Source organism: Dasypus novemcinctus, chromosome 6 (genome assembly GCF_030445035.2).
Source record: "Dasypus novemcinctus isolate mDasNov1 chromosome 6, mDasNov1.1.hap2, whole genome shotgun sequence".
Lineage (NCBI taxonomy): Eukaryota > Metazoa > Chordata > Mammalia > Cingulata > Dasypodidae > Dasypus > Dasypus novemcinctus.
Window position 1 is genome coordinate 28,334,014 of NC_080678.1, and position 144,179 is coordinate 28,478,192.

Below are 144,179 nucleotides of genomic sequence, written 5' to 3' on the forward strand. Positions count from 1 at the left end.
TTTAGCTGGAGCAGAATGAGCAAGGGGAAATGAGGATACACATCCTGTAGAGCGGTAACCCTGAGTGAAATGAGGGACCACGGAAGAAATGCTGAGCAGAGAAATGACAAGACATAAGACTTCAAAGGATCTCTCTGGCTGCTGTGTTTAGGCTAGACTCTGCAGGGACCGGGTGGCAGCTGGGAGGCCAGTCAGGACCTCCCGCGGGCACACGGGCGAGGCAGTAAGTGACGCAGAGTCGAGGATCTGACAGTGGGAAGTGCCGAGGAGTGGTCGTGTAACGGATCTATTCTGAACACAGGGCCAACAAGGTTTTCTGGCCGACTGCACGCGGGGTATGAAAGAAGAGTCAGATTTTTTGGCATGCTCTGTAAGAATGAAGTTGCCACTGACTGAGATGAAGACTTCGGTGGAACAGGTTCTTGTTTAGTTTTGCTGCGTTGGGCCAGGGGTTTCGTCTGGCATGTTAAACGTGAGGGGCCTATTAGCTATCCAAGTGGAGTGGGCAGCTGGATTTGAGGCTGTCTGGAGAAACAAGTTTTGGGCCATCTCTAAAGCCCCGGAGACCTTGTCGAATTCCTTCCAGAACTGACCACGTCGCCCTTCTCTCCGGTCTCTTAGAAGCCGGGACAGGGCTGGGTCAATAGCTCGGTCGGCCGTAGCCTCTTCTCCCGGCAAAGCCCTTCTCTGTGCTCTTTGGGGAACCGCGAGATAAAAACAACAGAAGCGAGGACGCGCCGCGCACGGCGACCGCCCGCTCACGGCCCCGCCCGCGGCGCGCGCACGCCACAGAGGGGGGCGTGGCCGGCGGGGGGCGTGGCCGGCGGGGGGCGGGCTCTGCGCGGCGGGCTCTGCGCCGCGGGCTCCCTCCCGCCCGCCCGCCGCTGATCAGCTGGTCTGCGCTCGCCTGACGTGGGCCGGGCACGTCACCGCCGAATGGCAGCCTCCAGAAAGCCGCCGCGAGGAAGGTGAGGGCAAACCTGCCGGGAGCCGGTGTCCGGGCAGCGTGCGGCCCGCCGGGCCCGGACGCACGGGTTGCATCCGGGAGGGTAGGGACTGGCCGGTGAGGAGCGGCGGGCTGGCCGGAGTCGGGCGACGGCCCAGGCGCGCGGGCGCCCCCCGGAGCGGGAGCTGGGGGAGGGAGCCATGCAGCCCGGCAACTTTCGGGACATTTCCGGCGGGGCTGCGGGCACCTCCGGCAGCCAGAGTCCGGTCCTTGGCCGAGTCTGTCCGCCGAGCGGCCGCGCGCGGCCGGAGAGAGCTGTGGTTGTCGCCCGGCCCCGCTGGAAGGCCCCGCTGTGCAGGAAGTTGGCCCCTCCGGGCACCTCCTCCGGTCGGGAGAGGTTGGCGAGCCTCGCTGTTTGCCTCATTTCCCCAAGAATCTTATCCTCAAGTTAAAACTCTGACAATCTTGACACCTGCTATTCGCCTTACTTGTCACCCCCCCAATCCTCCCCCGCCCCCCGCCGCTGACATAGGCAGCCCCGAGACCCTCCTCACCCACATAGTTTCAGAGGCTGTGTAAAGGAATACTTTGCATAATCTCTAGGGAAATCCCACCAGTAACCTGCCTGCCCTGGGCTCCCCTTGGACAATCTGGGCACAGGGTGGTGAGAAGGAAATTTGGCATTTAACTCCCCAGCCCGACTAACATATTTCAGCCTATTTTTGCCCCCAGCAGGGTGTTCATCTCAGAGCTGCTAACAAAGCAGGAGACCAAGAAATAAGTTTAGAATTCACAAAGGCCAAAGCCAAACTCTCAGGCAATCCACATGGGGTCACCCAACCAGTTGAGAGCTGAATGAACACACTTGGCAGAAGGCCAGGCTCACTTGCACACCATGGCTTGTGCTTGTGCTTTTGATTGGCCAGATCCAAGTAGACCCTGAGCTGTACTTGGTCTTGCCACAGTATGTTAGAGGTGAGCAGAGAACTAGACCCACATTTTGGAAGGGTATGGTGAGGTGTGACAGACCTCAGTGTGACAAACATAGAAGGTGCGGCCTCTATGTTAACTGCTGGAAATAAGTTCAGGCAAATGGATAATGATGCATTAGGCTGTAGGTGGAGAAGACCTTTGAGGACCAAGGCGGTCTTTGCTAGATTTATAGAATCACAACATTTTATGGGCCTAACTGTCTTTCAAATCAGATGGTAAAGTCTCCTTACCTTACACAATTTGCCCCAAGAACTTCTAGTGGAAGACTTTGACTGCCATGCAGAGTAAAAGTGAGGACATTCAGTTTAGGCAATGGAAATGCAACTCATGGATTTTGTTTGGAAAAATAAAACATTAAAAAAAATTGACTTAGGCAAAAAGATATTGAATTGGCTTCTAGTCCAGGAGCACAACAGTGGCATCAGACTTGGTCTCTCTTTTTGCATCTCTTGGCTCTGATTTCTTCAGTATTAGTTTTCTTCTCAGGCAGACTGTCTCCTTATGGCATGTACTGACAGTTCTAGGCTGACAGCACCAGCAGAAATAGAGCCTCCTATGCTGATGGTTGGAACAGAAGTCCCAACTCTGATCCTCACTGGGCTAACTTGAGTCTTATGTTCATCCCTGAATCAATCATTGTAGCCAGAGGGATGGATTGACCAGGCCTGGGGCCCAGACTTTGGTGGGTGAGCAGCTGAGATTCAACCCCCTGGACTGAAAATGGAGGAGGGGCATTTCCAAAAGAAAAAACCAAGGTGATGTTTCTTATCAAAAGAAGGAGGGATGTCTTGTATAGGTAGGCAAAGACAACATTGTCCCCTGCCCCAGCCTACAGTTTGTTCTGTTTTACCCTTATCTTACCTCACTAGGCATGATTAGTCCTTTTTTGCCCCATGCTAGGCATGTATAAGTCTCATCATGGACTGGGAGGTGGGTAGGGCTCACGTGGTGGGTCATCCAGAGCCCTTTAGGAAAAAGGGGAGAAAATTGGGTAGTTTCTGGTAGTTTTGCCATAATCTTCTTGTACAAAGATTGAAAGGAAGTCCTCTGTATGCTTCTTTCCTCTTATGTACCTCATTGCTCATCATGACTTTGAGATGTTCTAAGCCAAGAAAGTTCTGGGAAAGGGAAGAGCGCTGTGCTGGAAGTTGGGAGGCCTGGGCTCTGGATCTAACTCAGTCTCCAAATAGCTGTGAGGCCTTGAGTCACCTGATCTCTCTGTATCTTAGTTTCTTTGTCTAGAGGAGGTAGTTAAGTTGGATGGTCCCTGAGGTCCATTTTTCTATTAATAGCTCTAATATTCAGTGATAGCCTATTTTGACTTAGTGTCTGATGATGTATCTGTCATGGTAAAAGAAAGATGAATGGATCTCAGACTGTACAGAGACCAGGATATGACACCAGTAGGGTAAGTGTGTTCAGCAGGTTGATGGCTCCTTTGATCCCACAGGAAGGGAAAAGTAGAGGTGATGCTCATGTGGAGAGCTTGAGTCCACTTGTCAAGAGACCTGGTTTCTGATCCTGGCTTTAGAGCTAGATGTGTTTGGCCTGCGGCAAGTTATCTTTATTTCCTTTCCTGTAAAATGAATGAATAAGTTTTTTATTGTAACATTTTTTGTGATCTATGTATCTTTTTTTAAAAAAGACAACTAAATAAAAAAAAAATGATTAGGATTATCTCTGTATAACCTCCCTCCAGCTCTGAACCACTCTTTGGGACTAGCTAACTTTGAATATATAGAGAAACTGACTTTCTTGGCTCACGATATTATAAATTTACATATGAAATCAAGGGGAAATTGAGAGAAAATATGACTTGTATGCCTGTCCAAGAAAAACTTGTCCTACTTGTTAAAAATTTATAATAGTTTTATTGAGCTGTAATTCATATACCGTGCAATTCATCTATTAGTATATTCACAAAGTTGTGCAAACATCACCACAACCAATTTGAGAACATTTTCATCATCCCAAAAAGAAACCCCATACCTTTTTACTATCACTCCTCAGTTCCCCCCCAACTCTACTCCAGCCCTAGGCAACCACTAACCTACTTTTTGGCTGTATAGATTTGCCTGTTCTAGGCATTTCATATAAGTGGAATCATAAAAGTGGGCTTTTTTGTGACTGGCTTCTTTCACTTAGCATAACGTTTTCAAGGTTCTTCTGTATTGTAGCATGTATCAATACTCAGGTCCTTTTTATTGCCAAATAATATTCCATTGCATGGATAGACCACATTTATCCAATCATTTGTTGAGGGACATTTGGGTTGTTAACATTTTTTGGATATTAAGAATAATGCTGGGAGGCAGACTTGGCCCAGTGGTTAAGGCGTCTGTCTACCACATGGGAGGTCCACGGTTCAAACCCCGGGCCTCCTTGACCCGTGTGGAGCTGGCCCATGTGCAGTGCTGATGCGTGCAAGTAAGTGCCCTGCCACGCAGGGGTGTCCCCCATGTAGGAGAGCCCCACACGCAAGAAGCGCACCCCGTAAGGAGAGCCGCCCAGTGCGAAAGAAAGTTCAGCCTGCCCAGGAATGGTGCCGCACGCACGGAAAGCTGACACAATAAGATGACACAACAATAAGAAACACAGATTCCTGTGCCGCTGACAACAACAGAAAGCGGACAAAGAAGAACACACAGCAAATAGACACAGAGAACAGACAACTGGGGTGGGGGCAGGGGAAGGGGAGAGGAATAAAATGAATAAATAAATCTTAAAAAAAAAAAAGAATAATGCTGCCATGAACATACATGTACAAGTTTTTGAGTGGACATATGTTTTGAATATTCTTGGGAATTGTTGGGTCATATGGTAACTCTATGTGTAATCTTTTGAGGAGCTACCAGACTTTTTTCCAAAGTGGCTCTACCATTTTACATTGCCACCAGCAGTACATGAGAATTTATACTTTCTCTGCTTCCTTTCCAATACTTATTTGTCTTTTTGATCAAATTTATCCTAGTGTGTGTGAAGTGGTATCTCCTTATAGTTTTGCATTTTCATGATTGCTAATGGAGTTGACCACCTTTTCCTGTGCTTCTTGGCCATTTGTATATTTGAAGAAATGTCTACTTAGATAATTTTCTCATTAAAAGAATTTTTTAAAATAGTTGAATCGTGAGAATTTTTTTCATATATTCTGGACCCTAGACCCTTATCAGTTACATGATTTGCAAATATTCCCTCTCATTCTGTGAGTTGTCTTTTTACTTTTTTGTTGGTGTCCTTTGAAGCACAAAATTAGAAGTTTTGGTGAAATCCAGTGATTCTATTTTTTCTTTTGTTGCCTGTGCTTTTGGAGCCACATCTAAGAAATCATTGTCCAATCTAAGGTCATCGTGATTTATGCTTTTTTAAGAGTTTTATACTCACCTCTTATTTATGTCAGTGATCCATTTTGAGTTAATTTTTTGTGTATAGAGTGAGGTGGGTCTTCAAATTCATTCTTTTGCACATGGATATCCAGTTGTTCCGGCACCATTTGTTGAAGAGACATTGCTTTCTTGAATGGCCTTAGTATCCTTAATAGAAACTCTATTGGCTATAAATGTGAAGGTTTATTTCTGGACTCTCAGTTCTATTCCATTGATGGATAAGTCTGTCCTCATGTCAGTACTATACTGTCTTAATTACTGTAGCTTTGAGGTTAAGTTTTGAAATCAGAAAGTATGAGCCTTCCAACTTTGTTTTTCAGGATTCTTTTGGCTATTCTGGATCTCTTGAATTTCCTTTGAATTTTATGATCAGCTTGTTAATTTCTGCATATAAGCCAGCTGGACTTTTGATAGAGATTGCATTAAATCTGTAGATCAATTTGGGGATTATTGCCCATTTAACAATAGTAAATCTTCGGATTCATGTACATTTTTGAATGTCTTTCCTTTTACTTAGGTCTTTTTTGACTTCTTTAAACAATATTTTGTAATTTTCGGGGACGTTTTGTACTTTTATTAAATTTATTGCTAATTATTTTATTATTTTTGATGCTATTATAAGTGGAATTTTCCAAATTTCATTTTTGGATTGTTCATTGCAACTGCATAGAGATACAATTGATATTTTTAAAAATTTTATTTTGATTTTGTATCCTGCTGAACTTGTTTATTAGTTCTAATATTTTGTGTGTGGATGCCTTAGAATTTTCCTCATTCAAGGTGATGTCATTTGTAAATATAGTTTTACTTCTTTTCTTATCTGGATGCCTTTTATTTCATTTTCTTGCCTAATTGCCCTACCTAGAACCTCTAGTACATTGTTGACTAGAAGAGGTGGGAATGGACATCCATGTCTTGTTTCTGATATTAGGGGGAAAATAGTCTTTGAGCACTAAGGTTGAAATTAGTTATGCATTTCATCAGATGCTCTTTTTTTATATAGAAGGAAGGACTCTTCCTCTAGTTTGTGCAGTACTTTTATCATGAAGGGCTGTTGGATTTTATTAAATGTTTTTTCTGTGTCTATTGGCATCATCATGTATTTTTTTCCTTTACTCTATTGATAGGTTGTATTACATTAATTGTATTGCTGGGATAAACCTCACTTAGTATGTGTCTGATCCTTTTTATATGTTCCTGGATTTGGTTTGCTAGTATTTTGGTGAGGATATTTGTGTCTATTTTCATAAGAGATACTTTGGTGTCTTACTTATTTATAAAAGAGTATATGATTTCCCTTGTAAAGAACACTTCATTCTGTCCAGCAAAACTAAAGCAGCAGCTACCTGAGAGCAGACCTGGATTGACTGACCGAAATGTCTAGTCTGCTGGTTCTGGCCATGTGGTAGAGTGAGATAACTGGACCCCTCTTCCTCTAACACAAAGGAATGTGATTACATTTTAACAAAATTATCTTTAAGTTCATGGCCAAGTAAAACCCAAAGCCCTTACTGGTACCCTGGTACATATCCAGCCTCATCTCCTAACCACTTGCCACTTCATCCCCTGAAACCCACAAACACACCCCACTGGCCTGCATGCTTTTCCTCAACTATGCCAGGCATACTCCTGCCTCATGGCCTTTGCACTTGCTCTTCTCTCTGTCTGAAATGTTCTTTCCCTAGGCATCCACATGGCTTGCTCCTTATTTTTGTTTGGGTCTCTGCTCAAATATCCTCTGTTAGAGAGAGGCCTTCCCTGTCTACCCCATATAAAATAACCTCTCCGTTCACTTCCCTGACACTCTATCTGCCTTGTCCTGCTTTCCTACTTTACTTTTTTTATGGAACATACTATATACTCTTGTTTCTTGTCAGTTGCCTCCCTTCCCTTATCTACCTCCGCACCCCCCCCCCCAATGTAAACTTGAGATTGGGGATGTTGTCTGCTTTGTTCACTGCTATGTCTAGAATAGGACCTGACTTACAGAAGATTCTCTAAATATTTATTAACTAAATGAACTTGAAAGAAGGAGAAATTCTCAAGTGCCCAAAATTTGGAGATAACTTGAAACCTGAATGGTTCTGCTGGTCACCTGAGCCTGGGGAGGTTCTCAGACACAGATAGAGGTCTTCATGTTTGGGGCCCAGGGCATCAGACTGTCCCATATGGGGACAGGAGACTTGTACAATTCTCTTAGTGAGGAAATTAATGTAAAAGTCTTAGAAGCAAACAGCTGTGACAATAATGCTTGTACAATTCAGGCCATGTGGCATTATCATAAATAAAATAGTTATTACCTAGGTAAGCTCTTAATAAAAGAATCTAAAGCACACAAGAAATGATCCACCAAGAAAGAGAGGTTAACAGACACAGCAAGTCTGAGGATTACCATCCCTAGACTTTCTCATGGAACAGTCTGAATTAAATGACATTTATGAAATAACTGTTGAAAATGATTGAAGTGCTAAAAGAAGGAATAGAAACCATAGTAAAAGAATAAAATATTGTGAAGAAAGAAGAGACAGATTTGAAAAAGAACCAAGTAGAACTTGTAGAAGTGAAAAATAGTCATTAAAAATAAAATCTTTGTAACCTAGTTAAACAGGAGATTACACATAGCTGAAGAGAATTCATGAACTAGAAGTTAGAACTGAGAGAGATTGCTTATCATGGTCATATTCTACCTGCAAATGCTTATCTGAAACTTTTATATTCCCATCACTGATATGGGGGAAAGAATTCTTCCCATTCAGGAAAGAAAACTGCTAAGTCAAGTTAATTTCTTCTCTAAGTAAGCTTTGCCTCGTTTACTGCGGTCAAAGTCTGCAACATCCTGTTCTTTCTCTTCTTAAGGGCAAGTCACCAGGATTTTCAGCTGAGAAATTTAAGAATAATTGAATCTAACGAGGTGACAGACTCAGGAGACCCTGGGTTGAAAACAGGTAATAATTTTGCCTATTAGTTAGATGGGACATCTCAAAAGGATTTCAGGTCCCTGTCCCCTTTCCCAAGCTGGGCGAGAAGAGGTGGGAAAGGAATTAGTAATTGATCATGGCTGTGGGTGAGGGAGGTATGTCTGAAAATTAAAAACCATTTTGTACTTTGGCTTTCTGGGTGTTTAGTTACTGTTTGTATGTATTTGCCACCTATTTTTTTTGGTAATTAGTTAGAGACTTTTTTTTTTTTTCCCATTTCCTATTCTGGCAGTGGTGTGGTGGGTGGTGGGATAAATTATTACTGAAAAAATACTATTTTAGTTTTTTAATCTCTAATATAGTCCTTTATTGACTGCCTTTGAAATATGCTATCACTTTTTCATTTTAAGATTATGATATGAGAAAAATTTATAATGTATTTTTATATTTTTAAAATTGAGTGAACATTTGGGAACTCTTTTTAGGGAAACATTTCTGGGACCATCCTTTTACTCCAAACTAGTTGCTGTGTAGCCAGAAACCTGAATTCTGAGTCGTGCATCACTATGTTTCTGTCCAGTATTAGCCAGGGCTTTCCTATGGATTACCCAGGAGAACCATAGCAGTTCTTTTTAGCTAAGTGAAAAATTTATCCCTTGACGCTCATTAAGAAATCATGACTATTTCTGTCTTCAGAAGATCAGGGCTGTAACTGCATACAATTCTTAGGTTCTTTTTCTTTAAAAATGTAGACGTATTCAATACCTTTTGGGCCATATTAGGGAGTAGGAGAAGGCTGCAGAAGAAATGGGCAAAACAGGAAGGAAGGAAAGGAAAAAGTGATAGTGTCATTAAATTTAGAGTTGGAAGAGAACTTCTTTCTCTTTCTAGTTCTCTCACTTATTATGTATGAGGAATAGAAGTTCAGGGAGCTTCAGTTGTTTAAGGTTGTAGAGCCCAGCTGGAAACTAGAACTCACTGGTTTTGATTTGGTTGGTCTTAGAATGCTTTAAACATCTCTTATATGTCCCTGTGTTAAAGAGCTGTAATAGAAGCATGGATTTGGGAATTGAATAGACCTTGAGTTCTTATTCCTGATGATCCAGCTACTTGGGCAAATATTTAACTCTTGTTAACTCTTGTTACTTTATCTGTTAAATGGGAATAGTGATACCTCCCTTGGAAGGACATTGTGACAATCACGAATGTATTTAAAGCCCCTGTCCCTCACTTAGTTGTGGGACAGAGAGACAAACTGCCACCTCTAAAGCTGTTGACACTGGAAGAGCAGTTTGGCACCTATGCATGTGTTAAGATGCTGAAATTGGAGTAAGCCAAACCCTTCTATTCTTATAATAAGAAGACATGTTGGAATCCCAGCTGGTGCTCCAGATCCAGAATCAAATAATATTTCTTGAATGCTTAGAGTGTATCAGACCTTGTGCTTGGTGCTTTAATATACATAATCTTGTTTAATCCTCCTGGCCACCCAGTGAAGTAAGTGTGGTGTGCTTACAAGCACTGAAAAGTCTTATTTATCATTAAAGGCTGAAGGTTTGAGAACTTATTTCTATAAGTAGTCTCCACATACGCAAGAGACTTTGAAATGAGTTCTCTTTAAGGCATGATTTAAAAATATTTAACAGTATATGGGCTAATGTTACATCATGCACTAGCCTGTTACTCTTGGTTTCCCACTTCTCCACATTCTGCTTAGTTCTTAGCTACTTCTAACATTTCTAAGAGTAATGGGATATGAGATCCTGACTTTTTTCTTTCATTGAAGATTCTTTGCGGTTCATTATGTTGAGTCTGGAAAGATCACAAAGTGGTGACATGTATTCAGCTGTCTTTGATTGAGTGTGTGTTCTGCATTTGGTGCTAGGCTTGGTACATGGATGCTAAGATGGAGATTACATGCCCCTGCCTTAAGAAGCAATATACACCCAACTTTTGCACCATTTATCAGATTGCACTTATGGTTAGTTAATTGTGTAATAATGTAATAATAATTACAAATACTCACACAGCATTTACTATGTTCCAGGCACTGTTTTTAAGTGCTTTATATATAGTAATTAATTTAATGCTCATAGAAGTTACCCTTTGAGGGTCACCAACTGTATTAGTCAGCCAAAGGGGTGCTGATGCAAAATACCAGGTCTTTCGGCTTTTATAAAGGGTATTTATTTGGGGTAGGAGCTTACAGATACCAGGCCATAAAACATAGGTTACTTCCCTCTCCAAAGTCTATTCCCACGTGTTGGAGCAAGATGGCTGCTGATGTCTGTCAGGGCTCAGGCTTCCTGGGTTCTTCTCTTTCCAGGTCTTGCTTTTCTCTGGGTTCCTCTCTTCCCAGGGCTTTCTTCTTTTTCCTCTGTGTGCTTACTTCCCTGGCTCCAGCTTAGGACTTCAGCATCAAACTCCAACATCAAAACTCCAACATTATAAACCTCCAACTCTGTCTTTGCTATGCCTTGTATCTGTGAGTCCACGCCCACTAAGGGGCAGGGACTCAACACCCAACTGACAGGGCACAATCAAAGCCCTTATCATAATTTAATCATGCCCAGGGAGAGATCAGTTTACAAACATAATCCATTATCTATTTTTTGGAATTCATAACTATATCAAACTGCTGCACTAACCATGGCTTTTCCTCCTCCACTTTGGCTGCCTTTTCAAGTGCTGCTTGCTCAGTGGCCGGGTCTTGTAAGCTTTGTGCTTCACTCCTCAGCTCTCTAAGACTTCATGTCGTTGTGGCTATAGCTGCCTCAGCCACTGTCTCCCCGTATTTATTTCAGTAGCAGCTGCCACCACTGTCACAGCCCATTGCCTTGGCCATTGCCTATTTCTGTCTCTTTCTCCTTGCTGACTGTTGCTGGCACTGTTCCTCACCACATCCTAACTTTTGGTTGTGAGTATTGAGAGTTCCTTCAACATAGGTGACAAATAGGTGGCTGCATTTGACCGAGGAGACCAGCAAGATGTGATGGACATGAAGGATGAGGAGGAAGGAGGCGAGGAAGTGTTGAGATGGGAGTAGGTGGCACTGTGGGGGGAAGTATGCAAATGCTGCAGTAGTAGTAGAGTGAAGCTCCTGCTGCTTCTGATTCTGAGGAGGCTGAATATGCGGAGGAGGAATGGGCTGAGGATTTCACACCTGCCATTGATGATGTTGACTTTATTAAGTTAATGTCAGATAATGTTGATACATACTGTGGTCAGTGCTTACCTTACTTAGATAAACACCCAGTTAATGCCATCATAATCCTTCAGGGAAATGGATGTGGCTCAAGCAGTTGAGCACCTGCCTCCTACATGGGAGGTCCCAGTTCCTCCTGGGAAAAACAAAAACAAACAAAACAAACAAACAGAAAACTACTCAGGGAAGAGCATGTGGCTTAGCAGTTAAGTGCCAGCTTTTCACATACAAGGTCTCAGGTTAAATCCCGGGCCCCCAGTACCTAAAAACAAACAAACAAACAAACCAAAAAAACTTCCTTCAGGCAACATGTGTCCAAACAGAAGTCACATTCTATAAAGAAAATAATTACCTTGAAAGAAAGTACAATTGATTCTTTTTGTTCTTGGTAAGTATTACTTAACCTCATTTTATAGGTTAAAAAAAATGAGGCACAGGGAAGATAGGGAACTTGCCCGTGGTCACTTTGACCCTTGCGTTAGGCTAGGTTTTATAGGCTCTAAAGTCTGTTCTGTGAACCATTTTGCTGTGTCATAATTCTGGATACATGGTGAAGAAATTATTAATTTTGCCAGGAAAGGTAGGGGAATGTTTGGGGGGTTGTTAATAGAGCCATTCTGGCTGCAGTTTCTCCTAGAGAAGAGAAATTGCAGTTGACTCAAGAGGATCATTTTCTGCTTCCCCTGTGCCAGGGTGAAGAGAAAGGTGAGCTTCTTTCAGCTTTATTCAAGAAGACCTACAGGGAACAACCCAATAGCTAAAACAGATAAATGGGCTACTTCTCCTGGACAGTCCGAGTTTAATATTGAGGTGACTCCTGGTCTAATTTTATTGGAGATGTGGAGCTCTTCAGGATCCATGGGCACCTTGGGGCTCAGTTTGAAAACCCTGGGTCTAAATCCCCACTCAATGTATTTTAGAGAAGAGGAAATCTAGGCTCCAATACCTTTTTCTCTGAGGTCACACAGTTAGTTAGTTGATAATAGGTAGTCACTAAAGCATAAGACCGTGACTCCTTGTGAACTGACCTTTCTACTCTAAGTCTGGGTTGGCTATTTAAAACATGTTTATAAAACACATACTTCTTATAAAACAGGAAAATACAAAGAAGGAAATAATAATTAACTCCCATTACCCAAAGATTACCACTATTGCTATTTGGGTAACAGTTCTGGAGACTTGTATAATTTTAAGTAGGTTAGAACAATCTATATTGTTCTTTTGTAATCTGTTTATAATCTCCCACTAGTGTTGTTTGGGCATTTTTCCAAGTCAACTATATGTCTACACAATTGTTGTTATTGAACAAAAATGGGATTACTCCTTTCAGCAAGAGAGTTCAGCATGGAACTCAGTAAAAGCATGGTAGAAAGGCCTTATTATAGGATTTTCTCTTGTGTTAGTTGACTTGGGAGTAGATTAAAGTTATTGTGGGTTTGCTCAGGATTGTTTGCTGTTAGAAAATGGGAGTAATTCTATGATTGGTATCCTAATAAATCTTATCTCTACGGAGGTCAGACCAGAGTAAGACTAAAGCTGTATTTAGTAAAGAAGCAGTAGTTGTTTATATAGGCTGGGAGAGGCAGAGAGTAGATATTTTATAGAGTTGGGAGGACATGTTGGAAAATATTTACGTTTTCTCAGTATTTAGACAGGATTAAGGAGTGGACTTGTTAGTATCTTGGTCCATCATAGGCAGTCAGAGGACTTGTCTGAGGTTAATGTTCTGTGAAATTATGCTCATCAGGAGAACACCATGACTCAGTCAAGGTACCAGGCAAATTCCTGGATGGCAAGGGCTACTTTGTTCCTTTTCATATATTTTAATGAGTCGTAGGGGCAGGAGGTGAGCTGAAGAATTACAGCCTGTCTGCTGAGGCCAAGTGGTATCTGCTCTGCAGTATGGATCTTTTTATTTTCATTTTAGATGTTTTAGCATTGTTCAGTTCTATAAAGATCTTGCTGGTTTTTCTTTTGAATTGCAGACCTGGTCACATTTGACCTTCCATTGGATCCTGCTGTTCTAAAACCTGAGGCCTCTTGCTGGCTTGGTGCTCTGGCCTTTCATCCATCATGATACATACTACATTGTCCATTACTGAGAAATGATCTGCCATGGCTTGCTTTTCATATACTGATTGATTTTGAGGCTAGAGAAGTCCAAAATTGAGTCATTAGCATGACAATACTTTTCCCCCAAAGACTGGCATTCTGGGATCGTTGGTTTTTCTATCACATGACAATGTATGTGGTGGTGTCTTCCTTCTATTCTAGATTCTTTTGACTTCCACCTTCTGGCTCTCCCTGGGACTTCCTTCAATTTTTATGGTTGCGTAATATACTGTTGTATGTATTATGATTTATTTAACCAATTTCTTATTGTTGGATATGTATTTTGCTCTCTCTCTCTCTCTTTTTTTTTTCTGCTAATGTAGACAAAGATATAAACCTATATCTTTTTTTTATTTTTTATTTTTATTTTTATTTTTTCAGTTTTTTTAAATTTACTTTGTAATAATATTACATTAAAAATATATATATATGAGGTCCCATTGAACCCTACCTCCCCCACCCCACCTCTCCCCCACCTCAGCCACACTCCCTCCCATCATCATAAACCTATATCTTGTGCAGTTGTTTAATTTTCTCCTTAGGATAAAGTCCTAGACGTGAAAGAGGTAGATGAGCAATTTGGATATGAGTTAATATATTTTCCCCACATAATAGCCATTTGGAAGTGGTATTTAAGACTGTAAACACCAGTGTTTTTGGTACCTTTGGACTTGTCTGATGATGGGGTGATCAGCTGGATGTAGAACAGAAAGTGGAAAGCTTTTCTCTTCAGTGTTCCCTTTGAACAGTCCTTGAGTTACATGGGCCAGGCTGGTTTTGGAACAAACTTTCCTGTTGTTACAGACTGCAGAATGACTCCAAAGGTAACTTCAGAGCTGCTTCAGCAGCTGAGACAAGCCATGAGGAACTCCGAGTACGTGACAGAGCCGATCCAGGCTTACATCATCCCGTCGGGAGACGCCCACCAGGTACTGAGCAGAGATAGGCCTGGTGGTGGAACCCCTCAACCTCTCCTTTTCACTCCTCCCCACCCTCCACTCCCATTGTGTTTGCAAGACTTCTTATTGTTAGCCTACAACCAGATGTCTCCTTCAGGGTCAGTGAGGTCTCACTGAAAGCTTGTTGATTTGGCCCAGGCTTCCTTGTTTCCAGTGATTATAGCCAGTTTTCGGCAAGAACTAGTTAGTGGTCGAACTAAGCAGACAAATCCTGGGCCTTTTGTTTGCTGGCACCCTTCATCTCCTTCCACCCTACCTCCTATCCCTAGGAGAATTGATGGTCTATCCTGCCTCCCTTCTGCTTATCCAGACTGCCCCTTCCCTCAGTGTCTGGGTAAGGCCAGGAGAGCAACCAGAACTGAGACATCATCATCCAGAAAGGTCACTGAGGATCTCTCACCCTAGGCTGACTTGATTCTGGATCTCATCCCCTTCCTCCCTCAAACCCTATCATCTTCTATGGAAACAACTCAATAAGTGCCATTCCTCTCAGAACACTAGTGATCTAAAGAGGGAGGAGTTGGTTTTGGGGGTTGGATAGCTCACTTGATGGAGCTGAAGGGCAGGAGGTTGAAAAGATTCCAGAATTCACTCTTATAGGTTGTTGAGTCAGCAAGTATTTGAGTGCATATTACATGGGCATGGTACTATAAGAATTACAAAGATGACTTTGAGATTGAATTTCTGCTCTCTCTGTGCTTATGGTTTATGAGAAGAGATGAAACAAAATACAATGTGCTATTCTTCCATAGAGCCATCTCTACATATATTTTTTTCTCCCAGCCTTTGCTATATGCAAGGCATTTTCTTAGGCATTGTACAGAATACCCGGATAAGAATTGTCCCTGGTCTCAGGAAGCATACAGTTTGGTAATGGGGTTACAACATATATACAAATACCTGTATTGCAAAGTAGAACACTTTAAGTGCAATCAAGAAAATTTGGAAAGAGGGTTGTAAAAGTTTGAAGATGAATGGGGATGATGAGGAAGGGCTTCATCGGGAGCCATTTGAGCTGGACCTTAAAGATGGGTAGAGTTTGGACAAATACAGCAGGATAGAGGGGTGAGTGGGTAGAAGGAAGGAAGGGATTCCAGGTCAGAGGTAGGGTAGGAGCAAAGGCAGAGAAGCAGGGAATCTTGGTAAGCTTTTCAGAAACAGCTTGGCAAGTTTCCTTGGCAAGAGCCTAGGGAAGTGAAAAGCAATAGGGGGAAATAAGGCTGGTATTTTAGGGTTCTTCAGTTGCAGATAATAGAAACAGCCTTGAGGTAATTCTAGGTTGTAAGTGGTGCCCTCTGCAGTTGTGCAGTGTTTGAGCCCCAGATGAGGTGGCTCAGGATGGGAGGGTTTTCAGCTCTTGCTGCAGATCAGTTTCTCCCTTTCTCAGCCAACAGGATAGATAGTTGGTGGCTCCCTGACAACTCTCATATTTTTATTTCTTTATTTCTTACTTTCAGGATGATAGATTCAACTAGAACCTTAACTCCAAGTCCAGAATCCTGGATGAGAACTCGATTGGGCAGTATTTTGATGTTTACTTTGATCTGGGTTACTGTGTGTGTGTTAGGGGACATTATATGGTATAGACATGACTGATGGGATCTCATCTTGTTAGAGGGAGTGGCACATAAGGGCATTATTGTAAACTGAGCAAAGTTCTCAAAAGGTATACACATTGTCATGACAGGAATGTCAAGCTGGTGTTAACTTGGGGACAGTCTCAAGCTTGAACCCCTGCCTGGAAACATGGGCTCTTCTGGCTCAGGAGCAAATGGAGGGCTGAAATCTGAATAACCACAGGGATTGGATGATTTGAGGTATTGATGTGAAGTTTAGGACATTTTAATATCTAGAATAGCATTCCCCAAACTGTGTTCTATAGAATTCCTGTTACACTTCTTAAGATATTCTGTTAAAAAAATGTATTCAGTGGTCGGGAAAATAATGAAATTAGCTGAACTGTTTCTTACTATAGGATTTTATATGCTGATATGTACTGTGGAACTCAAAGGAGAGGATAAAGTATTCACCATTTTCTAAACTTTAATGTCCATAGAATCCCCACTGTTACCTCAGGGTTGGGATGGGGGACTCTGCTCTTCTATGGGATACTTTCGTCTGTTAATCACAGTAGCACTTTTCATACCACAATCACTCCTGCAAGTTAGAACTATCTCTTTCAAGAGGCTAGCGGCAGGGGAGATTAGTGCATGGAGAGGAGATGCCGCTGATGAAGAGGGTCTTGCACATAGAGTGGATGAAGGGGAACAGTGAGAACACAAGGTATGTTTGGAACATACCAGTGGGTTCATCCTGACTGAGCAGAGGAGAAGTAAAAAGGGGGTTGATGGCACATGAGGAAGGGATGGAGTTGGGGTGCATGAATGTTAGATTTAATGGCTAGATGGTGAGGTTTAGCATGCTGTTTGATACTATGATTTCCTCATCAACTCTGTTCTCTTGAACAGATGAACAGGGTTATTTAGCTTCAAGGAGACCAGTGCTTCAGCTTGACTGAGGGCTGGTTGCGTAAGTAGACTTGGGTCTGAGTCATGGTGAGAGCTGTAGGTAGAAAAGTGGAGCATGACATCCTTTCAGAAGGGCAGGTCCTGGCCTTGTCCTCACGGAGCTTCATTTTTCTTTTCTTTTCTTTTTTTTAAAAAGGCTTATTTATTAATTTATTTCTCTCCCCTTCTCCCCACCCTGGTAGTCTGTTCTCTGTGTCTATTTGTTGCGTCTTCTTTGTCCGCTCCTGTTGTTATCAGCAGCACGGGAATCTGTGTTTCTTTTTGTTGCGTCATCTTGTTGTGTCAGCTCTCCGTGTGGGCGGCACCGTTCTTAGGCAGGCTGCACTTTCTTTTGCTCTGGGCGGCTCTCCTTACGGGGCACACTCCTTGCGTGTGGGGCTCCCCTACGCGGGGACACCCCCGTGTGGCATGGCTCTTCTTGCAGGCATCAGCACTGCGCATGGGCCAGCTCCACATGGGTCAAGAAGCCCCGAGTTTGAACTGTGGACCTCCCATGTGGTAGACAGGTGTCCTAACCACTGGGCCAAGTCTGCTTCCCTCATTTTTCTTTTCCAGCTCAGTCCCTTCTGATGGGCTCTTTTTCTTTCTCCTGTTGGTCCCAGCCATTGGATTTGGGCTTAATGTAACATGAAATCTCTGCTGGAGTCACCAGTGGTGTTTTTCATTTTATGCCATTCTGGCATTGTGCAGTTGCCCTGGGCTGATTGGATTGTAGCTATCCTATCTCAGTCTTGGGAAGGATGATGGTTCCTGTGACTGGAACACAGTTTGTAGCAGTTGGTTTGGGGACTTTTTTAAGTCCCTGGCCCTATTGTCTGAAATTGGTTCTCTCCCAATTCATGGAAGTCCATTTAAGACTCTTAAGAGAGATCTTTTTCTAAAAAGATTTATTTATTTATCTATCTATTTTTCCTCCTTCCCCTCCCCCGCCCTGCTGTTTTTGCTGTCTTTATTGTCTTCCCTTCTCATTTTCTCTCCTCTAGGATTCATCAGGATCTATCCTGGAGACCTCTGATGTGGAGAGAGGTTCCCTGTCAATGGCGCCATCCCAGTTCCTGGTTTTTGCTGTGCTTCACCTTGACTTTCCCCTTTTCTCTCTTTTGATGTGTCATCATCTTGCTGCATGACTCACTTGCGCTGGGCACTGGCTCACCATGTGGGCACTTGCACAGGCACTGGCTTGCTGCGTGGGCACACTTTCTTCTTCTTTTTCACCAGGAGGCCCCAGGGATCGAACCCAGGTCCTCCCATATGGTAGGTGGAAGCTCTATCACTTGAGCTGCATCCACTTCCTCAGAAAGATCTTTGACCTGTGAGTGTAACTTCACTTAAAAATTGAAGGTTTCTAGTTAAGAGTGTATTGGAAGCTTGCAGTGTTTATATTTTGGTTTTCTTTTGCCTGGAGTTAGGATACAATCTATATGTTTTGTATGTTTACCTAGTAGGGGATGTTCTTGTAGCCAAGCCAAGTTTATCTTGGTATTCTTGGTCCTGGATGTTGTTCCTTAGCCAAATGTTTTTTTTTTTTTTCTTTTTGGTTATTCACTTCAACACCCTGATTTATTTTTTAAAAAATTCTCTGTCTTTGACATTAGGTATCACTTTATACATCCAGAGTAATTCCTTGTTAAATTTTGGGAGTGGCCGTGGGGCTGGCCAAACCACAGGTGATGGTCCAGGCTTTCCCTTGTCTCTTCCTCTCCTGCTAATGATCCTGGAATAACAGAATTGGATGGCTTCTCCGTAGATGAGGAAACAGGCTGTTATCCCAGTCAAATGTGTTTTCTACCAATATTCTGAAAACAAAAAGGTTGGATGTGCTGGATGTTAGCTTTCACAAGTTACTGTTTGTTTAGGCTTCACAAACTTTAATTCCTGTACTCTTGCTGCCCTTCCGTTCCACTCCCCCTCACCATTTTTCTTTTATAATTAATCTTTAACTTTCTTTCCTCTTGCTGGAGCTTAGCTATCTGCCTTGCATCTGTGGGGGAAGTTGTGTTTCATCTGTTTGCTGCATGCTTCCCCATTATGTGCTCAGGGCGAGGTTTGCATATAGGTAAGCATATAGGTGCTAGAGACTGGGTTCATATGCCAGATGCATCACTTACTAGCTGCTTGACCTCAGGCTTGTAACTTCAAATTCCTAAGTGTTAGTTAAACTCTCTGGGTTTCCATTTCCCTATCTGTAAATAGGAATTATCAACAGTACTAGTCTTATAGGGCTGTTGTCAGGATTAAATGAGTTAGTAAATGTAAAGGGCTTAAAGCATGTCTAGCATCTGTTCTCATCATATTAGCTGCTCTTGTTGTTGTTGTTATTGCTATTGTAGAGATGAATGGGGCAAACATTCCTTTTAAGAGATTAAAGAGTAGTTAAGTCACACTCACAAATGCTAATGGAATGGAAAGTAGTAAATATCAGAGGAAAATACTTGGTCATCACCATCCAGTGGAAATATAATGTGAGCCACATTTGTAATTTTAATTGTTCTCATATCCATATTAAAAAAGATAAAAGGACACGTGAAATTAATTTTAATATTATATTTTATTTACCCTCTGTCCACAATATTTCAACACATCAATATAAAAAAATATTAATGAGAGGGAAGTAGATATGGTTCAGGTGACTGAGTTCCCACCTACCACTTGGGAGTTCAGTAGTTTGGTTCCCGGTGTCTCCTAAAGAAGACAGTGAGCTGGCATGACCGGCAGGCATGGCACACTGACACAACAAGATGATGCAACAAGAGACACAAGAACACCAACATACCGAGAGACATAACAAAGGTGGGAGCAGAGGTGCGTCCTGAAGATGAGCTGACGTGACAGGCAGGTGTGACAAGCTAAAGCAACAAGAGACACCAGAAGAAAAAACATAATAAGAGACACGATAAAGCAGGAAACGGAGGTGGCTCAAGTGATTAGGCACCTGCCTCTCTCCCACATTGGAGTTCCCAGATTCAGTTCCTGGTGCCTCCTAAAGGCACAGCACACAGCAAGTGCAAACAATAAGGGGGTGGGGAGAAATAAATAAATAAATAAAATGTTTTAAAGAAAAAAAAATTTAATAAGCTATTTTGCATTCCTTTTTTTTCATAATTTTTTTTTCACTTATTCTTCCCCCCCGCTGCTTTTTTGCTGTCTGTGTTCATTTACTGTGTGATCTTCTGTGTCTGTTACCTTTTATCTTTTTTTTTTTTTTTTAAGATTTATTTATTTTCTCTTCCCTCCCCACTTCCCCCACTCCCACCCCCACCCCAGCTGTCCGTTCTCTGTGTCCACCCGCTGGGTCTTTGTCCGTTTCTTCTGTTGTTGTTGTCAGCGGCACGGGAATCCGTGCTTCTCTTCGTTGCGTCATCCTGCTGTGTCAGCTCTCCGTGTGTGCTGCACAATTCCTGGGCAGGCTGCATCTTCCTTTGCACTGGGCGGCTCTCCCCACGGGGCGCACTCTCCGTGCTTGGGGCTCCCCTATGCTGGGAAGGGGCTCCCCACACCCCTGTGTGGCACAGCACTCCCCACGCACATCAGCACTGCACATGGGCCAGCTCCACATGGGTCAAGGAGGCCCGGGGTTTGAACCGCGGACCTCCCATGTGGTAGGCGGACGCCCCAACTGCGGACCTCCCGTGTGGTAGGCGGACGCCCCAACCGCTGGGCCAAGTCCGCCGCCACCTTTTATCTTCTCTTCTCATTTTCTCCTTTCGGCTCCACTGGGATTCAATCCCAGGACCTCCGATGTGGGAGAGAGGTTCCCTGTTCTTGTGCCACCTCGGTTCCTGGTTTCTGTTGCGTCTTGCCTTGACTTCATACTAAGTTTTCAAAAGCCATTGTGTTTTTTTATACTTAAATAACATCTCAGTTTGGATGTGAAATTTTCAATGGAAATGCTTGATCTATATTTGGATTTCATAAAATGTACTTTTAAAAAAATAGACTCGTATATTGAGATTGTTCCAAATATACTGAAACTGAATCTTAAGTATCAGTTTTAAAATTTATATTAAATTAATTAAACTGAAAAAAAAATTTAGTTCCTCAGTCATTCCCCTTAGCCACATTTTACAGGGTCAGTAGCTACCTGTGGCTGGTGGCTACTGTGATGGACAGCACAGATTTAAAGTGTACACTGAATTCATTTGAGAGGGAATATTTCAACCTGGAAGGATCAAGGAAATCTTGGAGGAAGGGACATTTGAACTGGAATGTGAACAGATAGAATCTGTATACTTGGAAATAGTGAGAAGGTGTAAGAAATGCCTGCTCAAGGGCGGTGGACTTGGCCCAGTGGTTAGGGCATCTGCCTACCACATGGGAGGTCCGTGGTTCAAACCCTGGGCCTCCTTGACCCCTGTGCAGCTGGCCCATGTGCAGTGCTGATGCGCGCAAGGAGTGCCCTGCCACGCAGGGGTGTCCCCCGTGTAGGGGAGCCTCACATGCAAGGGGTGCGCCCTGTAAGGAGAGCTGCTGCCCAGTGCGGAAAGAAAGTTCAGCCTGCCCAGGAATGGTGCCGCACACACGGAGAACTGACACAACAAGATGACGCAATAAAAAGAAACACAGATTCCTGTGCCGCTGACAACAACAGAAGCGGACAAAGAAGACACAGCAAATAGACAAAGAGAACAGACAACCGGGGTAGGGGGGGAAGCGGAGAGAAATAAATAAATAAATAAATCTTTAAAAAAAAAAAAAAGAAATGCCTGCTCAAGTAGGAAAATGTGAATAAGCTTGAGGAAGAAAGTGAAAGTGGGGGCCTTGACTGGCAGAATCAGGAGCATCTGATTCTAGCATCTGTCAGAGAACAGGGAGCCACTGAGTATCCTGGATCAAGAGGAAGGGTGACATGATCAGAGAGAGCAGAGTTCAGTATGGATTGAAGAAGGGAGACACTGGGAACTGGGAAACCTGCTAGGAGGCCTTTGCCAGTATCCTGGAGTTGGGGTAAAGAGGGCCTGGACTTGGGGGCTTGTTTTAGGCACAGAGGAAAGGGCAAGATTCAGAGGAGAAGCAGCAGAACATGTGTCAAGTGTGGACTTTGCAAGTTGTTATAGAGGGGATTGGGAAGTTTAGAACCTAAGCTATCAACAGAAAGAGACTAGAAATCCTGCCTTCCTTGTTTCAGTTCCTGTGTGGAGAGGAGGGGTATGGTTGGGGCAACTCTTTTATTAAGTAGGACTCTGGGTCTTTGCTGGGATTGTGAGAATAAGGAGGAAGGGTTGGCTTTGGGTGTGACTTGCCACTTCAAGAGAGAGCCTGCTTAAGAAATACAAAACAAAACAGGAATCTCTCAGTAAAAGAGAGGCTGCTGTTCTCTGTGACTCTTGTTCCTAATTGTTTCATTTTCTGGGTAGATTCAGGATTGATTGAATTTCTCCTACGAGTAGGAAAAGGAAGAGTGTTGGAGAAGTGAAGGGGAATCTTGAATTCTGTCCTTTGTGTTCTTTTCAGAACACGAATACACACACCCACATACTGTTCCCTGTTGGAGAGAAAATGTACCCCAAATGCATAATTATGCAAGGTCTTGGCACTCTAGTGGTCTACTTCTTTCTGTCCTCTGCCATTCTAAGAGTTTTTTCTTAAACTTAGAACAAGGGTTGTGTTGTTGATGAGTTTGGGCCAAGGGGGACTTCCGCAGTGAGTAGTTGTTTATTCTGTCTGGTAATCTGGACGCTTTTATGTCCCATCTAAGTCAAACGTTAGTATTTGTGGATACTGCTTGCCCCAAACCAGGAGAATCATTGGTTGTGACCAGAGCTTTGCCAATGTTGTCTTTTAGAAAGCCTAATTCCTCATTTTCCCCATCTCTAAGAACCCGTATTTTACTTTTGGGCTTGGCTTAGTCAAAGGGTCATGTTCTATCACAGATAATTCTGCCAATTTCAAGTTTTGGCTGTGTTTATGGTTCCTCTTTCTGGAAGACATGAGTCAGATTTTCCTAAACTCTTTGGACCCTAGTTTAACTACTCCTGGAGTTGATTTCTGTTTTGTTTTGTATTTCTTAAGCAGGCTTTCTCCTGGAGTGGGGGGAGTGATTTTTATGATAGAGTGATTTTGTCTGCTGTGTTGCAGTTATGCTAGCTGTGGTAATACATCTCAAGGCTTCGGTGCTCTGTACTTTGGAGCTTTATTTCTTGTGCCTATAGCAAGCAGTCCAGAGTGGGTGTGCCTGGTTGGTGGAGGGCTTTCCTCTATGAGAAGGAGAAGTGAATCAGGAATCCAGGCTTTTTCCATCTTCTAGTGCCACCATTTCCAGCTGGTGGAAGAAGAAGGAGAATGAAGAAGGTACATCTGTCTTTAATTGTCCTGGCCCAGACATCACTTCCCACCCCCATTCCCTGGGTGAATACTAGTCATGTGACCCCTCCTAGTTGCAAGAGGGACTAGGAAATGAAGTTCTGAATGGGCAGCACTTGCAAGTGACTATTTACATTAAGGAAGGGGCATGAATTGTTGGACAGCTGTCCATTTTTCCACATATCTTGACTTGTTTTCATTTAAGAGAGAAAAAAATGTCTAAGGCTGGGAGTTACCATAGTATTTGGGAATATAGAAGCCTGGCTCCCATTGACAATTCTAGGCTCTGGGACTTCCTGGAGACAATCAGCCATTTACTCATTTGATTTTGTTTTTGTTGATAGCCTAATATGTCTAAGGAACTGAGCCAGGCTCATCTTATAGAAGTGGAGGGGAAGAGTGTCACCCCAGCATGGGCCCTAATAACTTTAGTCACCCTTATCTTGGCACCCGGCCATCCATCCTCCTTGCCCTGCTCCATCCTGCACATGGCCATTGTGAGAACTCTTCTTAAAATTCAGCTCTGGTTGTGTCACCACCGTTCTTTTGATCTTCTAGTGTCTCTCAAGAACCTGCAACATAAAGTTCAAGCCTGTTTGTGTAATATTTGGGGTCCTTGAGCATGGACTTCAGACTGCTTTTCCAGGCACATCTGTTGCCATTGTCTTGAACATTTTGCCCCTGCACTCAGGCTAATCAGCTTGCTTCCTCCTACAGGCCTCTTTCCTCTGTTTCTGGGTCTTCTCACACCTTTCTCTCTTCCTGGATGGGCCTCCCACTCTTCACCTGTCCATGGTGGTACAGGTCAACTGAGCTTGCACTGATGGCTTCAAGGCTGATCCGAGCTTCTTTGAAACTGTAGCAAACACCATGCTGCATATTCAGTAGAATTTATGTGGCTATTTACTAGAAATAATATTTCACAGATAACTGTTTTGTTTTATTTTATTTTTTAAAAGATTTATTTTTATTTGTTTATTTATTCCTGCCCCTCCGCTCCTCATTGTTCGCATTCATTGTCTGTTTTCTGTTCATCATCTTTTTTAGGAGGCACTGGAAACTGAACCCAGGACCTCCCATGTGGGGAGGGAGGCATATAATCACTTGAGCCACCTCCATTCCTTGCTTGTTGTGTCTCTCATTCTTTTCCTTGCTGTGTCTCTTTGTTGCATCATCTCACTGCATCATCTTGTTGCATTAGCTTTCTGTGCCAGCCTTTCGCGTCAGCTAGCTGTCTTGTTGGTCTTTGAGGCACCGGGAATCGAACCTGGGACCTCCCATGTGATAGGCAGGCGCCCAGCTACTTGAGCCACATTGACTTCCCTCTGTTATTTTGCTGGCCAGATTGTCTGTCTTGAGAAGACACTTTCTTAAGTTTCTCACTGAGCCTAGCTCAGTGCCTGGTGCACAGTGATATGGGCTGTGGTTTATTGACTTCTCAGCATCCGCTAGTTGCTTTATGTCATACCTCAGCCCTCTGGGGTGAGCATTATTACAAGCTCCACTTTAAAGTTACTTGGCTAGTAAATGGGGGAGCCAGCCTTGAACATAGGTCTTACTCCTGGGTGTAGGAGGAGCTTTTGTTGATGAAGGTAAATGTAAATGTGGAGTGTACCTATGTTCCTTGGTCCCTCAGAGTTTATAATCTGAGTGTGCAGTCTAGATGTACAAACTACACAGTCTCTGTACAAATTATGAGAAGTTCTTTTCAGTCAGCAAGGACACAGGCTTTTGAAAGTCAGACATGGGTTCGGATTTTGGCTCTTCCAGACCTGTCAGGATTAGAGTTAAGAGAGAATGAAATGGTGACTGGCCAACTAGTAAGTGTTGAGAAAATATTAGCCAATATCGATACCCAAGGTAGGGTATAGATAAATGCCAATGAGCTTGGTTCTGTAAAATTCAGAGATGAGGAAGACCTTGGGCATTGGGGTAGGTCAGAAAGCTTCATGAAAGAGGGCACCCTTGAGCTATATTTTGAGAAATGGCTCAGTTTTACAGTTTATAGATGTGCTTTATTTGCCTGTGAAATATTTATTTTTAAAATGAGATGCAACATTGAAAAATACCTAGCTTCTCCTGAAATAGTGAAGATTGGGTAACATGGGGTCTACATGTCAGCAATTAGAGCTGAGTAGGAGCTACTCTCTTTCAAAAAGATGCTCCCTTGTCCTACTTTTCTCATTTAGTTTACCTGCCTGTACCCTGAGGTGTTTAAGTTTGAAACCCCAGTTACAATTCCTTCTGTTTTTTTTCTTTTGAACAATATGTTAGTTTCCTAGCTGCTATAACAAATTGGCACACATTTTGTGACAGTGTAAATTTATTATCTTATGGTTCTGCAGGTCAGAAGTCTAAAATGGGTGGCAGGATTTCTGGAGGCTGTAAGGAGAATCTGTTGCCTTGTCTTTTCCAGTTTTTAGAGGTTGCCTGCTTTCTTTGGCTTGTGGTCCCATATTCCATCTTAAAGGAGATGGCTAAAGTTTTAACTAGGTAGAGGGAAAAAGGTCCATCTCTCCTTCGGTTTGTTCATTTATTCAGCAAATATTGGTTGAGGATCTGTGTGTCACCTGTGCTATATGTACAGGGACAGTGACAAACAAGGTAGATAAACACTCTGATATCATGGAACTTATATTATATATTACAACAAATTGTAAACAGTTCATGAACAAGAAACATCTCAAAAACTGCTATACAGAAAGTTTAAAGTGGCTGGATGGCTACTTTAGCTGGGTAGTCAGGGCTTGCCTCTCTGTGGAGGTGACATGTAAGCCAAAATATAATGATGAAAAAGAGCCATAATCAGAGAAAGTTTTATGGGTACAGGAAAGAGCATATACAAAGGCCCTGAGTAGGAATGGGCCTGGGATGTGCAAAGAGTGGAAAGGATGCTGGTATACTGGAATGTTGTGAGTGACAGAGTTCTGTAAAGGCAGCAAGGGCTGATTAGATACCTTTGTGGGACTGGGTTAGGGGTTTGGATTTTATTCTAAAGGTGATGTGAAGCAGTAGGAAGGTGTTAAGGAGGATGCTAATGCGATGTAATATATATTCATTTTGAAAAGCTCAGTCTGGTGTGTGTGAAGAGTAGTTTGTAGGGATAGGAATGATGGCAACAACTTCGGTGTTCCAGGTGAGAGATGATGGAGGCCTGAATTGAGTGGTAGTAGAAGTAGAGGGAAGTGGGTGCTTTGGGAGAGATGACAGCTCTGTGTCTTTGTGCCTTTTTCCTCATGTGCTATGGCTTTGGCTTATTTTAGGCCCTTTGCTATTTTCTGGGGAGAAGGTTCCTAGGCTTTGTCAGCTTCATGGTTGGGGGAAGAGTGGGAAGCTCAGACTCTGGTTGTCTAGCCTCTGCTTAGCCTATCAGTATGGAGGTGAGACCACAGCCAGCTCTGGTCAGTGGTATCTTTCTGGAGTGTTCAACTCTAGACCCAAGTTGAATGCTTAAGTCATGTCTGGGCGTTCTTGCCCCAGACCTTGTCTCAATCCCAAACCAAACATCTCCTCCTGCACTTAATTCTACCTCCCTTTGGAGAAGTCCTCCTCCTGCCTTTACTGATGGAAAACTGTAGGTAAGCCCCTGTGAGTGTTCTGTCTGTCCACTCAGGCTTGCCCAGTTAGGGGTGGAGCATTACTAAAGAACTGTGTCCCCAGGTGGGAGAGACTACTATTTGCACTGCCTTCTTCTGCACTGTCATCATAGGGACGGGGGCCTCAAGCCAATGGAACCACTTTGTTGGTTGTGAGTGGTTCCCTCTGTGTATCATATACGGTAATTTTTAGCACAAGAATTATTTTTGTTAGTTTCATTTTCCCAGCCCTTAGATGCCTTTTGTTTTTCCTGTTCAGAAAGAAGAATTGATAAGATCTCTTCCATTGAGTATGCGCAACACTCTCAGGTTTCTGGTGAATTTTAAAAACATTAACTCACTTGTTCCTTATAATAGACCTATGAAAATGACTTTAAAATTTTTCTGTTTTTTAATTTTTCTAAGTCCTGCACTCGATGAATTATGGGATTAATAACAAACGATGATTCTGTTGTTCATAAATGATGCTGGTAGCCATTTTTTTTTAATTTCCCTAGGGCTATCTATTCACTGTTCCTTTATGTGTTGGGGATAAAACACTGCATTAAGTAATCTGAAATGACCCTTTTTTTAGAGATGAGGAACTGAGGTAGAGAGAGGCAAAAGGGCTTAGTTCAGAACACGCAGCTGCTCATGTGCCAGGAGGCAGGTGTGGCCCAGAGCGCCTTCACTCTGCTGGTGGTGCTCTCTGCTGACCCTATAGCATCTCCCAGGCAGTGGTCCTGGGGCTGCTTTGAGGCTTAGAACTGAAGCTGTGATTGCGGCTGCCTTGGTGAAAGGGGCAGTTCTTGTTTACAGAGCAGGAATGAACATGGACTCACTGGGGATCTCCCTCGCCTAAACCAGGACCCCAGAACCTGCCATCCCCTGTAATTGGAGTCTTTTTCCGTCCCCCCCCCCCCCCCCCAAATAAATGATCGTTCAGTGTAAATCTTAGGTTTGCCCAGTCACTGAGATTCCAATCTTGGCTCATCAGCTGTTTATCTCAATACCCTGACCTAGTCCCTGCGTTTCTGGAGTCCACAGTGGGGAGAGTGAGGCTGCAGGCACATACAGCCATCAGAGCAGTGTAAGATAGTGTGTATTGAGTGTAACATATTGAGGGTGAAAGAAGGTGGTTGAGAGGTCAGGAAGGTCAGAGATGATTTTAGGAGTGAGTAGAAATTTTGAGTCTAATGTTTAGAAAGGTGATTTTTGGAGCAGGAAATGTATTCCTGTAGAAGCAGAGCTAGAATTTGTAGCCTTAAAGGAATGACTTTGGCGTTGCCCCGCTTTGGATAGAACTGATCTCTCTTGACTCGTGGGTTGCTTATTCTATTACCATTATATTAGAATTTAAGTACCCTTTGAGTTCCTTGGGGCGAAGTACTTTATATAAAATAGTCTAGAAATAGAAGAGCAAATCTGAGTACAGTTAAGGTGTTTAGGGAGTCTGCAGTTTTTCAGTGGATCATGTTGTATAATAAATGAACTTTTTTCTAAAACAGTTTGGAACTCTCACATTGTTTCTGCCTTAGGAAGATGTGGCATCATGTTCCTTGTATAGTGACGGAAGGCCCTCACACCATCCACAGTGCAGCTTACTTACAGTGCTTGTGGCTTTGGCTTTCATTCTGGGTCCCAGGATAAGAGGGAGAACCCAGAAGGGCAGGAGTTTTTTAACTTCATTCAGGGTGTGGAATCAGCCTTAGGCTAAATCTGGGTGCAGACCTTGGTTTTCAGAAGTCACCCCCACATTTCTGTCTGCAGGACCTCCTGTTTCTCATGGTTCAGTGCTGTGGGGTGACTTGACACCTGTGCACTGTCTGCTAATGTTGGAAGGGTTGTACCCTACCTGGTCCCCCAGCCCCCTCCTGAGTGACCTCAGCAATGAGTAATTTATCTGATCGAATACTGCTATCTAGAAGCCCTCCAAAGAGGTGAGAATTAAAACAAAACAAAGACCTATTAACCCTTCTATTTGGTGAATTTCAGGCAGAGAAATGAAGTGAGAAGAAAAGATTTTAAGATGGTTTGAGGGAGGAAGGATAATTTTGGTCAATAACTTCACCAGACAGTTGGGCAGTGAAAGTGTCTTCAGCTGTTCTTATCATTGTTTCTTCTTTTCTCACCTTCTAACTTTATAAATCCACAGATTCTGTAAAACATAATTCTTATTTTTTTATGTGTGACTGCAGGATGTGGAGGGAGTTGCTGTACCATAAATCACTCAGTGTTGAGGGCTAGAAGGGCCTTGGCTCCTCTAGCCCAGGCCTCCTTGAAATGGTGAGCCAGTTGAGAAGCAGAGAAGAACCAGTGGGATGGAGGCAGAGACATGGCTAGGATCCAAGTTTCCTGATTCCTAGCCCACCTGTGTTTTCTTGCATCACATTGACAGTTCTAAAAATGCCTTGGGTTTAGGCTAGTAGCCCCACTCCCCATCCTAAGCATCACTTAACCCTGCTGGGTCCTTTGCTTGTAAAAAAATCGTAACAGTGGAAGGAACAGCGACTCTGAACTCAAGCAGGCCTGCCTGGCTTCAGAACTTTCCCTGCCAGTAACCTGCCGTTGGGCAACTTTAAGATTCCCTCTTTAAACTCAGTTTTCTCCTTTGCTTTTGGTCTTGCCCTGAGAGTTGTTGTGGGGATGAGAGAGAGCATTATATGGAGGCAACATGGCAAAGGACTTCAGAGTCGAGGCCCTGAAATTGACTGCTGTGTTCAAATCCTGCCTCTGTTTCTTCCTAACCTGACTTTGGGCAAGTCCCTTAAACTCTCTTTGCCTCACTGGCTATTACCGGAGATCTCACACCTGGCTTTGTTCTTTCTGCCCAGGAATGAGAACCTCTTACTTTCTTCAGTTCCCAACTTCCTTCCATTTAGAGGTAAGGGGATTGATATTATCATCTGGGAAAGACTTGCTGTGGTTTTGGACATGACACTTACTTTGCTGAAGCCTCTAGGGTTGGAGAAAGCTACTCCTCTAGATCCCTAACAGGAAAGGACAGGGCCTGTGTGGGAGAGAGTGGTGATGCTGCCTTGGAGGGGGACACAAACGGGGTTTGGAAATAAGGTAATGTCTACAGAGACTTAAGTTAGAGAATTACTGGTGCTTAAGACAGAAATCCAGCCCTACTTTTCAGAAGAATAACAGATGCTTAAATGTCAGTGGCAAAGAAGGGAGAAAGATCTCAGTGAGGAAAGAACAGGTTTTATCTTTCTCTTGACTAGCTTCCTCTCAAATGAGGAAATAAAGGGAACAGTTCTTTTAGCCCTTATTTTTAACTAGGATTTTCTGCAAGGTGCAGTCATTTTACAAAGAATGTTCAGTTGCCATTTCAGCTAGCCTGTTGATTCTTGGAGGCCAGGTAACAAGGATTCCCCAGCCTTTGGAGTCCACACTGGGCTGAGCTCGTGGAAAGCGGCCTGCGTACGTCTGACTGAGGTCAGTTCATTGTCGTCTTTGTTTTCCAGAGTGAATACATTGCTCCGTGTGACTGCCGGCGGGCCTTCGTCTCTGGATTTGATGGCTCTGCGGGTGAGTCACCAAATTCACTCTCTTTTCTTGATGTACCTTTGTTCGCCTCCCAAAAATAACTGGACCAAGTTTCAGCCTGTGACACAGAACCAAAAAGAAAATGAAAACCAGACGTTCTCCACCGGACCTTTGTAGAAAGGGTGTGAGTTCCCAGCATCCCCCAGCTTCCCAAGGTCATTTTTTGACCCTGTTCTCTCTCTGCCTTTACATTTAAATAAAAAAAAATTAAAAAACAAAACAAAACACAACTTTTTATTGATTATAACTTAGATACAGAAAAAAATGTATCAAACTGAATATACCTGAGTAACCCACACCCCAAATGAGAAATGGGACATTAATACCTGCTCCCCTCTAACACTCTGCTTTAGTTTTTAAATCCATCCTGTATAATTCTCTTAAGTGTTTGGCTTTTGGTTTCTCTATTTTTACTTTAGACTTAAATAACAGAGTTATTTAACACACATCAGTGCCCTGCCCTGACTTTTCTAAAACTATATTGTGCCTTTTAGGTATTTGTTTAATTAATTATTAATTAATTGGATGTACCAGGGATTGAACCCAGGACCTCATACATGGGAAGCAGACAGGCAAACACTGAGCTACATCTGCTCCCCAATGAGAGTTGGTTTTTTCATTTTTTTAGTTTTAAGAGGTATCAAACCTGGGAACTCATACATGGAAAACAGGGTTTCAACCACTTGAGCTATATCCACTCCCCTGTGCCTTTTAGTTTTAAGGTGGGTTTTCCCACCTCAGGCTTCCATTGCTTAAACTAGTGAGATTTGGCAGAGGCCTCTCTCTCCTTGCACTTAGTCTGCTGCTTCCTCTGGTATCTGTGCTTGTGTTGGTTGGCACATTGTGACTGGTTTTGGCTGATTCCTCTGCCAAAAGCCCCAAATTCTGCCAGGCCTGTGCGTACTGAGGACAGTTAGAGGGAGAAGGCACATACTCCCTGCTGGTGACTGCTGAGTCATTGTGGACATCTACCGGGTCTGTTCATTCTCTTTCTGGGAAAGATGAAATAGCTCCCTTGGGTGTCTGGTGGAGCAGAAGAGTGACTGTGAGTGCTGAGCAGGAACATTCTCACACAGCGTTGTTGATCCTGAGCCCAGGTGGGCCATAGATCCACAATCTTCTGTTCAAGTTGGGTCTTTTCTCTGCGGGGGCAAGTGTTCAGGCAGCAGGGGGCTGAGGACATTTTCTTCAGAGCTTGACCCACAGCTAGCTCTCTGTGGCATCTTCCTCTTGTTTGAAGGTTTCTCTGGAATCCAGGGCCCATCTTGCTATCTTGCTTGCTATCATTGCACCTGCTTGCTATCATTTTGTGCAGCAAACTTTGGATGCTTGTCACAAACCTTTCTCTTTTCCTTGCTTCCCTTCTCCAGGCACAGCCATCATCACAGAAGAGCATGCGGCCATGTGGACTGATGGGCGCTACTTTCTCCAGGCTGCCAAGCAGATGGACAGCAACTGGACGCTCATGAAGATGGGTAAGTGGAGGCACAGCCAGCCCAATCTCAGATGGCCAGCTTTGGGACACTAGAGCTCTTCAGGCTCCTGCATCTTAATTTCTTTTTGGGGTCATGGGTCATGGACCCTTTTGAGAATCTAGAGAACACCAAGAAAGTGGCACGCTTATACATACATACCATTGTGTATTCAATTTGGAGGGTCCTGGTTCGGGATACTCATTGAGGATAAAGTAAGTGCCGGAGAGGAGAGTTGATTTACTGCAGATTCCATAGCTTACCATGCATTTGACTTGGGGGGCCTTTCCTTTATTCTTTGCTGTCTCATGATTTGAGTGAGCTAAAGGTAAGGGGCTGTTGGCAAGAGAAGCTAGGAAGTCCCCCTTTGATTATCTCTCTGGACCTCTGGCAGCTCTGCATTGGAGAAAGGACAGTGTACAGGGCAAAGGTCTGGGTCTGGAACTTTCTTGGGCATGTTATTTTTCAGTGCTTTAGTTTCCTTATCTGTAAAATGGGATAATAATAGTGAGCTTTACATAAAGTTGTGAGGATTGAATGAAATAATATATAGAAAGCATATAGCTCAGTGTTCTTCTTTAGTAAGTGTATCATTGTGTGTGTATGCATATATGCTGCTTTTTCATTTAACTTTGCGCTATGTGTATTTTTCCATGTCATTAAAATAGATTTTAGAAATGTGGTTTGAGTGGCTATACAAAGGTCAAATTTTGAACCTGGGAAACAGAAGATAAGGAAGGAAAGATAAGGGCTGAACTGCCAGGGCCAAGTGAGGAAGAAAAGAGAAGGCACAATACCGACAGTATTTCTGGTTTGTTGTAAGAGGTAATGAGGAAAGCAAGTTGTTAGCAGATTCACAATTCAGGGAACAGAGGGCTGGACCATGATCCTGGGATCCAAGCGAGCAGCAGATGAAAAGTGCGTGTGTGCACTCATGGATGTATGTGTATCACACTGTTCTCCATACACAATTAGTTGTGCTGTTTGTTTTCGTGAGGAATTAACAACCATTTTGACCTGGCAGTGGATTTATTTTAAATTTTTGTTTGTCAAAAATCTTTTCACATTTTCAGAACTACAGAAACACCAAAGCTATAGATTGATTGTTATAGTTTTCTCTCAATCTGTTGCTCTCAGTCTTTCTCTCTCTCTCATACATGCACAAACATGTACGCCTTCGGCGCTGTTATGGGACAGACCAGTGGCCTTTACATTTTTTTAACTGCACGGCTCCATTAATGGATCCTGCACCTTCAATATATGTGTGTTTGTGCATTGTATATGCGCCCATCTGTATTTAAAATATTAGTAAAGATTAATTTCTTGTTTTTCGTTTTTTAAGAAAATAAATAGAAATAGAAATTCTGATACTTTATCTTGTATGCCAGTGGATCATCTTGTGTACCCTTGGGGTGTGGACACCTCTCTCTGGGGCCCAGACACTCAAGGTGTTAGTTCTGTTAGGATGTTTGGGTTCAATTGTTTCAGAGGAGTGAATACTGCCTGTTTGCTCCCGTGTGGTGGCATGTAGTGGCCCTGTGGTGGGGGGCGGGAGTGGGGATGAATCTTTCTTCCAAGCCCTTCTGGTTTGCCATCTCTTCCCTAAACCTACCTTTCTGGGGCTCTCTCTCTGCTGTAGGTGATTCTGGTGGGTTTGGTTGGCCAGTGAGTGATTCATTCCTGGGGTTTTGCCAAAGACCTGCCTGCTAGGAAATGACATGACTTCATCCTGTGAAAGTTACAGTAGGGGCATCAAAAGAATCTTCATTAATAGTGGCTTGTTTGGTGATTTGAAAATAAAAAGGAAAGAATCAAGTAACAAAATAAAAACTTGGTGCCCTAGGCAGTTTTTTAGAACTGGGATTCATGAGCTCATTTCTTTAGAAACCTTTGAACTTCCCTTCTGTGGTTATGTGGTTACCAGGAGTCAGAGGAAAAATAGTAAAGGTATGTACTGTGTTTAGAATGTATGAACTTTTATCTTAAATATACATATATTTTTACCAAGATATTAATTGGTAAAAATCTTATTAAACAAAGTACACATTCCAAACAGAAGATTTTGGCTTGAATTAGAGGAAAATTAGAATATAAAAAAAATTCTAGTTCCTTTCTTGAAGGTTACTTAGTTTCCCAGAAACAGTTTAATCTTGGGACTCAGAAAGCCCATGGAGTCATGTTTAGGACAGCACTGGGGTGGGGTGTGTCCTGCGTGTCCCTCTTGCAATCTGGGAAAGGATTACTTGGCAGCCAAGACGTGCTCTGTCTGCCAGTAAGAAGCCTGGTGTTGGGGGCAGGGGCCTTCTCTTGAGCCTGCCTCTTCTGGATGCGTGTTTTCCCTCTTACCTGGGGAGTGAAGTGAGGGAGGCTTCTAGCTCTCACCCTTCACCAAATCACTGCCCAAGTTCTTGACAAGTGACCAATAGTGGCCAAGTGACTGAGTACCAATGAGGTGACTTTCGAGGTGATACCAGTTATCTATATTGGAATGATCCCCGGGGATGTTTTTATCAGAGGTGGAGTGAAAAGCATGCTTTGTTGTTGTGGTGGTTTTTGTCTCATCCTTCTCTTTTGCCTTCCTTCCTCACTATCTTACACTTTTCTTCCCCCTCTTTCTACAGCCTTCCAGGATTCAGGGAGGTTCAGATTTTCTAAATCTTGCCAATCCATCTCAAAGAAGGTGCATAATAAAGACCCTGCTATGGTGATGGGGGTGCTTGGGCACACTGGGAGTTGTTTCTTATGAGTCCTTCCCTCTGTAGGTCTGAAGGACACGCCAACTCAGGAAGATTGGCTGGTGAGTGTCCTTCCTGAAGGATCCAGGGTTGGTGTGGACCCCCTGATCATTCCTACAGGTGAGTGAGCTTGGTCCCTTCCAGTTTGGGTAAGGAAGTAGCTTCTAGAAGCTTCTTCTCCTCTTTGCTTATTTCTGGGATGTGGAGCATATGGGGCTCAGCATGAGCTGTGTCACAATAAAAATCAGAGTGAGAAGAGTTCTGGGAGGGAGGCAGGGGAGGGCTTCGGTGGGGTAGATAACCTTTTACATTTTAAAACTATGCACATACAACGATGGGCCACATGGATGTGCCGGCTCTTGAGGCCCTGCTGCCTGCCTTGGCTGAAATGGGCATCAGTTCATGGCTGTGCCATGTTTGTCTTCCCAGATTACTGGAAGAAGATGGCCAAAGTTCTTAGAGGCGCTGGCCACAACCTCATTCCTGTCAAGGAGAACCTCGTGGACAAAATCTGGACAAACCGTCCTGAGCGCCCATGCAAGCCCCTCCTCACACTGGGCCTGGATTACACAGGTCAGAACCACAGCTGTGCCCAAAAGGGCCCCTGGCTGTCACTGGCCCGCCCCTGCCTCTGCATCCCTCTTGGACTTCCGAGTCACACTTGAGCTTGAGCTGATGGGAGGATTTTGCTCTGACCTGGCACAGAGGAGCATTTGCCTAGAGTAGGAGCTGTATTTGTTGCCACTCACTTTGGCTTAGTTTATTCTTGCTGAGCTCTTCTGGCAGCTCTGTGGGGACCAAGGGGATGGCCGAGTTCTTTGCCACTTGGTGGCTGACAACTCCTCTAATGGGTCTGATATTAGATACAGAGCCAGAGGTTTCTAGCTCCCATTTCTTTTCCTGAGGCCCCAGTTTGTAGGTTTACCTTCATACCCACTCCTGTCTTGTACCTTCTGCCTAGGAGGCTTTGGCGGGTGGCTGGCTTTCTTTGGCCAATGTGATAGTGGTGGGTGAGGAGCAAGTTCTCTGAACCTTTTTGGGAAATGAAACTGGATTTTAGGAAACTGAAGTGTGCAGAGGGAGAGGCCTGGGAGGAGGGGTTGCAGGAGAGGGAGCCTTGCTCTAGAGACAGAAAGGAGAGGGAGTGGGAGTGTCTGTGGAATATAGGCAGATTGCCCAAAGGGTCCTGGGAAGGAAGCCTTACAGCCTTAAGCAGCCTTCCTGAGCTAATCTACAAAGCCATCTTTTGTTTTGGGGGTAGCCCCGGGCTTGCTTTCCTGTGTGACACTCCAGAAAATGATTCAGGGTCAGCTAAACATTTTCCAGTTGTGTGTTTTGAATTTTTTTCTGAAGCAGAGGCTCTTGTCTATTGCTTGTAGTAGAGTGAGAGCAAATGTTGCTGGCAAAACTTTAGTTTAGCAAACATTTGTGTGCCTCCTAGTTGAAGGGCACTGTGCTAATTGCTGGATGAATGAGACAGATGCTGACCCTGTTCACTGGTGCCTAGAACCTGATTTCAAATCCCAATTTCATGGCTGGGTAGTGGTGGTAGTGGTGATAGGGTAAGCTCCTTGAGGACCATGGTTTCATTCCAAGGAATAGCAGGGAGGCCATGGCCATGTCTGACAGGCCAGGTTAACTTGGAAATGGTAGTCATGGCGAGTCAGAATGCAGGGAATTCCCAGGTCTCTAGCACCAAACGGTTAGTCTTATAGCTCCAGGAAGGTAAAGTGGTAGATGATAGTCCCCTGCCCTCTAAGATAGTCTCTGCTGGGTGATGTGTTCTTGTAGCTCCCTGTACTTCCCCTGTTGCATCCATCTTTATGTAGTGTAATTATTTGCTGGATTACTTGTCCATTATCCCTTTTAGATTGTAAGCCCCATGAGGGCAATGAGTGGGTCTGGCTCAGAGCTCTAACTGCGATGGCTAGCATAGGGTCTGGCAGACCTCTACGCCTGGCAGTTCTAGATGCTGCATAGACACTTGTTGACTAAACAAATGAATTAATTTTTCTGGTAAAGCAATCAGGGCTCATGACAGCCAAGTAGCTTGGACAGAGGAACACCTCCTGTGTAGGGCTTGAATCCAGGTCCCCTGCCTGTTCAGGCAACGCACTCTAAAGATGTGGTGCTAGTTAAGGACGTTTGGGTTGGTTTCTTTTACCTGGCTCCAACAGGTCCCCATGACCAGGGCATGGGTTGTAAACATGTTTCTTTCTTGCAGGCATCTCCTGGAAGGACAAAGTTGCAGATCTTCGGTTGAAAATGGCTGAGAGGAACATTGTATGGTTTGTGGTCACTGCCCTGGATGAGATTGCATGTGAGTGCTCTGGTTGCACAGTCTGGGCATGTATCCGATCTCTCCTTTGGTTCTCTGGGAATCTGTGTGTTCATGCTGTGCAACTTTCTGAATGGCCAGGGAATAAGCAAAAGATTGTGTTTCCAAATGGGTAGAAGAGACAGCCAACTCAGATGAAGGAGAAAAAATCCAGGGAGCCGGGGTGGGGGCGAGTATAGCCTTGCCCAGGAGCAGTAGTGCAACCAGCAGCTGATATCCGCCTTCAGCCAGTGTCTTCAGGACTGGGACACCTCTGAGGAAGGGCATTCTCTCTAAACATTTCATGTCTGTCAACCGTCTGTAGGTATAGGAGTGGGATCATAGGAGATATTTTTTCTTTATACTTTTCCTATAGTTTCCTAAGATTTTTACAGAGAGAATGTTTTAGAGGCATTTTTTTTTCGGTCTCAGAAAACAAAGTTCCTGACCAAGACTTCTGACACATTAGACTTTAACTTCTTTAGACTTTAACTGCCCTCCTGCCACTGTTCAGTACCTTCTGTCATCTAGAATCTGAAGAAATCTGGTTGAATCTTCCTGTTCTGCTGCTGTTTTCTGACGATTTTGGCCCAGGGCAGCTGAGAGGAGGCACTGCATTATCTTTTTTTACTTTCACCAATAGAGGAAAAGCCCTACTTCCCATTGTCCCATCTCTTCCATCCCCTTTTAACATGTAAAGCTAATGCCCCTCACCCCATTACAGCAGAAATGCCTTCTCGTTGTGAAAAACCTGGAAAATGTAGAGGAAGTAGAAAGAAGGAAAAAACATCCATAATCCTGTTACCCAGAGATACTCAGTGTTAATATTCTATGCATATATCATTTTGTAGCCTGGTTTTTCAATGTATTGTTATATTATTAATATAAGCATATATAAGTATAATTTCAAATGATTAAATATTCCATTAAATATTTACCATAATTTATTTAATCATTCCCCTAAGGTAGCCTTTTGGGTTATTTCCAATTTTCCCACAAATTTATTCATATCATCAAACTGTTGTTGCATAAATCAGTGTCTTTGTTTCTGACCATTTTCTTCCCATTTCTGGTTGGCTTTTTGGGGTAGTATTGTGAATTAGAGGGTATGTGCATGATAAGGTCTTTGACCCATCTTGCCGTTTACCTGCCAGATAGTTTACACAGAGGTTCATGAAATTGTTCATCTTGTCATACACTTGCTAGCCCCATTCTATCATTTTCAAAAACCATGCTAGTATGGTAAGTAAAAAAATGTTGTCTCATTGCTTCACTTGGAGAGCCATTATTTTATAATAGTACTAAAACTAGTACTTTTTACAGGAGGGTCTTTTGTACTCTGTTCCTCAATAGAGCTAGCTTTAGGGAGCTGGAAGCCCTGGAACCAGAGCTGTGTTCTCTGCTGGTCCCGTGGTGTCTCTGGCTGAAGGTGTCTTCTCCACCCAGCAGACCCATGGGTGGGCCACAGGCTCTGGTTTCAGTCACGGCCCACAGCCCTCCTGACTCACTGCTCTTCTTTCTGCCTCTGACGGGAAACCCCGCCTCCCTGGGCTAAATTGGCTCTTGGGGGGGGGGCCTCATTTGGCCTCTCTCAGTTTTTCTACCGTAGGTCATTTGCCTCCGAAGGGAGAAGAAATGATTGTATTGAGTTTACTGTACTGTGCTCCTTTTCCTTTATTTGGGAGCCCAGGAAGTTTCTCTGATGCCAGGCGTGGCACCTCCACCAGGCTGGCCAGTTCACCCCTTTGTTTGGAGGGCATTTCTCCAGTTTTCTAACTAATGACTTCCGGCTCCTTCTCAAGGAAACAGAAACAGTTCTGGTGCCACCCTGTGGTGGACATGCGTAACTGCAGTTCAGGTGGAACCAGGAGCAAGGTCCCCCACCTTTCTGAGAGATGCTGCAGAATCCTTGGAATCCTTCCATGGCAGATTAACTCAAAGCAGATGTTCTTCTCTCCCTCTATACCATGCACTTAAAAATTCCAAGTCAGGCAGGTGATGGGGATCTTTATTTTTTTTATTTTTTATCTTTTAGGGCTATTCAATCTCCGAGGATCAGACGTGGAACACAATCCTGTATTTTTTTCCTACGCAATCATAGGACTAGAGACGATCATGTGAGTGTGTCCCCACTCAGAGACTCTGCATCCCCTTTCTAGCTTGGACCCACCAGTCACTGCCTGAAATTCACTGACGGGCTTTTTTCCTGCCTGTTTTTCTTTTCCTTTCTTATTGTCCTTAACAGGACAATATCCTCCCTCTCTTTTAGCTCTCAAAATAATTTGAACTATGAAAGTATCTATAGTATTTGAGATTAAAAAAAAAAAAAATAGGCGAGGGCATGCCAGGAAAAAGCCAGAATAGAGTTAGTTCACAAAATTCCTGGGGTGAGGTATTGACCAGACCACAGAGTTGATGCTAAGCTTTCTAGCAGTCAGTATACATGTGTGGTATATAGGTTCAGTCCACAGTACTACACAGGAAAACCCCCTGAGCTGAGCCTTGCCGAATTGGCAATTTATCTTTCCAAAGCATTGCTCTGGCCTTTCCATCATTGCTCTTCTGTTTGGATGGCTTTCTTTATTCTGACAATACATTTGTGGAGTGCCTGCTAAGTGCCATGGGTCTCTGGTAGGTGCTGGGTGATACAGTGTTGAACAAGACAGATGGGGAGGTAAGAGCCTCCTTAGGGTGTCAGGCACAGAGCAGGCACCGATTTATTGGTGGATGGGTATAGGTGTTATAAGAGGGGCCTACCTGTACTTGGGGGCCAGAGAAGACTTTCGGGGAAAGTTATATTGAAGAAGAAGCTAGGGTGAATATGACTTAGGGGTGGGTGTGGGTGGGAGTGGGGGGGCATGTAGGAAACAGTGTTCTAGGCAGAGGGAGCAGCATTTCAGAGGCTCTGGGCAGGAAAGAGCTTGGTGCATATGGAAGGCCTCGAGTGTTTCAGGGTGGTTGGTACCAGAGTGTGAGGCCAGGGGTGAGTGGGGGCTGCATCAGGAATGGTCTTGGGAGCCATCGAAGGAATAATGAGAGGGAGCAACATGATCAGACTTAAACATTATAAAGGGACTTAAACATTATAAACTGGAGACAGGGCCACCCTTCAGAGGCTGTGGGACTAATTCACGTGAGAGATGGTGATGGCCTGAGCCTGGGTGGTGGATATAGTTAACGGTCAACAGATTGGATGCAGATTTAGGCTACAGAGGCAAAGGTCTTAATGAAGGGAGGATGGGCATGAAGGAGGACAATGCTCAGGTTCTTTGCTTGGGGAACTGGGTGGATGGTGACAACGTGCATGGGGACTGGGAACACAGATTGGGAAGGAGGATTTGGGAAAGGAATGGGAGGAAGAAAAAGCTGCTTGACTTTGAGTGTCAGGAGATACCGCTGTGTGTATTTGTGCACATTTGCACGCATGTGCATGTGTGTCCATGTCCTCATCTACTCACGTGTGTGCCCTCTTTTTTCCTGTTGTTCTGTTCTGGCTCCTCTGCAGGCTCTTCATTGATGGCAACCGCATAGACGCACCCAGTGTGAAGGAGCACTTGCTTCTTGACTTGGGCCTGGAGGCCGAGTATAGAATCCAGGTGGTTCCGTACAAGTCAATCCTGAGTGAGCTCAAGGCCCTGTGTGCCAACCTCTCCCCGAGGGAGAAGGTGTGGGTCAGTGACAAGGCCAGTTATGCCGTGAGCGAGGCCATCCCCAAGGTTGGTGGCCCTGCTAAACCCTACCGTACTCCAGCTGCCAGCTCCCTCCTAGCTTTGGCAGCCTGTGACCTTGTCTTTAAGGCAGAGGCTATTCTGGCAGATCCCATGACTGGTGATTGGATCAGCACAGTTGTTTCCTTGGCTGAGCCCTTTGGGCTGGAGCCAGACAGAGTCCGGGGCCCCCAAGAGCTCATCTGGTCCTGGGTTTCCCAGGAAGTGGCATGAGTAACAGTTTGGGGTGTATATATTCATATTCAGGTTTAAAAAGAAATGTATCTGCTTTAACAGCATTTTAGTGTATGCCAGAAAAAAATGTAACTAGCAGGTGAGACCATCTTTTTATAAAAATTATTTCTTAAGAGAAAGTTGATTTTAATAAATGAAGTTGATTTAAGAATGGTCTAGAGGAAAGTCTTAAGTACCTGAGAAGAATACAAGTAGTAGGCTGCTAAGGCAATTCCATGCAGGTGGTATGACAATGCCTGAATTTGAGAATTCCTTCTTTACCCCTTCCCATACCACATTTTATAGCTTAGGGGACCTGAGTTTCAGAGAGGCTTGGTGAGTTGGGAGTTTGGCAAAGTCCAAATGATAGTTATAGTCTCACCCTTTACTGAGCCCTTCTGGATGGTGCTAGAGAGCTGACATCTGTCCCTTTTTTTTTTTTTCCCTTTTTTTAGGAGGTACTGGGCATTGAACCTGGGACCTTGTACATGAGAGGCAGGTACTCAACCACTGAACTACATAAACTCCCTCCCACCTCATTTTAATTAGGGCCTGGAGCAGGACTAGAATCTAGCCTTCTTTAGGTGTAGCCCCTTTTACTGTCCCTCCCTGGGCCCCTGGGCCTCTGGCTGCCTCTTGCATGGCCTTCAGCAAGTCCAGCTATGTCTCCTCTCTTTCCAACAGTGGGCCATCCTGGGAAAAGCCCAGATCTGGCCCTGAGACCTGGCTTGCCAGTACCTCTCTGCAACTGTCACTCTGTATATGACCTCAATCACTTAGAGCTATACTTCCTTGACCTAAATTGGAGTCACACTAGCTTTCCATAGTTCATGTCTGTGAGAGGGAGAGAATAAGAGTGAAGAGAGAGAAATTCCTTGAAGAAGCAAGTGCAAGGATAAGACCCTCGCCCTGTAACGCAGTACTGGATTCTAACTTATTCTGAAATTTGCAAGGGTCTTTTCTAGCCCTTTAAGATCAGTCCACAAGAAAGAACTGAGCTTGGAGAGGAAGGGAGCAGGAGCCTTCCTTCATTAGGCCATGTGTGTCTCTAGACAGCTGGGAAAACCTCCTTTGTGCCGCAAGAATGGAGTTATTTCAGTCAAGCTTTGATGGTTAATGAACTCTGACCACCAGCCATGGAGAATATCTTGCTGATGGCTGGCAGCCAGTAGTCTCAGAGAGCTCAGGGGGCGGGGATAGAAAAAGAATATTGTGTCTGATGTACTTTGTCCTTTCAGATGAGCTCAAGCCCCCTCCCTGAGGTCCCGTGGCCCTGGAGGACAGCTGAGTTGGTTCTGAGCAGAAGCTCTTCCAATGAGTTGCCCAAAGTAGACGTGCTGGGTGATGAGGTGGTTGCTTTGGTCTTGGGCTTGCCTTTCCACACCACTGTTCTTTGCCCTTAGGATCATCGCTGCTGTATGCCTTACACTCCCATCTGCATCGCCAAAGCTGTGAAGAATTCAGCCGAGTCAGGAGGCATGAGGCGAGCCCACGTGAGTAAAGCAGTCTGTGCAGAAGAGATGTCGGTCAGTGGTCAGAAGGCTTAGCGCCCTCACCTAGCCTCAGTCTCCTGGTCCTCCTGGTTTTCCACAGCTCACGAGAGAAAGAAACAAGATACTTGATGGGCTAGATCAGTACAAAGTATAATGCACTACACAAAGAGATATTGATGATAAAAGTGTAGATGATGGTGATGATGATGATGATTGTGTTTCAAGGCCAAGGGTGAGTCTACAAAGATCTGGGTCCCAAAGATGTCTTTTGACAGTGGCCTGTGTTCCTGGTTCACTCCAGCCCTTTGGCGGAATGGTCTGTCCTTTCCTGATTGTGTCTGAATTATGGAATGTCAGAGAAAAGCATTGCCAGCTGGCTTGCAGGAAATGTAAAACCCTGATGCTGATGGTTCTTGACCCTCTCAGGGTCTGATTTGTCATCAGGGTTCTGTGGTACTAGGCTCTGAATCTGGCCATCTGACATTCAGTAATAATTTTTAAAAAATGTCTCCATTGTTTGCACAGATTAAAGATGCCGTGGCCCTCTGTGAACTCTTTAACTGGCTGGAGAAAGAGGTTGGTTCTTAGTTTCTGTTTTATCACATGGCTATAGAACATCTACACATGGCTTGAACTCTTCATTGTTAACCATGAGGTCTAAGATCTTGATCTAATTTTTTTTTATACTCCCCTTGTGGCTTTTTGCATGCTATTTGCTCTTTATGTCCATTTGCTCTACATTCTTCTGTGTCTGTATTTATTTATTTTATTTCCCCTCCCCCCTTGTGGCTTGCTTGCTATCTGCTCTCTTTGTCTATTTGCTGTGTGCTCTTTTGTGTTTTTGCTTGACTCTCTTTTTTCTTGCTTGCTGAGTTGGCTCTCCACAGCACTTGCAGGCTGGGTGGCACTCTGCGGTGCTTGTGTACTAGGCGGTGCTCTGCAGCGTGCAGGCGAGCCTGCCTTCACAAGGAGGCCCCAGGACGTGAACCCAGGGCCTCCCATATGGTAGACGGGAGCCCAACTGATTGAGCCATAACCACTTCCCTCTTGATCTAATTTTGAACTCTTTTAAAAGTTCCTTCTGGAAATTGGGTATATGTTTAAAAATTCTGTTTTAATTGTAAAAAACGGTAGTAAGGATAAGGAAAAAAATCCTGTAACACAGTGGATCCTTTCTGGGTTAGAGAATTGTCTTGTAGCTAAGTGGAATTTCATTGTGTGAAAATGACCCTTAAAATAATATTTTGGGCAAGTGGATTGTTTTAGGAGAAAAAGATCTTTGTGTGCATTTTGAGCTTCGCTTTAAGCTATGAAACTTTTTATATTAAATTGACCCTTGGCTGTTAGTTTCTTGCCCTTTCACTCCTTGTATTTGTCAGAAGAGTGATTCCTTTGTACTGTCATTAAATTATATCATGTTCCCTTGAAATATTTTATTATATGAAAAACTCTTTATTTAAAAGTAGCTTACATTGGAAAAATAGAAAATTTTGCCCCTATTTTCACCAGTGTAACAATTCTTTCCCCACATTTTTTTCTGGTCATTGTTTAATCTATATAAATATTTTTTACAAGTCTCCCAGTGTACAGATATGATTTTGTATTTTGTTTATGTTTCTTTTGCTATCATAGTATGAACATTTTCCATGTGCTGTGAGGCCTTAAAGAGTGATCCAAAAGAAGACCGCGCCTAGTGGCTAGACTGATTTACTTCTCCATTTCTATTTTCGAGTGCTTAGATTATTTCTAATTTTTTGCTATTATCAGTAACCCTGTAATAATGTCTTTGCAATTTTATTTCTTTACAGTGATTTTCTTAGAATGATTTTCTAGGAGGGGATACTTTTGAATTTTTAAACTTGGATGTATTAAGTTTTTGGAGGTTTTAGAATATTGATACTGAGCCAAAATAAATGAGTGAAAAAGTAGATGGCTAGAAACTTTCCTACTTTAGATAGTTTTGGTGAGAGCCTTTGGAAAATCCCTCCCTGCTGAAGATTAGACATAAACTGTTCTGTAGATCGAACAGGATATGGGAATGGAGGAAAAAGTAAGCTTTTTTACTTGCTTCTTTCACCACATATAAGCATGCACATGAATTTGTCTCACCAATTGATTTATAAGCAACTCCCTTGTAGGTTCCCAAAGGTGGCGTGACAGAGATCTCAGCTGCTGACAAAGCTGAGGAATTTCGCAGGTAAGGATTGGTTTGGGGGATCCAAGAACCTTGTGCTCATTTCCATGGTGAGTTAAAATGAGGCTGGTAAAAACTGTGAAGCTGCTTGGTTCTCAGCACAGTAAAAACTGTGATGCTGCTGTGCTGTGCTGAGTGTGTGGGAGGTCACATCAGGCAATTGCCACCCCACCCCTCAACCTCAGGCTTTCTGTTGCAGGCAACAGGCTGACTTTGTGGACCTGAGCTTCCCAACCATCTCCAGTACGGGACCCAACGGCGCCATCATTCACTACGCGTAAGGCATGCGGAGGAGCACGCTGCCTGGCTTTGCTGCTGCTTCTGCAGAGGAGCCTGAGCAGGGGAGAGACAGTATTTTGCCAGAGGTCCCTGTGCCCACCTCTGTGTTTCTATTAAGACCGTTCAATTAGAGGAAACTCACCAGCCCTGATTTGTTGTTTCTTTGAAGTCTTGTCTTTTCTTAATTTTCTCTTAAGTTGCCAAGTCCTCTGCCTTTTGGGAGCCTCCCCTTAGACTTAGATGTGTGATGTTGGCATTCTCCACATGCAGTTAAAATGGATTGTTGCTCTTTCATTTCTGAGGCTTCAAGACCTGTATTCGTTGCCCTAGAATCTTGATGATCAGAATTTTTGAGTGTTTTTTCTCCTTATAACAGCAGCCTTCTTTTTTTTTTTAAGGATTTATTTTTTATTTATTTCTCTCCCCTCCCCCTCAACCCCCCATTGTCTGCTCTCTGTGTCCATTTGCTGGGTGTTCTTCTTTGTCCGCATCTGTTGTTGTCAGCAGCATGGGAATCTTGTGTTTCTTTTTGTTGCGTCATCTTGTGTGTCAGCTCTCCGTGTGTTCAGTGCCATTCCTGGGCAGGCTGAACTTTCTTTCGCACCGGGCGGCTCTCCTTACGGGGCACACTCCTTGCACGTGGGGCTCCCCTACACAGGGACACCCCTGTGTGACATGGCACTCCTTGCGCGCATCAGCACTGTGTGTGGGCCAGCTCCACACGGGTCAAGGAGGCCCAGGATTTGAACCGCGGACCTCCCATATGGTAGATGGATGCCCTATCCACTATGCCAAGTCTGCTTCCCAACAGCAGCCTTCTTGATACACTAGTCCAAACATCTTATGAGCTACATCGCCTCCATACCAAAAAAACTCATTACTAGGTTTGTGGGTGCTCTGTTATGGATAGGGAGATAATCAGCCCTCCTCTCCCCCTTTTCCCTGGGCTTGAAGTCTGGCATCCTAGTCTTTGGGGATTTTACCAAATAATCTAAAAGAGCCCTTGGACCCAAATAGCTGAGGCTTCCAGAACCATGAGATAAGAGGGCACTGGTATTTTTAGGACTGATGGATCGGCCCATAGAGATGATGGGAAGTGTTGTTAGACTGGCTGTTGGGCTCTACCTTCAGCATCACTTGGCTCAAACCTTTTGCCTTGGGCATTTTGAGTCTAGTGCTTCCCCATCTGTGATGTACACAGTGAAAGAACACTCTGTCTCTCTCTCTATGCTGTACTTGGGTACAGATTCCCCAATGCCCCTCCATCCCCACTCTTTTTAATAATTGCTTTTAGAGTTTTTAGTCTTGGGGCAGATTTTGAAGCCATGTGTGGGAGATAGACCCAGATGTAACAGATCTCACATGAATGCTTCCGTTGTAACAAAATTATCAGAGGGATTTCAGTTTTTGGCTCATATTTAAGTCATATGGTGAATTTTCTGGCTGGATATTACCATAGAATTTTGCATTTAAGGAAAACATTAAAATTTTTTGAACCAAGGAGGCAAACTTGCTTTTCCCTTGGAGATGGAGATTCTTCATTTTGATCTGCTGGAAGTCTGCTTAGAGGCAGTGCCCTGGAGGACTGGTCCCAAGTCTGGGAAAAGCAGTTTGCTTTTAAAAACAACCTTACTTTCAATCAAAAAAGTGCTGTAGCCTAAGATCAGCATAGTCTATTCTTTTTCCCAGAAAAATCCCTTTATTTTTCTCCCACATTGAGACATTTACCCGCTTCCTTTCTGGTGGTCTGAGAAACAAATGGGGAGTGCCTGATGGGGTCAGGTCTGAAGGAGGTAGCTGGAGGCTGAGGCACAGGTCTGGGAGCCCCAGAAATAAGTGCTGTGGTGACTCCTCGCTGCTCTTGTCTCTGTCCCCAGGCCTCTCACTTGGTCCTTTTGATTCTAACCATTCCTGCTCTAGTAGCTTCTGTAATTATCTCTGTAAGATCTGTTTTGTTCCAGACACATACAGAAGAAAATATAAATAAATACAAGTTTTTCTTCCTTCCCTTGAGTTCTTTATCTCGTTGGTAGGTAGGTTGACTGAGTCTTTGAACAGTAGGTGGTTAATATTAGTTAAAATAATTTATGGAGTAACTTTTAATTTTGATAAAATTTCAAACTTACAGAAAAGTTGTAAAAATAGTACAGGGAACTCTTGGGTATCCTCGTCCAAGATTCACTGGGTGTTTGCATTTGTGGAATAATTGATTTTCAATTAACTTTCTTAGGCCAGTCCCTGAGACGAATAGGACCTTGTCCCTGAATGAAGTGTACCTCATTGATTCCGGGGCTCAATACAAGTAAGTGAACAGAAATTGCCTTAGAACTTGGCTGAGTTGCGTTGAGACAGTTGAGTAGGTGGTCAAGCCATACTCTGGCTGAGGATGCTCAGCTGGCAGTCTCATTCTGGTCCAGCCACTGATGAAGTTGTTTCTGGGTCTTGTTCCTTTTTTCACTCCTAGTTGAAATAGCCCAGTTGTATCTCTGTTCCCTTAAGAGGCTGTTTGATAGAAATGTTTAGTCCCCAGCAGGAAGTTGTTAAATATTAAATAAGTAACTATGAAATAAAGGAAACTTTTGGAACCATTAGAAAGTCTTTTGCCTCAGCCAGTTCCCTGTACTTGTAGCTGCCCCAGGGTCTTGTGAGGTGATGGATTAATTTTGATTGAATAAATGAGAAGTGAGGGCTGCTTTTGAATTCCTGAATTTCCTTTGTCATGTCTTGCTGCTCTCACAGTCATCCTCTAGAATTATTTCTCAGCGGAGAACCTAGGATTTGATTGAGTCTCCATTTGGGATACATGAGAAGGAGTGAGAACAGGTGTCTGAGTTAAGAGAGCACATGGGATGTGTAGACCTATGATTGCTTTGACAGACATCCCAGAGCAATGCCTTTTAAAAAAAAATTTTTTTTTTTTAAGATACTTAGATTACATAAATGTTACATAAAAAAATATAGGGGATTCCCACATGTCCTGCTCCCCACATCTCCCACACTTTACCACTTAACAGCATTCCTCATTAGTGTGGAACATTCATTGCAATTGATGAACACATTTTGGAGCATTGCCACTAAACAGGGATTACAGTTTACTCTGTCTAGCACCTGATTCTGTAGGTTATGGCAAGATATATAATGGCCTGTATCTGTCATTGCAGTGTCGTTCAGGACAATTTCCAAGTCCTAAAAATGCCCCCATATTATACCTATTTTTCCTTCTCCCTGCTCTCAAACCTCCAGTGGCCACTGTCTCCACATCAGTGATATAATTTCTCCCATAGATCAATGCCTTTTGATTCTCCATTCCCCACTGCAGTTGGGACTTGGCTAATGTAGAACCTGATTAAGAAATGAGTTTAGCCAATTACATGAAAAGCACAACTTAGCCTTGGGACACATGGGTTGGTATTAATATTAATAGCATAGAACAAACTTGAGATCACTTGGGTAATAGAATTCTGGATTTTAGCAATTCTGGAAGTTATCCTTTCTATGGGTGAGGAAGTTCTGAGAGATGTACCTCAGTATTTTCAGGGTCTTCGTCCAGTGAACTGTCTTGCCACTCCAACAGGAGAAACTGGATTTTAGCTTTAGCCCCCTGTTTACTTTGTCCTCCTTCCACTGGTTCATAATCCCAGTGATGGTGTCTTTTGTGAAAGAGCCCTTGCATTGTAGACTGAGAGGCTGTGTGTCAGGGGTTGGCCAAGTCCATTCCAGCACATCAGGCCATCCTTGCATTCACAGTTTTTCTCATTTTTGAGCAAAAGCTTATTTTGACTGAAAACTGACTTGCTTTTTCTTTTGGGAAGGGATGGAACCACAGATGTTACCCGGACCATGCATTTTGGGACCCCTAGGGCCTACGAGAAGGTAAGGTAGTGGTCAAAAGCCTGAGAGGGCCTCTACTTTCTTAAGAAGAACATTGCTTTTATGAAAAGAGATTGTATAAGTAAGAAAAGTTACAAGTAGGAAAGTAAAATAGCTCATTACTGTGGAGTCAGGCTTACCTGTTTTATGAGTTTCATTTACTTAGTTATTGGAAGGAGACCATTTGGAGAAATTTTAGAAGCATTTTGTTTAGGTCATGGCAGATTCAGGTTTAAACAGCTTTGGTCTTTCTCTTGAGCCAGGAAATGTCTTTGGAGATGGGGGTGGGATATGGAATACATGCTTTACATGCGGAGTTTCTATATGATTTTGAAAGCACCCCCTCCTCTCTTCAGTTCCGTGTTCCTCTTTACAGGCTCAGCTCTCTTGGAAGCTTCTGAAATGACAGGCAGTGTTCAGGTTCTGGTGTCTGGCATAGAAACCAGGAAACAGCTGTGAGGTAGAGGGATAATTACCAAGAGTTTTGAAACGTGGCTTCAAGTTTTCTGCATGACTTTCAGCGAATCACCATCCACAAAAATGGGATGAAAGTACTCACTTCCCAGACTGATAGTGAAGATTCCATAGGCCCAGTGAGTTCCTGGCTCATAGTCACTGCTCAGGGAACTTTTGATTGGGTCTCTGAATGAGTCTTTTTTTCCAAGAGAGCACCTTCAGGAGGTTCCTCCAAGGAGAGGGTTTTGTGAGATGCAGTGGGACAGAGTCTTGGCCTCTTCCCTTGTCCATCATGGGCACCAGCATGTTAGAGGAGTTGGACCTTGGTCCAGGATACTTTTGGTGTGACTCATTTTGTGCTGTGGAAAGAGACTGGATTGAAGCTGGCATGCCATGCACCCTTCCAGACAGCAGCTTTCTTACGTGGGCAGTAGGATATCCCCAAAGTATGTTTGGGTGAGAAGGAGCACGGTTGTGGAAGCAAGACTGCCCTGCTGTGAGGCCATGTGCTGCCTCTTATGAACTGTTTGACCAGGGCAAACTGCTTAATTTTCTGTAAAGTGAGGATGGCAATGGCGACTATGTTCTAAAGTATGGGGTTGGATGTCAAGTGCCTGGCACGGTACCTGGCATAGGGAAGTTACCAGTAAGTGTTAGCTTGTGACATCAGTACTTGTTACTCTTCCCAGGCTTTCTCAGGTGCACATGACATAGAGTATCTCAAGGTAAAGTCTTGTGGGGTCCTCTCAGGCAGTTCTTTTCTACTAGATTTAGTTTCAGCATTTTCTGGAAAATTAGTCCCATGTCCAAGCCAGAAAATACAACTAAAATATCCATCCCTCTTCTGCAACGTGGCCTCTGTTTTTTCTTTGGCAGGAATGTTTCACTTATGTACTCAAGGGCCACATAGCTGTGAGTGCAGCCATTTTCCCTGCTGGAACCAAAGGTAGGTGGTTCCTTCTGCCAACATGTCCAAGTCTGAGTAGAAGAACTTGTCCTTTCCCTCACTGTATCAGCCTCCACCTGCTTCAGGCCTGGCCAGAGCAAGTGGGGTGCTGAATGGAATGAGTCTCCCAGGCCTGCTGAGCTTAGTCCCAGGGAGCCAGGCTCAGAACTAGGCCACCAGGTCGCCTGTGCACCTCTTTCCTGACCACCTGTGGTGTAGGATGGAGCTAGAGGGCAGCTTCCAGGAGAGGGCAAAGCAGATACGAAGGCCTTAGCCTGAGTGGAAGTGTGCAAGTTGGTGCAGCCTCCTTTTGGTTCTTTGGTACTGGCCAGTGCCTCCACCCAGAATCCTTGTTGGGACTTATTTTACTGGCATCCTGGCTTTAGATATCTATACCCCTTCGCTTGAGGACTGGTGGGTGGGACATTGGATTGGGAGTTGATAAGACTTGGGCCTTGAATTTGGTGAGATTGGGCATGCACTCATCTCTGGATGTTGGTCTCCTCATCTATCATGCCTGTCTGCCAGCTTCCAGTGTGTTCACAATCTTCTCATCGGACTCTAATTCTGAACCTTCAGCTTTTAGAGTTGGGAAGGGAACTTACATGCCATCTAACACAGTCCTTATCTGCTGCAGGCATCCATCCTCTCATTAGCCTCCTGCACAATATCCCTCCAACTTCAGACTGAACGCTGACATGACTGGGAAGCTGCCCTCTTCAGGAGCCAGGATTGTTAGAAAGTCCTTCCTTGTGCTGGGCTGAAATTTGAAACCTCCAGTAACTTTTGCTCATTGGTTTCTGTTTCACCTTCAGGAGCCAAACAAAATAGGTCTGATTTCCAAAGTGCTTTGTAAGTTGAAAAGTGCTGCACAAGTATCAAGTGGTTCTTTCTGTTTTTCAGGCCACCTTCTTGACTCCTTTGCTCGCTCAGCCTTATGGGATTCTGGCCTGGATTACCTGCATGGAACGGGACATGGTGTTGGGTCTTTTCTGAACGTTCATGAGGGTCCTTGTGGGATCAGCTATAAAACGTTCTCTGATGAGCCCTTAGAGGCAGGCATGGTTGTCACTGTCGGTAGGTATCCCTCACAGAGAGGGTGTAATGGGTCCTTGAGCCTTTGTTTGAAGGCTCTGTTCCTTATTTTTAAATTATTTTAAGGAAAGTTGGAAATAATTCGCCTCTTGTTGCCTTGAATTAAACAAAACAATAGGCTTTTCTGATAAAAGTGGCATGTGTTCATTTTAGAAAAAGTGAGACTATGAAGCAGTGAAGAAGAAAATTAAAACCATTTGTAATCCAACCACCCAGGGGAAACATGACTAAATATTTTGTTGTGTTAGTTTTTGTCTTTTATATATGTATATGCCTCTTTGAGATCATACTGGACATATGGTCTGTATTCTGATTTCTTACTATATATATTGCCGTTTCCCAAGTCATTACCAAATCTTTATAAATATATTTAAATCCAGCATCAGAGTCTTATGGATATACACTGTACTTTATTTAATGGATCCTCTGTTATTGTACTCCCTCCCTTGCAGCACCCTCCCTTGCAGCTTGTTAAAGGAACTTCAGGGCCTTTTTTTCTGTACCTCAAGTGCCTATTAAAAATGGCCGTGTGGGAGAAGGAGGCATTTTTTGGCTTTCCCACCTGGGGTGGGTGGGCCCTCCCTTCTCATGTTTTGGGTGTGCCCTTCCTTCACATGTTTCTTCTCCTTTGGGGCCGGGGTTGGGACTGGACCCTTTCAAGCTGTCACCCCAGGAGTGCAAGTGCTTCTCTGTGTATACATTCACATCACTGGCTACATCTCATCTGGAGGTTTGGCTTGTTTTAGAGCCAGGGTATTATGAAGATGGGGCTTTCGGAATTCGCATTGAGAATGTTGTCCTGGTGGTTCCTGTGAAGACCAAGGTGAGAGTTTATTCAATTCCTTCACTCCTCGGTGGGAGAGGATGAAAACTTTTGTCTTTGAGGCCGGGAATATTCCTTCTGGGGCAGAGCTACATCCTTCCTCTGATGCTGGGGACTTTCCTAAAAATCACTCTTCTCTCCTGCAAAGCAGAAAGAAACTCTTTAATGAACTGGGACTTAGAGCTGGAATTCTTGTAGCCCCAGGCAGGCTTATGCTCATGATTTGAGCAAATCTGTATTTGCTAGAGGTGGCTTGTAGTCCTGAAGTCTCCCCTGCTGGGTACAGCTTGTTAAAGGGGCCAATTTTCAGGCCCCTCTCAGACCCTGAATCAGCTCCAGGGTAGGGGCCTGGGAAGCTGTATTTTTAACATACTTCCCAGGTGATTTTTTTTTCAGGTAAATTTGAGAAACCCTGAGTTATACTAGGGGTTAGGCCCCATAGCAGTAAAGATGGTTAGGCTTCCTGGCCTGAAATGCAAGTGTTTTGCCCTCTACCCCCGCCAGTATTTCCAAGAGGTCTCAGGGTCTTAGGTACCAGACCTTATTTAAAAGACCTGTTCCTCCTTTGTTGGTGATTATGGAAGTTGAACATTTGGAGGAAAGCTGCTTTGTAAGCCTGCAAGGAAGCTGACTGCATGAGTCTGTTCTTTGCTTCCAAGTGGAAGTCATTGTTCTTAAAGAGGCCTCCTGCCTTCTTCTCAAAGAATCTACAGTGAGCAGAGACCCAGCGAACCTGAGTGCTTTTGTCTACCCTTGGCTGACTCCACACCATGTGGAGTGGTAAAGGCAGTCCACATGGTTGACTATTAACAGAAATGATTTGTTGGACTTCAGCTCACACGAGTCTTGAGAACCAAAGCCAAAGATGCCCTGAGGTCAGACACTCCCATGCCCTGCACCTGCTTCCTCTCCATTGCAGTGGAAATTAGCCTTGTGGGCCTGCTGTAGCTAGTCTCTTGATACCCTTTGATTGGGTTCTCCTGATTACACAGGCTTGTGTTTGTGAAGCAGAGCAGCTCTTTGGAACATGGCATTGGCTCTCTTCATCATGGACCTCATATGCCTGTTAGACATATGGCCGGTGACCACATAACCGACCCTGTCCCATTACTCCTGGCTCTCAGGGGTGGCAGTCTAGTGGGCATGGCCTCATGGTGGGTCTCTCCCCACAGGAAAGAGGAATAAAAGCTTCTGTTTTTTTTCTTTCTCTTGCAGTATAACTTCAATAACCGGGGAAGCCTGACCTTTGAACCTCTAACTTTGGTTCCGATACAGACCAAAATGATAGATGTGGATTCTCTTACAGACAAAGAGGTAACAGGAAGACCTGGGAGAGCAGAAGTGTCAGGGGTGGGGGGAGAACCACCCTAAGTTCTCTACCCCATTCTCATTTCATATCTAGGCCAAATGAGTCTGAAAATCCTAGGTCTCCTGAGGATCATTGGAGTTCTTTCTTGTTTGTTGCGCTTTTGGGTAGAGCTAGTCCTTCACCCACCTCATCCCTCCACCCCTCAAGCCAGTATGGGGCTGTAGGGTTTTGTGGGTGGCAGTAGTAGGTGATTACTTTCCAGGAAGACAGAAGCCCTAGCTACACTGAGGTGTATTTAGCAAACTTGTCTTCCCTACAAAACTTTAAGTGGACTGTGGGGCATCTCGGCCACTGTGCGTGCCACATTGGTTTCATGTGTTGCGTGAAACATTAAGGAAATGAGAAGCAAGATCCATTATATGCCTGATTTTTGCACAGATGAGGACAGAGGTGGTACTGGCCCCTCTCTTTTGCTACTCTGCTCCCTCTGGGACCATGAAGCCCATCACAAAGTCAAGAGCAGACCGTGTTTACTTAATAGGCCCAGAGGTTGGGGGCCAGTCAAGGCAGAGAGTCACAGGGCCTGAAACCCCTTAAATCCTATGTGGGTCCCAAGGCTCCCAAGGCCAGGTGGGGTGGCTCGCTGGGGGTCTTGGAGTAAGGTTTGAAGGATGAGGCAGGTCATCAAAGAAGCAGAAACAAATGTCAGAAAATGGGCAGAAACAGCAATTCCCAATCCAGGAAGACAGAAGCCAATTCCAGAGTGTGGTCAGAAGTCCTGGCGAAAAGCAAATGACTGGCAGGAACCAAGGGTCAAGCTGCTGGGGTTACTCTTAGAATAAAAGGTTTTTGTTATCTCAAGGAAGCTACTGGCCTTATCCCAGGGGCCTTCATCTGACTGTAGAGGCAGGACTGTATCCTCAGTGTGGTCTGCTTGGGCCTGGGGAAAGTACCTCCAAGGACAGAAGAGCAGTAATTCTGGGTCACTCTCAGCCTTTCCTGTCCACATGAAGGGAAGGAGGCTTTTCTCCCATGGGCTATTCTTTTGGCCATTTAATTCCATAATAATTTCTTTTCTGGGATCATAAGCAAATAACTGCCAAATAACAGAAGATGAATATTTAACACAACAAGGAAGAGTTCAGTATCTTTTTTAGCAAAAGGGCTCCTTTCCCATATGTCACTTAATAAGTCTGGAGCTTCATTTTATCTGAAGGTGTAGTCATACCCCCACAAGGGTCTGTGCAGTGGACTTTAACACACCAGGTTATTGCCATTTAGTATCTCCCAGTCTGTTTTCAGCAATTACTTTAGGGAAGTTTTGGGTCTGCATTCCCACATTTGTCACCAGATGGCAGCAGAGGACTTTGGTCCGATATGAACATGGGCAGCCTGTGGAATGTAAGAACCCTTGGGATGGTGCCCGGTCAATCTGAAGGGCCTTGGGAGTTTCCCTGTGGCCCAAGGATGGCACCAAACTGCTGCCGTTGCTGTTGCTGTTAAGCTGCTTTGGACAGCAGGCTGCCTTGTCACCCTGCCTGGCCTTGCTGTTGACACATGGCAGGTACCCTACCTGCTACCTCCCTAACTCCCAGTGAGGCCCAGTAGGCTCTCATCAGTAGGGTCTGGAGCTCTGGCTTGGTTGGAGCTGATTGGTAGCACTACCCCATCTGTCTGCCCTCCATACCTGAGGGTTTGTATGCCTGTCTTGACTCCTCTGCCAGGCATCGGTGCCTGGTCTGGACTGTAGTTCCTGAAACCAGCCCTTTTGTAATGCCACTACCTCCCTATATGTCATTTGGCTTTTTTGCAGCAGTCATACTGATGGTAGTATTGTTCTCACTAGCTGGGTGTGTGGTCTGCTTTGCGGACAGTGAAGAGAGTGTGTTATTTGCCTCTTGGTAAGCTTCACTTCAGCCTTCATTCCTACCCCATCCCTTCTCTCCCCATCAAGAGGGAGATTTAAAATCTTTCATCTGCTGCAGAGCTTTTGCCATTAGCTTCTAGGAAGATCAGCTCCCATACAGGCAGCAAGCCTTGTCAGCACCTCCTTCCTCATCCTTCTTAATTCATGGTGTGGTGGTCAAATTCGGTTGAGGGTCTGAAAGTCAAGCTTATTCCCAACACCACTCCACAGAACCACAGTTCTTGACCACTGAAGGCTTTGAGTTTAGCTAGACAGCCACACTCATAAGAACCACATGGCTTGGTCAATCCTACTTGATTTAGCTTTGTCAGTGAATACACGGCAGGAAGCTCCGTGCAGGACAGCTTCAGGTGTCTCTTAGCAGGAGGCTTCTCAGCAATCCAGGGGCTATTCTTCAGGAACCCTCTCCTCACTTCTACCCCAAGAGATACTGCAGGTATAAGGGAAGGAGGCCTCATGGTTGGGTGCAGGAGCTTCTGGCTGAGAGACCCACTGACCAGTGGGAACCAGATGCTCTTGTGATGGCCCGTGGATGTGGCTTCCAGGGGTCCTATCAAGGCAAGCACCTGGTTACCAGGTACTCCTCAGGGAAGCCCAAAGTCATGGCTTGCCTCCAGCTGTCTGTGGTTCCCTGACAATTCTTTCAGTCCACACATTTCTCAGGGAGCATTTCACCATATGTGTGGCCTGGTCACCCAGCCAACAGGTCCCTTTCTCAAGTTTCCAGGAAATGGAACTCAAGAAGTCCCTCATCTATGAGGAGGGAGAAAGGGTCTTGTGTACCTTTATTTTCAACTGGTGATCTTGGCATGTGGGGCCCCTTGCTGTTTGCCTGTGTAGCTTTCCAGAAAAGATAATGGTGATGATTGTGTCTGTCCCTCTCCCCCCTGCAGTGTGACTGGCTCAACAGTTACCACCTGACCTGCAGGGAAGTGATCGGGAAAGAGCTGCAGAAACAGGGCCGCCAGGAAGCTCTCGAGTGGCTCATCAGAGAGACGCAGCCCATCTCTAAGCAGCATTAATACCTTCCTCTTTCTTGTTTTTGTTAAATGCTCTGGGGAAAGGAAGAAAAGAAACATGGCAGACTTCTGACATCTTTCCCCTTTTACTCTTTTTCCTCCCTACTCCCTCCCCTTTTTATTTTTAGACTCTAAGAAGAATTGAAAATCTATTCTCTTTGATATTTTCTTGAAAACACACTTGGTCATATGATTTTTTAATTATTGCGAATGAGCCAAGAATAAAATTGCTGCACCAGAAGGGGGCGCCCATAAAACTGGCCACTGTATCCGGGAGATGCCCTGAGCTGCTACAGCGTGTTTTCTGGCCAGTGATGGTGAAACGAGTGCTCTGCGACGGCTCCCGGTGCTAGCACATCATTCACGACAACTTAATGCTCATGAGACTATTTATGATCAATGAATAAAAATGTCAAAACTGCTTTGTCCAGTTGTCTCTTTCCTCATGGTGTTGCCCCCATGTGTTATGCAAGCTAATCTCCAGGCTTGGTGGCCTAGGTGGCAGACATTTCCTAGGTGGAAGGTCACCTTTGAGGAGAGACCTCTGTCTCCCTCCCTTTTTAAATTTTTCCTTCTTAATTGTGAACCTCTATTTTTATTTTCTTTAGACAATCTAATATTTTGGTATATTCCTTATCTTAGTTTTTTTTTTCTCCTGATTTTAGAAGTAACATGCAAAAAAACAAAAATTTACTTGTAAAAAGTGACAGCCTTCCATAACCTACCTTTTAGGAGATGCTGTAGGTGTTTCACCCATCCATCACTGCTTTAACAATTCCATTAGTTGCAGACAGCATTCTGTGGCAGCTGCTTGGGGCTCGCTGTCCGCAGGCTCTCTTGTGTGTGGAAAATGCCCAAAGGGCCAGGGGAGGTAATATCCCTGCGACCTCAGATCATGATGGTTGGGGACAGGAAAATAGATTTCCTAAGCCCTTGGCTGGTATGTTGGAGGCGTGTTTTATACCATCTGGATTTCCCAGTGGGCTAGGACACAGCTGCGCACTGTGGTAACGCTCAGTGACACACCCTTCTCTGCCTCACTTCCTCACTAGCTCACCAGTGGTTACAGCAACCATCTGATAAACTGCACACAAATCCTTGTCTTAAGGTCTTTGGGAACCCAACTTAAAACATACCTCTTAGATATAAACACTAATATATACTATATGTTTTTGCCAATTTCTTTCCTTATATTCAGTAATATAGAATAAGTATGTAAAAAGGGATATATATACACATATGCACGTATTCGTACAGTCTGGATTATACATTCCCAACTTGCTTTTATAACTTGATAATATATCTGAGTTATCTTTTTTTTTTAATAAAGATTTATTTATTTATTTAATTCCCCCCCACCCCGGTTGTCTGTTTTCTGTGTCTATTTGCTGCGTCTTGTTTCTTTGTCCGCTTCTGTTGTCGTCAGAGGCACGGGAAGTGTGGGCGGTGCCATTCCTGGGCAGGCTGCACTTTCTTTCGCGCTGGGCGGCTCGGTAAGGGGCGCACTCCTTGCGCGTGGGGCTCCCCTATGTGGGGGACACCCCTGCGTAGGAGGGCACTCCTTGCGCGCATCAGCACTGCACATGGGCCAGCTCCACACGGGTCAAGGAGGCCCGGGGTTTGAACCGTGGACCTCCCATATGGTAGACGGACGCCCTAACCACTGGGCCAAGTCCGTTTCCCTGAGTTATCTTATTGACACATAAAGATCTAATTGTTTTTCCAATTAGACTTCGGTTGTGTGTCTGTTATTTTTTTTAACTAGTCTCATTAAATCTTAAACTGTATCTTTAATTTGAGTGACTCTGAAAGATGAATAAATAAAAGCATATTTTCGTCATTCACCAAAGCATCATGGCAATATTCGTGGCTTTTCTATTTGGGGAGCAGAAAATGAGATGAATGCCACTTGAGACATTACTTACCAATAGCCAATCCATACTTACCAATCAGAACCAAGGTGGCAGAAAAGAAATTCTAATAGGATGAGCAGAGTGCCAAAAAACAACTAGGCCAAGGTTTTTTTTTTTTTCTCTCAAGGATCATTGATTCCAGCTTGCTATGTGGGTGGAAACAATACATGGCTAGTTCTCAGGTTTTTTATTTGTATCAAGGCCAGGAAAGCATAACAGTAGTACCTTTTACAACAGGCTGTATTTTGATCCACCAAAGATCAATTCTTGAATGCTTTTGGTTCCCACTTGCTCATGTTTCTAATATGCTCCATAAGATTGGACTTAAAAAGAAGTTTCTCCTCAAATGACAGAATTTACTAATCTTGTTTTCATCCATCATCCCTCTGAAAGTTTGAAGATCTCCATTTTAGGATCCAGACAGTCATCTCAGTGATATCCTGAAGACTTCTCTCTTGGTAAGTGGGAGCCGTGAATTGCAACCAAGTTGGGGTTTAAACAGACTGTAAGCCAAATGTGAGGGCAGCTCCACTGTTTGTTCACCAGGATGTTAAGCCTATCACTTCTCAAGGCAGCCTCAGAGCAAAGTTGGATTTAATTGACTCATGCCTAAAAGCAAGGTTTCCAGGTGCTCGATGCCTGAAGCTTCCTCTGTGGACCTGCAACACGTTAGCGTCAAGTCCAAGAGACATAAAGATCGAGGATGGAATGAAACTAAAGTACTAGAGGTCAGAGAGAAGTTGGAGAGAGAAAAATGTGGATCAAAAGAATCACTTCTTCACTTTAAAATAAGTGATAAAAATGTTGGGTGGAAAAACAGGCATTATGCTGAATATATAGAATAACTCCTGGGAAGGTGATCTTGTTTCTTTGTCTCACCCACTTTATCCCTTCATAAAGTTTTTTTTTTTTTTTTAGGATTTATTTCTCCCCCCCTCCTTCCATTGCCTGCTCTCTGTGTCCATTCACTATGTGTTCTTCAGTGTCTGCTTGTATTCTCATTAGGTGGCTCTGGGAACCAATTCTGGGACCTTCAGGAGTGGGAAAGAGGTGATCATTTTTTTGCGCCACCTCAGTTCCCTGATCTGCTGCATCTCTTATGGTCTCTCCTCTGTCTCTTTGTTGTGTCATCTTGCTGCATCAGATCTCTGTGTTGGCTGGCACTGTTGTGGGGGGGGCACTCTTGCGCGGGGCAGCACTCCTGCGTGGAGTGGCACTCTCTGTGGACCAGCACTTCACCAGGAGACTCTGGGTATTGAACCCTGGACCTCCTATATGGAAGACGGGAGCCCACTTGCTTGAGCCACATCTGCTTCCCCCTTCATTAAGTTTTATGTACAAGGTAATGAGGATTCAAGAAAAGGTACAGATGTGGGATTCCGGCCTAAAACACCCCAGGGACAGACTTCTTGGAAACTTGTTCACTCTGGGTTAAAAGTCCATCCATGATACTTAGTGCCAGTGAGAGAGGCCTGCCTCACCTTCCTGGCTCTTGCACTTCTCCAGCCAAAGGGCCAGAGCCTGGCTTCTGGCTGCTGGGCAAAAACCATCAGTCATTTCTCATCAGATGAATTTTGGAGTAGAAGTGGCCCATTGTGAAAGGATTCTGTGCTGCACTAACAGCCATGAAGGAGGTTTTGACCTTGGGGTTTCCCAACAGCTGGAGGATTTGTACCAGTAATGACATGAAAACTCAATTGCAGCACTTTGTGACACCTTTCAATAGTGCTGGTTCTGTTTCCTTCTAGGGGGAGATGGGAGGCTCAAAGCAGGGTCAGGGGCTCAGTATTCTCCTTCTCAAGCCAGAATGCTCTATGTTCCATTGTTAGGGTAAATGTCAGGTTTTTTTTTTTTTTTTTTTTTTTTAGAGTTGGAAGGGACCCTGTGAAGAAACAGGTTCAGACTGACCGTCCAGACTAACAACACATCAATTCCTGGTCTTCTGGCTCTCAGGCCTTGGTTCTTTCTACCTGGTAGTGCTACTTCCCCATTGCCTGCCCTGTGAGCTGGTAGAGCCACGGCTCCAACTTCCCGGCCTGGATAATACCTCCTGCCACTTGTCCTAAATCCTTCTCTTCTTCAAGTATCACATGTCTCCCTAGAAGTGTTCCCTGATTGCTCTAGCTGGAACTCCCTGCTCTGAATTTCTTTTGCATTTACTTTCTTCACAAACCATAATTGATATTCCCTTTTTTAAAAAGTTATTTTTTTCTATTAGAGAAGTTGTAGGTTTACAGAAGAATCATGCAGAAAATACAGAGTTCCCATATACCCCACACTTTTTCTTTTATTGATATTTTGTATTACTGTAGTACTTTTGTGTAATTGATATAACAATATTATAATTATACTATTAAATATAATCCAAAATTTACATTAGGGTTCACTGTGTTGTACAATCTATGGTTTTTTAAAAATTAGTTTTTTTATTTTTTAATTTTATTTTTAAAGAAACTTTAGGTTACAGAAAAGTTACATAGAAAATATAGGGAATTCCCATATCCCACACACCTCCCTCTCTCGTTTTCCCCTATTGATAACATGTTATGTAAGTATGATACCTTTGTTACATTTTTTAAAAAAAGATTTATTTATTTATTTCTCTCCCCTCCCCCTCCTCACCCTGGTTGTCTGTTCTCTGTGTCTATTTGCGGCGTCTTCTTTGTCCCTTCTGTTGTCAGCGGCACGGGAATCTGTTTCTTTTTGTTGCGTCATTTTGTGTCAGCTCTCCGTGTGTACGGCACCATTTCTGGGCAGGCTGCACTTTGTTTCGCGCTGGGCGGCTCTCCTTACGGGGCTCACTCCTTGCGCATGGGGCTCTCCTACGCGGGGGACACCCCTGCGTGGCAGGGCACTCCTTGCGCGCATCAGCACTGCGCATGGGCCAGCTGCACATGGGTCAAGGAGGCCCAAGGATTGAACTGCAGACCTCCCATGTGGTAGGCGGACGCCCTAACCACTGGGCAAAGTCCGCCGCCCCTTTGTTACAATTGATGAGCAAATATTGAAGCACTGCTACTAACCATGGTCAATAGTTTACATTATGGTTTACACTTTGCACCATACATACAATTTTATAGGTTTTGACAAAATGTACAATGGCCTGTATCCTTCATTGCAAAATCTTGCAGATCAATTTCCAGGGCCTTAAAAATTTCCTGTGTTCTGCTAACATGCCACTATTCTGCTCAGGAAAGAACATTCAATCACATTTGGAGAAAAGGCTTATGTGTTGTGAATTATGGGGTATCCATGATCTGGTTTTCTTACATTAATTCTCTATACCTCTCCACTTTCCCCAAACTGGTGTACTGCCACTGGTTATCTTGTTTTTTTTAATTAGTGTCTTAGTGCTGCTATTCCAAATTACCACACTGGGTGGCTTAGAACAATAGTAATTTGTGTCACAGTTTTGGAATCTAGGTGTTTGAAATCAAGGTAACAGCAAGACCATGGTCTTCCAGAAGGCTTTACGAGAGGATTCTTTTTTCCTCTGTCTAGCTTCTGGCAGTTTCTGGCAATCCTGGGTGTTACGCTGGTTTGTGGTAGCATAATTCCAATCTCTGCCTCTGACTTCATATAGTCTTTCCCCTTGTGTCTTTCTGAATGTTCCTATTTCCCTTCCTTCTTCTTAGAAGGACACTAGTCATATTGAATCAATTTCTACTGTGATCCAGGTTTGCTTTACCTTAACTAATTACATTGTCAATGACCCTATTTCCAAATAAGGTTACATTCACAGGACTAGGTGCCGGGATTTGAATGTATTTTTTTGGAGGGCACAACTGAACCCACATCACTGATTTTCAAGCATGCTAGGTAACCTTCTGCCTGAACCCTTTAATAATGAAAAGTGCCTTTGGCCTGGGAGTATTTTACACCATAACCCTCCATAGCTTTCTTCCTTCCTTTCTCCAACTCTTGTTTCCAATATCATCTTTCATGTGAGCCCATTCTTTGTTGATATTTTAATCCTGCACTTCCCATTCCTTCTACTTGCACCTATGTAAACACTTTATACTTCCATTAGTTATTATATATATATTTCTATCCCACTAAAATATGAATTTTTAAAACAGAAATTTTTGTCTTTATCCACAGTCATGCCTGCCTGCAACAATTAGCACATTTCTTCTCACATTTTCCCCAGTAAATATCCCCTAAAGGGAAAAATTATGTTTTAAGCTAATCTAATCTTGTGGGTGTGATACCCCTTGATTGCATTAAATTTGGTTGACAGTCTTTTGATTAGACTACTTGATAAGTTTGCGTTAGGGCTTTTGATTGGACTATATCAGTGAAGCATGACTCAGTTTAAGTCTTTGGCCTCTTGCTGAGCATGCTATAAAGGAGACACAGAAAGACATAGATACAGGAAGAGGACAACACCATTTTTGATCCTGCCATGTGAAAGAGGACTAGAGGATCACTTACGTACAAAGCCCCCCAGAGGTTGGGCCCATGGAACAGCTCAAGAGGAGATGAACCCTGCTATATGCCTGAAAACTTACAGCTGAACTTGGGAAGAAAGTGGAGAAGCTGAGACTGATAGAGTACTCCTGGAAAGTGATAAGATTTATGCCTGCTTTCCACAGCTGAGCTCTGGCAGCAGGGCTTCAAGAGACAGTTAGCCCAGAGGGGAAGGCTGAGACTGCAGCAGAGGTCAGTGGCTATCTTGCTTTGCCACCTGTCTGGACAAAAGGATCAACAGTAGCTGAATTTGGTGACAAAGCACCTCTTATGGTGCCTCAATTTGGACTTCTCATGGCCACTCTGTTAGAGAATGTAGCAGGACTCCCCAGGATGGAAATTTAATATTTTGTTGGTTATTGTTTGGGTTTCCACCCACTGAAATAATACCCTATGACCACATGAACAAATTCATATTCCATAAAGGCATGCCCCCAGGTACACCCTTCCCTATACATCCTCCCCCACCAACACCCTGTACCAGTGGCCCTCCCTGCCAATCCTGTTTTAAAAAAATTTTATTCTAATACCATATATGCAACCTAATATTTCTCCTTTAACCACATTCAAATATATAATTCAGTGGTGTTAATTACATTCACAATGTTGTGCTACCATCACCACCATCTATTACCAAAATTTTTCCAACACCCTAAACAGAAACTTCGTACCAATTAAGAATTAGCTTTCCCCTACCCTGGCACCTGGTAAACTGTCTTCTAGTTTCTGACTCTGGATTTGCTTCTTCTAATTATTTCATATTAGTGAAATCATACAAAATTTGGTGTCTAGCTTATTTCATTCAACATGATGTCTTCAAGGTTTATCCATATTGCTGCATTTATCAGACTTCATTTCTTTTTATGGGCGAATAATATTTCATTTTATGTATATGCCACATTTGTTTATCCATTCATTGCCTGATGGACACTTGGGTTGCTTCCATCTTTTGGCAATTGTGAATAAATACCATGGTGAGCATCAGTGTGCAGATATCTCTTCGAGTCCTTGCTTTAATTCTTTTGTATATATACCTAGAAGTGGGATTGCTGGGTCATACAGTTTAATTCTATACTTAACTTTCTGAGGAACTGCCATACTGATTTCCACAGCAGCTGCACCATTTTACATTCCCACTTACAATGAATGAGTGTTCTTGCTTCTCTACATCTTCTCCAGCACTTGGTATTTTCCATTTTTTGCATAACAGCCATTCTAGTGGGTGTTAAATGGTATCTCATTGTGGTCTGATTTGCATTTCCTAATGGCTAATGATGTTGAGTACTTTTCATGTGCTTTTTGGCCATTTATTTTTGGAGAAATGTCTATTCAATTTTTTTGTCCATTTTGAAAATTGGGCTGTTTGTCTTTTTGTTGTTGAGTTGTAGTTTTTCTTTATCCATTCTGGATATTAAATCCTTATTGGATATATAGTGTCCAAATATTTTTTCCCGGTTCATAGGTTGTCTTTTTAGTTTTATGATGAAATCCTTTGATGCACAAAAGCTTTAAATTTTGATGAAGTCCCATTTATCTGTTTTTTTTTTTGTTGTTGCTCATGCTTTTGGTGTAATGTCTAAAAAACCATTGTCTAGTACAAGGTCCTGAAGAGCTACCCTATATTTTCTTCTAAGGGTTTTAGTTTTGGTTCTTAAATTTAGGTCTTTAGAAAGTCAGCCAAAATCATGAAACCTTCCTAGTGGTGTGATTTGTTCCAGTTTGTGTGTGTGTGTGTGTTGCTATTTAAGATGGGAAATAAGGGAAATAGTAATCCTTGTGCAGTTTTTCATCACAAGTACTCTTATTTATGGCATTACAGAGTTTTCTTTTCCAGCCATCATTCCACAGGTTGCTGATTTATACTTGCAGAATCAAAAGCATGAAGATGTCTACTTTCACAATCAGAATTGGGACAGCCTTCTCATTTCCTGCCAAACAGATTAGACCACACTTTTAATCCTGGTGGCTGCACATCTGCTTGAACAATACTAGTTCCATTTATGGCTTGTTGCTTCTGGTACTCTTGGAGCTGCATGAGGAGCTGGAGGTGCAGAGCTGGGAGACAAAGTGAATGAAAATGAGCATAATGTGCAGGTGCTGGGACATGGTCCCTCCGGCGGGGCAGCCCTGATTGCCAATCCTCATGCCCTTTTGATTACTGTAGCTTTGTAATGAGTTTTTTAAAAAAAGATTTATTTATTTCTCTCCCCTTCCCTCTGTTGTCTGCTCTCTGTGTCCATTTGCTGTGTGTTCTTCTGCATCCAGTTGCATTATCAGACAGCACTGGGAAACTGCATCTCTTTTTTGCTGTGTCATCTTGCTGCATCAGCTCTCCATGTGTGTGGCGCCATTCCTGGTCGGGCTGTGCTTTTTTCATGCAGGACAGCTCTCCTTCGGGTGCTTGGGGCACCACTCCCCGGGACGCCCCTGCATGGCATGGCACTCCTTGCACGCAGCGGCACTACGAGTGGACCAGTTTACCACCTGGGTCAGGAGGCCCTGGGGATGGACCCTGGGCCCTCCATATGGTAGGTGGATGGTCTATCAGTTGAGCTGCATCCGCTTCTCTGTAATGAGTTTTAAAGTCAGAAAGTATGAGTGCTCCAACTTTGTTCAACTTTTTCAAGATGTTTTTTGCTATTTGGGATCCCATACCCTTTCATATAAATTTGATGATTGTCTTTTCCATTTCTGCAAAGAACGCTGCCAGAGTATTGATTGGGATTTCATTGAATCTGTAAATTGCTTTGGGTAGAATTGATATCTTAACATTATTTAGTCTTCCAGGTCATGAACATGGAATGTTTCCCTGTTTATTTAAGTCTTCTTTGATTTCTTTTAGCAATATTCTACAGTTTTCTATGTACAAATCCTTTATATCCTTGGTTAAATGTATTCCTAGATTTTTAAAAATCTTTTTTTTATTATTACTTTTAAAGAAGTTTTAGATTACATAAATTAAATATTACATAAAAAAATACAGGGGAGGGAAGAAAATGTGGCTCATGCAATTGTGCTCCCATCTATCATATGGGAGGTCCAGGGTTTGATTCCTGGAACCTCCTGGTTAAGGCAAGCTGGCCCACATGGCAATCTGAACCTATTGGATCTGGCTCACGTGGAGTGCTTGCCCATGTGGTGAGCTGGCCTGAGCGGAGAGCTGGTGTAGGAAGATGATGCAATGAAAAGAGGCACAGAGGAGAGACAATAAGAGATGCAGCAGACCAGGGATATGATGTGGTGCAAGAGATTGAGCACCTGGAACCCACTCTGGAATGTTCCAGGATTGGTTCCTGGCGTTGCCAAAAGAGAAGACAAGCAGGCATAGAAGAATGCACAACGAATGGACACAAAGAGCAGACAATGGAGTGGGGGTGGGGGAGAGAAATAAATAAATAAATCTTTAAAAGTATAGGGGATTCCCATATACTTCATCCCCTCTCCCTCCCATACTTTCCCCCATTTCTTCTTCATTTTTTATTTTATTAATTTATATTCTTTTTTTAAATTGTATTTTTTTGAAGATACATAGATCACAAAAAATGTTACATAAAAAAAATATGAGGTTCCCATATACCCCCAGCCCCCCTGACCCTACACCTCACACATCAACAATGTCTTTCATCATTGTGGCATATTCACTGCATTTGGTGAATGCATTTTGGAGCACTGCTGCACTGCATGGATTATAGTTTACATTATAGTTTACTCTCTTCCCTAGTACATTCAATGGGTTATGGCAGGATATATAATGTCCAGCATCTGTCCCTGCAATATCATTTAGGACAATTCCAAGTCCCCAAATGCCCCCACATCATACCTCTTCTCCATATCAATGCTGCAATTTCTTCCATTACTAGTCACAATAGTTCCATAGTAGAATATCAGTAAGTCCACTCTAATCCATATTTTATTCCTCCATCTGGTGGACCCTGGGATGTTGATGTCCACTCCACCTCTTTATTTGGAAGGGGCTTAGATTCCACATGGATGATGGATGCAATTCTCCTGCTTGCATTTGTAGGCACTCTCAGTTCCCTGGTGTGGTGGTTGAGCATCTTCACCTCCCTGTTAGCTGACCTGCATAAGTCCAACGAACCAGAGTGTAGGAGTTGCAACTCTGCTGAGGCTTAGGGCACAGCTGGCACATGAACAGTGCAGAGATTCAAATCTCCTGGGTATACACTAACCCTAGTGCCAATCATAGGTTCAGTAAAAGTGACAGAAGAGTCATGTGTAGAAAGGTCACATCTGAGTCCAACTCAATCAAACTCAGGAAAACAAATTCCAAAGTAGGTTCAACTGACATGGCACTGAAATCCAGAGCCATCTGCTGTGACCATAGAACATGTGGGTCTCCGTATCCCTCAGGAGATCCAGTACCTGGGGTTATATCTACTTTGGCTATCTCTGGGGTCCTGTTGAGGCATGCATAAGTGTGACCCCTCTGATGGCCTCCTGACCTTTTCAAAGACTCTTAGCCATATAAACTCTTTTGTCTTTGCCATTTCCCCCTTTTATTCAAGGTCACAAGCAGTTTTTAACACACAATTCTACATATAGGCTGAGATATTCTGCTGGTCTGAGTTGACCCTTTTATTCAAGGTCTTTTTCTAGTTACATCACCCACTGACACTTGGTAGTAATCCCTCAGTGCCAGGGAGGTTCATCCCCTGGAGTCATGTCCTACACTGGGGGGAAGGTAATGCATTTACATGTTTAGTTTTGCTTAGATAGTGGCCACATTTGAGCAACATGGAGGCTCTCAGGAGGTAACTCTTAGGCACCCTGCAGCTCTAGGCCTATTGAAATTTCAGGCACACAGGTTCATAAGCATAGTCATCAGTATCAAGCGCTCTTCATTAGACCATCCTTCTTTGTTGGTCTATGCCGTTGCACCTTGGGAATTGTTGATGTTCCATTGGGGAATGTGATAGAACTCCCCTGGGTAGGAACTTAGCACTCCCTAAGTTGTCATTTGTAACTGTAATTACTATGAAAACACCCAACATATATCTGAACATTTTTATGTACCCTACATACATGCCCTGGAGAATTCCCTCCCAACCATGTGCCCCCCAGCAATAACACCCCCTACCAGTGTTCCTCCCTTGCCATGGTTGAACCCCTGTGTGGTCCAAAACTTCTTCAAAATGAAGCCTAACATATTGCCAAATTCAATTAATAGGAAAATGAAACATAGTGATGGGTTTAAAGATTAGTAATAAAATACATACTAATTTAGAAAAACTAAAATAAAGTAAAAATAAATCTAAGTATTAAAAAATGGAAACTATTATAAAGCTTTGTTTTTGATACTTTGCCTTTCATCACGGCAATAGGTGTTGCCTTGTATATACAGTGGCAAGGCAATTTCTTTCATTTCTTCCTCAGTGTCTATATCCTTTCTTTTTTCTTCTTCTTCTAATTTTTAATTTTGTCTTCACAAAAGTTTTAGAATGCATTAATTCACATATACAATACAGGGGTGTCCCATATATTCAACATCAAACCCTTTTCCCCCTTCCCCAGCAATGATCTTTTTACATGTTCATGTTATATTTGCTGTAGCTGATGTACATATATTGCAACATACTTTTCAAACATGGTTCCATTTTGGTTTACATTATGGTTTATATTTTGGACTGTAAAATTTTCTAATTTTTTATTTACCTTATGTTTTACACCTATATACCTTATGTTTTAGCCTATAGACTTTTATACATTTTTGGTTTAATTTAACATGTCCTATATTCATCATTGCATGATCTTGTGAAACACTTCCATTGCCCCCCAGTTACTCTGCTTCCAGCTATTCTATACCTCTCTCCCCCTCCCCTCAGGGCCCACAGTGACAATCAATCTTCACTGCTTGAAGGACCAGATTCACAGATACTTGCAACAATGCTGAGGTCTTGATATACTAGACTGCCCTAACCCACTGGGAACCACCAATTCTCTGGAGAGATGCAATTCCCTCCGTTTGAAAACATCAGGCCTCCCCAGGATGTAGTACATCTTCACACTCATTGTATGGGTCTCCACCCAATGATATAACACACTATGACAAAATGAGTTCTCAAATATTCCCTGTGCCAGATTCCTCCCCCCTCAAGCACCTTAAACAGGTAATCCTTCCTTATTGTATTTTCTAAAGAGTTTTCTCAACATTATAGTTTTAACCACATACCTGACAATCTCCCATATTCAAATGTTCCCCCAATTCCTTGGGACATCTGACCCATCCTCCCAACCATAGCCCCCCTCAAGCCCTCAAAACCCCATCCAGACTTATTCCTATGCCCCCATCTTACCCTTCCTGTACAAATACTTACTTCCAGCTTATCATAGATTTCACCCATGTAGGCATCATCTTGCAACCTTCCACCCCCCCCCCCCCAACTGCCTTTAATCCTATCATCCAGTATTTAGCTCTCTGAGACAGCTTGGTTTACTTATTTCATATCAGAGAGGTCATATACTATTTGTCCTTCAATGCCTGGCTTGCTTCACTCAACATAAGGTCCTCAAGATTCATCCATGTTATCCTATGTGTTTGTACTGTATTCCTTCTTATAGCTGAGTAGTATTCCATTGTATGTATATACCACATTTTATTTATTCATTCTTCTGTTGATGGGCATTTGGATTGATTCCAAATTTTGGCAATAGTGAATAATACTGCTATGAACATTGGTGTGCATATAATGGTTTGTGTCCTTGTTTTTAGTTCTTCTGGGTATATACTGAGCAGTGGAATTGCTGGGTCATATGGCAAATCTATAGCTAGTTTGCCAATTGTGTTTAAGTTCTACTCACAGTTCTCTGGTATTCATTGTCCACTTTGTTTTTTCTTCACAGAAGCTGTAGCACTGCTGACCCTGTCTGGCATGTGGAGTTCCCCCCACCCCCCATTTCTAAATTTAGTTATTGCTTCCTCTCTTTTTCTTTTGTCAGTCTAACTAAAGGTTTGTTGGTTTTATTTATCTTTTCAAAGAACCAATTTTTGGTTTTGTTGATTCTCTCTATGGTGTTTTTATTGTTTATTTCATTTATCTCCACTCTAATCTTTTTATTGCCTTCCTTCTGCTTGCTTTGGGTTTATTTTGCTTTTTATTTTTCTAGATCTTCCAGTTGTAAGGTTAGCTCTCTGATTAGAGATCTTTTTTTCTTTTTCTTTTTAAATGTAAGCAGTTAGAACTATAAATTTCCCTCAGCACTGCCTTTGCTGCATCCCATAAGCTTTGGTATCTTGTGTTTTTGTTTTCATTGGCCTCAAGATATTTCCTAATTCCCTTGTGAATTCTTATTTGACATATTGGTTGTTTACAAGTGTATTGTTAAGTATATAGTGATCTTCTTTGTCCCTCATAATAGACTTGCCTTAAACTCTATTTTGTCTGATATTAATATAGCTACCCCAGCTCTCAGTATCATTTCACTTTCAATCTACTTTTGTCTTTGAATTTAAGATGAGTCATTTGTAAACAGCATATATTTGGGTCATGCTTTTTTTTTAATCCATTCTGTGTCTCTGCCTTTTGACTGGAGAGTCTAATCCATTTACATTTAAAGTAACTACTGATAATGCAGAAATTTCTTTGGTCATTTTGTTATTTGGTCTTTGCAAGTCTCATACCATGTTTGTCTCTCAATTCTGTTAATGTCTACTTTCATATTTATTTGCTTTTTAAATAGGGCACCATTTTGAGTCCCTTCTCATTTCCTGTTTATATTTTTCAGATATTTTCTTTGTAATTACCATTGGGCTTAAATTTAACATCCTAAATCTATAACAATCATGTTTGATTTGCTACCAACTTAACTTAAATAGCATGCAAAAGCGTTGTTCCTATTATCCTCCATCCCCTCACCATTTTCTTGCACTTGTTACAAATTATATCTTTTTATATGTTTTATGTCCCAAGCCATAGATTTATCATTACCTTTTTTTTAAAAGATTTATTTATTTATTTATTTCTTCCCCCCTGCCCTGGTTGTCTGCTCTCTGTGTCTATTTGCTGTGTCTTTCTTCTTTGTCTGCTTCTTCTGTTGTCAGCAGCATGGGAATCTGTGTTTCTTTTTGTTGCGTCATCTTGTTGTGTCAGCTCTCCGTGTGGGCGGCACCATTCTTAGGCAGACTGCATGTTCTTTCGCGCTGGGTGGCTCTCCTTATGGGGCGCACTCCTTGTGCATGGGGCTCCCCTACATGGGGGACACCCCTGCGTGGCACGGCACTCCTTGTGCGCATCAGTACTGCACATGGGCCAACTCCACATGGGTCAAAGAGGCCTGGGGTTTGAACTGTGGACCTCCCATGTGGTAGACGGACGCCCTAACCACTGGGCCAAGTCCGTTTCCCTATCATTACTTTTTAAACATTTGCATTTTAGAAACTGTAAGATGTAAAAAGTAGAGTTTCATACAAAAAATGCAATACAATAGTACTGATATTTATAACTACCCATATATTTACCTTTACTGGAGGTCTTTATTTCTTTGTGTCACTTTGATCCACACTCTAGTGTCCTTCCCTTTCCTGAAAAACTGCCTTAAGCATTGCTTTAGGGCAGGTCTATTGGTGATGAACTCTATTTGAAAGACAGTCTTGCTGGATATAACTTCTTGGTTGGCAATTGTTTCCTTTCAGCACTTTAAATATTTTGTCCATGTCTTCTTGCTACCATAATTTCTGATGAGAAATTGGCATTTTATCTTATTGGACAGAATATGCTGCTTTTCTCTTGTAGCTTTCAGATCTCTCTTCTTGTCCTAGGCATTTGACAGTTTGATTACTTTGTGTCTGGGCATTGCTCTTTTTTGAGTTTATCCTGTTTGGACTTCTTGAATGTGTACATTCATGTCTTTCATTTAATTTGGGAAGTTTTCTGCCATTTTTTTTTTTTAATGTTCCTTCTGCCCCTTTCTTTTGTTCTCCTTCTGAGACTCCCATAATGTATATATTGGTATGCTTGAAGGTGTCCCACAGGTTTCTTAGGTTCTGCTCAATTTTTTTCCATCCTGTTTTATTTCTGCTCTTCATCCTGAGTCATTTTAATTGCTTTGTCTCTGAGTTTACTGATTCCTCCTTTTGCCAGCTCCAATTTGCTATCAAAACACGATAGATAGGGAAGTGGATTTAGCTCAATGGATAGGGTGTCTGTCTACCACATGGGAGGTCCAGGGTTCAAACCCAGGGCCTCCTGACCCATGTGATGAGCTGGTCCATGTGCAGTGCTGATGCACGCAAGGAGTGGCCTTGCCATGTAGGGGTGTCCCCAACATAGGGGAGCCCCATGCGCAAGGAGTGTGCCCATAAGGAGAGTCGCCCAGCACAAAAAAAGTGCAGCCTGCCCAGGAATGGGGCCACACACACAGAGAGCTGACATAGCAAGATGACACAACAAAAAGAGACAGATTCCAGGTGCTGCTGACAAGAATACAAGTGTACACAGAAGAACACACAGTGACTGGACAGAGAGCAGACAACTGGGGGTGGGGTGGGGGCAGGGAAGGGGAGAGAAATAAATAAAAATAAATAAATCTTTAAAAAACGCCAACACTACAGATAATTTTTGATTTCAGTTATTGTGGTCTTCAACTCCAAATATTTGTTTTTTTCCTTTTAAAAATTTGTCTTTATATTTAGATTCTCATATTGTTTATGGTTTCATTGTTTTCCTGATATCCTTTACTTTTTTCCTCCATGTTTCCCTTTATCTCCTTGAGCATATTCAGGATCATTTGAAAATGTCCTTTGTCTGATATGTTCAAAGTCTGGTCTTCTTTGTTGATGGTTTCTGAATTTTTATCTTGTTCCTTTGGAGGGGCCATCATTTCCTGTTCCTTTGTTTGCCTTGTAATCTTTTGTTGCACACTGTACATTTTAATATATTAATGTGTTAATGCTGGATTTAGTCCTGGAGCTGACTGTTCCTTAATTTTGTATCCAGCTAGTGATTTGACAGATTTTCTTTGAGTTCCTGGAGTTAACAACAACAAAGAGCAATGCAAAAACCAAAACCAAAACCAAAACCAAAAATTCCTTTTATGGTCTTTGCAAATCAGCTCCACATTGACAATTCTTTCCTTTACATTTTAGCCCTCTTATCAAGAAGATTAGCCCAAGGTGAAAATATAGTACAGCGTCCCCTTTCTCTTTTCTGAGCTTACATCTTGTCCTAAGCTTGTGATTGTTCTTGGTCTTAGGAATTCCTCTATTTACAGGGTCTAAATGTCCCCTCTACTTCCTATGAAATAGACTTTTCCCCATTCCTATGTCCTCTGTTGTATGTCTTAAAGCTGGAAATCATTTGCTCCAGGCTGGAATGGAAGCCTATCTGATTCTCTACCACCCCTTGATCTTTTCTTTTGCCCAGAGTTGGAAGAGTCTTACAAAATGTCCAGGTGGTGGAGGGCACGTGTTTCTGAACAAGAGAAAGATTTTAAAAAGGATGATGAGTCCAAGGAGATGCTTGGAAAACCACAAGGAGTAGAGCCTGGGGTTGTCCCAACTTCCAATGTTGCTTGCCAAGGGTTAGGAGGGCATTGCCCTGGGAGTCAGGCATCAGAATTTCCCAGCAAATCCTTGCAGTGTGGGCATATTGGTGTATGAGACCCTCCTGTGTATTCTGTCAAAAGAGGGCAATGTGGTCTTTTTTTAGCTTTATTTATTTATTTTATTTATTTCTCTCCCTTTCCCCCCCAGGTGTCTGCTCTCTGTGTCCATTCGCTGCGTGCTCCTCTGTCACCACTTCTATCCTTGTCAGCGGCACCAGGAATCTGCGTTTCTTTTTTTTTTTTTTTTAAAGATTTAGTTTTTCATTTATTCCCCCCCTACCCCCAGTTGTCCGCTCTCTGTGTCCATTCACTGTGTGATCTTCTGTGACTGCTTCTATCCTTATCAACAGCACCGGGAATCTGTGTTTCTTTTTGTTGCGTCATCTTGTGTCAGCTCTCTGTGTGTGTGGCACCATTCTTGGTCAGGCTGTACTTTCTTTTGCACTGGGCGGCTCTCCTTATGGGGTGCGCTCCTTGTGCGTGAGGCTCCCCTATGCGGGGGACACCCCTGCATGGCACGGCACACCTTGAACACATCAGCACTGAGCTTGGGCAAGCTCCACATGGGTCAAGGAGGCCCGGGGTTTGTAGTAGATGGACACCCTATCCATTGTGGTTCTTTGGAGAGAGCAGAGACCACAAGCCAGAGGAGGGGGTGAGTTGACTTATACTTGGCCAGCTTGCTGGCTGGCTGGTGTTGGGTAAGACCTGGGGAGGAGCCTCAGTAGTTTTCACACTGATACAGAGGCTGACATGTAGCTGCCACTCAGCTGTTCTTCCAGAGGTCATTGTACCCAGTCCATACCTGTGGGCAGGAATGTAGGTAAACTTCCTTTAATGAATCTGAACTGAAATGCGAGTTCTGATGGAACCTTCAGCTTGGTATTGTGGGAACAGAAAGATGCATCCCATGGGGCCCCTCAACAGGGTGGGTGCTTTAATGAAGACATGACACATCCAAATATGACTACAGCACCTGGGAGTGGAACAGGCACACAACATCTACAGAAACCTATCTAGGGTCTCCCCTGGTGGCTCCCAAGGCTCTGTGCCTATGACACCCCCTTCGTGCTTGGCTCAGAGCTCCCTGGGCTGCTATGTGGGTTCACTTAGTAGGAGGACAGCCCTCTTCTGGCTTCTGTGTAAGAGCATTCATCATGCTAGAATGTTTCCACAGCCTTGTTGCCGGGCTTTTCATCCTCTTGCTCAGCAGTGTCACCTCTTGCCCCTTTCCTTCTGGGATACTTCCTTTGCAGCCCTTTGTGACGTTCCTTTGACTTTGTCTTATTTTGTCTTTTTTTTAAATGAAAAGAAATTGCTTTATTGAGATATAATTCACATACCATACAATTCACTCCTTTAAGTATATAGAATTCAATGGCTTTTAGTATATTCACAGATATGTATAAACCATCACCACAGTCAATTCTGGAACATTTTCATCACCTCAAGAGGAAACCCTTTAGCTATCACCCCTTCTTATTTTGTATCCTGTGGAAACCTGACTTGGACTCCATTCTTTGTGATGTCTCCTATTCGAACAAAGGCTTTGTGCTGTTATGTTACCAGAGGTTTACATTCTCTCTGACCCAGAATCCATTCTGCCCTCTCCTGTTGAGTTTTGTACTCTTTACCTTCCCATAGTTTGGATAGTTTGATGGTTCAGAGTCAGCATAAATACTATTAAAAATCCTTTGCTGGTTCTCCAGGCAAACTAGTGGATTTCCTGTGCCCCATAATCACAGCCAACACCTCTACCCTTGGCTCTGTTGTCATGGTGTTCTGATTTCTCTCCCTGCTAGCCCATCCCTCAATCCAAAACTGAGCTTCCTTAGCCCCAGCTTCAGGTCACTCCCATTCCCTACCCAGCTGAGTGTTGAGCTAATTCTGAGGACTCTTTCCACTAGTCCTGTTTCTCCTTCATGCCCACTTCTAAGGAAGGGACTTGGCTTCTGAGTGATCCTCCCTGCCTAAGAGACAGCTTTGGTTTCCTGTTCACCCCTGGGGGGCTCCTGCATTCTGGGAGGCAGGGGAACTGACCTGGTGGATCAGAGCTTACTTGTCCCTTACCTGCTGTGTGACCTTGGCTTTGTTCCCTGGCTTCTCTGAACCAAAATGTCTTCCTTCCTTAAAAGGAATGGGAATGGTTAATAACGCTGCCTTGTAGGGTACTAAAAAGAGTTGGGAGGTCATCAGAGGGGTAATGTTTACACATGCCTCGGCAGGGTCCCAGAGACAGCCAAAGTAGATAGAAGCCCAGGTACTGGTTCTCCTGAGGATTACAGAGACCCACAGGTTCTATAGTCATGGCAGATGGCTCTGGAGTCCAGTGCCATGTCAGTTGGCCCTACTTTGGAGTTTGTGTTCCTGAGTGTGATGGAGTTGGACTCGGATATGACCTTTCTACACATGCTTCTTCTGTTACTTTTACCGGACCTGTGGTTGGCACTGGGGTTGGTGTATAATCAGGAGACCTAAGTCTCTGGACTGTCCATGTGACAGCCAGACCCTGAGCCTCAGCAGACTTGCAACTCCTGTCGTCTGGTTTATTGGACTTACCCTGGCCAGCTAACAGGGAGGTGAAGATGGTCAACCACCACACCAGGGAGCCAAGAGTGCCTACAACTGCAAGCAGGAGAATTGCATCCAGCATCCATGTGGAATCCAAGCCCCCTCTTGATATAGAGGGGGAGTGGACATAACCATCCCAGGGTCCACAGGATGGAGGAATAGAGTATGGATTAGAGTGGACTTACTGATATTCTCTATAGAACTATTGTGATCAGTAATGGAAGAAATTGTAGCATTAATGTGGAGAAAGTGGCCATGGTAGCAGCTGAGGGTAGGGAGAGGGAAGAAGAGATATGATGTGGGAGCATTTTCAGAACTTGGAGTTGTCCTGGGTGGCACTGCAGGGACAGATGCTGGACACTGTATGTCCTGCCATGGTCCACTGGATAGACTGGGGGAGAGTGTAAACTACAATGTAAACCACTATCCATGTGGTGCAGCAGTGCTCCAAAATGTATTCACCAAATGCAATGAATGTGCCACAATGATGAAAGAGGTTGTTGATGTGGGAGGAGTGGGGTGAGGGGGTTGGGGGCTATATGAAGACCTAATTTTTTTTAATGTAACATTAAAAAAAATTAAAAACCACAATAAGATAGGAAAAGATCATGGACAAAATAGATGTTCAGTCAATGTTAATTCCCACTGTCCCACTTTCCTCTAGCTTTTTATTCCTGAAGGCTGGAACACCCTAGCTTGATAGATGCCAACTGTTTGCCTGCATGTTTATGTTTTTCTCACCCCGGACTGCAGAACACCAACTTCCTCCATACCTGGTAGGGTATTCCTCTTTTGGTTGGACTCTCTAGAGGGGCCAACAGCCTGGGCCACCACCTCTCAACCCACTTTTTTTTGTTTGTTTGTTTCAACCCACTTTTCAGCACCATGGCTCTGCTCTTGTTTTGGTGTCCCTGCCTGCCCCAGTAATCCTACCTGTCAATTCTTGCCGTGGTCTCTGCTTCTCTTCCTGGAAAAATCACGAGACATACGGCCTACCCCTCAGCAGCACCAGACTCGCTGGCCACCGGGTGAGGGAGAGTGTGGGCCAAGTCAGTGCAGCCATCACTATCCTGGGGACCTTGCTCAAGAGTACCTGGTAAGGAAGCTGGGTGACCTATAGGAAAAACCTGGTGGCAGCACTGATGATTAGGAGCATTTGTGTCCATAGGATTGCAGACAGAGTAATAGCAAATACTTATTTTACTGAGCACTTCCTAAGTGCCAGGGCTACACATTCATTGTTTCGTTTAATCCTCCCAACAACCTATAGTCTAATTTTATAAGTAAAGACTCTAAAGCTACTAAATGATGGGGCCAGGGATTTCACCCAGGCAACCTGACTCTGGCGCCTACGCTCGGATCTGAGAGGCTCTGTTGCCTCCTCCCAGTACAGGCCGTTCCTGGCTAGGCAGCTGCTCTTTGCAGATTTGGACACACTTGTCGCAAAGCTAGATGTGGTGGGAGGGCTTGGGGAGGTAGGTGTGGGAAACTGTTGATATCCTGCTATGAAAGAAAGTGCACTTTCTATGATCAGGGGTCAAGGAATAGCGTGTAGTGATGGTCCAGTGTCCTTTGGAAGAGAGGGGACAAAGGGTGAGGTACCAGTGGGTAAAAAACCCCACAAAAAGTGAGGAGTCCTTACTGGCCACCTCCCACCCTTGTGGAATTAGAGGGCACATAGATAAGGGAGACACCTGTTGCTAATTGGCAGAAATGCTCTTCATTGCCTTAGGAAGCAAGGCTCATTAATTAAAACATAATATTCACTGCCATGTTAAAATTAAATACCTAAGACATAATATCCCATGAGGCAGGCATGCAGTGTGGTTATTTATATTCTTGCACTTTAATACATTGACTTCTTCTATTATTTAAAACCAAATTCATTCTAGGAGATTTTAAGATGCTTCTGTTCGACTTCTTCTCAGTGAATGTCATACTAAATTTTGATGACTTGTGAAGCCATGGAGTTTTTCCCCATATCTTTTGTCTATATCATCAGTGTCACCCATTTTTGTTGAGTATTCTCTTTTCATTGGTGGAATGGGAAGAGAGAACAGAAAACGTAGTCTCTACCACTGAAGAACCTGCAAGTCTACTGGAGGTAGAGTTAATGGTTACACTATACATGTGTTAGAAACTGTGCCAGCTGGATCCCCACTGCAAGTATTTGCCTATGTTTAGTGAAAAAAGGTAAAAGGGAGAGGGAATTATGGCAGGTTATTGGTGGTCTTGGTGTTGGGGGCATCAGGAACTGTTGGTGTCAAAAGACTGCTGTCACTTGTGCTGAATCTGTCCTTCAAAACTTTCCTTCTGACTTTGCATCACTGGGTCAAAGTTCAGAGTCCCAGAATGAGCAACCGACTGATCCAACGTGGCCCCTGGTGGTACTAGGAGTGGTGGAGAAGCAGGGGGTCTGACAGCCACCCCTAACTGCAGAGAGGGGTGGCTGTGGCTGGGACTTACCTTCTGCCAAGAGCTCAGAAGCTGGGGAATTCTCGCAAACAGGAGATGGAGGTGCTAATTGACTGGTAGGTGTTGAATTCTGGACAGCCACAAACAAAACAGAACAATACAAAACAAATTTGCCCTCTGTGGGAAGAGTTGCAAAAACAATGAGCTATAGAGAGATTCTGATGTATATTTTGCTTTATGCAATATATAATGTTTTTTTTAAAAGTTATGTTCACAAGGAATTCTTTGTCTAATGGGCCAGGACACTACCTATGACAAGGAACTCCTAGTGTACTCTTTGGTAATCCAGTGATGTAAAACATAGTTTCAGACTGATTTAGTTTTAGGTGAAATTGTCCCATAATGGATTGCTCCAAAGGAGACGTTGCTGCGTATGTAATTGAGCACACCTGGGGAAGGCAATTCTCTGTTCTCCCAGGCACATGAGGCTCCTTTCCTTGAACAAACTTTAAGAGAAGACTCCATCACCGACTCCATTATTTCACCAGACAATTCTTCCTTAAGAACTGGGTGTCCTGGGATCTGCTTTTTCCCCTTTATTTTGTGTTTATCCTCCATGGTGCCCTGAAGGCAGGGAATAAACCTGCATGTGGTTTTTCTTTTAATGTTCTTCCACGTGGTGCTCATGTTGGATGCATGCTGTTGCAGACAGACTCAAAACCCATTACAACCAATGTTTTCACAACAGCATATGCTTTTGCCTCTTTCCTGAACTAAATGTCCCTAGTCCTTCGCCAGGGAAGTCAGTACAACAAGCCTTTCTCTTTTTTTTTTTTAATTGAGTGCCTTCCACAAGACCCCACATTCTCTTCAAGGCCTTTGTACTCTGAAGACCTTCTTAAAGATCCGTATCCTCCTGTTTCCAGAACGTTAGGGACATAACCTTGGGCTTGAGTTCTCACTGCCTTATTCTGTTCTCTTGGCCTGTTCTGAGTTACATAAATCCTACCCCCAAGCCCAGACTTCCTGGCTACTTAACAAAACCTCATCTGTCTGTTTTAGAGGGAAGCTGAAATGATTGCTTATGTCATCTTCCTCCTGGCCCTCTCTCCTCTCAAGAAAAGTAAAGCTGCTCTGTGGTTTCTGCAGGCACCACTGAGGGTCTGTGGCTGCCTGAGCCATTAGAGGTCGCTTTCACCAGGAAGCTCAGAGCCTTGCGCTAGGCCCAGTAAATCTCAGGGCTCTGGTCCCTACAGGCCATTTAGACCAGTGGGACCCAAATTTGGGGATTTCACAGTCTAGCCAGATTTCAAGACAATGCGCCTTAGAGATTGGATTTGCTAAATAGGGACAAGACCAAAAATATCAAAAACAAAACAAAATGAAGAACCAAACTTCCAGTATGATTTTTAAAAAGGGCATTTTATTACAAAATAAATGGAAGAACATTATCTCCTTGTAAAAGACAATCATTTAGTTAATTAATTAATTTTTAAAACATTTTTTAAATTGACTTTTTATTTTTTATTTATTTCTCTCCCCACCCCCTCCAGTTGTCTGCTCTCTGTGTCCATTCGCTGTATGTTCTTCTGTGATCGCTTCTATCCTTATCAGTTTCACTGGGAATCTGTGTTTCTTTTTGTTGCATCATCTTGTGTCAGCTCTCTGTCTGTGTGGCACTATTTCTGGGCAGGCTGCACTTTCTTTCGCGCTGGGTGGCTCTCCTTACAGGGTGCACTCCTTGAGCATGGGGCTCCCCTACGTGGGGGACACCCCTGTGTGACACAGCACTCCTTGGGTGCATCAGCACTGCACATGGGCCAGCTCCACACAGGTCAAGGAGGCCTGGGGTTTGAACTGCGGACCTCCCATGTGGTAGGCGGATGCCCTATCCATTGGGCCAAGTCTGCTTCCCAAGATTTTTATTTTTTATTTATTTCTCTCCCCTTCCCTGCCTCCCTGCTTCAGTTGTCTGCTGTCTATGTCCATTCGCATGTGTTCTTCTGTGTCTGCTTGTGTTAGTGGCACCTGGAATCTGTGTCTCATTTTTGTTGCATTGTCTTGCTGTGTCAGCTCTCCATGTGTGTGGTGCCATTCCTGGGCAGGCTGCCTTTTTTTGTGCTGGGCAGTTCTCCTTATGGAGCACACTCCTTGCACATGGGGCTCCCTATGTGGGCGACACCCATGCATGGTAGGGAACTCCTTGCGTGCATCAGCACGGCACGTGGACCAGCTCATCTCATGGGTCAGGAGGCCCTGGGTTTGAACCCTGGACCTCCCACATGGTAGGCGGATGCTCTATCCATTGGGCCAAATCTGCTCCCCTCATTTAATTTAAATATATTTAACTTGGTGGAAAATGTGCTGTATTTGTACTCAGTTTTTACATCTTTTGGAATGTAGTCTTGCAAACTTCATCATTATACACAGCACCGTGGATGACGCTGAGTGGAAGAAATCAGACACAAAATAGATCCCACTCTAGGAATCCACTTAGAGACAGGACAAACACTAGTGAAGCTAATCTAGAGGTCAGACAATGGTTACCCTGGGTGGGGTTTAGTGACTGGAAGGGAGGCTGAGGGGGCTTCTCAGTAGAGTGCTGGTTTTGTAGATTGTTCAGTTTGTGAAAATTCAGAGAGCTGTACACTTATGAAATATGTGCTTATATGTATGTGTTATACTTGAATTCATGTTAAACATGCAGGCACATACACACACACTATCACTGTCTAACCTGGACCTTTAGTCCTTTGGGACCCCCTGATAAAGTTCATCCTCCCCATCTGACAGAGGAGGAAACTCTGAAGTGCCTTGCTCAAGGTCACAAAGCAAGTCATCTGGGAAAAACTGGGAAAGATCCCACTTGCAGAGGCTTTGTTCAGAGACTCTGCACTGCTTCAGGCCTCCTGGTGACCTCTGGGAGCCATGGAGCTGGAGGCACGTCCAGCAGAGAGGTCCTCAGCTGTCTGAACTGGCCGGGGCGGATTCCAGGGGTCTGTGGGAAGAAGTGGGGGCAGGGGACGAGAAAGAATGGAGGCAAGACAGGATTCTGATCAAGCCTCGTTTATTGGGGGTAGAGTATCAGAATTTATACTGAGGGAAGGGAGCGTGTCCATAGGTGATAGGCTGGTTTTGCGGGTGGCAGACGTCCAAGGAGGGGATTGGCTGAAAGTTCGTGCTGGGTCTGCGGAGTTTCGGGCCTTGCGCATGCGTATTGCTGTGGTCACCAGAGTTGTGGCGGGAAGGGGAGAACAAAGAAACAAGGAGGAAGAAGAAGAAGGAAATGGCGGGGCATGGCTGTAGTAATTATGAAATCCGCCATGTTGTTGGAGGCTGTAAACAGACCTCACAGCGGGTGGCTCCCCACACTCAGCTGCCTCGGAAGACCTGCTCCTGGAAACTTCTCAGTTCATATTTACTGGGTGAAATGTTGAATGGAAATTGTTGATATCCTGTCCTCATACTGAGGCTCTTCAGTCCCCTCTGTTGAATAGCTATCTACTTCCTATCTGCAAGTCCTTTGTTCATGATTGCTTTATTTTATTATGTCTTTAAGAGAAGAAATTTTCCCTCATCCTCTTCAAGGAAAACTCTTTTCCCATTTAGATCCTTAAGGCTATCCAACCCTCCTTGTTTTATTAATCTCTCTTGCATTTGCATCTTTTATCCTTTTTTTCCTTTAGATTGCTCTCCTGTCTACAAACATGCTGAGTATTTTCCTCTCATTAAAAGAAAATCCCTTCCCTGGGCCTGATTAATGAGTCAACGGGTATTCATGAAGTGTCTCTGCTGGGCACTGTACGTAGTGCTAGATGGACACTGTCCCAGCTCATGGTTGAGCAGGTCTTGCCACCTTCTCAAGTCACTTTTCAATGGCTTTAAACATTTTGAGGAAGCTGAGTCCATCCTCATTTTCTCTAGCTCCTCATCTCCCATCTCTTCCCACCTACTCTTATCTGGCTCCCACACTCACTGTTCCTCCCTCCCATCCTCTCTTTCTTTCATTTCAGTGTCCTTTTAGTAAAATAAAGATAGGTCTTAGGTTACCTGGGACAGCCCTGTTCCCAGTTCCCCTGTTCTCCCAACATAATTATTAATAGCACCCAATTTCACTCTCATAAGTGTGCTGGTTTAGATGTTAACACATACAGTCGCCCTTCCTCTTAGTTGCCATATATAGCAGTCTTGACTTTTTCTCATTTGTGTCAACACTTGTGTCAGTTTTGGCAAAGTATTGGCCAAGAGTTCAGACTTTGACCACAAGCAGAGAACTGATTTTAAATCCCAGCACTTCATTTATGCACACTCTCTGAACTTCAGTTTCTTAATCTGTAAAATGTGGAATAAAATGAACAGGTCTGATCTCATCAAGCTGGTGGTGGGTACAAGGAGGAGGAAAGCCTTCAGGTTCTGGAGCGAGGGCTCAGGAAGTGGGGTCACTTCCCACTGATGCTGCCTTCTAGATGCTTCTTTCTTTTATTTATTTATTTATTTTTAAAATTGACTTTGTAATAATATTACATTAAAAATATATATATATATGAGGTCCCATTGAACCCTACCACCCCCACCCCACCTCTCCCCGCCCCAGCAACACTCCCTCCCATCATCATGACACATCCATTGCATTTGGCAAGTACATCTCTGGGCACCCCCGCACCCCATGGTCAACGGTCCACACCATGGCCCACACTCTCCCCCATTCCATCCAGTGGGCCCTGTGAGGATTTACAATGTCCGGTGATTGCCCCTGAAGCACCATCCAGGGCAGCTCCATGTCCCAAAGACGCCTCCACCTCTCATCTTTTCCTGCCTTTCCCCATACCCATCAGCCATCATGTCCACTTTTCTCAATCCAATGCCACCTTTTCTATGTGGACATTGGATTGGTTGTGTCCATTGCACCTCTATGTCAAGAGGAGGCTCAGATTCCACATGGATGCTGGATGCAATCCTCCCACTTTCAGTTGTAATCACTCTAGGCTCCATGGTGTGGTGGTTGTCCTTCTTCAACTCCATCTTAGCTGAGTGTGGTGAGCCCAATAAGTCAGATTGTAGGTGCTGGAGTCTGTTGAGGTTCAGGACCTGGCTATCACATTGACAGTCCAGAGATTCAACTCCCCTAAATATATCTTAAACCCCGACACTAACTGCACCTCCAGCACATTAGCATGAAAGTCTTATGAAGAGAGATCCCATCTGAGTCCAGATTCATCACACATAAACACCAGTTCCAAAGAGGGGCCATCTGACCTGGTAGTTAACCCCATCTGCCATGACCATAACTCCCATGGGTCTCTTTAGCTCTCGAAGGAACCGATAACTGGGGGTTGTATCTGCTTTATCTGTTTCTCAGACTCTGCTCAGTTGTGCATAAGGGCAATCCTTCTGACAGCCTCCAGACTCTTTTTTAGAGACTCGTAGCCATATAAACTCATTTCTCCTTTCCATTTCCCCCTTACATTAGGTCAAACAGCATTTTAAAGTCATGTTATTTTATGTAGACAGGGATATTCTGCTGATCCGCGTTGAACCTTCCGTATGAGGTCATTTTCCAGTTAGATGCTCCTTTCTTAATGCTCCCTCTACCCTTGACCCCACGTCTGCCCACGCTCTCTGATACTTCCTGGACTCATCTGGTCTCCAGGCTTTTTCCACCCTAAACCTGCCACAGTTCTTGGATTCTTGGGTTCAGTGACTGGCACTGCAGCCTAGCCTTGTGGTTTAGAGTGTGGTCTGTGGCGATAAATACCCTGAGCTCACATCCAGCAATGTCACAAGCTGAATGTACTTGGATAAGTTATTTATTCTTTTGGTGCCTTGGTGACCATATCTGTAAAGTGGGGATTCAAACAGTGCCTTATGGGTGGCTAGGAGGGTTCTATGAGCTAAGGCATGTGTCAAGGCTTAGCACATTGGCTGGTACCCAGTAAACATCCATTAAATGTTGTCACTTTTCCAGCTTTCCTGGAAATAGAATTGATCCTACATTGATCCCTTCTCCTCCCACACCCACTTTGTGAAATCCTAGTGGATCTGGTTCATTCTCCACTCCTCCCCCCCCCCCACATGGCTCCCTTGTCTGTTTGCGCATTGTCTACTCATTGTTTTTTGCTTGATGTCTGCTTGTTGTTTGTCTTCTTTAGAAGGCACTGGTAACTGAACCTGGGACCTCCTATGTGGGAGGCAGGCACACAACTGCCTGAGCTACATCTGTTCCCCTGGTTCATTCTTTCTGGGCAGATCCCATATATCCTCTCCTCTCCTCTGCCTTCCCACTGCTGCTGCCCTAGTTGTTTAAGATTTGTTCCTTCTTTCTGGTCTAGTGAAATAATCTCATACTTTTATCTCTGCTACAAATCTTTTCCCTCTCCAATACATTTTCCTAGTCAATGGGTGAATTTTTCTGAAGCACATTTCTGATTGTGCCTCTCCTCTGTTCTAAACCCCCCTATTGCTCCCTATTTTCTATAGACTAGATTCTCAGTCCCCAATCCTGATGTTCAAGCTGTCACCCATCAAAGATCCCACCAAACTAACCAATTTCATTATCTTGCTGTGTTCCTTCCTGTACCTGCTATTCCAGTGAAATGGACTCATATCCATTCTCCCTTATGTCCTCCCTGTAATTACCACTGGAGGCTTTTGTCTCTGCTGTTCTGTCCATCGGGAACACCAATTTCTTCTACATATCCAACTTCCAGCATCTTTCAAAGCCCAGAGGAAATATCACCTTCTCCTTGTAGCTTGACCTGATTTTTCCCACCCCACCCCCCGCTGCAACCTGGAAGTATTCTTCAGAACTTAATATGAACCTTTGCGATGGTTGCTCCACTTTTACCTTGCATTTTGTCTGAAGATGCTTTATCCACAAGCACATCACCTGTCATTGTTCTTGTCTCCTGTCTGTTGTCATTAGCCATGGCAGTCACCCTCAGTATGTCCAGGCCAGGAACAATGTGATGCCACAGTATGCAGGGCCCCAATCAGTCTCTGAGCTTGGAGCCACAAAAACCACACAATGTTCTCTCTCTGCCATGAAAGAACATAAAGCTGAGTTGAGGAAAGGTGCAGAAATGACTGAGGAACATTCTCAGAGCAGCATATAACCTGGTGCAGATTAAGGCAGTGGGGAATAGGTCATTGCTGGGAGGATGCAGAGCAGGGAGCACTCAACCTGTGGTGTGATGGGGGAAGGTTTGGCAAGATGGAGTTTTCTCATCCTCTCCTGTTTGCATGAAGTAGAATGAAATAGCATGACCAAGGGGCTGGCAGATCGTAAATGCTCAATACCTCTTAGCTGTAGGTTACATAACGTCCAGAGGGTCCCCCCTCTACAGAGGGGCCCCCCACCCCAGGTCTTCATCAATAAAATGAAGACAACTAAGAACCTTCTGAAAGGGATATTGTAAGCTAGTCTCTGTCAGTGGTAGACAAGAGCTCTCGATTAAATGACAAGTTAAAGAAAATCAAGATATGCCTGGGATTAATTAAAAATATTTGATACTATTGTATTTAATTGTCCTTCTAGCCTTCTAGAAATTGTTAAAGAATATACCTATATATATATACATATATTTAAAAGATAAAACCATGACTTTCACACAGACATAAAATGAATGTGTTCAAAGATTTCATTGAACTCATTATGAAGGTGGGACTCCAGGTTCTTGCCCCATGGTCTCTACTTTTGTGCTTTTGTCCCATCAATTGTTCTGGGACATTGGGTCTTAATTTTCTACTGTACAGGTTGAAAAAAATATTTTTGTGTATATGGGAGGGGAGAGGAAATTAATCTTGGCTTTAAGTAAGTGCTTTCCATTAGAATGTTAGAATGTGAATTGTAGTGTCATATAGTGGCAGTGTTTTGCTGTCAACTTGTCTAATTAATGGCAAACCCTAATTAGATCCCTGGAGCTCCCTGAGTGTAAGTTCTATGGAGACAAGAGAGACAAAGCTCAAAGGTAGAAAGGGGAACAGATGAAAGCCTACTATTCTGAAGAGTGGCAGAGAGCTCTGTTCACCAGAGATTATTGAGCACTTACTACATGCAGCAATGCAATATGCAATACCGGACAATACGAGGATTACAGAAATAATATGATGTCACTCTTGCTTTTAGCCTAGCCGGGGGATAATCTCACCTAGAGTCAGCCTCTTGAGCACCAAAAATGAAATTAAGAAAACAGTTCCATTTACAATAGCATCAAGAAGAATAAAATACTTAGGGATAAATTTAACAAAAGAGGTATAAGATTTGTACCCTGAAAACTATAAAATATTGTTGAAATAAATGAAAGATCTAAATAAATAGAAAGATATCCCCAGTTCATGGGTCAGAAATATTGTTAAAATAGCATACTCCCCATTTTCAAATAGAGATTCTACATAACCACTGCTTGTGGTTTTGCAGAAATTGACAAGGTGATCTTAAAATTTAAAAGGAAATGCAAGGGACCCAGAACAGCTGAAACAGTTTTGGAAAAGTGGAACAAAATGGAGGACTTACACTTCCTGATTTCACACTTAGTGCATACCTGTAGTAATGAACACAGTGTTGGCAAAAAGATAACTGGATAAGGATAAGGATAACTGGCATACAGATCAATGCAATTAAGAGAGTCTAGAAATAAGCTCTTATATTTATTACCAGTTGATTTCCAATAAGCATGCTAAAGCAATTCAACGGGGAAAGCATAGTCTTTTGGACAAATGATACTGGGACAACTGGGTATCCATGTGCAAAAGAGTGAAGTTGGATCCTTTCCTTATACCTTATACAAAATATAACTCAAAATGGATCAAAGCCCTAAATGTAAAAGCTAAAAGAATGAAACTCTTAGGAGGAAACATAGGAGTAAATCATTGTGATCTTGGATTAGGCAAAGCCTTCTTAGCTATGACACCAAAAGCACAGGTGTGAAAAGAAAAACAATAGACTAATTGGACTATATAAAAACGAAAAGCTTTTGTGCTGTGAATGATATAATTTACAATGTGAGAATACAACCTACAGAATGGACAAATTCTGCAAATCATCTATTCTCACAAAAATATCCTTGTGGTGAAGGTAATTCCCTCACTCCATGCTTGTTACAGTTTAAAAAAAAAGAATTTATTTAAAAATAATAACCATGAACCCATTACATGTTAATAGAAAGACCATATTGTCATGAACTATAATATTTAGTGAGACTAGTAGGACTGGTTTACATTTTTGTAAATCTTACTGTCCGGCCTAACAGAAGACAGCAGATTCTTCCATATGTTCTACATTCAGTCTGTTGCGCTAAATGTGTCATGTGGCCGCTGAAAAACTCTACTGTACATTCGTGAGAGAGTGAGAGTGAAAAATGCAATTAGCATCTTAGCATCATTAGGAAAATGGTTTTGCCCTCACAGACACCGTCCTACACAAAAGCTTCCTGCTTGAAGGCTGCATTCGTTAGTGAAGTAGAGAGAATAATTTCCTCGTTGTTCTTAGCATATTTTTCAGTAGTCAGTGTCTGTCTAGTTCAATCCCAGATGCAGTTGTTTATCTGAAATTCAAATTTAATTGAGTGCCCTGCATTTTATTTGCTAAATCTGCAATCCCTACCTGCATTGGAAAAGAAACTCTTTAGAAAGGGTCAAAACCAGCTCACTCCTTGAGAAGCTTCTAAATTTTGCTTGACCAACCAACGCTGTCAATGTCATTTCAGTTTGCAGTTGAAATAGTGTTTGCAGCTGGCCTTCACTAGAATGTGTCCATGTCACACTGGGCCAGACCAGAGTCACTCCAGTAGCTTCTCAAGGTGAAGAAAAGGGAAGCACGTCACAGATCCTGCAGCCAGGCAAATGAGGTCTTGATACATGAGCTCAGCAAACTGTCATAGCTAAAATTCTAAATAGCTAAATGCAGAGTTAGGGTAGGCCAACTGCTATAACAAACAGAGCCAGCACATACAGGGGTTCACATATAGAGTTTGAGCTTTTGCTCATGTGACAGTACTGGGCAGGTGAACAGATCAGCAATGTGGCCTGCCAGTGTGCACTCTCTCTGGGACTCAGGCTGATGCAAACCCTGACATCTTTGTCTTGTGGTTTTCAAAATAGCTCTAATAATTGGCTCCAGTATAATCAGAATGGAGGAAAAAATATGGGGGATCACAGTGTATGGCTCTTCTTTGGGCCAGGCATAGAGTTGGGACACATTATGTTGCTCAGATTCTGTTGGCTAGGGCTGTCACATGACCATGCCTAACTGCAAGGGGTACTGGGAAGTATAGCCTAGCCATGCTCTCAGGAAGAAGAGGAGAACATGGATTTGTCTCTGACACAGGACCTAAGGAAACAGTTACCTTTTCCCAAAGGACTTCCTTCACATTTGTTACAGAGGCCTGGGTAGTCAAGGGGCCTGGGTGTGATTTACTTATCAATGGTTTGACACAGGTTACCAGCTCACCTCACCTCACCTTTCTTTCTTTTTTTCTTTAAACAAATCAATTTTACTGGTACATTTTAATAAAGCATACAGTTCATCCAAAGCACACAATCAATGGTATTTGGTATAATCATACAGTTGCACATTCATCACTTTAACCGTTATTAGAGCATTTTCATTATTTCAATATAATAATAACAATAAACAAAAAACAGACAGATGGAAAATTCCTCACCTATCAAACTCTCTCTGTTTCCTCTGATGTATATAATTGCTATTTCTGGCTATTCTCACACATTTATTTATTTATTTATTAAGCAGTTTTATTGACATATATTGACATACCATATGATCTATCCAAAGTGTACAATCATTGACCTTCAGCATAATCACAATGTTGTACATTCATCACCTCAAAAATTTCAGAATAATTTCATTACTCCAGAAAGACTCCACACGCCCTAGCATTCATTCTCCAGCCCTACACGACCACCAATCTACTTTCATCTCTATAGACTGATCTGTACTTAACATTCTACACAAATGGAATCATACAATGTGCAGCACTGTGTCTGGTCTCCTCCATTCAGGACACTGTTTGCTTTTTGTCTGCCTACATTTGATCAGCTTCAAAGGAGAACGGTCTTATATATGCAATTTTACCCATATTCATATTTCACATAATATATTTATATTTTACATAATATATTTAGTTCATAATAGCACAATCATACAGTATTTGTCCTTTTGTGTCTTGCTTGCTTCACTCAACATAATGTCCTCCAGGTTCATCCGTGTTGTCTTATGTTTCATGACTTCATTTCTTCTACTCATGCCACATAATATTCAGTCGTGTGTTTACTCCACAATTTGTTTATCCATTCATCAGCTGATGGACCCCTGGGTTGTTTCCAACTTTTGGCAATCGTGAATAACACTGCTATGAACATTGGCCACCTTCCCTCTCTGAGTCTGTGGTTTAGTATGCCATCCTAAATAGAATCACTGTGAAAAACAAATGAGCTGTGTAAATGCCTATCACAGGGCCTGGCCCACAGTAGACACTTACATAAATGATAACTTATTAGAAAAGAAAAGTGCATTTTCATGGGAACAGGAGAAATATATCAACTTTACCCAGGTCCCATGCAAATATTTTATTAGCTTGCTCTCTCGACTTGCTGCCTAGGACCTTAGGACCTTAGACCAGTATCTCACAAGTGAAACAGACCTCAGCGTTGTTCAGTTCCAGTGTGACTTTTCTCTGCCCTCCGCAAGAATCCCTTCTGTGGAAGAACACCTCGTGTTCGGAGAGTCATCTGCCACCTGCAACCCGTAACGAATCGCCCTTCGTATACATTACAATTGAACCCCGGTACTTGGTGACTTTATGGTTACCAGTTTTTACTAATGAAAAATAGTGAACTGGGCCTCACCAAAGGGCCCTCACAACCCTCCTCCGTCCCTCTAAGTCTTGCCCATTTTTCAAGACCCCTCTCAGTCTTCCCTCCTCCTGACCAGGCTGCACTGGGGGCCCTTGACCACATACACCCTTCTGCCTCCTCCCAGCCTCATGGCCTGCACGATAAGTTCAGTTTAGTAATTTATTATCTCAGAGTATTATGGTGCTCACTTCTGTCCATTTGTAAACAAGGTGGGATTTAAATAACTAAGTACAGTTTTTTAACTGTTTCATGTGCTCAGAATTATTTTTTTCTGAAATGTGGGTATCATCACATCCTGTCTTTGCTCAGAAGCTTTGGAGGGCTCCCTGTGGAAAGCTGTTAGCTCGCATCCGTCACTCTCCCCTTCTTCATTCTGGCCTGATTGCTCAGCTAAGTGCTAAGTTCACTGCTTGTCTTGAGCTAAGCGAGGCCATGAGACTGGTTTTGCCAATGTGAGTTGCCTGCTGTGTCCTTGTCTTGGAACTTAAGGGTTGGGCCAGCCCTCCCTGGTTCTAACACTTGAGGCTGGCAGAGTCGCTTACCCGCCTGTGCTGCTCACATCTGCACTGTACGGGAGAGAGAGTTTAACGTCCCCCTTGCCTACGTGTTCTCTTTCTAGGACTTTGTTACAGAAGCTGAATCTGTACCCTAAGTGAATACATACCCTCTATCACACCAAAAGGATCCAAATTCCTCTGCATAATCTTCAAAGCCTTCCCCAGTCGTCTTGTTCTCCCAAGGCCCCTCCGAACCCTGGCCTTTCTTTCCCCCCTCTCTCGCAGTGTGACACATGCCTCAAACTGCTCACCACTTCCTGAGCTGGCCTGAACCATGATGCCCTTCACTTGCTCATGTCCTACCTGTTCTCTGGCATGCCCCACCCCTGGTCTCTTTCTGTTGAAATCTGCTCTACTTTCAAAGCTATGCTCAATTGCCCATCCCCCAGGAAGTCTCCCAGATTACCCCAATACAGTTGACTCGTGTTTCTGGGTTTCTTTTGGGTCTATGATGATATGTAAACTTTATGCCACATTGGGTTCTTTTCCATGTCTGGTGACCTCTCCTACCAGGCTGTCATGTTCCTGCTTATTGACCTCAGGGTTCCCAGGAGTGTGGTGCTGAGGAGGGTTAGTGCTGGTGGCAGTTGGATTGTCTTTGGCTGTTTTGCATGAGGAATACTGCCTGCCCCTTCCATGCATCCAGGACCAGACACAGCTTCATTTTTCTCGTGACTCTCCTAGTACAGTGCTCTGCCCCTAACACTTCTGGGACTGACATTGACCACATAAAAGAAGGCCAAGGCCAGCTAAGAAATTATTGTCTCATTAAGGAATGCATCCTTTGTATAGGAAGGCATTGCTGTGACAAACATGGGGAGAAATTACCTTCACCATAAGGATATTGTTGTGAAAATAAAACTAAATGATTGCTTACCTTAGTGCTTGCACATAGTGTGTGATCAATAAAGATGTTTGTCTTCTTTTCCATAAGAGGGGTGGAAGAAAATGCATAGATAGGGCAAACTGGCATTGCTTTATTGCTGCTCATAACAATTCAGCTATAGTCTTGCTCTAGCAATGAAGGATCGGTGCTGCCCTTATGTTCAAAGGATAAGCACTCATCGCCATTATTAGTGACAATCATAGCAAAGAGAAAGGGTCTCAAAGGGCCACTAAAAGTCATCTTTTACCTCCATCGACTTGCAGATGGGAAGGATTCCTGATGACTTCTTGGCCCAGCCTCATTAGGAGAGGGTTTACCTGAGTGAAAAAAAGAAAGAAAAAAGAAAAAAAGAGAGATGTGTATTTAATGATTTCTGAGGCCTTTGCCCAGCTTTAATATTTTGCCATTCTATGACCAGTTTAAAAAAAAAAAAAGATTTTTGTTTCCAAAATTTGAAAGCAGCATCTCTAGTGTGAAGCAAACATAACACATTTGCAATTTGTTCCTTGTTAGGGTTCAAAACTGGCTGTGTCAGCAGGGAGTGTCTGGTTTCTGGGAATGTGAGAGCAGAGGTGGAAGGACCAGCATCAGGAATGACATGGAAGGGATCCCAGCCCTGGGTGGAACTCTAGACATGAGCACATCATCAGAGATTCTGTGCCAGGAGAACTCCCGAAAAATCATCTTCCAAGTGCATGTTTCTAGCACTTAACAAAATTCACAGGACCGCAAATGATGGATTCTTTCTGTGTAACAGTTATCATGAAAACAAGAATAGAGCCTTTGGATGTGTTTGGCTTTGGAAGGGGTAGCAGAATATGGAAATGTCAGAAAGCAAATGAAAGCAGGCATTCTAATGTTAATATTTTTTATAATATTTTTTTTATTGAGGTAAAACTTATATAACATAAAATCAACTATTTTAAAGTGATCAATTCAGTGGCATTTAGCACATCCACGATGTTGTTCAACCACTACCTCTATCTAGCTCCAAAACATTTCATTACCCCAAAAATCAATCCCTGTACCCATTAAGCAGTTATTCCTCTATTCACTTTACACCCCACCTCCTTGGGCCCCCAGTCCTGGGCAACCATCAGTCTGCTTTCTGTTCCTATGGCGCTACCTATAAATGGAAACATACAGTATGTGCTCTTTTGTGTCTGGTTTCTTTCACTTAGCATAATGTCTTTGAGGTTAATCTATGTTACAGCATGTATCAGTATTTCATTCCTTTTTGTGGCTGAATAACATCCCACTGGGTACATATATCACAATTGTTATCTTGTCATCCATTGTTGGGCATTTGGGTTGTTTCTACTTTTGACTATTGTGATTAGTGCTTCTATGAACATTCAAATACCAGGATTTGTTTGAATACCAGCTTTCAACTCTTTGTTTAGACCTAGGAATGGGAAAGCTTCATTTTTCATCTTGAACTTACAGGCAAGCCCATTCCACTTTCACAATTTTTGGTCCCAGATCCAAATTCTCCTGGAAGGAACTCAAAGGCATCATTTCTCAGTTTCATTTGAATAAGGCTTTATTTAAGACTAGCATTCTCTTTAAATAAGACTTATATTATCTTCGTTGAAAAGCAGTGTAGGGTAAGATAAAGGACATGAGATTAGAAGCCAGAAGACCTGCAGCTAGAGCCAGGTCTGTACTTGGTTAAATAGTTGTATGTCTCTCAGCTTAGTTTTACTTCATTTTGCTTCACTGTACCCTTAATTCCTATCCAGGCTGTGAATAACATCAAGTCAATTGGTGTTTTGGAAAATATTTTCCAAATACCAACAAATGCTCCATATAGGTATGTACTATGTCTTTATAATTTTCAAACCAGAAAGGACTTTTAGAGGTTAACTGCTACAAGATTCCATCATCTCACTGATCTAAGGCCCAGAGGGGTAGACTAGGAACTGAGTCAGGAGTAATCCAGACCTTCTGAGACTGAGGTCCAGGCCTTTTCAATTGCACCACAGCCAGCCCTCCTCTCAAGGCTCACACAAATCCTTTGTCCTTTCTTCTTCATAGCTGGAAAAAAACAACAGCAAATATTGTTCCTCTGAGTCATTCATTGAGTAATTTGAGCTCAGATAAATCTCCGAAGCCTGGCTGCTGTGTGACATTTCCTGTATTCCGTTCTTCAGGGGTGGGAGGGCAGTTAGTATGGCCCTAGACCCGTTGGTTAGTATCATTGGTAATTCTCTGATTTGTATTCCTGTCAGTGCCACATTTAATACACCAAAGCCTGCATTTAGAACAAAACCCAGCCTGAAGTTTATGAAATAAAAGATTGATATCAGCTTCATGAAACTCAGGCAAAAGCAATATTTTTTCCATACCTTGCTATGCCTTTAACTTGAGATTCCTTCATACTCAGAGGCCACTGAAAAATGAAATAATAATAATGATGACAATAATAAAAAAAGATATCTTCCAAGAACTATGGTTTTGAGAAATGCCATCTTTAATTTCTTTATTGATTTAGTGACAAAGGGAGATTACACGTCCTACTTTCTTCAGTTTATAAGTACATTTTCACTTTTTAAAGAAAGCTTCATAATATATAGTTTAAAGGTTAATGTTTTTGTTGAATGGCTGCCTAGCTTATTTAATCACTGGGAGCTTGAGCAACTGAAATGCATCACCATGGCCAGCGGTTCGTCATGAGAAAGGTAAAAATCAGGAGATGGTAAGAAGATTTGCTTTTTATAGGAAATAAAACATATGGAACATAAGTTGGCTTTCTAATTGTTTTTATAGAAGCTCATCTCGTTTCACATATTGAGCTGTTTATTTGCACACAAAAGGCACACATGCCTATAGCAACTACAGGATTTGACCTCTATAGCCCAACACAACTTGGATTTAGTCAGACTTTCCAGTTTTACCACCCATTACTTTACTTTTCAAATCCGATGAGTTTGTCAAACTGGACATATTAGTCAGGGTTCTCTAGGGAAACAGAATCAACAAGAGATATCTGTCAATGGTATGCGATTTCTTAAGAGTCTCTCACATGACTGTGGGGATGCACAAGTCCAGGTTTCACAGGCAGGCTGCAACCAGGGGCTCCTATCAAAGTCTACTGAGGCTCTTGATGAGTCCTGGGAGACAGTGGCTGTTCAAAGACGAGCTGGGAAATTCTCACTCAATGCTGGAATCATTTCCCCTGTTAAGGCATTCAACTGATTGGATAAAGCCCATTGCTTATGGTAATCTCCCTGATTGACATAATTGTAATCAGCTATCTATGATTTACCACTGCAGTAAAGTCGATGGTGACTAAAGCCCATAAGTGCCCTTGTATTACACTTAGCCCAGTGCTTGCTTGACCAAACAACTGGGCACAATTACCTGGCCAAGTTGACACATTAGCCAAACCATCACAGGACACTTGCCATTTCTCACATGATTTTTTTTCTTTTTCTTCTTTTCTTTTATCCAGTCACACAACTTCTGGCTTCTAATTGGAGCATTTTAGTTCATTTACCTTTAATTGGGTTTATGTCTACCATTTTGCTATTTGTTTTATATTTGGGCCATCTGTTTTTTGTTCTTTTCCCACCCTTCTTTTAGATTAACTGAGAATTTTTTTGAGAATTAAAAAAATGTTATTTTATTTCCTTTAATGGTTGTTTTAAAGCTCTTTCCACTAATTCAATCATATTTTCATTTCTGTTACCTGTTTCTATTGACTTACTGTTTCTATTGACTCTTTGGTTATGGGTCCCATTTTCATATCTTTTCACATAAGTAATAAGTTTTGATTGTATGTTGGATTCCCTAGTGTTCAATGTCTGGATTTTATTGTTTTCTTTAATAGAGTGTTAAGTTTTGTTCTAGCAACCAGTTAATTTACTTTTGGATCAGCTTGATCTTTTCAAGGCTTGTTTTATGCCCATAATAAAAGAAGGAGCGTGATATAAAGTTAGAAAAACATTTTGGGGTCACATGACACAGGGCATTGTAGATTCAGAATGAGTATAGCAGAAACGCTATCAATGGAGACACTAATTGCTTCTCTGTAAGCATCAGCAAATGCTTCCTGAGGAGGTGGTCGTTGAATTAAACCTTGAAGAATGGGTGGAAGCACATGGTTGTGTGGAACCCAGACTGGGGGATGGAAAGTACATTCAAGGCAGAAGGAAATGGGTAAGTGAAGTTTTTCACTTTAAACTCAGAAAAACTCAACTCTATTTCAGGGCCACATGACACAGGACATTGTAGATGATGGTAAGTTGTCTAGAATTTATTGTAAGTAAACAAGAATCTGTTAAGAGGATTGTCAGGTAGAGAAAGAGATAATCTGCTTTAGCTTTTTAAAAAGATTAATTCATTTTCTCAGTTCAATTTGCTAAAAACTTTTTGAAGACCCATTAAGAGTCAGGCCACATGAAAGGCACTGGAAACAAGAACTTATATGAATGAATATATGTTATTCCTGCCCTTGAAGAGCTCACAGCCTAATTGGGGGTGTTATGTGTGAATGGTGTGAAGGAGGTAAAACTAAGGAAGCACTGGGAGACAGACCGGAGCCTCAGGAATGGTCTCATAGAGGAGGCTACTCTCAGATGGTTCTTAAAAAATGATAGGATGTATCCAGGTATCAAGGGGTGAGGTATCACATACCTGCAGATATCTTGATGTGAAACAGCATGGAGTGTGTAGAGAAACACAGAGTAAAGTTTTTCTGAGTTCAGCTCATAGTAAGTGCTCAATAAATATTTACTGAATGAATAAATTTAACAACTCTCCCAGGATGATGATCTCTAGGTTTATTACAAACTCCATCTTCTTTCTCCAGTTTCATATTGTTTTTATTACATTGGGTTCAGCCTTACAAAGAGCATTCCCAAACTTATATTTGCATCACTTATGTTTGCATCACAGCATATTTACTGACCCCTTCAAGTTCAAACAGTGAAGTCTCTCCATTTTCTTCAACTGATTGTGTTGGGTGTCTAGTACCTTGAATCTTAAACCTGAAGATAACTTAAAAATCATCTAGGGAGAACTTTAAAAAATCATATACTCCTAAGATCTACTCTCCAGAGATGCTGATTTATATAATCGGTTTGGGTTGAGGGCCTGGGAATGCTATTTTTTTAAAAAGCATTTCTCAGGTGACTCTAATGTGTATCTAGGATTTAAAATTACTGAGCCAAGGGCAATATCCTTATATTACACACGAGGAGGCTCATTATCTATTACAAGTGAAGAAGCTCAAGTCCATAGAGGTCAAGTGATTTGCCTAAGAGTCAGGTAAGTGGCCTAATTTACAGCAAAGCTGCATCTAGAGCCCAAATATCTTGGCTTATATGCTTTTTTTTTTTTTCAGGTACAGGGGATTGAACCTGGGGCCTTGTACTTGGCAAGCTGGCACTCAACCACTGAACTACATCTGCTCTACTTATGCTGCTTTTTGACTAACCCAGGCTGCCCTCCATCCCCACTTCCCCCACTTTCCACAAGATCAAACACATGTTTTCCTGAGCCTGGTGGTCTTAGGTTTGAAGGAGAGAATTTGTTTTCACTACCAACTCCAACTCCACTCTACAACAGAGAAGTTTGTAATTACATTGGAACATTTTTACGAGGACACACTAGTACTGGGTTTCTTTATTTTCAGAGAGTGTTGTGAGACTTCAATGAGATAATACACATAAAGCATTCAACACAAAAATGTTGATGCAGTGTGTACTTGATAAACAGAAATAATCAGCATTATTTTTTTATCATCATTATTATGGATCAGTGCTGTGTTACAAGTCTGACAGTGATGCTGATGCACGATGATGGTGGTGGGTAAGGAACACATATATTTTAGCATTTGGAATGACTGTACCAGGCATTTTATGTATACAGTTTCTCTTAGTCTTTAATGTAGGTATTATTACAGACGAGTAAACTGAGGCTCAGTGCATCTAACTGTCTTGCTCAGTCTCACTGGTTAAGTAGTAGAATTGGGTTTTGGGTCCCAGTCTGGATGGCCCCCAAATTTATGTGTTTTGGTCTACACCAGACTGCCTCATTTTGTCATGTAATTTTGAAGAAGGGTTTAATGGAGAGTTAAAGCTCTCCCTTACACTGTATTCATCTCCTTTTCATGTGAACATTATAAGGGGCAAGAATCAGGATCTTCCACAAAATAAGCATTTCTGATGTTCCTGCTCCACCTGTCACAGCCTCATCCCATAAACCCTCTTGGTTAACCAGGTTGGTCCCATGGTCCCTACATATCAAGCCTATTCCTACCTCTTTGCCTTTGGTCACCCTGTTTCTATCATCTCTGATCTCTTTCCTCCTCTACCTTTCCAAGTTATTCTAATGTCTGATGACCCAACTCAAGCCCCCTCTTCTATGCAGGCTTCCCTGGCCATTCCACGTTGTATAAACCTCTCCTTTCTCTGAGTTCCTAATGCAAGCAGGTCCTAGAACTTGTCTTAGAAAAGTCTCCTTTGATTAAAAGTACCAGACACTGCGGTCGCCCCTCGGGCTGAAGTGTGGTTTGCTGACCTGGTGGGGGGCGGCGGCCGCGGTAGGCCTATTCCAAACCGCTGCCCCTGTAATAGGGTGGTTGGTCGGGCCCACCGCCACCCCTGAAGGAAGCTCGGCATGGGCACAGAGTGCCCTCGGGTCTCCCCTTCTCGGCAGCCATGCTTCTGTGGCCGCCCCTCCTCCCAGATAGCGCCGCACGATGCCTTCTTTCTCCCTGCGCAGGCGCAGGGCAGAAAATTTCAGTCTGCCCTCTTCCCTCCCCCCGACAGCAGCAACAGCCAGGGGTGGGCGGGAAACTCAAGTCTGCCCTCTACCCCAGCAACAGCAGCCACCAATCCCTAAACCCCGCCACTTCCCCCAGCAACAGTGACAGCCAATCCCTAACCACCACCCCTCCCCCTTCCAGTACCTCCCACTGACCTTTCTCTGGCAACCAATCAGAACAGGGCGTGGCTTCGACCAATCAGCCTTCCCCAGCCCCTATAAAACTGTTGCCTCTCCCTCAATAAAGTTGGACTTGCGTGTTTACCTTGTCTCCACGGTAGCTCTTCTGCCGTGCGCCCTCCAGTCCTGAGAGCCCCCGACAAGGGCCTGGCCTCCCTTGTCCCCAGTTCGTCGCCTGCTTCTCTGGGCGACCCCCTCATCATCGGCTTTGCCGGGCGACCCCGTCAGCCGAACCACACAACCCCTGTGAGACTGACCCCTCGTCTGCTGCCGGACCGACCCCTCGTCCCAAGTGGGACCGACCCCTCGTCCCAAGCGGAACCGACCCCTCGTCCGCAGCCAGACCCCACCTCTACCGACCGAGCAAGCCGCCGCAGCGGGCGCCCAACGTGGGGCAAAGCAACCCCACCACAGCCTCACTCCATAACCTGGTGGCCCCCCCCTCCTCCCTTCTAGCCGTGGGGCTTCTCTCATGCAACATTGGTGCTACCTGAGCCTTGGTTACCTCATATGATCCACGGCGGTCTGGGAGAATCGCTGGATGGCTTTCTCCTTCCATGTTGGGGGCTTATACCGACCCGCTTTGATTAAGAGGAGCCTTGGATTTCTCAGGAGCGTGCGCTTGCACGTCTGAAGTAACCCTACCACAGCCCTATGCCCTCCTCTTTTCTCACCCCTATCTTTTTGCTCTGCATTGCTGCTCCTGAACCTTGGTGACCTCATATGATCCACGGCGGTCTGGGAGAATCGCTGGATGGCTTTCTCCTTCCATGTCGGGGGCTTATACCGACCCGCTATGATTAAGAGGCGCCAATAAAACTCTCAGGAGCGCGTGCCTGAGCACCTCCACCCCTGCCTTCATCTCTGCCTCCTCCCCTCCGCGTTTGCTCCCCTTTGCCTTGCTCCACTGCTCATCGTTCTGCCTTCCCCTCGTCGGGGCCTTCCTTTGGCCCGCGACCACCGTCGGAGTCTCATCGGCTCCGACCCCTCGTCTCACCGCGCACCTCGGCTCCCATCGCCGCGCTCTCAAGGTAAGGGCCCCTTTTCTTATCGGCTCCAAAAGGCCATTAGCAATGGGTAACATCCTTTCTGCTAAGCAAGCCCCGCAAGTTCGGGCCCTCGCCGGTCTCCTAGACACTCACCGGTGTAAGATCTCTTTGAAAAAACTCCAAGTATATTGGGACCTTCTTCTCCCCTTTAATCCGTGGCTTACCACGTGTCAGCTCTGGGACCCGGATACCTATACTCGCCTTATAGATAGGGTCACTTCTGCTGTGGAGCAGGAGGGTAAAAGATTCCCTCCTGGCTTATTACCGGCGCTTTTTACCATCCGCTCCTGCCTTCAAGGCGCCCCTACCATCGACTCCCCCCGGCAGCGCCACCGCCGCCGCCGTGATTGTCACGACGGTGACTTTAACCGGGATCCTGATCGGGATCCTGATGCCGGCTCCGACTCCGACTCTGAGTCGCTTGTTGAGCGCCTTAATAACGCGCTCGAAAATTGTCCCCCTAAACAGTGTAATCTAGCAGTGCCGAGCGCTGGTGAAGATGGTGAACTTCCGCCTTCTTCCTCACTCGAAAAGGGGAAGCATTCTCAAGATGGCGGACTTCCGCCTTCTTCCTCACTCGAAAAGGGGAGGTCCCTTTACCCCTCCCTTCCCCCGACGACTTCCTGCCTGGGTGGGCCGGAAGCTCCCTCCCCGCCATTTTCGCAAAGCGGTCCGCGGCCATCTTGTAGCCCACAGCCAATTTGTGGCCCGCCGCCATTTTGTAGTACCACTGGGGATGGCCCGCAGCCATTTTGTAACACCGCATGGGCAATGGCTCCTCTCGTGCCCTCCACGCCAGCGGCCCCCCACGGCTCCGCCTCCCCTGGGCAGCCCCCTCCATCCGATCCGTGGCAAGCTGCCCCACGCGCGGCCCCCTCTAGCCTATTTTTGGACCCGTATGCCTCCCCTGCCAGGCGCGAGTTCTGTGAGTCCCATGCCCGGGCTGCTGCCCTGGACTTTGCCCGCTGTTTCCACCTCTACTTGGCCTCTCACCCCCAATATGCGGGGCCGGGGGCTGAGGCTGCCTTCTCCCGCTGTTTTGCTGAGCTCTTCCTGCAGCACGTTGAAGCTGAGGTGGCCCGGGCCTCTGGCTCCCTCTCACCACCCATCTTGGCTCCCCTGAGTCCTGGAGCGGAGATCCCACCACATGACCTGTCCCTTGAGAGCTGCAGGGTGGGTGGGTCCCTGGCTGTGCTGGGCCCTTCTCGGTCATCTGAGGACCTGGCCAGCCCCCTCCCTTCCTCAGTCTCTTCCTCTTCTACGACCTCCTCAAAGCCGAAGCTAAAGAAACGCTTCTCCCTCCGCTCAGTGGGTCGCTCCGTCCACAGTTCAGTCCGTGGAATCCTGCAGTGGCGGGGGACCGTTGACCCACCCTCTCCAGCTGGGCCCCTGGAGACCTCCTCAGGCCCCCCAGTCTTAGGAGGAAACAGCAACTCCAACTCCTCTGGTGGGGCTGGGACCATTGGTAGGGGACTGGTTGGTGATGAGACGTCCCCTGGGGAAAGATGGACTCACCGTTTTGAGAGGCTGAGACTGAGTCAGAGAGGGGGGGCCTTGAAAGATGGAACAGGGATGGTGCAGAGGGAAGAGCTGCTGAGTTTCATGGGGACTGAAGAGGCAGCCCCTGACCCAGCTGGAGTGAGCCGGAGAGGAGGGGCAACCGGGCCTACCTCAGGGGGAGGAGGGCAACCTCAGTGGCAGAAGTGCCGCTTACTGCTTCGGAGTGAAGGAGAAGGAGGAGGAGGAGGAAGTCGCCTAGAGTTCTTTGTACCACCCAAGTCTTCTCGGCCGCGACTCAGCATTCCCTGCTCCACTATAACAGACGTCCGAACGACCACAGCCCTGGAGATGCCTGACCGGGAGAACACATTCGTGGTTAAGGTGGAAGGCCCCTCAGAGTATATCCTGGAGACAGCCGATGCGCTACATGTGAAGGCCTGGGTGTCTGATATCCAGGAATGCCTGAGCCCAGGACCTTGCCCTGCCACCAGCCCCCGCCCCATGACCCTCCCTCTGGCCCCTGGGACCTCATTCCTTGCAAGGGAGAACACAGACAGCCTGGAGCCCAGTTCTGTCTCCATTGCTGCCTCCCATTTTGACTCAATGGAACTGCTTCCCCCAGAATTACCCCCTCGCATCCCCATTGAAGAGAGACCTCCAGCAGGGACAGTTCATCCTCTCTCAGCTCCCTACCCTCCCCTGGATACTCCAGAAATGGCCACAGGGTCATTTCTGTTCCAGGGAGAGTCAGAGGGAGGTGAAGGGGACCAGCCCCTCTCAGGATATCCTTGGTTCCATGGGAGGCTCTCTCGACTCAAGGCAGCCCAGTTAGTGCTGGCAGGAGGTACTGGCTCCCACGGCGTTTTCCTGGTACGTCAGAGTGAGACGAGGCAGGGCGAATATGTCCTCACTTTCAACTTCCAGGGCAAGGCCAAGCACCTGCGTTTGTCACTGAATGAGGAGGGCCAGTGCCGAGTCCAGCACCTGTGGTTCCAGTCCATTTTCGATATGCTCGAGCATTTCTGGGTGCACCCCATCCCTCTGGAGTCTGGAGGCTCCAGTGATATTGTCCTTGTCAGCTATGTCGTGTCCTCCCAGCGGCAGCAGGCGGATGTCCTGCAGGGAACGGCGCCAAATGCCAGTGATCCAGCACCAACTGAGCCAGCTCACCCTCCACCCCGAGAGGCAACCATCCAACCCTGAAGTCCGTTCGCTGCTCGCACTCTACCGTCAGTGCAGACGCCGCAACCCTCACCATGCTGGCGAGCCAATTAACATAGTCTCTCTCCCTTCGTACAGGTCAGCTATCAGCGACTCGCCACTGCCGAGGACACCCCCCCACTTCATCTTCTCGGCCTCCTCCTACCTGACCTCTTCCTGCTCATTCTTCCCGCAGGTGCCCCAAGTCTTCTGTAACCGCGGCCCCCCATGCCGCCATCGCTCTCAAGCAGCTCCAGCCCCGCTAAACGGCCCACAACCCGCTTTCCCCGGCCCACGGCCTGCTTTCTAGCATCCAATAACGTTTCTGCTTTTGCCTCCCCATACTTCTGCGGAGCTTCCTCCTGTCTCGACCTCACTCCTCTTCTCAGCCATCCAAAACGTCCTTTCTCGTCCCCCGCCCCCCTCCTTCCTTTTTTGCTTGAACCCCCATTGCGTTGCAGATTGGGCCGCCCCATGTCGGCCCGCCCCATTAACATCGGCCTCTCTTGCGCCCGTGGAGACTTTGGCCTTCTTGCTGTCCTCGCCTTCGTCTCCACCACTCCCGACGCTGCCGCCACCACCGCCGCTGGTGCCCTGAAGCGACTTGTCCTCACAGCTGTGATCTTCCAGACCATCACACAGTCTGCCTCTGCCGCTCTTCGCCGCCAAGGAGAGATCAACTACCTGTAGCGCGCTGTCACTCTGGACTTTTAACAGCAGATGGACCTTATAGCCGCTGAGATCAACGAGAATTGGACATTGGCCATCCTTGTTTGCAACGGCAAGATACCGCCCCCCCAAATTGTACATTTGTATCCCCGTCTTACCCACCTCCCTCTTCAGCCCCGCTTCCCTCATTGCTTGCTGCCTCTTGGGCCTCGGCTACTTGCTACTGCTGCCATCCTGGCCCTTATTTGAAAAGAAGGGGGAAATGCGGTCGCCCCTAGGGCTGAAGTGTGGTTTGCTGACCTGGCGGGGGGTGGCGGCCACGGTAGGCCTATTCCAAACCGCTGCCCCTGTAATAGGGTGGTTGGTCGGGCCCACCGCCACCCCTGAAGGAAGCTCGGCATGGGCGCAGAGTGCCCTCGGGTCTCCCCTTCTCGGCAGCCATGCTTCCGTGGCCGCCCCTCCTCCCAGATAGTGCCGCACGATGCCTTCTTTCTCCCTGCGCAGGTGCAGGGTGGAAAATTCCAGTCTGCCCTCTTCCCTTCCCCCGACAGCAGCAACAGCCAGGCGTGGGTGAGAAACTCAAGTCTGCCCTCTACCCCAGCAACAGCAGCCACCAATCCCTAAACCCTGCCACTTCCCCCAGCAACAGCGACAGCCAATCCCTAACCACCACCCCTCCCCCTTCCAGTACCTCCCACTGACCTTTCTCTGGCAACCAACCAGAACAGGGCGTGGCTTCGACCAATCAGCCTCCCCTAGCCCCTATAAAACTGTTGCCTCTCCCTCAATAAAGTTGGACTTGCGTGTTTACCTTGTCTCCGCGGTAGTTCTTCTGCCGTGCACCCTCCAGTCCTGAGAGCCCCCGACAAGGGCCTGGCCTCCCTTGTCCCCAGTTCGTCGCCTGCTTCTCTGGGCGACCACCTCGTCGCCGGCTTCGCCGGGCGGCCCTGTCAGCCGAACCGCGCAACCCCTGTAAGACCGACCCCTCGTCTACTGCCGGACCGACCCCTCGTCCCAAGCGGGACCGACCCCTCGTCCGCAGCCAGACCCCACCTCTACCGACCGAGCAAGCCGCCGCAAGACACCATTCAAATTAGCTTACACATGTAAACGGAATGTACAGAAGGACACAAAGGTACCTCTTGAAAACTGAAGGGCAGTCATAAAGCTGGGTCTTATGAGGGACTTCAACCAGGACCTGGGAGTCTCAGGAACCAAGGCTGTGGCACTCTCTTTCTTCCTTTCTTGGGCCTCATGTCTCCTCCCCTCTGTCAGCCTACTCCATTCTCTCCTTAGAGAGGGTTTTCCATGCTTCTCCATGTCCACAACCTAGGCAGGACCCCTAATCCCATATATAACAGGAGTGGAGTCCCATCAAAATACAAGCTAAGGACTTATTTACATACAGGCTTAGCTTTTAAAAAATTAATTATTTCCAGATTACAGCAAGTAGGTTGGTTTCCCTCCCTTTCAAAATCGAAGATGGAGAGAAAGGGAGATAAATTGCCAAACAAAAGCGGTGTGCTAAGGTAGACTATCACAGCTTCCAGAGACTTGTAAAGGGCATGCTCTTTCTCATAAATCACATATGTGCATAAACTTAAATGCACATTACAGTGGCTGAAGCACAGTCAAAATTGCTGCATTTTTTGTTTCAATAGCATTTGATTATTCTTGTGATGTTATTACTATGATTACAACTGTCGCAATTTGCCAGTGTATAGAGATGGCTTGCCCAAAGAAATGCAGCTCGAAATCAAGAATAGCAGAGATAATTTTCTCTAAGTATCCATTTGGAGGGCAATTGGTCAGGCAGCATTCCATTTGGGAAGCTCCATGTGCTAGAAAAGAGCCTGGGCACTTACAGATGGGTAGCGGGGAGAAGGGTGGAGAGAGCACTGACCTTGACCCCATGCTTTGCCATTGAATAGGCACGTGGCTTTGGACAAATCACTTCATCCTTAACCCATTCTGAAGTTCTAAAACATGCTACACTGCACACTATCTAATGCTGCCAAACCTTTGCATATGCTGTTCCCTCTGTGGAAAATGTCTTCCGTTTTATTCTCTCAGGTCAACTTGACAAATTGTCTTCCTTCAGATTTCTGCTTAGACCATCTCCTCATTAGATCTCCCCTGGTCTCCAGGTGGAGCCAGTGACAAATATTCCTCAATAGGAATTTGGACAGCTATTAACATTTGTTAATACTATGCATATAAAATAGTATAGTGGTAGTGGGGTTCGCTTATCACCTCATATTATAATTATTTGTCTCCATGCTCGCCTGCCCTTTCAGCTTGTAATTATCTAATTATTTTAAAAACAGGAGGTGTGCCTGACTATGACGCTTGGTAGACATTTGATAAATATTGGTTGAATAAATTTCTTCCACAGTAAAATAAGAATAATACGGAATTGTGGCAAGGAGCAAGGGAAAATATAAATATTAAAGTGCCTTGTAATGATCTCTACACATGTCAAAGTTTTCATAATCTCCCAGCCAGACAGAGAGAATCTCGGTGAGAAGTCATGCAGCTGCCCAGGAACACAACTGGTGCCTGTGATCTGGCTCTCTGAGAATCCAAGTCTTCTGCCTCAGTTCCTGAGCAGGGAAAGGAAAACCCATCCTACTGTAAGCCAAAAGGGAAAGGTATGGCTATTTTCAAAAAAGTAAAGCGTAGAGAGATCTAGTGAATGGCAAGATAGAGTAATGCTTTGGAACAAAACCCAACCTTTCAAAAATTGTATTCACACACGGATTCTGCCATGTGCTTGTACTTTGCATACAGAATGGCTCTGAAATGAGGGCTTTCCTTTCCTTAGAAGGTCTGAGAGAAGGGTCTGGATTGCTCTGCAGCACTCGCTCCTTTGACAGGATCTAGGGGAACATAAGGCATCAGGAAGGCCATGGAGAGGGGTTTGGCTCAGGGGGTGATTCAGGGAAGGAAGTTCCTTGGCTAGGACACCCCAGGGTCACCCTCTGTTACTGCTGGTCAGTACGGCGGCCCCGGGTGAGGGGTGGCCTTAATGATCTTCCTGCCCTCCCATGGCCACAGCTGGAAGGCCCAGGAGAAGACACATTGCAGAGAAAAATCTCAGATCACAAAATGGTGTGTGAGCCTCAGCCTTAGCTCTAGGACTTGTTCTCCAAGGTTTGCCAGAGACTTCATCACTGGCAGGCAAATATTTAGCCCAGTAAGTCACTTCTAGAACTTCAGGTCCATGGTTTGTTTTGGATGTATTTTCTGGGAGTGGGGGCATGACCTGAAAGGAGCTGCTACTTTCTTGGGGGGGGGGGGGGTTAAAAGCAGCCCCAGCCTCCAGGATTGGGCAGGGCAGGTCCTTTTCTTTGTTGTTAAAACTGCCGGAGGCGAGGATTGGGAATGAAGATGTACAATGTGTGTCATACGTGCCCTGATTTAAGTCACCTTCCTGCTAGACAAGACGGAAGGTCCCTGAGGGGAGAGGCTATGGCAGGCTTACTCAGCCCCACCAACAAGCACGGAATAAAAGGCAATGAATCACTGAAGGAGGGAATGAATGCACAAATCCACTTAGAAACGGTCCATGCAGACAGGCAGGAGCACCAGCTGTTTTAGGAGGAAAGTGTTGTAGGGGCAGGAGGTCAGGGATGACACTGGCTCCTAGGGGAGGACTGGGTCCCATGAAACCAGGGGCCTATTTCTCCCCAGAAAGAACATCCTGCGTATCTGTTTCTACCTCCAGGGGTCAGGGTGGAGTAAGCAGGGTCGGGCAGGTTTGTAGACCGCGGGTGGAGCTCCCACCCACCACCTGGGTGAGGGTCTGGGGCAGCATCCTGAGTATTTACCATATAAATACACAAGTCAAGTTTTCTTTTAAATAGCACCATTTCCAAGTGTATACACAATGTAATTCTAACTTGGCAGATTTTAAAGGAGGAAAAGTCTAGTTGCTAGTTCAGTACTAAAAGATCTGGTATAGAAATAGATATGGAGCTGCATTTCACCTGCTATGATTCGAACTGAAACAAACCACGAAGAGGCAATACCTGCCCAAATTAATACTGGAAAGTTTACTACACCTTCACTTCTCGTAACAGAGATGCTACTACCAGTGACTCTTCCTGTAGACACTGTGTGGTCCGGACAAGCCCACTTATTTTCCTGGACTCCCCTTTTCATCATCCCAGAACTGGCAAGGGGGCAGCTGGCTTGCTCTGTGCTTCTCTGGTCTTTCTAATGAGGTTCCCCTCATGGGAGAGGAGGGAGAAGGAGCAAAGTTCAAAGGAACTACAGCAGTCAGCTGGGCTCTCTGACGATGCCACCTTTTAAAATTCAGGAAAACTGCTCATTTGTCTTAGTAATATATGTATGTTTGTATAAATAGTAATGATTATATACAAAACCTTCTAAGAACACAGATTTATCTTGGTAGCTGAGCCATATTTCCTCTCGATTTCTAGTTCCCACTGGCATCACCACCTCATTCCTTAGGATGTTGGGAAGCTCAGAGCTGGACGACTCTAGGGCCTTTTCTAGCTCTAAAACCTCAGGATTTTCAAACAAATTAGAAGCAAATGGCTCCTCCACCTTTGCCTCTAACAAACTCACATTCCCTTTCTTTGTTCTACATCATTCTGATCTGAACCTTTGTTTTTTGATTAAAAAGTTAAGGGCAAACAGCTGGGCCCAGAGCCTCAGTGGTGTTGCAACACCTACTCTCCAGTTCACTGGACTCACCCAGGACAATTAACAAGGATGTGAGGATGGACAAACACCACACCAAGGAAACGAGAGAACCTACAACTGCAAGCAAGAGAGTCCCATCCATCAGCCACATGGGCTCGAAGCTCTCTCTCAAATTAGAGGTGGAGTGGATATTACCACCCCTAGAATCCTCCGGACTGGGGAATGAACTATGGACTAGAGAGGACTTACTGTTATTCTACTATAGACTTATTGTGACTCTAGCAATGGAAGAACTTACATCATTGATGAGGAGGTAGTGGCCACTGGAGGCTCTGGGGGCAGGGAGAAAAAAAACAGGTATAATATGGGGGCTTTTTTGGGACTTGGGAATCATCCTGAATGACATTGCAACAACAGATACAGGCCATTTTATATCTCCCATAACATGCAGAATTGTGTGTGAGAGAGTGTAAACTGCATAGTGGACTATGGTCCATGCTCAGCAGCAATGCCCCAGGATGCATTTATCAATTGCAATATATGTGCCACACTAATGAAGGATGTTGTTTATGTCGGAGGGTGTGGGAGGTAGGGGGAGTGAGACATATTGGAATTCCTACATTTTTGGTGTAACATTTATGTAATCTAAGTATCTTTGAAAAAAAATTATTATAAAAAAAAAGTTAAGGGCACAGCAAACGTATGGGATTCTTTAGTAAATCCTTGGATTCAGTATGCACCCTTCTTTGCTGGACTAATTCCTTTCTGACCACCCTGCTCCTCAATATCCCTGATAAATTTTGGTATAAAACATTCAGGAAAATTCCTTTCCAGATATGTTGCCCTCTACTCTAAAAACCATCCACAATCCTTTCAGTGGATGCCAGTTAAACCACTTGTCCTTGAAAATATGTTGGTGAAAAACCTATTGGGAGAATACCTAGTCACTATTTATATCTTTAAATGTTTTGGTCTTAGGTAATTAGTTTTAAAATTGCTAGACCTATGCTGGCACTGGTGAACTACTTGGCCATTTTAGAAGCAGGCTTGGGTTGTTGAGGATTAATAGTGCTGACAAGCACTAGGGTTATGGGCAACAATGGCACATAATACCTTCTGAGTTCCTTGCACTATTTGCCAGCTTTCCCCATATAACCTAACCAGCTCAGTGGAGATCTGCCTCACTGCTAGGGGTCAAAGAGCAAGTCTCCCTTGGCTGCAGCAATTGGGGAGAGCATCTGGGCTATGCCAACTAGAAAATTACTTAGGTCTTTAAAATTGGAATGGCTTCTTCATCCCCTGGCACAGGAAGCTAGTAGCTGCCATGCTCTCAACCTGGGGGCCACAAGGACCCCATTTGAAGGACTATCTCAAAGATGGCTCTCAGGCATCACATGTGACAATTGCATGTCACTAACAGGAATTGGCCAGCTCAGAACACCTGTTCATCAGTACATTCAGCACCTTGTCTTTTGCGGTGCTCAAGACCACATGAGAGGGGTGCGGGGCAAGATGGTGGCTGAGTGAGCACAGCTGAGATTCTCTCCTGCAAAGAAGTGGCTGGGCAGCGTTGGAAATACTTCAGGACCAGGCTGTTTCAGGATTTCGCAGGGCAGGAGGTGTCTGGACATCGATTTGGTGGGAAGGTAACAGAGAAAATTCATGTATAAGATATAATTGAGACTCTATTACACAGAGGCGGGAGCTGCACGCGGGAGGCTCCCTCCTGGGGTGGGTGGAGCTGCGGCACCTGCGCTGCGGTGGTGATTTCTGGAGGCTCTGCGGTGGTGATTTCTGGAGGCTCTGCAGTAGTAGGGAATTCATAAGCCCTCAGCGGGCTATTGGGGGGTTAATAGGACAGGAGGCCTTCGCAGACCAATTTGGGGAGACAGATGGGAGTTTTTTGCGAAGCGGGGAATTTTTTATTGTGGACACAAATAATAGTGCTTCCGCCTAGAGCCCCACCCCCCGAAGGCTGGCTGCTGATCTGAAGCAGCCTTAAATTTTTCACAACAAAGAGACATCACCAGGAGACTGTTTCAGGGCCAACAGGGTGGGAGACGTCTGGAAGCTGATTAGGGGAATATTCTGTGAAGTGTGGGAATTTTGGTTTTGGACTCTGTTATCGGCGTTTCCAGCTGGAGCCCCACCCCCGGGCCTGGCTACTGATCTGCATCATTAAATTGGCTGCAGTGTAGAGGCGCCCCTAGGTGGCCGTTCTGGGGGCTTACAGGGTGGGAGGTGTCCTGAAGTCGAATTGGTGATACAGCCACAGTAAAGACCCAGTGAGTGAGTGAATTGAGGGGTTCAGACACATAGGTTAGAGTTTGCAGAAGTGACCTCTCCCATAGGGCTGGCACGCATTTGCGGGGATCCCTGAAGGCTGTGTTGCACTGCGGTGCTCCCAAGCTCCCTGTTAACCAGATTTGAGGGTGCCAGGTCTGAGTCCCCTAAACCCTGGTGGCCCACACCTCAGAGACTCACACCTCTTGAGTCTTCAATAGCTCAGACTTTCCATCCCTGAATCCATCATGCCCTGAGGTCCATCTGAGGTCCTTGAATGTCCTAGCCCTCAACGTTTGCGTTTTTTCTTTTGTTTTGTTTTATTGTGTTTTTATTTTTAAAATTTTTTAATGTCCTGATTGCTAACATTGCATTATCTCCTAGTCTTTTCTCCCAGCATATCCCCCAAAGTCTTTTTTTTTTCTTTCAGTTATTTAGGGGGGTTCTTTTGCTGTTGCTGTTGTGGTTGTTCTATATCTTTTTTTTTCTTTTCCATACTTGTTCCCCTCCCTTTACCCACACCCTTTTTCTTTCTTCCTTTCTTCTCTCTTTTTTTTTTTCTCTCTCTCTTGTCCCTCATTTTCTTCTTATTTTATTTTATCTTAATTATACAATAGGTGCTGCAGGGAACACCTCCTCATATTTGCTGGGTTTCATCATCCTCCGCTACTTCATTTCTATGTGAATTGATTTTGGCTACATACACTATCCCCTTTCCCCTACATCTTGATATCCTCCATCATCTACTGTCTCTCCTATATTCCACCTCCCTTTCTTTGATCCCCAAAGTGTCTAACTCTTAATTTCTAATACCTTTGTTTTGTTTTCTGTCTTTTATCCACTCTTGAAAATATTGCCTTTCTTTTCTCTTTCCCTCTCTCACGAAAATACTAGCTTTTTAATTCATACCATATTCCTCACATATTCAGTTGACTACCTCATTATAGATACTCTACTTACTGCTATAACTCTACACAACTTACATGAATCTAATATCCATCCTCCCAGATCTCATATTGTTGCTCTGTTAACATTTATCACCAATACTACTTTACACTTTTTCCTTGCTTACACAATTGCCTTTCCCTGGTCCTTTAAAGTGAACTCAACCAGCAATAAGAAATTAGAATAAGAAGAACAAAGTGACAAAGAGAAGATATAACACTTATGCAAAGACAACAGCTAATTAATCCCAAGACTAGACAAAGAAGTTAAGGAACTGATTAAACCCGTCAAGATAAAATGATGACCAGACAGCAACAAAAATCTACAAACCAAACCAGTAATCAGGAAAACATGGCTGATTCCAATGAACAAACTAAAAACCAGGAAGGGGAGCAGAACTTCGCACAAGCAATTAAATATCTCAGAACATTTATTACCGACAAATTTAATGAAGTAAAGGAAGAGGTTAACAACATGAAGACAACATTTGGAGGGGAAATTGCAGACATACATAAAAAGATAGCAGATATGATGGGAATGAACACCACAGTTCAAGAAATCAAAAATACACTTGCAGCAAATATCAGCAGACTAGAAGAGGCAGAGCAGAGAATTAGTGATGTGGAAGACAGTACATCAGAAATCAAACAGATAGTAGAATTGGTCAATAAAAAGATATAAAAAATCCAGCTAGGACTTAGGGACCTGAATGACAATGCAAAATGCTCAAACATACGTATTATAGGCATCCCAGAAGGAGAAGAGAAGGGAAAGTGGTCAGAAGGAGTGTTGCAGGAAATAATGGCTGAAAACTTCCCAAATCTACTGAAAGAGACAGATGTACATATCCAAGAAGCACAGCACACCCCAATCATCATAAACCCCAACAGGCCCACCCCAAGACATATACTTGTCAAATTATCCAATGCTCAAGACAAAGAGAAAATTCTAAAAGCAGCAAGAGAAAAGAAACCATCACATACAAGGAAAGCTCCATAAGATTAAGTGCTGATTTCTCATCTGAAACCATGGAGGCAAGAAGGCAGTGGTATGATATAGTCAAGGTACTAAAAGAAAAAAATTTCCAACCAAGAATACTCTATCCAGCTTAACTAGCATTCAAAAATGATGGAGAGTTCAAAATATTCACAGATAAACAGAAACTGAAAGAATATGCCAACAAGAAACCTCTCCTTCAAGAAATTCTAAAGGGAGTTCTGCAGGAAAAAAGGAAAAAGCAGGACAGGCAGAGTTGGAGGAGAGTGTAAGAGCAACAAAAAAGACAAAAAGAGAAGGGAAAAAACAAACAAAATATGACAAACACAAGTCCAATCAAAATATGGCTAACACAAATAATTCCTTGAAAGTAATAACACTGAATGTCAATGGATTAAACTCACCTATCGAAAGATTCAGACTGGGACATTGGATAAGGAAATATGACCCATCTATATGCTGTCTACAAGAGACACATCTTAGACCCAGAGACTCATGGAGGCTGAAAGTGAATGGTTGGAAAACAATCTTACAAGCAAACAATAACCAAAAAAAGGTAGGAGTAGCTATATTAATATTAGACAAAATAGACTTTAAATGTGAAACAATTGTGAGAGACAAAGAAGGATACTACATATTAGTGAAAGGGACAATCTGTCAAGAAGATCAAACAATCGTAAATATTTATGTTCCTAACAAGGGCGCCTCTATATGTGAGGCAAACGCTGGAAAAACTAAGTGAAAGAATAGATGCATCTACAATTATAGTGGGGGATTTTAATACACCACTATCAACTCTGGACAGAACATCTCAAAAGAGAATCACTAAAGAAACAAAATATTTGAACAGTATATTAGAGGAGCTGGATCTAATAGACATATATAGATCATTACACCCAAATATAGCAGGATATACATTTTTCTCAAGTGCACATGGATCATTCTCCAAGATAGACCATATGCTAGGCCACAGAGAAAGGCTTAATGAATTCAGAAAGATTGAAATCATACTCCACCACAGTGGAGTGAAGCTGGAAATTTGCAAGGGCCAGAGGCCCAGATTTCACACCATGATTTGGAAATTAAACAGCACACTCTTAGAAAAACAGTGGGTCAAAGAGGAAATCTCAAAAGAAATCAATGACTACCTTGAAAGAAATGATAATGATAACACAACATACCAAAATTTATGGGAGGCAGCAAAAGCAGTACTGAGAGGGAAATTTATAGCCATAAATTCATATATCAAAAAAGAAAGAGCAAAAATTGAAGAACTAACTGCACATTTGGAAGAATTAGAAAAAAACAACAACAAAGTAATCCAACAGGAAGAAGAAGGAAGGAAATAACAAAGATAAGAACAGAAGTAAATGAAATAGAAAATAAGAAAGCACTTGAAAAGATAAACAAGACCAAGAGCTGGTTTTTTGAGAAGATCAATAAAATTGACAAACCTTTAGCGAGACTAACAAAGAAAAAAAGAGAGAAGATGCAAATACACAAAATAAGAAATGAGAAAGGAGATATCACCACTGACCACACAGAAATAAAGACTATCATAAGAGGATACTTTGAAAAACTATATTCCAACAAAAATGACAATTCAGAGGAAATGGACAAATTCCTACAAACATATAAGCAGTCTATATTGACAAAAGAAGAAATTGATGATCTCAACAAACCAATCACAAGTAAAGAGATAGAATCAGTCATTAAAAACCTCCCAACTAAGAAGAACCGATGGCCAGATGGCTTCACAGGTGAATTCTACAAAACATTCTGGAAAGAACTAACACCAATCCTGCTGAAACTATTCCAAAAAATCGAAACAGAAGGAACATTGCCTAACTCCTTCTATGATGCTAACATTAACCTAGTACCAAAGCCAAACAAAGACACCACAAGAAAGGAAAATTACAGACCAATTTCTCTAATGAACCTAGATGCAAAAATACTTAACAAAATACTTGCTAATCGTATTCAACAACACATTAAATGAATTATACACCACGACCAAGTGGGATTCATTCCAGGTATGCAAGGATGGTTCAACATAAGAAAATCAATCAATAAACAGATTGAAGGAAAAAAATCACATGATTATATCTATAGATGCAGAAAAAGCATTTGACAAAATACAGCACCCTTTCTTGATAAAAACACTCCAAAAGATCAGAATACAAGGAAATTTTTTGAACGTGATAAAGAGTATATATGAAAAAATCAACACAGCCTTCTTTAAGGAACTAGAAAAACTAACTATGAAATTTATTTGGAAAGGAAAGAGGCCCGAATAGCCAAAGACATATTGAAAAAGAAAAACCAAATTGGAGGAATCACACTACCTGACTTCAAAACATACTACAAAGCTACAGTAGTGAAAACAGCATGGTATTGGCACAAGGAGAGACACACAGACCAATGGAATCAAATTGAAAGTTCTGATATAGAACCTCATATATATAGCCATATAATATTCAACTGGGAGAGAATGGCCTATTCAACAAATGGTGCCTGGAGAACTGGATAGCCATATGTAGAAGAATATAAGAGGATTACCATGTCACACCTTATACAAAGATCAACTCAAGATGGATCAAAGACCTAAATATAAGAGCCAAGACCATAAAGACCTTGGAAAGCAATGTAGGGAAACATCTACAAGACCTTGTAATAGGAAATGGCTTCATGAATATCACACCAAAAGCACGAGCAGCAAAAGAACAAATAGATAAATGGGACTTCCTTAAAATTAAAGCCTTCTGCACCTCAAAGGAGTTTGTCAAGAAAGTAAAAAGGGAACCTACAGAATGGGAGAAAATATTTGGCAACCATATATCTGATAAGAGACTTATAACTTGCATATATAAAGAACTCCTATATCTTGAAAATAAAAAGATAAACAACCCATTTAAAAATTGGGAAAAATATTTAAACAGACACTTCTCCAAAGAAGAAATACAAATGGCTAAAAAGCACATGAAAATATGCTCCAAATCTCTAGCTATCAGGGAAATGCAAATCAAAACTACAATGAGATACCATCTTACTCCCATAAGATTGGCAACTATGAAAAAAATAGAAGAATATAAATGCTGGAGAGGATGTGAAGAAATGGGAACACTCATCCATTGCTGGTGGGAATGCAGAAGGATCCAACCATTCTGGAGGACAGTTTGGCGGTTTCTCAAAAAACTAACCATAGATTTGCCATATGACCCAGCAATACTGCTGCTGGGTATATACCCAGCAGAACTGAAAACAAGGACACAAACCGATATGTGCACACCAATGTTCATAGCAGCATTGTTCACTATCGCCAAAAGTTGGAATCAACCCAAATGCCCATCAACAGAATAGTGGATCAATAAAATGTGGTATATACATACAATGGAATACTACTTGGCTTTAAGAACAAATACACTACAAACACACGTGATAACATGTGTTGAGAACCTTATGCTGAGTGAAGCAACCCAGGCATTGAAGGACAAATACTACATGACCTCAATGATATGAAATAAGCAAGCTGCCTCAAAGAGCTAGAGACTGGAAGATAGGCTTACAGGAAATTGGGGGGGTGGAGGAAGGATGTGATCTGATGTCTGCAGGGGTGGAATCTATGATGAACTGGTGGTAAGTATGAGCACAAAGAAGAGATAAAATGGGGGCAAGGGGTTGCCTTTGGGTGGGGCTTTGCAGGTTTGAGGGGGGCTGGGGATGGGCGGATGGGTAATATTGCCCAAAAAATTGGGGGGAGGGAGGGGCAACATATGAACATAGGAGATTGTCAGGTGTTAGTTGAGAGTAAAATGCTGAGAAAACCATATCAAAATATAATTAGGAGGGTTACCTGTTTAGGATGCTCGGAGGGGATGCTCTGATGCGGGACAGACTCCTGGGGAGTGTCTGAGTGCTCATTTTGCCAGGGTGGGTTGTACCATTGGGTAGAGACCCAAGTAGTGAGAGTGGGGGTGGACCCACATCCTGGGGAGGACTAATGCCATCAAATAGAGGGAACTGTATCTCTCGAGAGAAAGGGTGGCTCCCAGGGCATTAGGGCAGTTGAGCAAGTCAGGCCCTGAACACTGTTGCAAGTATCTCTGGATGTGGCTCCTCAGGAAATGGAGATTGGCTGTTGCTGTGGGCCCCAAGGGGAGGGGAAATGGATGTTGAATGGATGGAACCAAGGTAAATGTGGGGGCAAGAGAAGAGTTTCACGAGAGTACACAAGGATGGATATAAAACATGTAATATTACACCAAAAACATATAGGGGACAACAGACTAATAATGTAAACCATAATGTAAAACACAGGATAACTAAAAAATTTAGAAAACTGTATAGCCTAAAGTATGGACCACAATGTAAGCACAGATGTCACCTTGTTTGAAAGCTATTGTCTCGGAGTCTGTACATCAGTTTCAGTAAATATGATATGAACAAGTTAAAAGATTATCGCTGTGGAAGGAAAAAGGTTTTATGGTGGATGTGTGGGAGTACTATATATTGTATATATGAATTACTGTGATCTAGGGCTCTTGTGAAGAGAAGCTCAATAATTAGGAAAAAAGAAAAGAAAAAGATAGGAAGTAGAATTTTTCCAAATCAATATGTATTCTATATCTAACCTTTAAACTCATTGCTTTATCCCATTTTACTAGTAAGGGAACCTGATATTATATTGGGCTTCACTTTTCAGGAAGTTTTGGATCACAGAGTGGTTCAACAATGGCAGGGGAGGAATAGTGGTATGGGATGTTATTGACAGGCGATATATGGTTGACAGGGAGTTATACAGGGCATATGTCCAGGGTGCATGGAAATGTTTGGATATACTCATAGTGGAAACAATTAAAAACAACAGCTGGGGGGGTGCTGGGTTCCTGGTCGGGGGGGGGGGCTCTGTCATGGTCCCTAGGGGAGCAGCAGCAGTCCCCCAGGTGCAACGGTAAGGACCAGGAAGGAATGAGGGTCCAACAGTGTGCCTCTGATACTAATGACTATGCTTGTGAGCCTATACACCTGAAATAAGAACAAGGCCTAGAGGAGCACTGTGCCTAAGAGTTCCCTCCTGACAGCCTCTGTGTTACTCAAATGTGGCCAGTCTTGAAGCCAAACTCAGCATGTAAATGCAATGCCTTCCCCCTAGCGTGGGACATGACACCCGGGGATGAGCCTCCCTGGCACCGAGGGATCACTACCAAGTACCAGCTGATGACGTAACTAGAAAATGACCTTAAATTAAAGATTCAACACGGACCAGCAGAATATTCCTGTCTACATATAATAACAGGAGTTAAAAATGCTGTTTGACCTAAAGTAAGGGGGAAATGGAAAAGACAAATGAGTTCATATGGCTATGAGTTTCTAAAAAAAGAGTCTGGAGGTTTTCAGAAGGATTGCCCTTATGCACACCTGAGCAGCGTCTCAGAGACAGATAAAGTAGATACAACCCCAGATATTGGTCCTTTTGAGGGCTAAAGAGACCCACAGGTCCTATGGTCATGACAGATGGGGTTCACTGCCATGCCAGTTGGCCTTTCTTTGGTGCTGGTGTTTCTGCGTGATGGAGCTGGACTCAGATGGGATCTCTTTTCACAAGCCTTTCATGCTACTTTACTGGAATTGTACTTGGTGCTGGGGCTTAAGATATATCTAGGGGATTTGAATCTCTGGACTGACAATATGATAGCCAGGCCCTGAGCCTCAACAGACTTCAGCTCCTACACTCTGATTTATTGGACTTACCCCACTCAGCTAACATGGAGTTGAAGAATGTCAACCACCACACATGGAGCCTAGAGTGCCTACAACTGAAAGCAGGAGGATTGCATCCAATATCTATGTGGAATCTAAACCCCCTCTTGACATAGATGTGGAATGGACTCAACCAAGCCAAGGTCCACAGGAAGGAGGAATACAGTAAGGATCAGAGTGGACTTAATGATACTCTATTCATGAACTATTTGTGGTTAATAATCAAGAAAATGTGGCATCGATGTGGAAAAAGTGGCCATTGTGGCTGCTGGGTGCGGGGAATGGGAGGAAGAGAAGAGATGTGGAGGCATTCTCTGGACTTGGAGTTGTCCTGGGTGGTGCCCCAGGGAGAATTGCCAGATGTTGTATGTCCTCCCATGGCCCACTGGATGGAACGTGGGAAAGTGTGGGCTATGGTGTGGAACATGGGACATGGGGTGCAGCGATGTCCGGAGATGTACTCACCAGATGCAATGGATGTGACATGATGATGGGGGAGAGTGTTACTGTGGGGGGAGTGGTGGGGTGGGGGTGGTGGGGGCGAATGGGGACCTCATATATATATAGTTTTAATGTAATATCTTTTAAAAAAATGAATAAATTGAGTAGAATTTGGAAAAAAAAATAAATTTGTTTCAAATTAAAAAAAAAAAAAAGAAGACCACATGAGAAATGGGTATTAATCTGAATGGGGAGAAGTATTGTAGCCCTTGCTGATTACTCTTCACTTATTATTTTTTAAAATAAATTTTATTGATATTTAATTTATATACAGTGAAATGCTTTCAATTTAAGTGTACAGTTCAATGAAATTTGACAAATCATACACATTAGTAACCAACACCACGATGAAGAAATAGATTTATATCACCCCCAAAATGCTTTTGTTCTCCTTTACACTCAGTTTACCCACTCCCAGGTCCAGGTAACCACTAATCTGCTTTCTGTAGTGATTCATTTTGCCTATCCATGAATTTTAAATCAATGGAATAATATGGTGGGTAGAATTTTGTTTTTGGCTTCTTTTGCTCAGCATGTGATTTCTGAGGTTCATCTGCACTGCTGTATATACTAGCAGTTCTTGCCTTTATATTTCTGAATAGTCATCCATTGTATAAATGCAGCACAATTTTGTTTATTCATTTACTTGTTGACATTGTGGTTGTTTTCCATTTTTGACTTGTATGAATAAAGTTTTTTAAACAAACTTTTTTTTTTTTAATTTATGCTTTCATTTCTCTTAAAAACCTAGGTGTGAAACTGCTGGATCATAATTATAGGCTTAAATTTTTAAGGACCTGCCAAATTATCGCTAAAGCGATTGTACTACTTTACTTTACATTTCCACTAGCAATGTATGAGAATTCCATTTGCTCTTTGTCCTCAAAAGTGCATGGTATTGTCATTCTTTTTAATTTTAGCCATTTTAATGTAAGAATTGTGATCTTCATTATGGTGTTAATTTGTATTTTCATGGTGACTAATATTCTTGGGCATCTTTTCATGCACTTATATTCTTTTGTGAAATGGCTGTGGAAAATATTTGGTCAATTTTTATTGTTTGCCTTCCTACCATTGTTTTGTAAGTTTTTTTTTTTTAATTCTTTTTTTTTTTTAGATTTATTTATTTATTTAATCCCCCCCCCCGCCCCCAGTTGTCTGTTCTCTGTGTCTATTTGCTGCGTCTTGTTTCTTTGTCCGCTTCTGTTGTCGTCAGCGGCACGGGAAGTGTGGACGGCGCCATTCCTGGGCAGGCTGCACTTTATTTTGCGCTGGACGGCTCTCCTTGTGGGGCGCACTCCTTGCGCGTGGGGCTCCCCTACGCAGGGGGCACCCCTGCGTGGCAGGGCACTCCTTGCGCGCATCAGCACTGCGCATGGGCCAGCTCCACACGGGTTAAGGAGGCCCGGGGTTTGAACCGCAGACCTCCCATGTGGTAGACGGACGCCCTAACCACTGGGCCAAGTCCGTTTCCCTTTTAAATTCTTGTTGCAAGTTCTTTTTCAGACATGTGTAGTGCAAATATTTTCATCTAGTCTGTGGCTTGCATTTTCACTTTTAGTGTTTTTCAATGAGAAGTTTTAAATTTTGATGAAGTCCAATTTTTCATTTTTTTCTTTTATGGTTCATGCTTTTTATATTCTATGTTAGAAATCACTGACCCCCTAGGATCAAAAATATTTTTTCCCTGTGGTTATTCTAGAAGTTTTAAAGTTTTAGTTTCGACATAGAGGCCTATGATCCATTTCTAGTTAACTTTTATATATGCTGTAAAGTAAGGGTCATGGCACTTTCTCCTGTATTTATATTTAGTTTTTCCAGAGCCATATGTTCAAAAGACTCCCCTTGATTTTCCTATTGAATCACCTTGTCACAAATGTCAAAAATTGATTGACAATAAATGTGTGGGTCTATTTCTGAACTTTCTGTTTTGTTTTGTTCCATTAATCTATGTTTTTATTTATGCCAATACCACACACACTATTTATTATTATTATAGCTTGGAGTAAGTCTTGAAAACAAGCAGTGTAGGTCTTCTATATTTGGTATTCTTTTTAGAAAAATGTTTTGAACTTTATAGTCTTTTGCATTATCATATAAATTTTGGAATTAGCTGTTTTACACAGAAAAGCATATTTGTGTTTTGATTTGGAGTGTTTTGAATCTATAGATTAATTTAGGTATATCTTCTTTTTTTTTTAAGGGTTTCTTTAATATCTTTCAGCAATGTTTTCCTGTGTGCAATGTTTAGGTCTTGCACATATTTGGTTAAATTTATTTCTGAGTATTTCATGATTTTTGATGCTATTGTTGGTAATATTGTTTTTTTAAATTTAACTTTTCTTTGTAATTGTTATTTGTTTTTTACTAATTTTTGTATGTTGGCTTTATATCTTTTTTTTTATTTAAGATTTTTATTTTATTTATTATTTCTCTCCCCTTCCCCCCTCCCACCCCCCCGCCACCCTGGTTGTCTGTTCTCTGTGTCCATTTGCTGTGTGTTCTTTTGTCTGCTTTTGTTGTTGTCAGTTGTGTGGGAATCTGTGTCTCCTTTTGTTACATCATCTTGCTGCACCAGCTCTCCATGTGTGTGGTGCCATGCCTGGGCAGGCTGAAATTTCTTTTGCACTGGGCAGCTCTCCTTATGGGGTGCACCCTTTGCATGTGGGGCTCCCCTACGCAGGGGACACCCCTGCATGGCACGGCACTCCTTGCATACATCAGCACTGCGCGTGGGCCAGCTCCACACAGGTCAAGGAGGCCCAGGGTTTGAACTGCAGACTTCTCATGTGGTAGATGGACTCCCTATCCACTGGGCCAAGTCTGCTTCCCTGGCTTTGTATCTTACAACCTTTTAAGCTCATTTGATAGTTCTATTAGCTTTTTTGTATTCCTTGGGGTTTTCTACTTACAATTTTGTCATCTGTTAATAAAGGCAGTATTATTTCTTCTTTTCCAATCTGTATACTTTTAATTTCTTTTTCTTGACTTATTCTATTGGCTAAGCCCTCTAGTACAATGTTGAATAGCAATGATAAGGCCAGGTATACTTGTCCCCAATTTTAGTGAGAAAGCATTTGATCTTTAAATATTAACTATGATGCTAGCAGTAGGTTTTTCATAAATGCCTTTTATCAGATTAAGGAAGTTCTCTATTTTAGTTTGTTGATAATTATTGTCATGAATGGATGCTAAATTTGGTCAAACACTTTTAAAAGTGCACTTAAACAACCGATCATATACCCTTTCTCCTTTATTCTGCTAATATGATATTTTATATTGATTGATTTTTGAATGTTAAACTAGCATTCCATTTCTGGGAAACCTTTCACTTGGTCATAACTTCTTGGCTGTTTTGTATATTTCTTAATTTTTAACAATAATTAGAAAAAAATCTATGTTCACAAGGGATGTTGGCCTATAGTTTTCTTTTCTTACAATATCTTTGTCTAGTTTTGGTATCAGAGAAATGCTAGTCTCATCAAATTATTTGGGAAGCATACTTTTTCACCTGTAGTTTATGAAAGAGATGGTTTAATATTGCATTGTATTGCATAAGTATTTTATAAAGCTCACCAGTGAAGCTAGCTGGAGCTTCAATTTACTTTGTGGAAATGTTTTAAATTATAGGTTCAATTGCCTTAATATGTATGAGTTGTTTACATTTCTATTTCTTTTTGTGACAGTTTTGTCTTTGTAGGAAATTTGTCTTTCTATGAATTTGTTCATTTCATCTGAATGGTCAATTTTAATGGCATACAGTTTTTCACAATATTCTCTTTTTATTCTTTCAATGTTTGAAAGGATCTTTAGTAGCATCCCCTCTTTCATTATTGACATTGGTAATTTGTGTCTTCTCCCTTTTTCCTTGATAAAATTTGAAGTTTACCAGTTAAATTGAACTTTTCAATGAATTAAAATTTGATTACATTGTATTTCTCTATTCTTTGATACTTTTCTATTCATTGATATCTGCTCTTGTTTTTTCCCTTCATTTTGTTTACTTTGGGGGTTAATTTGCCCTATTTTTTACTTTCTTGAGATGGGAACATAGATCATTGATTTTTATACCTTTATTATTTTTAAAAAATACAAGCATTTAAGGTTTGTATTTTTCTGTAGATATTGCATCACACATATTTTGATATGCTGTGTTTTTATTTCCATTCTATTCAGTATTTTTCTCATTTCTTTTGTTTCTTCTTTGACACATAGGTTACTTAGAAATGTGCTGCTTAATTTCTAAATCTTTGGATAATTTCAAGATCTGTTTATATATTAATTCCTAATAATTTTGTCATTGTCAGAGAACATCTATATTCGATTTCAATCTTTTCAAATTTATCAACGCTTGTTTTATGGCTCAGTTTATGGTTTATTGTGGCCAATATTTCCTATGAACTTGAAAATAAGGTACATTCTGCAGTTTTGGGTGGAATGTTTCTATAAATTTCATTAGGTCAAGATGGCTATAGAAAAGAATAAGATAAATAGGATAAGTTATAGTTACTATATTATAGCCAGAAGTAAAGTCTCTTTCATTTAAATTTTATACTACATGCTATAATTAATCCAGATTGAAACAAGTACCTAAAGCCAAATAGTATCAAATGTTACACTAATCTACATTAGACAACTTTGCTGACTTAGTGCTTTCAATTGGTTCCTTACTAAAAGGAACGGCTTTTTGGTGTCACAGTGATTGTTTAGGGGGATGAGAGGCAATTGAAAGAAAACAAGAAGTCCAAATTACTTACCTCTGACTCTCATGCCATGTAGAACTCTAAGCTTAAAAATGACCAGAGAAAAATATGACTTCTAAGTAATGTTACCTTTTGTAGATAGAGAATTTAATTTTATTCATGGCCATGGTTCATAAATTATTTATTATATGATAAAGGAATTTGAAAACTATTGTTAAAGTAGGGAGTTTCTTATTTTGTAGAGTCCTATTAAAAGCAATGACTAAAATATATTTTAAGGATCTGTCAATTAAACGGAATGTATTACTAATTTCATTGATTAAGTAAAAAATATTCTGCTCTAAATAAATGATAATGGTGGTAATGGTGGCTAAGAAAAGTAAAGGAAGAAAAGAAGTAAGAGAGTGGGGATGAAATATTATTCAGTATTTCTTGAAGGTGGATCAGAAAGCAGTGACTGTGGTAAGCTGCAGGCAGATGTCTCAAATAGGCTCTGAAATATCTGCATATGTGAATTTTAAAAAAATAAACGTTTTATTAAAAATTATAACTATATATAAATATATCAACAGTAATGCACATGAATGACAGATGAATGAATTTTCATGCACTGAAACATGTGTAACCACAAGTCAGATCCAGAAATAGAGCATTGTCAGCACCCCAGGTGTCTCACCCCTCAAAGAGAAAGGCTATCCTGACTTCTGACAGCATACATTGGTTTTGCCCATTTTGTACTTTATATTAAGAGAAGCATATAGGTTATACTCTTTTATACTTGGCTTTTACTTAATGTTTTGTTTCTGTTGGACTTACCCATATTGTGTGGTTTTAGATAATTCATTCTCATTGTGTACAGAATTCATTATATGGATTAAAAAAAATTACTCACCTCATCTGTCTTCCTCAGGAGGCACTGGGAACCAAACCTGGGACCTCCCATGTGGGAGGTGAGTGCCCAACCGCTTGAGCCACTTCCATTTGTTGTGGCTCATCTTGTTTAGGAGGCACAGGGAACTGGACCTGGAACCTCCCATGTGGGAGGTGGGCACCCAACTGCTTGAGCCTCCATTATATGAATATTTTAAATCAATTTTTCTGTTCTGCCTTTTATTAAAAGATTTATTTATTTTATTAAAAAAAAAATTATCCCTGCCCCCTCCCAGAGGGTTCTCTTGTCTGTTTGTGCATTGTTTGCTCATCTTCTCCATGAGGCACTGGAAACTGAACCTGGGACCTCCCACATGGGAGGTGAGTGCCCAATGATCTGAGCCACAGCTGCTCCTGGTGGGCTGCGACGTCTGCTGGCTTGTGGCATGTGCTTGTTTAGGTGTCTAGCTTCTTGAGGCGGGTGTGGCGTCTAGGTCATCTTCTTTAGGAGGCACCAGAACCAGAACCTGGGACCTTGCATGTGGTAGGTGGGCATCCAACCACTTGAGCCCCTTCTGCTTGTGGCTTGTTGCAGCTTGTTGTGGCTGAGTCTTCTTTAGGAAGCATGGGGAACCAAACCAGGACCTCCCATGTGGGAGGTGGCTGCCCAACTGCTTGAGCCACATCCACTCACCCACTATATGGCTATTTTAAATAAATTTTTCTGGTCTGCTTTTGATGGACATTTGGGTAGTTTGAATAAATTAAAAAATGTCTTATAGGATCTTTATAATCCTGGGGTTAAAGATTTATGTTATTTAGGATACACTATTATATAAAAAATATAAATATTATTTAATATTGATTAAATAGCAATAAACCAATGATCATTAATAATGATTAATACGTTATTAAATATTATACTAAAACATTCTCTGGAAAAAAGTTTGAAGGGAATAGATAAAAATATTAGCCTTAATATTACTTTTAATTGATTTTTTAATTGCCTTTTTTCTATCTGTACTTTCCAATTTTCTCTAATATCTAGTAGTTTAGTACTCAAACCAAAAAACAAAAACTATGCCATAAAATTAAAATGAACTCTTGCCCAATTAATCCTACCATAAATCAATAGCACTAACTAATATTTGAAGATTCACTAAGCCAAACCCTTGGCACAGAGCAGAACAATTCTTCTCTGAGTATCTGAAGCCAACAAACAAATAGATTATCTACTGGCCCATGTAACTGAAATGGTAATGATCAATCTGAGTTCAGCTGTGGAAGAAAAGGGGATCATCAGTACCTCAAATTCTCCAGTCTATTTAATACAAAAAGGAAAATCTGCTGTTCAATTGCCAAATTTAATATACAGATAAAAAGTAAAGACATACCAAAGCAACAGCAGATCAAGAAGATAAAGTTTCATGGTCAGTCTCAGTCCTCTGACCCCATGATGACCACCTGATCATGGCCTGTGCTCAGGACTGAAGAAGAGAGACATCCTAGCAGGTAGGACCATGGGGAAAGCACTCTCACCATGAACCAGGGTCAATGTAGTCTATCACAGGAGGCTCAAGTCGCTCTCATCTTAGGTACAGGGGTTTCAGACTGAGATTTGCCTTTTGCAAGCTGAAGAAAAACTTAGATGCTATGACACTTAGCAGTCAAGTTCACCTGAAAATTGGGGTCTGTGTGTTAACTAAGGACAGAAATTATTATGTACCCGAATGTAACCTAATTACAATGTTGACACTTAATGGAGAATCATTTTCCAATATCCTTGCCATAAAGATAATACAAATTGATAAAATAATAATGTCATAATAAAGTGCTTAAAGATACTGAAAATTGATACAAATAATATGGCAAAATGAAAGTACCCATTGATATTTATCAAAAAGTTTGGATTGCACCCTTCCTGTGCTGGACACACCCTAAGGTGACCCCCAGTAGTCACACCCTTACATAATCCTCTCCCTTGAATGTGGGCAGGACCTGTGGCTTGCTTCCAGGCAATAGAGTATGGCAAAGATGAGGGAATTTTTTTTGTAGTTAAGATCCCAAATAAGTTGGTTTTGAGTTATTCAAAAAGGAGATTATCAGAGTAGGCCTGATTTGATCAGGTAAAAACATTTAAGAGAGGGACTGAGGATCTCCCTGAGGTCAGAGACTCTTTCCACTGAGTTGAAGAAGCAAGTCATGAGTTCTACAACAGCGGAAATAAATTCCGTTGACCACCTAAGGGAGCAGATCTTTTCCCAGTTCAGCCAACATCTTGACAGCAGTCTTGCAGGATCAAGGGCAGAGAACCCAGCTAAGCTGTGCCTGAAATTCTTGGCCCAAGGAAAATGTGAGATAATAAATGGTTTTAAGCCTCTGTATTTGTGGTAATTTGTTACACAGCAATAAAAACGAATACATTGTTCTCCCCTCCCCACGAAGATGTCTTGGTAGGTGGTGATGATGGGTTGCTATGTTTTTGGTTGGGTGGGCAGGTATAGTGTTAGTGTTTCCCAATATTTTCATATCTCTGGTTTCTGAACCAGAAGAGCCAGCAGACTGTTCAGCATAAGGTTGGTCAAGAATGGTATTACTTGGAAATCTGATCATTTCTGACATTTAGGACATGGCTAGCTTGAAAATCCAAAGGAGAGAAGTAAAGAAAACTAAGGTAGTGAGGAATACCTACATCAGTTAACACATACTATTTCATTGACTTCTCCAGCAATGCTATGAGGCATTATTAGCCCCATTTAAAGATGCAGTAACTGAGATATAAAGAGGCAAAGCCATTTAACCAGGGCCATTTAGCTGTTAAGAAAAAATACTAAAAACAAGGCTGTGTATTCTTTCAATGTCTAATTGGCCCACCTGAGAGGGTTATTTAATTCTCTTGGTGAATGCATCTTTATACGATGTATTCATTTTTTATTGCTGTGTAACAAATTGCCACCAACTCAGAGGCTTAAAACAATATGCATTTACTATCTCACAGTTTCTGTGGGTCAGGAGGCTGGGCATGGCTTAGGTAGATCCATTGCTTAGGGTCTTACAAGGCTGCAATCAAGATGTCAGCTAGTGGGAGTGAGTGTAAACTACAATGTAAATTTTAACCCACGCTTCGTGGCAATGCTCCAAAATGTGCTCATCAATTGCAACACCCTAACAAAGGATGTTGTTAATGTGGGAAAATGTGGGAGGTGTGGGGAACTGGACATATAGGAATCTCCTATATTCTTTTATGCAACACTTACGTAATCTAAGTATCTTAAAAAAAAAAAAAAAAAAAGCCAGCCAGGCTGTGTTCTCATCCAGAGGCTCACCTGGGGAAGAAGCCCCTTCCAGGATTCCCTCAGGTTGTTTGCAGAATTCATTTCCTTGTGGTTGTAGGACTGAGGGCCCCAGCGTCTTGATGGCTATTGACTGGAGACTTTTCAGTTCCTAGAGGATGCCTATAGTTCCTAGAGGCTTCCTACAGTTTCTTATCCTGTGAGATTTTACAACATGGTCACGTACATCATCAAGCCAGCAAGGAGAGTCTGCTGGACAGTTGGAATCTTACATAACATGGGGGTGACACCCCTTCACCTCTGCCATATACTATGGGCTGGAAGCAAGTCTCACGTCCTGCCTACCCTCAAGGGGAGGGGATCTCACAAAAGTGTGAACGCCAGGATGTGGGGGGGAAGGGTGTGCCACACGGGGTCACCTTGGAGTTTGCTGCATTTGATTTATAATTTACTACTGATTATGGCCCAGACTCTGTGAAGTGACATTTCCAACATAAAGATTTTCATTCAGTATTAATGCAAATTACTTCTGTTTGTTAGAAAAAAATAACATTAAAGAATATAATTTTATTACCCTGTAGTACATAAACCAGTTTGTTTCTAATTTAACAAATTTATTTAAGCATGCCTTTCCTGACAGACTATGTGAATATCCTCAAATATTCTTTGAACAAGCTTTACCATCATATTTCTTCCTTCATTAATGAGTTAAATAAATCTTTGACCCATGTTAACTGAATATTTCAGTGGCAGTCATGATTTTCTTAAAAATTATCTGATACATGATAAAGCCTATATTTGATATCCTATTGTTCTGACAGAAAAATGCATTTTCTTTCATTGCACCACATACCTTGAGATTTGTTGACTTCACTCACTGAAGTCAATTTATTAATACAGTACCACTAAGACAGATTTTATTTGGTCATGCCTAGCTCATTCTTGAGAGGGGTTTGTGATTATATGACATCAACCTTCCTTTGAGTGAACTTCTGATTGAAAAGTAAGATGACTAATATCTGTATGATCTTGGAAACACACTATTTTCTAGTGGAAAGAAAATCTTAGAGATTTTAAAATTCAACTCCTTTCTTTTAGAGAGGAGGAGACTGATGTGAAATACTTTGCCAAAGATCACATAGTAAGATGGAAGGCCAGAGGTCCAGGGTATCTAATTCCAAGTCCTATTTTATAGTTGATATTCCTCACTACTTCTAGTCGATTAGCTAGCATCCAATTGCCTAGAGACAATTAGAGTTATTTGGTGAACCAGGGAAGGACAAGCAGAACTGGATGGCATTTCTGGTTTTCCTCATCCTTCACTAGGAAGACTGCAGGGTTATTACAGCAAGAGTCAGCACATCAACTGCAGCCTGGAGTGTGGGGAAAGAGAGGGGGGTAGGATGCAAATACCATTGGCAGTGGGCATTGGATGACAGCTCATTGATTTTCCTTTCATCATAGTCACAAAACACATCATGAATAGTGGAGAAGGTCATGAGATCTTGGTAACATCTAAGTCTATATTTGCTCATCTGGAAAATGGAGATACCAGTGCATACCTGTATCAGTCTCAGTGCTTGGGAGTAATTCTTCTAGGCTCTGAGCTCTGATTTCTGGGCTCTTGATCCTACTATCCGAGTCAACCCTCCTTTTCCATGAAAGGCAGCACATGTTTTTAGCTGACTAGATTTCTCAGCTTGCTTTTCATCAGTAGAATTTTCCAGCCCCAAAGACCTCTTTTATTCTTGTACTGTCTCTGTTTTTTTCAATCCAAACATAATTCTTTTAAAAATATTTTGAGTCTTCTGCAACTATCTTGGGGCTCATTCCATTGAACAAAAGTCACACCCATAAATCTCTTCCAGATAAGTCTTTCTCTACCCTGTGTCACTGCTTAACCTGTTGAGGGATTTACCCTTAAGCTTCCTGGAAGCCCTATTATTTGATTGAGAGGATCTTTGAAGCGTGCTCTTAATCTCTTTTGAGGGACGTTTTTCTGACTGTAGGTACTCTGAGGCACCACCTTTGATCTTCTGAGGCCTTCAGAAATGATTTTACAGTTATACTCTTGGCTTCATTTCTAGACCATGATGTCCTGGCAGTGGCCTGAATTTGATCTCTCTTCAAAGGCCATTTCTTAATTTTAGCATTGCTTGCTACCTGGAGAGGCTGGGAATCTTCAAAACCAACAAGTTTTGTTTAATTGTCCTTCCTTTAGCCTCTCTCTCTCCTCTTGCATTTTACTATAAGCAGCAAGAAACTAGGTGGCATCTTCAAAACTCTGGTTAGAAATCCCCTCAGTTAGATTGCCTAGTTTATTAGGTACATTTTCTACCTAATGGCTGAGAGCGCTGAAGTGCCAGGTGTCAGAGTAGCCAATTAAGATGCTAAGCCCTAATGAAAGCCACAGTCAAGGCTTTAAGTCAGGGTATCTTTTTTCTTTTTTCTTTTAGTTAAAAGAGAATTTAATCAGATATGTTTACTTCACAGGGAATCAAAATCACAATATTGTTGTAAGGCGCAATGTTTTGATGTAGTATTAGTAGCATGATATCATTTACTTAAGTTTTCAAGAAAAGTCTTAATGGATTCATGAATCAATTCTAAAATTATGGAAACATTTTCAGGTACACATCCAACCACATTTATGACAATGGTTGCTTTAGAATGGTAGATGGGCAGGGGAAAGGAATCATTCAGGGATAGCAAGACAACAAAAGTGTTAGTAGTATTGTTTTAAATCTCTCTCTCTCTTTCCCCCAACACACACTCTCTATACATATGTATATACGTGAGCCTTCTAAAGCAAATGTTTTAAACACATTTTTAATATGGACAATGCATATTAATGATAATAATAAAAGTTCCATCAATGGAACATTTGCTGAGTTCCTGACCATAAGACAATTTTTTTTTTAAAAAAAAGATATTTGGATTACATAAATGTTGGAGGAGGTTGTTGGTGTGGGACGAGTGGGGTGGGAGGGTGGGGGGTATATGGACACCTCATATTTTTTAATATAACTTTTTTTGGTGATGTAAGTATCTTAAAAAAATATAACTTACAAAAATGATTGGGTGGGAGGGTGGGGAGTGGGCTATATGGGAACATCTTATGTTTTTTATGTTTTTTTATGTCTTTTAATGTAATGTTTTTGTGATCTATTAACTTTAATTAAAAAAGTGTAAAAAAAAGATATTTAGATTACATAAATGTTACATAAGTATATAGGGGATTCCCTGTTCCCTACACTTCCCACATTTTCCCACATTAACATCATCCTTTAGTAGTGTGGTACATTCATTACAATTGATGAAAACACTTTGGAACATTGGCACTAAGCATGGATTTTGTTTACATTGTAATTTACACTCTCTCCTGTACATTTTTGTAGGTTATAGCAAGATATGTAATGACCTGTCATTGTAATGTCATCTAGGACAATTCCCAAGTCCTGAAAATGTCCTCCTATTTCACCTGAAACCAGGGGTTCTTAACAAGGGGTCCATGAGCTTGAACTGAAATTAAAAAAACATTATTCTTTTGGGGATGTATTGGTATTGGTGTGATATATTTATTAAATAATACAAGTAGAGCGTGAACTTAGAAAGGGGTCTGTAGTTTTCACCTGACTGGCAAAGCGGTCCATGGAGCAAAAAAGTTTAAGAACTCCTGCTTTAAGCTCTGACTCTGATATTATAAGCAAGAGACTAAACAGGAGAAAGTGCTGGCTTCCTTGCTATTCCATTTATTCCCAGGACTGGTGCCAGGAGAGGGTCAGCTGATTAGCACAGATGTGGGGATCATCTCACTGCCCAGGGAGCCCTGAACAAAAGGCTTCTCCACTTTGATGGACCCAGGGGCTGGGAGGGGAGGGAGAGGGGCAGGGTTAGTAGTGGAAAAGTACTGAATACTGAGTCAGAGTAGAGGCAAGTCAGAGTGGAGGCAAGGTCACAGCAGGTGCAGCTGGGGAAGAAAAGACCTCCAAACAGAGGTGCCTGCGTTAAGAACGCAAATACCTGTGAGAGCTTGGCCAGCCAGGGGATCCTGAGTTCTTGACTGCAACACCCTTGGATTCTGCAAAGCACGGCCTGTGCACCAAGTCTGGTGGGATGAGGGCACTCGCCCTGCTGAGGACTGCCAGGCCAAGCTTTTGTAATTTCCTATGGTGGGCCTTGAAAGATCATACATGGGATTTTGGCCAGAAGCCAGACAAGGAGGTGGGGCTCATTAAGGCATCATTAGAGGCTGCCTACCACAACTACTCAAAAAGAAAATGGAATGGATGACCGAGTAACATAGCAGCATGGAGGAACCTCAGAATCCGTATGCTGAGCAAAAGAAACCCCAAACAAAAAATAGGGAGTCACAAACACACCATAGAATTCTGTTTATTTAAAATTTCAGAGTAGGAAGCCACGGTTTTTTATAACCTAATCTTGGGAGAGGCATAAGGACACGTCTGCTGTTATGCTTCTGGTCACTCAGATCAACCCCGGCACCATGTGGGAGGGAACCAGACAAATCTGTGAACACCAGGAGGTGGTGAAAAGCTCTTGAGGCTGCCTACCACGCTGCCTGGTGGGACTGATGGGAGGAAGCGAGAGTGCACGAATATTTTTATTACAGTGCTTAAGTATAGGAAAACTCAGTAAAATGACTGTCATTATTTTATTATTGCTATTATAATTTGGGACAATGACTTCTATCACCACCACTGCTACAAATGAATCCAGATTAACTGGATGATGTCCAAACACTTCATTGCTTGGTTCCTTGCAGAGAATCCGGAGTGTGTGGCCTGCTAGTTCCTTCTGCCTGGCATCTGGGATCCCAGCTTTGTTGATTTGGTTGCAGAGGCAGATTTTATTTTTTTCTTCTAGAAAGCAACTCTTGTGCCTGGGAACCATGAGAGCAGTGAGACCACAAGACAACAGGAACAATAGCTCTTTTTATATTTCTTCTGAATTTCTTTCTTTACTAGGAATGTAACACAGAAGGTAGTGGCTGGCAAGCAGAGATGAGCACATGGATATCATGTGATAGGTGAGGGACACACATGCTACTGGCAATTGAAGCCTTTGGTAGGACACAAAGATCGACTGCTGACAGTGGGGTTACTAAGTTCTTAACTGAATCCATACCCTTTAGTAGGGCATGAATTCTATGTCTACAAGATTGCTTTCTCCACTCTTTGTCACTGTTTAGGTCAAGACTTTGTAGTTTTTGATGGTTCCTTGGAATTAGCAAAGAGAGTCAGGGAGTTGGAGAAGTCAGTGAACTCCTGCTCAAGGCATTGTGAGGGTTTGTCATTGCTTGATCTTCCTGTTAAACTTAATCAACAGCAAATTATAGTTACTCCAATATGCTGCTTTAGCAAACAGCAGGGAAACACCCCAGGCGCCCTGGTCTGGTGGCCTGGAGGGGGTTGGGTAAGGAAACTAGGGGGCAGAAGTTCCTGCAAAAATAGCAGGCATAATGGGCCCAATGCTCTGGTGATCAGGTGAACAGGTAACTCCTTCAACTTAGAAGCATGAAGTCCAAAGAAATGTGCATTTTTCTCCCCCTATGAATGAAAAATTCTGGAAAGCAGAGACAAGCAACTAGATCATCTGCGCTACTGATTAAAACCTTGTTTCTATTAATATATTATTTCTATTTGAATGTGTGGTTTTTCTGACCTGGTATATGTAAAGAATGTATTCCAGTATAAAACTCTTCATCTACATGGTTCTAGGCTGAGGTCCCCAAAGTCCTGAGCAGGGTAGAACCACGGAATCGGAAGAATTTGGGGTAGGTCAGTCTCAGTGTTCCATCCCTGCTACTTGGTAGCTCTGTGCCATTGAGCAAATTATTCTCGCTTTGTGGAGCTTCATTTGTGAAATAGATTTAATACCCTTATTACAAATCCTTTGTAAAATAGACTTAATAATACCCCAATTAAAGATCAAAAGAGTGGGTACTTGTATGAAAGAGCTTATAAAATACAAGTGCTGTGTATGTGGGCCACAGTGGTTTATCAGACTGTGGTGGGTTATTCAGTGAAATTTGGGGGAGGTCAGGGGATATGTTTATCTGATGATGTCAGTATAGAAAACCACAATACTTTCCCTTGGACCCTAAAGTGCTGGTTAGTAGACATTGGTCTACCCTGATGTAGCAATGTTAATATTTCACATATATTGCATTTGAAAAGATTTATGCAATGCTCTGCAAGGCAAGGCTGTATTTTAAAAAAATTAATAAATGGACCTCAGAGAAAATGCCATAAATGTGTAATTGCAAAACACTTTGAGGGAGAAAGCTTTACTGCTTTACTTGTTTGTGGACAAAAATGATATGTAGACACTGCAGGAAACAATGTGTAACATAGCATTTTTACTATGGCATGCTGGTAGGACTTACCTTCCTGTTTCCAGGTAATTTTTCCTTTGATCGCAGAACCAGGAGCACATTTAGAGTAAAAACTAAGCCCTATATGGAATTTTCTCTCTTGGGTTCAGGGTGTTTCTTGATACTTGAAGGAAGGATTCTTTAATATTCACCTGCTCTGCCTTTGTTGTAGTTTCTGATGAATTTGGCCACACAGAAGCAGTGAATCTTGCTGACAGTGGATATAGCTGATTTCAGCACAAGTCACAGAATTCAGCCTAGAGAAAAACTGAGCTAGGAGAGAAAAATCTTATTAGGATCCTTTTCTTCATTCCAATACAGCTGAAACTGGACCTTCCTGGTAGCGCCTCCTCCGTGACTTTTTAAATAACTTGGCGACACATTCCACCCTATAACGGAGCTTACTTTTAGGATGCTCTTCTTGACATAATGTAATTGTGTACAATTTCTTCATACATCTTTCTTTTTTCATTTTCACCTCCATAATGAAATCATTAAGAATCCAAAAAAGAGAGAAAAGAAAGTAGTTAGGAGATGGGCTGGGGCAGGAGAGGGATTGCTGTTGACTAGAAGGAGGAGGAAGAAGAAGTAGGCCATGCCAGGATATGGTAAAAGTAAAGACTAGATGGGGGGAAATCATCCTGAAAGGATCTGAGGGGGCAGCAACAGCCCTGAACCGATAGCAAATTTCCTTTCCCGTTTTGTGCTCTCCCTGAGCTGAAGTATGCTTCAAGACATTGATTTCAGTCATCTCTATGGATTTGACCAATTCTCAGGTTGTTAACTTCAAATTGATATTTAATCCATTTCAAAACTCCATAGCTACCCTTGTTAACTTGCATGACTAAAGTTTTTAGCCTCAGTCTTGGGGAGGATTGGAGAGAGAGGGTGTGAAGAATCACTTTCCTTTCACGTGCATGGTAACATAGCTGTGGATTTTCCCACAGACCCAAATCCATGCGAACTCCCCCCCCCCCCCCATTTCACACTCCCTTGGCTCCATTTTTGTGCTCTGGTTTACAAAGCAGTGGATTTCTGAAGGAAACACAAGAGGGCAGACGGGTAGCACACAAGAGGGTTCTATTGTCTCCGGAGCCCAAACAGAACCAGATCTTCCCCTCACTGCACCTGCCCGAGAGCAGAGATTGCCGATGAATGTTAGAAGGATAAAAGCATCAGATGTCATGCTTAGGATTTCCTTTTAAAAAACATCCACAGAATTGAGAGGTATTCAAAAACTATTTTTTTCATATCAAATGAAGGCAAGCAGACATTAAACAAAATTCAAGCCTTGCTCCAGTTTTCGTAGTTACCAACTCCTAAGCCACCTGTTTAAGGCAATGGCTTACCATTGCTCTTGGGATAAAATTCAGACCATCCATGTGATTCACTAGACCCTGCTGGATGCGGTCTTTTACTCTCTGGCGCCATCTCTAGCCAGTCTTCCCTCCCATGATGGCCCAAGTGGCCACAATGGCCACTGTCTACTTCTTCAATCGCGTCACCCTCTCTGTGCCTTGGGACCTTCACATGCTGCCCAACCTGAACCCCCTCCTCTTTCTCTGTTTAACCCCTACTCACTTCCCATACCATTGCTGAATTGTCACGGCCATAGGGAAAACTTCTCTGACTGCCACCACTCCTAGGTTAGTCAGACCCCTTGTCGTGAAGTTCCAGAGCAGGTGTCACTGACTGCATAATCCCATGTGTACACATGTAAGTTTGTCCCCTCCATGGACTGTAAGCTCCATGAGAACAGAGACCCTGTCTGTTCTACTCACCACTACGCCCAGGGACTGCTAGTGCCTCGGCACATGGAACCTGCACTCCTGTCTGTTGGATAGATGGCTGTGTGCATTACAGCCCAGGGGCAGAAACAGGCCCTTTAATAGCCAGGTGTGACCCCCATGGGAATGGCCAGAGAGTGACAACCAAAATCTGGAGAGCTGTGGGTCGTTGCTCAAAATGGTTAGAGTAACTGACACCTCCTGCCTAAACCAAGTAAAGGAGTTCTTTTCTAACCAGAAGCTAGTTTGCAGCCAGTTTGTCAAAAAAGCAATGATCCAAGGGTCTCACAAGAATCTTTGAGTGGGTTCCTGGGTTTATTAAACATGTATGCCCTCCACACTGCTAAAACATTCCTCAAAGTAATTACTCATCTTTTGGGCATTTAATCTCCTTTTCTTTTTGTGCTATTCCTAATAAGAAGATATATATATGTATATATGTGTATATAAATTTCTAATTTGTCTTGGGGAAACTAAAAGGCTCTTAGAGAAGCTTTTTATGTTTTTTTAATAATGGGTAGCTCACTGGGATAGTTAAATTTAAGTTAAATGTGGATTAAAAGACTTAAGAGATCTACTGGCATGACATAGATTATCAAGAATTATCAAACATTCAGAAGCTATATCATCCAGAGACAAGATAAAGGGAACTGGTAAATAGAGAGTCCACTTATTACAGACATCTCTGTAACACATGAGCAAGTTAGTAATTTGAGGAGACAGGAGACCGTTCCAGAGGCACCGTTAGGGAAAGGGGTCATGAGGATTTGGAGAATGGGAGTGTGCAGTGTTAAGAGGAAGCCATGGGGATCTGGAGAGCAAACGCTCAGGACCTTGATCACCATCCTCACCATGGGAAGGATGAGCTAGTGAAGCGCTTCCGGCAAAGCCCAGGCCCACCACAGGAGGCAGCTCAGAAGCAGGAGCTCAGGTTCACAACTCTTCTAAAATCTTGAGTAGGAAAGTAATTAGGTCAGCATCAGATGATGTCATAATGGTCCAAAATGACACACCAAGAATAAGAACCAAAATGCCCAAGAGGAAGAGATCAGGAAGGAGGAGAGAGCTCAGTCCCAGTTCATAAAGCCTATTGAATAGAATCCAGTCTCACCTCCTATGGGAAGTCCTCCCTCACCCCTGTTGGGGACTGAATCATGTACTCCACGAAAGACATATTAAAGTCTTAATCTGTGTCCCTGTTGGTGTGAAGCCATTTGCAAATAGGGCCTTTGGAGACGTTACAGTTAGTTAAGGGGTGAACTCATTTGTGAAAAGGATCTTTGAGTATCCTATTTTGATGAAGCCAAATTGAATCTACGTGGGCTTTAATCCACATGACTGGAGTCCTTATAAGGCAGAGGAAATTTGGAGGCATTAGTCAGTAGAAGCCAGTGGTTAGTGGAATTCAGAAGAGCAGACACAAGGAGAGGGAGATCACCATGTGACGGAGTATTGCCAGAGTGGTACAGACTGTGGGAGAAAGTGAGGCTTGTCAATACCTTGATGTTGAACTTCTGTCTCCAAAAACATGAGGCAATAAATTCCTATTGTTTAAGACAACCCACTGTGTGATAGCAGTCATAGCAGACCTGCAAACTATGACGACCCCCACTCCTTCTGGGTTTCTTCTCAGATGGACTCCTGTTGTCACTGCCTATTGCATTCCATGACACTGAGGTTGGGATGCTCCTGGTGGCCAAGAACTTTAGACTGGAGCTGCCTTGCCACTCCAGTCAGGTCAAGGAGACACTGGTCCATCTTCTGCCACCCTCTGGGCTACCTCCATGCATATTGCATGGAGTCTTCACTCTGTTGATGTATATTTGAAAACTGTCTTTCTCTGCATCCAAGGCACACATATCAAAATCACTAAGCCCATCCTATCAATCTCTCCTGATATCATTTGGTCCTAATGCTGAACTCTCAACTGAACAACTATAAATTTTCAGACCTGGCTGCTTGCTGCAGACATTCTCTGGTGGAACATAAAAGAAACAATAGCATGCCTCTCTTGAAATCAAGTACAACAGTGGAATTTTCTTTACCTTTTCTCATTGATGCTCAAACAATACTGCAGTTGTTGGAGCAAACACTAGATACTGAAGATACAGGTGACCAAGATTTACTTATGTCCAGGTGCTTTAATTAGCCTTGCTTTTGGGTTATATTGTTGGTGAGCTGCCAGGTGTTCCTGCATGCTGGGCCCAATGGGTGGTATGGAAACTAGGTAGACTCTTCAAAGATGATTGCTTTTTAAAGATCTTTCTGCCCCATGGAATTGTTGTGTTCTTACTTCTCTCTGAAATACATTCATAATCATGCCTGTTCCTTCACCTTCTGAATTAAAACTTTGATGCATAATCCCACTTAGAAGAAGTGGGAAAATAAGTCAGATTTTTTCCCCATTTCTTTCACTAAAAATATAGAGGAAGCCAACCAAAAGAAAATTGTTGTGGCTTTAATTTCAGCTCTTAGAGCAACAGAGTGGAAGATAGACAGGAATATATATATATTTTTTTCTTCTTTATTTTCTTTTAAATGTTACATTAAAAAAATATGAGATCCCCATATACCCTCCACCCCATCCACGCCACCCCTCCCACATCAACAAACTCCTCCATCATTGTGGCACATCCACTGCACCCGACGGATATATTCTGGAGCACAGCTGCAGCATATGGACAGTGGTTCACATTGTAGTCCACACTTTCCTCCAGTCCACCCAGTGGGCCATGACAGGACACACAACATGCAGCATCCATCCCTGCAGCTCCACCTAGGACAACTCCAACTCCTGAAAATGCCCCCAAACCATATCTCTTCTTCCCTCTCCCGACCATCAGCAATCACCGTGGCCACCCTCTCCACATCACTACTACAATTTCTTCCCTTACTAATCACAATAGTTCCCCAGCAGAACACCAGTAAGTCCATTCTAATCCATACTCTATTCCTCCATCTTGTGGACCTGGGATGGCTACAGTTTTATAGTAGAATACCAGCAATTCTACTCCAATCCATATTATATTCCTCTATCCTGTGGACCCTGGGATGGCTATGTCCAGTCCCCCTCTACATCAAGAGGGGGTTTAGATTCCACATGGATGATGGATGCAATTCTCCTGCTTGCAGCTGTAGGCACTCTTGGCTCCCTGGTGTGGTGGTTGGCCCTGTCAGCTGGCCAGGGTAAGTCCAAGAAACCAGAGGGTAGGAGCTGCAAGTCTGCTGAGGTCTAGGGCCTGGCTGTCATATGGACAGTTCAGAGATTCAGGTCTCGACAGGAATATATTTTAACCTTTCCTTTGCTATTACTGAGCTGAATGACGTTGAGCCAGTCATTTCAACTTCTGTGGTTCATCTAAAATGAGAGGATGACATTAAATGAACCCATTCTAAAGCCATTTCCTGCATAATTCTACAAAGACCTACACATAAACTTCAAAGGCTTGGAGAGAAATGGAACTGCTCTTGTCCAGGGGAGGATTTGGACATGACTAAGATAAAGTTTATTAGAAATGGGAAAGTCAGGAAGTGATGTCCTTCATTTTCCTCTAGGAAAAAAGAGTCTCCTCCTTACAGGGCTCTTCCGTGCAAAATGCTGCTCCAAAAGATAAGTAAAAAGGAAAAGAGCAGGAGAGACAAAAAATATACTTACTGCTTAGCATTTTGCACACATTGTGATTTCATTTATAGACATAATTTTCACAACTCTGTGAGCTAGATATTATTATTCCCCCTTTTCAGGTGAGAAAACTGAGGTTAGAGAGGTTAAGTGCATTGTGTAAGATGGCAAGCTACTCAGTAAGCAAGATATATTTCTCAAATTCAAATCCAAATCTTTTGGATTCAATTTTTCTATGCCTAAACTTATTTAAAACAAAATGACACAAAACAACAAAATCACTACCTCAAAACTTGGATTTACTGCAAACATTAAAGAAAATGAGGGGATTCTGAACCTCGATTTTGTAGTAGAAAAGATTCCTGGAGGAGATGGTCTTTTAAGACCCTTTTCCAAGTCTCCCTGGTATGTCTGCCTCATTATTGCTTAAGGGTGCATCTTTCCAATGGGATCACATCCTCTTTCTCCCCTTCCCCTCCCCTCCTCCTCCTTCCCCACCTCCTCACACATGAAGTGGGGTATATGAGCACAGATCCTCCCCCTTCCCACCCACCCTTACATGCTGTGAATTGCCCTCCTTTGCTGCTTGGGCAAATGCAGATGATATTGACCTTCAACCTGGGACAAGGATTTGTCAGTGAATGATGAAGAGACTGTTGCAGGAGGAAGAGTTTGGAGAAAGGCATGTTCTCAAACCTGGCTGCTGTAACAGGAAAGCACAGCTGCCCCTGGCCCCAGCCGGTTCCCGGAAGTGCCCTCCACTCAGCCTCGATTCAGGGCTCTTCCATAGGAGCTGATGTATTTGGAAAGTCCAAGACGTGGTCTGTGCAGTAAAAAATACCACCATCCCCAGAAGGAAGATGAGACTTTTGGAACCACACCATGTTTTCTAGTTAGCAGCTAGTTTTAGTACAATGCACGGGTTTCTAATCTTCAGGGAGCATCAGACCCCCTGGAGGACTTGTGGAAACACAGATTGGTAGACCCCACCAACCTTCGTTTCTTATTCAGTAGCTCTGGGATGGGACCCATACTTTGCATTTCTAACAAGTTCCCACTTGATTGAGAACCCTAAATATACAGGATGTGAAGAAAAGGACTCCCTGGAATTTGAAGACAGAAAGTGTTCTTACTAAATTTGAGCATTAGATTAGTCAGCTTGAATAGAATTTGAAAGTGTGAGCTGGTTGCTACTGATAAAATAATACAAGAGAGAGTGGAACTCAGAAAAGAAGGATTGCAAATAGAATTCAGATGGATATGCAGAGCTCAGAGGTTCTGGGACTTTCTGGTTGGAAAATGAAACTGCTCCTAACCATTTCAAAGGTATGGCCCTTGAACTTCAGCCTTAGGACACAGACCAAATCCAGAGCCCTGCATTAAGTAGTCGCAGAGTAAACAAGAGTCACACTCTTCCTTGAGTTCTGGAAAGCTCAAGGTAACACTTCTGAAAGGCACTGGCAACTGTGATGGGAGAAGCAAGGGAAACCAGACAGATGTGTTGCTAGAAATATCAGGGTGAGGTCCCATCTCAGTCCCATGTGGCAGAGGTTACTGGTGCCCTCCCAGATTCCCTTGACAAGGCTGGTGCACTCACCCCCAGCGACTGCAGATGTGGACTGCTAACAGTCCACACCTGTGCTTTTCTCCAGATGATCCTCCTAGCTAAATAGCTAAATGAACCCGCCCTCCCTTCAGCCTGTATCACAACACCCAGGAAGTGGCCTTTTCACAAATAATTCTCAATGATTCCAAACTTAGAAACCTAGAGCAGCTCTAGAAGTTAAACAGTCAGTGAGGTATGGAAAGGTGGCTTTGCTGTGTATTTATTGAATATATGAAATCCCAGAAAAATAGTTTCCTAGAACTTAAGCAACTTTACTCCATGTGATGTAGATAAAAATAATACCCAAGTCACAAGTATCATCCTTTCCCCCAGTTTTCTTGATATTTTTCCTGAAGTTTGAATGAGAATGAGAAAAGTGCCGAATATTGCATTGTATTGAAGACATCACAAAGCCATCTCACAAAGGCCCAGTGACTATAACAAAAGGCAACTGATATGAATAGCAAGAAAGGGGAGTCATTATTACCCAAAATATCTTGAAAGTGGCTGACTTTCTAATGCAGAGCCCTGAAAACTGTGAAAGGGGTTGTGGTCTCCTGAAAAAAATGTGCTGCTCTATTCAGCCTACCGCTGCAGCTCTCTTTAGTTTATAATCAGGCCCCAGGTTCCATGGCTTCAACACCACTTTCTCCTGGTGGCAACTGATGTGAAGAGAGGGTCCTGCTCCTAGGAGCCTCCTGAGCAAGGACCATGCAGGACCCTTCTTGGTCTGGCCACCTACGATCTACCTCTCCAGCCTCCTTTCTCATGGCTCTCTTCGCCTGGGCACCACCATTGTGCCTGCCTTGGTTCATTTTCTTCTGGGCTTCAAGTACACTGTACCATGCCATTCATCCATCATCTCTGTGCCAAAGAGACCATACTTTAGCCCTTTAATGTGGGGCAAAGAAACCCCTCTTCCACCCTGGAATATTGCATTCACCTTACAGTCTTTGGATGGCTTTGCACTGCATATGAAAAATCCAGATCTCTTTCATGGATAAAATCCAAAATCCCTTCCATGATCTGCAGTGTTCTGAATCTTCTACTCTGGCCTATTTATCATGCCTTGCCTCAGGATTTTCCCATGTAGCTATCATAAGGCTCAAGCCACACTGGCCTTCTTTTAATTCCTCAAAAGCAGAAGGTCCCAGGGCTGAGGTCTATCCTATTTTCTCAACCAAAACAGTTTTCTTCATTTGTTCAATTTCTGCTCATCCTTCTGATTAACACAGCTAAGTGTTAATGACATGTAGAGGAAGCCTCACAAATGGTTCATTGTGTGTGCTTCAGAGCAGAATGCCTGGATTTTCCTTTTTTTAAAAAAATTTAATTTAATTTAATTTGATTTTTAAATTATCTTTTTAAAAAAGTTAATAGATGACACATAATGTTGCATTAAAAAACATGAGGTTCCCATATATCCCCCCACCCCACTCCACCCACATCAACAACCTCTTTCATCATTGTAACACATTCATTGCATTTAGTAAATACATTTGGGAGCACTGCTGCACCACATGGATAATAGTTTATGTTGTACTCTTTCCCAGTACATTCAGTGGGTTATGGCAGGATATATAATGTCCAGCATCTGTCCCTGCAATAGCATTTAGGACAACTCCAAGTCCCAAGAATGCCCTCACATCACATCTCTTCTTTCCTCTCCCTGCCCTCAGCAACTATTGTGGCCACATTCTCCACATCAGTGCTACAATTTCTTTCATTACTAGCCATAATAGTTCTATAGTAGAATATCGGTAAGTCCACTCTAATCCATATTTTATTCCTCCATCCTGTGGACCCTGGGATGGTGATGTCCACTACACCTCTAAATCAAGAGGGGGCTTAAATCCCACATGGACGATGGGTGCAATTCTCCTGCTTGCAATGGTAGGCACTCTCGGTTCCCTGGTGTGGTGGTTGACCATCTTCATCTCCTAGTTAGCTGACTTGGGTTAAGTCCAACAAACTGTAGAGTAGGAGTTGCAACTCTGCTGAGGCTTGGGGCCCAGCTGGCACATGGACAGTCCAGAGAGTCAAGTCTTCTGAGTATACACTAAACCTAGTGCCAACCACAGGTTCGGTAAAAGTGGCAGAAGAGGCATGTGTAGAAAGGTCACATCTGAGTGCAACTCCATCACACTCAGGAACACAAATTCCAAAGTAGGGCCCACTGACAAGGCACTGAACTCCAGAGCCATCTGCCATGACTGTAGAACCTGAGTGTTTCCGTAGCCCTCAGGAGCACCAGTACCTGGGGTTGTATCTTCTTTGACTGTCTCTGGGATCCTGCTGAAGTGTGCGTAAGCACAACTCCTCTAATGACCTCCTGACTCTTTTTTTGAAGACTCTTAGCCATATAAACTCATCTGTCTTTACCATTTCCCCCTTTTATTCAAGATTTTTTTCTAGTTGAATCACCAGTTAGTGATTGGTAGTAATCCCTTGGTGCCAGGGAGGCTCATCCCTGGGGGTCATGTCCCACTGTGGGGGAAAGGTAATGCATTTACATGTTTAGTTTTGCTTAGATAGTGGCCACATTTGAGCAACATGGAGGCTCTCAGGAGGTAACTCTTAGGCACCCTGCAGCTCTAGGCCTAGTTCACATTTCAGGCACACAGGCTCATAAGCATAGTCATCAGTATCAAGGGCTCATTGTTGGACCATCATTCATTGTTGGTCTATGCCATTGCACTTGGGGGATTTTTGCTATTCCATTGGGGAATGTCACAGAGCTCCCCTGGGTAGGAACTCAGCACTCCCTCAGTTGTTGTTTGTAACTGTAACTACTATGAAAATAACTAACATAAATCCAAACATTTTTATGTACCCTATATACATGCCCTGGAGAACTCCCTCCCAACCACATACCCCCCATCATTAACAACCCACACCAGCGTTCCTCCCCTGCCATGGATGAACCTCTCTGTGGGTCCAAAACTTCTTCAAAAATGAAGCCTAATATATTGCCAAATTCAATTCATAGGAAAATGAAATAGTAGTGATAGGTTTAAAGATTAGAAATAGAACACATACTAATTTAGAAAAACTAAAATAAAGTAAAAATAAATTTAGGTATTAAAAAATGAAAAATATTATAAAAGTTTGTTTTTGACATTTTGCCTTTCATTACTGTAATAAATGTTGTCCTGTATGTACAGTGGCAAGGCAATTTCTTTTATTTCTTCTTCAGGGTCTACATCTTTTTTGTTTTTTTCTAATTTTTAATTTTGCCTTCACAAAAGTTTTAGTTTACAGTATTTCACATATACAATATAGGGGACTCCCATATATCTAACATCAAAGCCTTTCCCCCCTTCCCCAGCAATAATCTTTTTACATGTTCATGTTATATTTGTTGCAGCTGATGTACAGATATTGAAATATAGCTTTCAAACATGGTTTCATTTTGGTTTACATTATGGTTTATATTTTGGACTGCACAATTTTCTAAATTTTTAGTTACCTTATGTTTTACATTATGGCTTCTTTTTAGTCAGTAGACTTTTATACATTTTTGGTGTAATTTAACTTTTTCTATCCATCACTGCATGATCTTGTGGAACACTTCCATTGCCCCCTAGTTACCCTGCTTCCGTCTTTTCTATACCTCTTTCCCCCTCCCTTCAGGGCCCACAGTGACAATCAATCTTCATTACTTGAAGGAGCAGATTCATAGTTACTTGCAACAATGCTGACGTCTTGGCATACTAGAGCACCATAACTCATTAGGAGCCACCAGTTCTCTCGAGAGACACAATTCCCTCTGTTAGAGAGCAT

General features: G+C 43.2%; 1 protein-coding gene and 1 pseudogene across 4 annotated transcripts; both read left to right on the forward strand.

Annotated features, from left to right (window-relative positions):
* Nucleotides 1-825: 825 nt before the first annotated feature.
* XPNPEP1 (X-prolyl aminopeptidase 1) lies at nt 826-56,771 on the forward strand. 4 transcript variants are annotated; one of them, XM_058298478.1, is made up of 21 exons: nt 829-968; nt 8,179-8,267; nt 14,362-14,486; nt 30,393-30,456; nt 31,845-31,949; nt 34,709-34,801; nt 35,111-35,254; nt 36,906-37,001; nt 39,034-39,115; nt 40,504-40,714; nt 42,343-42,432; nt 42,958-43,008; nt 44,571-44,629; nt 44,826-44,903; nt 47,136-47,207; nt 48,718-48,778; nt 50,108-50,177; nt 51,081-51,254; nt 52,019-52,095; nt 53,311-53,409; nt 56,225-56,771. In XM_058298478.1, exons 1-21 carry the CDS (start codon nt 937-939, stop codon nt 56,351-56,353), a joined length of 2,001 nt encoding a protein of 666 aa, XP_058154461.1. In that variant the 5' UTR covers nt 829-936; the 3' UTR covers nt 56,354-56,771. The 4 variants fall into 4 exon arrangements, with proteins under 4 accessions (XP_071071782.1, XP_058154461.1, XP_058154463.1 ...); XM_058298480.2 differs by lacking the exon at nt 8,179-8,267 and having other exon boundaries at nt 852-968; XM_071215681.1 differs by lacking the exons at nt 8,179-8,267; nt 14,362-14,486 and having other exon boundaries at nt 826-968.
* Nucleotides 56,772-97,394: 40,623 nt separating this feature from the next.
* LOC131278872 (SH2B adapter protein 1 pseudogene) lies at nt 97,395-102,331 on the forward strand (annotated as a pseudogene).
* Nucleotides 102,332-144,179: the final 41,848 nt, after the last annotated feature.

Bases quoted from the DNA above. Each gene is read 5' to 3' on its own strand.
- XPNPEP1 (XM_058298478.1), top strand. From the start codon at position 937: ATGGCAGCCTCCAGAAAGCCGCCGCGAGGAAG. The intron at 34,802-35,110 runs GTGAGTGAGCTT...TTGTCTTCCCAG, and splicing joins CCCCCTGATCATTCCTACAG to ATTACTGGAAGAAGATGGCC. The intron at 51,255-52,018 runs GTAGGTATCCCT...GGCTTGTTTTAG, and splicing joins AGGCATGGTTGTCACTGTCG to AGCCAGGGTATTATGAAGAT.